The sequence below is a fragment of the Adelges cooleyi genome, unplaced genomic scaffold, assembly GCF_023614345.1.
Source record: "Adelges cooleyi isolate 19-005CV unplaced genomic scaffold, UGA_ACOO_1.1 ACOO_flye_CR_arks_rails_tigmint_CR_PRNA_9, whole genome shotgun sequence".
NCBI classification, from domain to species: Eukaryota; Metazoa; Arthropoda; class Insecta; order Hemiptera; family Adelgidae; genus Adelges; species Adelges cooleyi.
This window is the reverse complement of record NW_026096579.1, coordinates 6,748,826-6,871,393: the sequence shown is the minus strand read 5'-3', so window position 1 is coordinate 6,871,393 and position 122,568 is coordinate 6,748,826. Positions and strand designations below refer to the sequence as shown.

Sequence of the window (122,568 nt, the reverse complement as noted above, 5' to 3'; positions counted from 1 at the left end):
AAAAAAACTAATTAAAATTTTTACAATAGGTTAGGTAATATTTTTTAGTTAACCTTGGTATTTCTTTTTACCAATCCCATCGGCAAATTTAGGTAAAAAAAAAAAATATATATATATACACTTATATATGATTAAATTTATTTAATTCGAATTGCAATAAACACGTTTGACGAACTTAATGAAAAAAATATTTCAAACGTGCACAATATCATCGTTCTTCAACGCTTTAATAGATATTATAATTATTATTATAAATGGAAAAAATAACACAAGTTACAACGGGCAACGTTAAATTTAAACCGACACCAGTTTTTTGTATGAACTTAAAGATAATTAATTATACTTGTAAATCGCCGCCCGAAAATCCTTAAGTAGAATTTGACGCGCTTTTATGTTAATATTATGTACCTATGTTCACTAATAATATTAGCGTTTTTTTGGAATATTTTTCCAGAAATTAATTCTAATGTGTTGGAAACGGGTTTTTCCTTTGTTTCGCTTTAGATACAAACCGTCGATGGTGGAAAATGTCCAAAAGAAAAATATCTTATTATCAGACCAACACAACGGTCCGCCTTAATAATTTATGGTAATCCGATTTGGCTTTCTTCGCCATGTATTGGCAACTCGACAAAAAATAATTTTTATATCTGACTCTTAAATAAATTTAGTGTATAAATTTATTTATTCGTATGGTACAAATATAGTGTATAAATAATATACCATAATAGATTGTACCTAATTAATCAAAAAAAGCTTTGAGATTTTTTAAAAAATTTTTTTTTTTGCAATACATCATTATTGCCAACACCATTTTGTAATAAACTGCCTTTTACATAATACCGTGTCCGCATATAACCGCAACCCAACTAAATGGTTCGTTCTGTTTGGTTTTTAGCCCTTAAACAACACCTGAAAATCTTCCCCTTGTTATTTTTAGGGGATGTTAAAAGTTACTTTAGCTAGCTGACAGTCCTCGGTCTACATATCGGGGTGGAATTCAGTTGTTAGTCCTCGGGGGTTGCGAATGGGGCAGGTGTACATTTTATATATTTTATACCTTATCTGAAAACGAGTATAATTCATTAACCTTTAACTGTGTTTCTCATCTATTAAATAAAAAAATAAAATAATGAAAATTTCCAAGGTAAAAATGTTTAAAAACTAGAATTGTGCAGCTAAGAACTGTGCAAAAATGATAATTCAATAATTATTTTACAATTTCAGGTGGCCAATAATAAAGATACAAAAGTATGTTTTTATAATAAATTAGGTTTACAACTTGGATAATTTTGAGCGTTTCTTGTTTATGGACATTTAAGCTGGACATATTATTCATTGGCAGTTCATATTCAGGTAGAATTTAATTGAGTATTTGTCCAAAAAAATAACCGATACAATTTTACTATTTGCTTTGCATAATACAAGTTACTGTTCCAAAAATTGTTTCATATTCTGGACTTTTATTTAAAAATTAACCGCCGCAGTTTATGGTTTTGAGATCTGTAAATTAGACTAAAGATCAAGCGGATCAAGTGTGTACATAGTGTACAGGTATATAGTACCTAAACTATAGTGCCTACTCGGTAGTACTTTTGTTTTAAGTTTAAGACTTGTGTTGACATTTTTATTTTAACAGATTCTTGAATACTGTTTTTATTTTACCACAAACTTAAGATTTCAGTGTAAATATTTTTGTAAAGTTATATTGTGCCCGAAGCAGGTTCAACGTCGAAGGTCGACGCTGAAGATGAGCAGCTGATATTATTATGTAGCGTTCTTCGAATTATTGCGGTTGTATATATTATTAAGGTAAAAAAATAAATGAGAAAAATTAGCGGCCGTTTGCCAGTGAGGGAAAATGTTGTCATAAATACAACGCCGGAGACATCTCGGTTCATTGTAGGTATACTTACATAACATATGTTATTAATATCTGTTCATTTAGTATGCGTTCTGCGATTTTTTTTTTTTTTTGTATTATTAATATTATATACTTAACCGACCAAAGTGTAAGTGGTTATAATATGCGCACGACCGGTTTTGATAGTAATATTATATGGACAGCAGACGGATCGAGTATCTCTGTTGGGACAAAGCAAATAGATAGCCGTTGCCTCCCCCCCTTAGAGGGGGGACCACGGGGGTTATCGGCGGTGTATTTTGCTTTTCAATAGCCGTGTAATAATATAATATGTTATGTAGCAGCTGCTATTCCTTCTCTCTCTCTCCTCTTCGGGTTGCTCTTCTTCGTTGCAGACCGTCTATCTATTTAAGCCAAGACCGAGAACAGTCCTTGCACAATTTGACTCCGGTGGCTTGAAAGAGACGTCAGTACTTTCAACACTTGCACTTTACCACCACCACCACCACCTCATCTTCTACCACAATGAAGGTAAGTCTGCAATTAGATTATGTAGTTTAAAAAAAAAAAAAAAATGATAGTATTAATTTATATTTTAAACCTAACCTGCTGAAAGCCGGGATGCTGTAGGGATGGCTTTTTTAGGGACGACTTAAGACCCTAATTTCCCACCCCTCAACAAATCAGTAGTCTGTAAAAACTACACTTTTTTAAGGTTTAACTTTGACATATAAAATTTAAACGTATTTATATGTAATGCTGCCGTTGTATACCTAACGTTAGTATTTGTTTTGTGTGTGTAATTTTTGTATGTAAAATTAATCTTTGTATTCTTCACATTCTCAATCTTAGTTAGACATTTTAAGACCCAATTGACTTGTCGGTTAACCCTTTCCGACTCAAGTCAAACTAAAATAATGTAACGGTTTAATATGTGCTAAAATTGTAAGTGATTCTTATATCAATTCAAGTGTTGTAAGTGCCTACATAAAATATACACCCAAAACAGATTTAAAGTAAAAAAAAAATATTTTTTATACACAGCAGCAGTTATTGTTATAATTTTTGATATTATTATTATTGATATAATCATAAATATTATATTATGTTTGGCTAAACGATTTTTAAGATCAATACGATCGTTTTAAAGTCGTTTATTGAAGTTGAAAGTTATCAATTGAATTTTGAAAATTCAATTGGTAGTTTTATTTTGATATTATACAGGCAGGTGTATAGTAAAAGTAAAAATTGGTTTTTTTTTGTTGTTGTTTTTATTCTCTCCGGTTGGGTCAATGCTCGTCGTCACGTTCAAGGTTTAACAACACGAATCCACCGTATAGATTCGTTACAGTTAAAAATACCAATAATAGGTGAAAAAAATATATGAATAATATAAAAAATATTATATATTTGACAAAGAGACATGTATTATGTCCCACGATTAATTTTTGTGAAAAAAATAAATAATATACAATAGTTTTTTTTTTTACTAAAATGAATCATAAGACAAGTATTTTTATTCAATGAAAAAAAAAATATAGAAGTTCAATAAACTATTTTTCTTAATACCATTCCTAGTGAAAATCCAGTTTTTTGTGATCCATTTCAAGTTAGCATCATTGATGCGCATAATTTAACGTAATAGCAATTGTAAACAACAACAGAAAAACTACAATATTATTTTTACAACACTTTTTTATAACTTAAACATTTTGTAAATCCAAAAAAACAGTTTTATTGTTTTCTAAATGCTGTTAGTCTCTAAGCAATTTTATGTACCGCATACAAATGATTGTGTGATTGGTATTGATGCTTTTGATTCAGTTACAAAATACATTCATCGGGTAGCAAGGTATTTTTCATACTTTGATTTTTTGTTTAAAAAAGATGTGTTTTCTCTGGAATTTGTTCACATAATAAAGTAAACATTGATATTAATACACAGTATTAGTAAATGTGACTTATAAATTAATTATGATTAATGAAGTAGCTAATTTAATTTTTATATGTAACGTATCAACTTGTTAAATTGATACATGTATTTTTATTTATTGTTACTGGATACTTTTAAATGTATCAACATAATCATTTGTTGGTATAAGATACTCGATACATTTTGCCCATACATGTATGTGAGATAAATAAACGGTTATTTTTGGACTGTAAATGCACTTTCTTTTTACTGCAAATTTTTGTCTCAAGTAAAATAATGGCATTTCTTTTTGTTTAGGTTTTCTGTGCAACTCTATTGTTGGTGGCTTCGGCCGTCGCTGGACCACACCATGAGAAATCTCCCAGCGTGGGCCAAAACGTCGTGCCATCCGCATCTCCCTCGCCGGTGCCATATCCAGGCCAAGTACCGGCTTACCCATCGCCTTACCAGTTCGGCGCCGACTTCGGCAGTCCGTTCGCCAGATCCGGATTCGCCGCCAAGGCCGCTCCCGCTCAGGCTTCTTACGGTAAGATACGCTAGAGCCGTGCAGCACTTTGGCTGACCGTAATATCATTGTATCGTCGGCTTGACCAATGTATAATAATCGTGTTTCAGGAGCTTACCAACCGTACCAACAGCTTCCGTACTATCCGTCTTCGGCTTATTCCGGCTACCCGACACCGTATGCCGCACAGTCCGCCTACCCCGGCGCCTACTACAACGGATATTCCGGTGCGGGCGCGTACCCGTATTCCGGTTACCCGTACAACTCGTACTCGTCCAGCGCTTACCCGTCGGGCTACCCGGCGTTCAGAAGCCAATTCGCTGATCCCGCCGTCGGCCAATACAGCCAGTACTCGTCCGCCGCCGCCACCCCTTACTCGGCCCTCCCCTACTCCGCCTCACCATACTACTCGGCCGGGCCAGCGTCTCACCAACAGCCGTCGCTCTACAACCAAGCCCAGTTCCAGCCACAACAGTACCCTTACTCGCCAAACTCCGCCGCCGCCGCCGCCGCCTCACCGTTAGTCGCCAACGATTCCCCGTCCAAGGTCACCGCCGAAAACAAATAACTCTCACGACCATGATCTAAGTTGTATTTATACCTTAAGTATTTTATTTTGTAACAATTGAGCGTCAAGACTATTTTCTTATTTTAATAAAACCAATACGCATTTTACCAACACCAGTGTTTCACTTATTTGATCGGAAGCGACATTTATGTATTACTATGATACATACAACCGGCGTGTACAGCGGTAGGCAAATGACTCAAACTAGTCTGCTTAAGAGAGTATTGCTAATTATAAATAAGCATACTATACATAGTATTAATCTACAAATTAATTTTTAATTGAATTATACAAGAAACATTTTTTTTTGTAAAGAAAATTTTACATCACAAATAACAAAAATGTAATTCTTAAAAGAACAGTTGTAACAAAAAGGCTTAGACATTATTTCCTCAATAATATTAATGAAATTTATAATATTTTGTGCAATAATAGTACAATCCTTTTTAAGACCATCAAACAATTATTATGATATGTACTTGCAATATTTTCTATCATACATTAACAAGACATTAACGGTATTTTATGGTTTAAAATATTTTTCGGTAAACGGGTGTTTCCAAATAAAATATTAAATCAAATAGAGTAGCGTAGAAAAATTATGTGTTTTAAGGGGTCGAGTATAGGCAATTTTTGTCTAAATCTTTGAAAAAAAAACAATATTTACTAATTCACTAACGCTTAATAATTTGATTTACATCTGCACTTAAAAGTGCGCCACATTGTCTTTTTTTACATGTGACCCTATGTCTCAAGAAATGGTCATTTCTCAGTATCTGACAATGAGTGTTTTTTTAAAGTTAAATACATAATCTAAACTTTTACATGAGTACTTTTTTTTACAGAATAAAATTGTTAACAAAATTGATAAATAAAAACTATTCAAAAAATGTAAAATTAAATGTCATATTACACATCTTAAAAATTAGACAACATGTTTGTCATACATTTTGTATAGATGGAGTTGGACACAATATTATAGATTATAATACCTCAAAAGATACGTTTACTCAACTACCTAAGTTATACCACATCGTCCTAAATAGTTATAAATTATTATAATAAAAGGATAGCAAGCAAAAAAATAAGAAAAGAACATTATGTTTCCCATCAAAATCGAAAAGGACGTCCTATAACATTGCTTAGTTATTAATTCCAACATGGATAATATTGTCAAACCAATTTCTTCTCGGATTTACATAATTTGATAATTTGAAATGTCTCTTTTTTATGAACGTTTAATATAAATTATTTTTAATTAAAACATTTTTTTTTTTTAATTCTAAGCTTTAATGTTCAAGAAAAATGTATTATAAAATAAAATAAAATGTTCAAGATAGGCAGAAAGAAATAGATAAGCAAAAAAGGCTAGTAAAGACTAAACTATAGTAAACAAAACTACTAAAATAAGTAAAGCTATACTGATTTATTTGTTAAAGCTTTTTAAATGAATACTCCATTCCAATTTGGAAGTATTTCCACTATTTTATAAAGTGCATAATTTTAAGTTGGGAAGTGTATGTATTTTGGCTTCGATGAGGAGCTGAGAGTCTATTGGTTTTACAATGGTGTGGGTTTTTTTTGTATCTATGTACATAGTAACTGTTAATACAGGACCAATTCCTGTCGAGACATAATATATATATTATAAATGTATGACATGTGATTTTGGAGTATTCGCATTTTGTGCACAATAGTATCTAAAATACTATGTAAATAGTAAAACTGCGCGATGCCTATTAATTATACATATATATATATTACAAAAGACCACTAAATTTAATCGAACCGCTCTAAAGCCGTACAATAATAATATAATAACATTTATTGCGACGTTATTCAATTTAACACAATAATAATAGTATGTCAATTTTGAACGCATTCGAATTGCCAGAGGTGCCTTGTGTGTGACTGCTTGTACTTGCACGGTCCTATCCCGGTTTATTCCTGTCGGTGTTAGCATGATCTTGACCGGAGATCACGTGTCAGCGTTTGGCGCAAATCTAAGGGGCGGTGACGGGATGCCGGGAGAGGTATAAAGCTCGAACTTACACCGTACCGGCTTAGTTTCGCTATGCTATTCGATTATATAAACTAAAAGCATACCCACACTGAATCAGAGCGACTTTGATCAATCACCCAAGATGACGATCGACGAGAACGACGACCTACCGTCGTACTTGGAACCGTACTCGTGTCGGGCCGAAATTGAGTTCCATGGGCTAAGGGCGGAAACAAAAGCTAAGCTACCGGGACAACAGCAACGGCGACGACGACGACGACATAGGTGTAACCCGGCCAAAGAAAAAGATCTTAGAATCGGTAAGAGCAACAATTGGTTGGATAGTAAAAATCAGTAAAAATAATGCACACTTTTTCCCCCCAAAAAAATATAATTAGTCAAATAACATACACGTAGGAATATTTTTTTATATGTGTTTATACGGCATTTGGGAAAACAAGTAAAATGTGGGTGCTCCAATTAACGTTGGGTTTTCTATTTGGGACTTAACTTAGTGTACCTCGTCGGATTAGTATTATTTATTTTAAACACTTATCAGAATAGCCTTTTTTTTTGGTTTCAAGATGAGGCTGTCTCTACTATGTTAGTTTTTTAACCATATTATGTCGTTGAAATTGTATTCGATTATTGGATATCATATTTTAAATTATAATAAGTATGTTCGTAATTCACCAAAACAGTTTGTTTTTGGAATTGTATTTTAATTATTATACATGTTCAAAGGGGTTGACAATAACAATGTACATTTGGCCGATCATGACGTCGACATTACATTATGTGGACTGGTTAATTAAAACGAGAAAGTAATTTATTAACTTGTTTTTAGTACCTACTTACTTTTTGTAGTTGTTAACGTTCAACAGCGTAATCAAGATGCTAAGATAAATGGTCATACATCGACCTTGCTTTTTTTCTTGTCAAGACTTTTAACGTGAGCAACTTAATAACAAATATTTTTTTAAGAAAATTTAAAAAAAACAGTATTTTTGTATTCTGCCCTTCTTAAAAAAATATTCTTTTTATAAGCAATTTAAAATGTGTTTTTTTATTAGTATTTCAAGACAAAATATATCTTATATGCATATGAAATTTAGAACCTCGCCAAAACTATTACTTTGCCAAACAGAGAAATTATGGAACACAGGTATGATGAAAATCTCATGATAGTTAATATATTCCCAGAAGACAATTTATATGAGAGACACATATTTTACTTTACCCACACTTGCATACATTTGCATACTTAAATGTTATAACCGCAGTGTAATATTTTTAATTTAAATTGCCACATGACGTTTATGCCAAGATAAAAGATTAGTTTTCTTAAAATATGTATATGCAAATTGGAAATAATATATTCAATATAATTTTGTGATTTGTGAAACAGAAATTGCATCGTTTCATAAAATATTGACTTGCACGAATACCTCTGCGATTATCATTTTGTCTGTGTTTTTTCCATTAAACCTGTCGCCCTAATCCGTATGATGCATAGATGCATTTTTTGTACTTATTTGAGTTTTTATTTTTAATCTTTAAGTCCACAAAAATAAGAACCGCAACCAAGTGTTTTAGAAAGGGCAACAGAGACGCAAAGAGATTGTGACCATTTCTGGAGCTTTTTTATTCGGATACAAAAAATCACACAAAAAATGTGTTCTAATGGCATTTGTTCACTTATTTATTTAAAAAAATAAAGATTCATTGTTTGGAAATATAATTAATTAAAACTTTTAATTACTGTAAAACTCAAATCTCAATTAAGAAAGCGTTTGGAGTAAAACCTACCTTGGCTGAGTTAGACTTGAAAATATTTAGCCAAAACCTGATTTTCCAATTTCTACAATGAGTATTCCTGGTTTTAACAAAAAAAATATTGCACTAAAAATATAATTTATTTTTAATGTGTCCCGATTGTAAAAAACTCAAAACGTATATTTCACTAAAAATACCTACAAAAAAAAACCAAAATAACAATTACAAAATGTATAAAATATATAGTTAAGTTTGTTAAGTATATAAGTTTATAGCTAAATAAAGTCAATATTAATTTAATATTTGCGTTTGTGGTAATTTATTGTAATTCTCATATTTATTTTAAATTGTTACTAATTACTAAATATTTAAATATGTTTATACATTTAACAGGGTAATTTTTTTTAAAACTTCAGACATTAAATTCGAACAAAGTCTATAAAAAACTTTCACCCTTATTCTAGAAAAACTAAAAAAAAATGTGAGTTATAGTTTATACTGAAAGCGACCTTATCCAAAAACTTTCTAAACGGTTTTAGGAATTTTTTGCCGGTAAAACTCAAGTAAAAATTTTATATTTTTTGTTAGATATTGTAAAATCTTTCTTATAAGATTTTCTTTTGGTAATAAGCAAATTTAAACTACTAGATTATTACATCGAAGCTTATTATTATCAATATTTCATTCATATTTGAAATTTTTACTTGAAATATCCAGAAAATGGATTTATAAAACGAAATATCCATTACAAACATTTGATCTATTTAAAGTATAAAGTCTATTTCTAATACACTATTTTGATTATTTTTACACCCTTGCAAATGTATTCTCGAATTTGAAATTTTCTTACTAAATCGGACACAATAATAATAACTATCGAGCAATGAAAAAAAAATGTTCATTAATACAACTGCGACCATCTTGGCCATTAGCCACTTGGTTTAAAAACGAGTTTGAGGCATCTTCAAGATTAAAAAAAAAAAAAAAAACTGAAACCGAGGTTACCCTTTGTGGTCTGTACAGCTTTGTGCAAATACATTGGTGTTTTTTACACATTTTACACGAAATATACACATAATTATTTATTCTTTAAGTCTATATACATTTTATTATTATTATTTTTTTTCTTTCGATTTTACGATATTACCGACAATGAAGGTTCTCTGGCTATTTAAACAGAGTCTGGGCACCCCTTGGACGCATTACGTTCATAGCAAATGTGCAGACACTCTGAGAGCAAATTCAACACTACCAATAGCCGACTATAGTCAACATGAAGGTAAGATATTATAATTAACGGATGCCACAATCTACGACATCGATCAAATATTGGATACTTAAGCGTTTTAATAACAAACACGGTTCTAATATTTAGGTTTTGTGCGTTGTACTTATCTTGGCCGCCGTGGCTTTCGCCGAAGAACAAAAAGAGGCGCCATCGAAACGTCAAGCATTGTACTCAGGTAGAAGATTTTTTTCTCTTAGTCGTTATATATTTATAGTGATAATAATATATGGGGAAAGTACGATTTGATTTCTACCGTAGCATTATCTCAACCGTTAGTAGTATACAAATAATGCACTACCGTTGTATTAGAATACTTTTTAATAGTTCAACTGTTCGTCGATCGACTGCTACACGGTTGTTAGAGATAATTATTACCCCTGAATTATATCCTTCATTACAAAAAAAAAACCTTCATAGAAAAAGGATTTCTTTAATAAAAGAGTATTATTGTACACATATTTTTTGTAAAATGTGAGTTAGTGTGGCATAGATACTATACATATCTATATCTGTTTTTTAAGTTACGCTTTGTATTAAAAAGTAGACCTCATAATAAAAAAAAAACAAAATAGTTTGTTTAACGCTTTTACTGAGATTTGTTTGTGTGATTAAATAATAATAAACTATAAATGATTGTTTAAGTATAGTTGATTTTTGTAATTTTCTAATTACTTCGCCGAGGGAAATACATAATTATACACTTAAAATTTTAAACGTAATAACATTAATATTTAACGGTTTGAAACTAACTAATACTAAAGTTTTTAATATTTTAAAAATAATATCTGAAACATTTATTGTGTTTTAATGTTTTATTTTCTATTAAAAACATAATATTATGTAGAAATATTTTAGCAGTAAGCCTAAGTAGCACACAATTTTCTTTTGAATTACAAATGTATCATTTAATATTGCTGACTCAAGCGTGAAAATGGTATTCATAACTCAATTTTAGGGGTAATATTCATATTTATAAACCTATATTTTTTTTATTTAAAAAAATATGCTACAGCTTTAGACATAGTTATAGGAATCATGTTTTTAAGCAATATGATACAAACTGAAAACTATTACACGTCCGTTTAGCGTTTATTTGCTTCCTGATAAATTTTGGTATTTCACAATAAAAAATGATTTATAGTATGAAAAATTGATTATTACGCTGTATTCATAAATTCCATGTAGAATTACATATTATAAAGTCAAGCTACGCATCAAAAAAATTAATCCAAATTGTCAGTAACGCTTACAATATTTTTGTGTGACTATTTTTTTTTTTACAGTTAGTAATAAAAATTCGTGTTTTTGAGTTTTTCAAACCGAATTAAAATATTTTCAAATTTTACTACCTATATTGTGCTTACACGGAGACATCGCATTTTTTTTTTGTTACAATATTTTCCCACTTACTAACTTTTATTATATTATGAAAACACAAATAAAAACCATTCACACTCGATTTACTCGACACACTATTCATGGACAGTCTGTCAAAGTTCGGATTATCTGTTCATATCATAATATACATGTATGTATATATAGGTATGTACATATATTTATATACATATATGTTTGCTGTAATAATACATAATCTATTCAGTAACCCGACGTATGTTATTATTATTCGGTAGAGTCAAGAATGTAATCAATTTAACCGATTACTATAATGCAGAGCCGTAAAATTACTTTAGACATAACTGTAAATTGATCAATGGAAAATTAGATTACAACTACTGCGGGGAACAGTTTTCCTTCTTTCGTTCTTTATCCGGTTTCAGGCCTGTCAGGAAATCAAGAATATATATATATATATATATAAATATATATAACTATTTTTTATAATTTTATAATTGACGCTTATCCGACAATGAGAATCATTATACTATATACATGTATGACGTATGTATCAATATATTAATCTATTATTATATTATATACATACATGTATGTGTGTGTGTGTGTTTGCCAAGTATATAATAATAATAATAATAATAATAATAGCGTAAGTTCGCGTTTATTCCGAATGTCTTCGATAGTGTCTTTGTAGAAATCGCCGCAGTAGGTATTTTATGGAACACCTATGAAGATACACAATCGACATAGCCAGGAGGGTATCGGTATGTTATGGTTTAATTTTGAAATTCGATTATTTTTCGCACAAGTCCCCCCGACGACAATGACATTACTAGACTTTGTCGCTGATTATCATTTTCCTTTTCATTTGATTTCAACATAATAATATAATAATAGTAAAAATAATTGCACCGCTGGTGCCCAAGAGCATAATAATATCAAAAACGTCCGTACTTCGTATATTATATATGTATAATATGTAGTTAAGTTAATATTTCCCACGTGGCAATAGTATATTTAAAAAATAACAACATTTTATTGGAAAATGTATGTTATAGTAAATGTTACAATATTTTTTTTATGTAGTAAAAATATTTGTACATACTATTTTGGCAGAAAATCGAATAATAGTTATTATTTATTAATATTGTATTATTATAACACAATATTGTTTCAATAATATTTCCTCGTTGACGTAAACGTAATAATCAATAAATAGTTCATTATAGACGATTTATTTTCAAAATATGAAACAAATGTTTATACACAAATTGTTTTTCATCAAACCTCGACAAAACACACTTATATTCTGCTTGTTTACTGTACAGGCTCTTAAAAAGTGCTATAATTTTCCATTTTTTTTATAATTAGAAATAATTTAAAGTCTTTTATTTTTTTTAGTAATATTTTTATAGTTTTAGAGGAAAAGTGTTTCCATCATTAGAATTAGCCTTTGAGTAAATGGGCAAGCCAGTTAAAAGCAAGTTTAGGCTATTTTACAGGAGACATAACAAAAATCTTTGTTAAGCAGTAAGGCGGTCACTTTAATAAGCTAATGGTTTTTATATATGTTTCAGGAAATGGACACGCTTTCTTACCGTCTGGACAATACGGATCTTACCCTTCGGCTTACTCCTCGTACGGTGCCTACTCAGGAGCACACTCTTCGTACTCTGCCGCCTACCCTGCAGCATACTCGTCGCACTCCGGCGCATACCCAGTAGCATACTCGTCGCACTCCGGCGCTTACCCAGCGGCTCACTCGTCGCACTCCGGCGCTTACCCAGCAGCTTACTCTTCGCATTTCACCGCTTACCCAGCGGCTCACTCGTTACACTCCGGTGCCTATCCAGTGGCGTACTCGTCGCACTCCGGTGCCTACCCAGCGGCGTACTCTTCGTACTCCGGTGCCTACCCAGCAGCCCACTCGTTATACTCCGGGGCCTATCCAGTGGCGTACTCGTCGCACTCCGGTGCCTACCCAGCGGCGTACTCTTCGCACTCCGGTGCCTACCCAGCGGCGTACTCTTCGCATTCCGGTGCCTACCCAGCGTCTTACAGTGGAGTTTACTAATCACCAGAATTCCTTGGTTCACAGAATGTTGTCTACAAGAAATAATTTTTAAGAAACACTCGGGTTTAATAATAAATACACGTATAAATTTATATTTCATTATAGATTAATGTATGTATACTATAAGCTAAGATAAATCAAATTAACCGTTTCAATTTTGAATAAATACCTACCATTACTTTTCTATAATACTAGTTCGACTTATTGTAAGTTATTCAAACATCCCGTTATTAACAGTATGGAGTATCCTACTCTTAAAAATACTGAATTTTAATAATATTTCATTGACGACATATACCATTTTTGTTAAATTTGTGTATTTTTTTTTTAAGTCGAACAATACGTTGTTTATAAAAAGGATATTTGTGCTCAACGTTAAGTACAATCTTATAGTTCCAAGATTGTGAAAATTGCTCACTCACTTGCGCCCGTCCTTATAGGGCTTACAAATGAGCAGGGCTTTGAAGGTAGTATATAAATAAAATGAAAATAATCAGTAGGAACATATATAAAGCGTTATTGAATTATTTAATAAACACTACCTATAAACCTATAAGTTCGTGTACCCTACTAAGGCACACAAAGTAGTAGTCAAGATGTTTTATAAATTATAATTTACCCCACACAGAAATAATATATTAAAATAATATTTTATTGAAAAATTTTAATAATTTAGACCAAAATATATATATACATATATACATTTTAAAGTGTTTTAGTGGAAAATATTATGTATTTGGTATCAGCTTCGACCAAACAAAACTACACATTTGTTTGGTGTTTTCAAAATAATTGATGTGTGATTATTAATTTTGAATTTATTGTGGTATTAATATTTGATTTCCTGTCACAATATAACGTAAAAACATTGAGATTTTTAAAAATGTATAGGACATTTATACTTCTTAGATGCTATGTAAGTGTCTAAGCATTATGTTTATTTTGATATTGACTGTGTTTTATGGATGAAACCATTTTGTTATAAACACGCCTTTTCCAAAATATCTTAATCCAGCGGAGACACATTCTACTCTTTAAGGGGTTTAGTATAGGCAACTTTTTATAAAATAAAAAAAAAATGAAGAAATATGGAATGAATTTAAAGCTAAAACTTAAAATTGCATGTTTTTTTAAAAATCGTTTAACGCAAAACAAATTATTTAATTTATGTAGCTTCTCGAAAGATTCTTAATCCGACTTTATCGAGATACCCTTGAGAAACTTTTAAATGTATATTTTATTTTAATGACTGTAAATATGTATTAATGTCTGTAAGACGATATAGAATCCAGGGAAAGCGTATCAATTATAGTTATAACAATATATACACTTGTTTGTCATCCCAACCACCGTGTGAGGTCGTTCGTTTCTTATATTGACCACCAGCAATAGGATACCGATAGCTATACTTTCAAGTTTCAACTATGTACTAACTCAACTATATCTGGGACAAATGGTTAATTTTAATTTCCTATTTTTTTTCTGTCTTAGAGCGATTATTGTAGAACACAACTGTGAACCCTATGGTTTAGATTCAAGTTAAATACCGAGCCAACTCTTTTGGTAATGTGTCTTTCACATTAAAAAATCTACTACCTAAATTTACCTACATACATCATTGCCGTGTGGGATATTTAGCTTATTAACATCAATGTAAATGATGGGTGTCGTTATTAATGCGATAGACATGTAATAGAGCATTAGCAAAATATTATCGCCTAACGATAAAAAAAAAAAATTGCAAACGATACTTTACTGTTAGTTTTTGTGCACTTATATTATTATTTTTAACATGCAAGTGTCAATGGCTGCACGGAGTTACTTGATTAGTTATTCAAATATTATACTGGTTTATGTTTATCTATAAAAAAAACATACACATATTTTAACTATAATAAATTAGCCATAAAATTCCCGTTATAGCGTACCGTATACCCAGTGGGCAATATGTGAAATAATAATAATTTAATAATACATAATATTATAGCCGTGTTGTGTGCGCCGGTTTAAAAGTATGAGCAAAAAATCCAAACAACTATTATGCATAACATATTAGCCGTTTAAAACTATAGTTTGATAAAAACAATATGTTTTTAAAAAATATTTTACGCCCTACAACGGGATGGATATATTTAAACTTGAAATACTTACGTTATAACTTATATGCGCTTTAGTAATGGCAATATACCGCTATTTTGCTGTTACTAAAGCGCACAATATTAACGTTAACAAATGTAATAAAAGTGATTAATCATCATCATCGTCATATTAACTAACTCTATGCAAGTCCATGACTATGTCAGACTCAATATATCCATAAGCTGTGCAGTTCAAAGGTTAAAATGAACTATTAACCCTTAACTGTTAAAAAAACAAAAATGACTTGATCCCATTCAACAATTAATGACCTCGTCTTAAATAAGACAATATTTGACCGTGTAGCAAATAGTGAACACATTTTTTCAAAGTTCAATACAATGCACAACTTGATAGTTCTACTTCAAAATAAAAAACCGATCAAATTATAATGGATTAGCTACCGAGATTTTGTATAAAATATTCCTCCCTTGTTTACAGTGAAAACGAGCTTTGAACTAGGTTGTTGGGCCTCTTTATCGTTAGAAGAATTTGCTCCTTACAAAAGCATGATTAGATGATTAAACATTGTTTCATACCCAAAAGTGTATTTTCAACCATCTAACTTACCAATATAATATTTTTAATGGTTACTACCTTCTTTAATTTATTAGAAATAAAGTTAAGGGGGCTTGACAATTTAAAAAATTGTAATAATGTTGCCTATTTAGTACTCCTTATAACACTGCAAAGAGTACAACATTTGTACGGGGTATTATAGGCTAATGCTGTTTTTCGGTTCAACATTTAACTTTTCATGTTGACATCCAATTTTGAGGCATGAAATCCTTAAAAAATTGTTTTCTGGTTTTGTTCTTAAGGCCAATACATAATACATAATATATATATATGTGTAAATATAAAGGTGTACATTTGTTTTAGTCAAAGATCCCATGTTTGTCAAGAATGAAAGTCAGTTCTTAAGAAAACAAATAAAAATTAGTACACATTTTTAGTTTGTGTTATTCTACAAAATATATTAGACAATTGATATATTTACTTCATATTTAATAATTACCTTTTTTTTGTCCTTTTATGAATTATATCAACATTAATTACTATATTATAATATTTTTTTTTGAATTGGGAATAATTCGATATTGTTTTTGTCGCTAGCAACTTAAAAAACAATCAAATAAAACTGGTTACTGACCGATGAACAGTGTTCAGCAAATTATTATTTTTTTTTTTTAATTTTCAGAAATTCGACTTTTCATTGCGCATTTTGCGAACAACCACATTTGTTTTCGTACTCGAACGCTTTTGAAAAATGTATCCTCCCCCCCCCCCCCCAATTACCGAGTACGATTTCCAGGTGGAGAGGGTAAAACAAAACGCTATGCGATCCGTGCGTTTTTCCCGGTCCTACGGTATCCTACGCCTATTAGCTTGGTATGCGTTTGTCCACACAGGTGTAATATAATATTTAGTGTTTTCCTACTTCTATATTTTCTTCTCGCGCGTGCCTATACCGTTCTTCTTAGACGGTCGTCTAATTAAGCAAGCGTCTTGCCGGGCGGGGAGGGGAGACGTTGACGTTTACCGGTCTCGGCCGACGGCAGGTACCGTTTGCGCGGAGTCGTTCCCAGTCCCGTCCGCATGTTTTATTACACTGGGCGCTCACCGTACAGCGACGAATAATTATTATTGTCCACTCGACGTCCATTGTAATCGGAGACGCGCCAAAGCGTTTTTGTACATTGTCGTATTATAATATCGATTTTCATTGTATAAACCAACTATAGTGTTTGTGTGGTTTTTTTTATAAACATAATATATATATATATATATTTTTTTTTTTTTTACTCTTATTCATACCCTTCGGCGACGGTCCGTCGCAACCCCACGCCCGTTGCAGCAGCCCCGCCGCAAAAGAGGTATCCACGCGGCCGAAGAAAAATATCATCGACTACATCTTATCGCCGGACAAGTCTCTCTTTAAACGCCGCCAATGCACACAATGAACTCGCTCGGCGTGACCGTATGTATTTACACTACACCAAAGCAATAATAATAATAATAATAATTATACTATAAACACCTATTATGTTTGTCCGAGTATAGGGTTTTTCTTATACTTTATTTTTTCTTCCATACTTTATTGGCGCGCAAAGGTATCCCTATTGTTTTTTGTACACTAAATTATTAAATTGTAACACACTCTGGTCCCCGTTCTTTCTTATCCGTGTGTACAAGAGTAAGTGCACAGGACGAGGCCGTCCGGCCCTGACCTTGATCGGTCTGGACTTATAGTTTATATTGGAGCTTGTTGTCTCGTCGGGCCATCTCTTGAAGACAAAACCGGCCCCGGACTCGTTTTCCGACCGTTAAATATGCCATGTTTAATTTATATGGAAATCTAAAAAATTCCCAGCCACCTCTGGAATAACTCTCTTGGTTTAATAGAGGACTCTTAAATAATTCCTTATACCTACATACGGTTCGAGATTACGCTTGTCGGATAATATAAACGAGATACGTAGGTAGGTACGTACCCAACTGTAATCGATACATTGTATAGTTGTCACTTTCTGTGTACAAATAACCCTGGATTATAATGTAATTCGAATAATCTGAAGTACGTTAAAAAAGTAATTGATAGTCTTAAATTAAAGATATTTTATACATGACTTAATAATGTATTTAACTTGACCAGTGCGGTGTCTGTATTGGTACAAAAGCTCTTCGTATATAGGAAACAATGTACCGATTAAGCAGATTTCCTATAGATATAATGTAGCGCGAGATATTATAATGCACATTTAGATTAGCCGTATTGATAAAATTGTCACGAATGAAAGCGTTAATCATACATGAGAACTTGGTCACTTAGAGGTCAGGTAGCTTGACTCAGCAAATTTTAATAGACCTATACTTAGTTAAAATAGTAGGCCACTTCCGGCTAACTTAGAACAATATACAATAAGTCTTATAATTATTATAGGAAATTATTGCATTCTGAATGCATATTATTCTACACAGCGATTTGCAGCTTCCTTCACAGCAATATTAATACAAAATTTCATTAGTATTTTATTAAAAATGAATGATATTTTTATAATTGGCACATTATTTGTACCTCATGTTGTGCATTTAAGTTTTGACAGATATTTAAAACACAAATGTTTTCAAAGTTTTATACAGATAGAGAATTATTTTTAAACAAATATTGGACTTGATAAATATTTCACCGATCCCCAACAAAACATTTAAAAAATAAATTTTTAATATATATCTTCAAATAATTGCCGTGTGGAGTTGTTTTCATTTATGGCTGGTTTCGTATCCTTGTAAGGAAACACATAATAGTCGCATAATCAAATGTTTTTTTATGACGGCAACAAATACCATAGTAATCCACATTTAAAAACATGTATTTTTTATTATACATTCTATTTCCAAACCAGCTGTACTTGAGAAATTTAACAAAGGGACAACGTTTATGAAACATTTTTTTTTTGTGATTAACTGACAAAATGTAAGTGAAAAAAGAAACATTATATTAAAGCTCATAAGACCTAATCTATCTCAGATTCGCACCGAAGTTCTTAATACTGCACAAAAAGCAATATATATATTTTTAAAATACAAAAATAAAAATTGTACAAAAATATTTTGTATTTTAATTATTTTCATTAAATTAATAATACATATATAATTTTCTAGATAAATACAATTCCATTATAACTACCGTCCTTAATACTCGAGTTGTATCTAATCTTGTTGCCAGCTTTATAATTATATTATAATATGTAGTCTGTAGCTTGACTATTTTCCATATGAGTAGATTAATTTTGGCCTGGTTACTTGTTATTTTAAGAGTGTTGCGTCTTAGACGTGGAGTTCAAATTGAGTTTTTAAAACACTTCATCGGTAGGGTATAGCGTGACCGAAAAATAATTTATAAATATGAGTGGTAAATTCCGACCAATTTCGTGCGTGTTCGGTTTAGGATGAACAATGAACAGAAGCTATAGTGATATATATATATATTTTGGTAGTCAGCTCAATGGTAAGAAAGAAAACAGAAAATTTAATTGAGATACACTAAAAAAAAAAAAAAAATGGTAGGTATAATTTACTTTTAAAAATATATAAAAAAAAAACCCAATCGACAATTAATGTAGAGCACCACTTCAATTGAACTGATTTATATAGGTATTATTAACGTTTAAATGTAATAACACCATATTATAGAAAATATTTTTGAGAAATGTGTTAATTCAACGGACGTTCAACAAGTATTCGTTATAAGTCGCACGAGGGAAACGCAAAAGGGGAAAACTAATATTTCTTCTTTTCGTCCTAATGGTCTAAACTCTTAGCGCATTGTTTATAGCATTATCTTGCAAATCCATTGTTTCCGTTGCGATCAAGACGCATCTTGTCGTTACGTGGCACATCGTAAAAGTGCATACAGTACTTTAAAAATATTATCATTGGTTAATGTTAACCTATAATAGGCATTATACTATTATTTGTTGTGCGTCGGTTGAAATAAAAAATTGCCACCGCTAGTACGGCGGCATAGAATGTTATTCGAATACATAACGTAAGAACAGTGTTTAACACATTATAATTGTGTTGAATGTCCGATTCATTACAAAAATACACATCCAGAACAACCAAAGTACCAACCAAAGCAACTCGTTAAACTAATGACCGTTCTAGCCGGGTTAGCTTCAAAGTTAACTATGATTTAACAACACTATACAAATATAGGCTAACCGCTAAACTGTACTTAAATATACCTACTCTACAGAACGGCTGTATACCGCCATAAAGCAATGTCATGGATTTCTATAAACTTATTTAAAATGTTTAATTGTATAATTGTATTAAACTTCACTCAGTTAAAAACTAATACTGACTTGAAATGTTTGTGGTTTTAATTTGGTCGAATTAAAATTAAAATTATACATCTAACTATTTGATTTAAGAATTTTTTTACATTTTCTTAAATGTATACTCAAATATCGTAGTATAAATTTTAACACCAAGAACACGTGTAGATCTCAAAGCGAAAAGTAATTTAAAAAGTATTAGAATATTATGTGTTACTGAAAGTTTAACGTTTATGTGACGGATTTTTTCAATATTTTTTTTTTAAACCTTTTGCAAGGATTTTTGCTATGTTCTGTGTGGGTTTTAATATTGGATCTATATAAAAGTATCATAAGAGTATTTGTTTTAAGTTTCCAGGAAAGACATTTAAAAAGGAACTAAGAGAATGATCTCTATAACAGTCAATGTTTGTATCTTGTCGTCCATAATATATTTTGCAATACAAAAATGTGTAAAATCTCATCAGCTATAAATTTATTATTCAAAAATAAAAAAATCACACCTTTAGGCGGTCGATACTATATATTTGTTCCTTTTTTTTTTTTACTTATCGTTGCGAAGTAGGTCCATTATATTGGTTGAACGTCAGGTAAAAATAAAATTCTCTAGTCAAAAAACTACCATATGCGAACCGAATACTTAATTGCTTGTTGTGCTAACTCTGACATATAGGCAGAGTCGTCCATTGTTCGGTTGAACAAAATAATTGATTATTCTAATGGTATAAAATTATTCCAATAGAGATGTATTCGTCCTTTTGTTGACACTATCTAACAATTTATTCGAAAAATATTATTGGAAAATTACCGAATAAAAAAAGTATTCTATTAGAAATGTATAGTTTTCAATTCGATTAATACACGTTATTCGGTTCGATTAGTAATGTATGTTTAACTATACATTTTGCCCAACTCTCGAGTATATAAGTGCTGTCCGTCGCTCTAACCTTATCCCACGGGTTTAATTGTGAGAACAAAGGGAGAAAAAGCGAGACCCAGGTACAAGTCAATCGGATTAACGTCGGTTTTGTAACATAGCCGTTCGTTAAAGTCTCCGGCGGTCCAAAAAACATTAAACGGTCTATAAAATAAATAAAATATATATAAATTAAAAACCAACGGTTGTCATCCGACAAACGGGCAGATTTGTCCGGGTGGTTTGGAAGTCAATGGCACCCAACCGGGGTCAACGTACACCGTCGGTCGAGGTTATACAAAGTTCACGCGTGTAAGATATGTATATGTATATATAAGTAATAATAATATTTTACGCCATATAAAGTGTATCCTACTGGCGAAAAAGGAACAAAAAACGAAAAAATAAAAACTTGTTATTACTTATTATAATATTTTATCCATTATTGGTCGGCACGCGGACAAGTTCGCCCACTTTGTGCGTCTAAACGTCTCGGCCACAGGTTAACAGTCTAATGCGCTAATAGACTAGCTACCGCTCTTCCCCCCCCCCCCACATGTCGTTGTTTTAACACGGTGACCACTCGTTGATGGATCACTACTGCTAAAAGAAACGGCAACAGCAACATAAGTTATTTGCCCTCCACGTCCATTTCTCTCTCTCTCTCTCTCTCTCTGTCTCGTCACGAACACAACTCAAAACAACCGGATAGCGTTTGCTTAAGGGTTTTAAATGTATAAGCAGTAATATTATTTGCAAAAATTGCTCGTTCGGGTCGGGTCGGGTCAATAGTGTTTTGTAGTCTAAAAAAATAAACCTGTCTCCATAGTTCGCTGACCACTTACACACCTACGTATACTGTATAATTCAAGATATTATTTATGTATATATATATATATATATATACATTATGTACATTTTTTAAGTTAATCACACATTAACACACACACACATATATAAAAATATGTTTTTTATCGTGACGGCTGTAAAACCATCCACACCCAATCCTTGCCTTATTTCGCTCGGATAGAACCGCACCACAGCTCTAGGTGTTAAATGCGAAAATGTAATTTTTTTTTTAATAATATTTGCATATCGTACGAAGTTGGTTAAATCGAATCAAATAAACATGCGTATAACAGTCGTACGGTATTTTTATTTTCGCTATCCACATTTATACATATTATAATAGCGTATAGGTAAGTAGTTCTGGCACGATTATTTCTTAATAGTATATCTTACTTAGTATGCCAAAAAGCAAGGTAGAGTATTAGAGCGTTAATAAATTTAAGATGCTGTGTTAGATTATAGTACAACTTAACGAAATATTCAATTAAACTTGTTTAAATATAATATTTAATCGAACAATTAAGATTTAATAGTTACGTTAAAGCTAAATAATCAACTTAACATCTTTAAAGAAAAGTTTGAATTTAATGTTAAGTTTATGTTCAAGTAATTTTAACTGTAAATCAACTACTTATTAATTAATAGCTAAACCCGTACTTAGTTAAACGATCAAGACTGGGAAGTTGATTTCATCTTAGGTTTACTCTTATAATTTTTTCAGGGTGATTAATTACAATATGCGCCACGTTTAACTAAAGTACACGCAATAATATATCATTATAATCATACTCTGCGATTACACTAACCTATTCCAACGTGCTACTCGACTGACCCTACATCGTGCCGGGGGGTCGACGACGATCCTGAATGGCTAGTCAATCCTTAGACGATCCAACACAGTAATACTAATGTACTGACTTATAGTTATTGTAATTAAAAGTGTTATTTTTTTCCTTTTGAACGCAAAGCATTCTTAACTGTGTAGTGCACTCGACAAACGATTAATCATTTCAAATGGGTTTCCACAATCTTAGTACATATATTATAATATTCTATGAAAATAATTAATAACGCTCCAGAAGCCTATACCGTACAAATTCAATATAGGTATTTATATGTAAATTATTTTTTTAAATGTATAACGTAGGTACCTACACGTCTTAAACGCGACGGCATCATACCTCTTATTCAGACCTTCCTTTATAGATATATTTTGTTCTTGTCGATACACTTGATAATGTTAAATTGATTCTGTGTATAAGAGTAATATCATTTGATGTCTTCTGTGATTAATGTACGCGAGTGGTTTCGACCGTACTCCAGTGCAACAAACACTAACGTACCGCGTTTGCCTACAAAAAAGGTATTAATAAATTACACAATTATTATTGTACATAGGTAATGGACGTTGATGGGAAACCGTTTAAAGTTGATGTTATTATACTATTATAAACCGAGACGTGCAACTCCACCGAGATATCCTACTGTCTTAATAGAATAAAATATAATGTACAAGAATTTTTATTTTAACAACATTCATTAGAGTTTCAAATGTCCTAAACGTCGTTTTGTTCGAAACCGAATGTCAGTGTGATATTTCTCCAAAAACGTAGCGATCAGCACGCACACGTTTATATTATATTTTTTCATTGATCTTTATAGAAAAAAAAAAGTATTTTTTTTTACTTTTACTATAATAGAATAATCGTATAAATCATAGTACGAGAATGTCTAGACGATAGCGGACAATTCACGTCCGACAACAATACCAAACGAGCAATATGATCGATATTCTATACCAGTTTTCACCTCTTTTCAACGACCTCGTGAGATCCGCTGGCGATAAAAGCTGGTTAAAGAAGAACCGCAGTAATAGCTGGTTTAATTGTACTAAACCCAAGTTAAAAACAAGAGCGAAAAATTGTATAAAAATTAAAAGACATTTGGTCGCCAAAAACACAATAATTAATAGGTAAAGTAGAATACAAAAATGATTGATAATTAAGATCTACAGAGTGATCATTTTGATGTAAGACGCACTTTTTCTCGGAAAATATGAATATTTTGAAAATTATTTTTTTCCTATACTTGTAGATACATATTTACTAAATGTGTACCTTCCTCCCTTGTACGTAAAAGAAGTATGTACTTAGTTTTTTTTCAAATGGAAACATATGTTTTTAATTTTATAATATGTAAGCAAATAATTTAAAAGAGTTTGAATGTTTAATTTTCATCAATCTGTTTGTTTGCAACGACTTTGTTAAGATTTTATTTTAAGATCAATATTCGTTCGGTTTTTGATACAGTCGAGTCGTCACTGTGTTTGAATAGGTTAATAAGAACCGCTTGTTATCCCAAAACTAACATCCTAATCGGACGATGAAAACATAACTATGAATTTTATGGGCTACTGTATCTCTGCAAATTCATAGCAAACGAACAGTTTGATGTATTTAGATTTAGATAGAGTATAATTTTTTTTTCTAGTAATACGAAAGTCGTATTAACACTAAACTCAGTTTCGATAAAATATGAAGGTTTATAAAATAATATCTGCTGGAAAAGTAATTGGAAAATTCAAATGTGAACAAACAAATCGACCAAGTACGAAATCTTCGAATAATTTTATTTTATTGGCCGATTTTTTTCTTTCGATACATTTCTTGTTTTAAACACATTTTTCGTCAAATATTTCTATTTAGATGTCTGATAAATAATATTAGGTAAATTTTTCTAGATAAAAACGATATTATATATTTTTAAACTACATTTTCAAAGTCCCATCTCGCAGTCATATTATTGACGATTAACAAAACACATACAAAAACAATGTATAGGTATTATTAATATTACACTTGTATTATTATTAAATTATTGTAGTTTGTTACATTTAAATGATCACAAATATTTATAATATTAAAATAATTTAGGGATAGGGTGGTTTGTTATATCCAATTAATGACATAGATTATAGAAATCTATTATAATTTAACAATTATAAATTTCTTAACAAAAACACAGCAGATGTAGATAGATACAACTTAGCAAATTAATAAAAATTAGCTGCGTCTAACTTGGCAATGACAGCTGTTCCTTATTTTCGGAACAGGGTCGACAGTTAATACAACTTTACCCAACACGTGAACGACAAATTCGAAACTATTTTACCTGTTTATACCGAAATGTTTAGTTTGAAAATATGTTTTAAAAATGTCTTGGATGTTTTTCTCAAACTTTAAGGAGAATATCTAATGACATCGGTTCAGGGGCTTAGGAGATATCGCGGGTTCAGACACAAAAATAGAAACGGAATCATCATTGAAAAAACGATATCTTGTCAGTTCCGCATCAAAGCTAAAATGTCATATTTTCAGTTAGTCTCGGTTGTTTACAATAATTATTATTTCGCTTGACCCAATGCAACTGTTGTGTACTAGGCTAGTTTATAAATTAGCTATAAAAAAACACTAACTTCATCTCAGTCCGCATCGCCAGTCTATTTTATGTCAATCCATCAAAACATTAACAGCTAGATGTGGAACTAAATATGGATTTATTTTTACAACTGGGTTGTTACTAGAGTTGAACAAAATTTGATTGAATAACTAAAACGTTAAAAACAATTAATCAAATCTAATAACATAAGATGTCGATTGAAATAAAAAGCTACTATTTTATTTGTATAATATATGTTTTTTGTTCTAATAAATTCCAAATAAACGAATCGAATAAACTATAAGAATACAATTATTTGAATACATTTTCATTCGAATAATCAATTATAGTTTCCAATCTTCCAAACTTTGATCACACCGATTTTCGCCAATAGTACATCTTAAATACGTTTTAGTTTTTTTGAGACACGAAAACGATCGTTCTGCCGAAAAATTAGTAACCGCTATACAGGAGTATATTCTTAAAGCGATGCTCACATTCCGAAATAGTTCTTCTAAATTATGGTTTCTAAAAAATTTAAACAAACTTCGATTTGGTTGTTTTTTTTCTGTTGTATTTTGCATATCAGTTTTGAAATGTATGCATTCTTGTGTAAATGTGTTTTCATCAATGTCTGTTTCATAAAATTTTTGTAGTTTCTCGGCTCCTTGGACAATATCATCGGTATCAATTGACTTGTTGTCTATGTTGATAAAAAAATTGAATTTATCATACATTTTTGCATATCCAGAATGTCTCATTTCCAGTTGCTTTCCGAGATGATCCAATACGGCAAAATAAACCGTTTTTAGTTTGTCTTTACCACCAAAAACTACTTCATTTGCTCTAGAATTACATTCGTCTAGTTCGTCCCATAAAAGGGGTTTATTACCCATTTGGCAGGATCTGTATTTATAGTTACATCATTAACACACTGGAGATTCGGAGCTGTGAATTTAGCTGTATCTATGGAAATCAGCTCTCCAGCATCACTTGCGGGGCTTCCTTTCTCTAGTTCTAAAGTTGTTGAAACGGACAAAATGTTGAACTCGTTGAAGTACTTGTAGCTAAAGTAATAGTACTTGTAGTTAAAGTGATAGTAGTAGTTGAAGTAGACGAGTCTATAAAAATATAATAATGTTCAGTATCAAATATTAACCATTACCAAAGTAGAGTTTGTTTTACAAATTACCATACAAAATAGAAAAAACTTATTATTATTTTTAACTACTTAAAAGTGTTATTTACTTTATTATAATTTTCTATATGTCTACGTGTTATATTTGTTGCATATTTTCACGATTTTGATTGTATATTATACGACATATTTTGATACTTTTTAGTGCATACAAATCGGTGCTCTAGTTATAACATTTGGTTTTAATTTTTTCAATATTAAATTTTTGTTAGGTAGGTACACATTTTTTTTTTTTTTTTTACTATCATAACAAATGATTTGTTTTAACTTTTTACTAGGCAGATATTGTTATTCTTTGTTTTATTGTATTTTTATCATACAAGAGTTGTAATTATTTATTTTTTTTCTATTATAATTCATAATTTATAAATTATTTATAATACTATTTGTATTTAATTTCATTGCATTAAATTTTTTTATTTATTATTTCCCATTTGTTAAAATCTCGAATGCATAATGTTGCTTACTGATTTTAAGTGTCACCAAAAATTTAAAAAAAAATATTTATTTTATAGAGTAAATTGTTTTTACCTGTTTTTAATTTTGCCGCGGTGAACAAAGTATCAAGTTTTCTTGTTTTTTGAACAACCCTTTTCTCCTTTTCTTCGTGCTCTTCTCGCAGCTTTTTATATTTTGCGCCACTTTTTTTCGATCTACCATCCCTCTTTATGATGTAATTTGAAAAATTATAATAAAAATAAATAAAGACAACACGTCGTTAGCTGCACTGTCGCGGTCGTCGCGCACACCGTCTACTAATAAGCAGAATAGTTTTATGGTTAAAGGAATGTGTAAAACATTCTTTGTTGTAAGTAATAGAATCACGAAAATAAAAATATATAATTGACAATAACAACGTCTTATCACGGATAGCCACAATATTATATAGCTTTAGGTAATTGTACATAAATAAGCCGTTTCCGAGAAAAACATCGTTTCGCTAATAATAAAAATTCGAGTTGATCGCGTTCACCGGAACCATTTCAGTGTGTTAATAACCTAATTAGCCATTAGATTATAACCCATAAATTATAATATAATATTATATATACATTTTTTTTTTAAGTGCGGAAAATTTGCCGCTCTAATCGCCTGCTTACTCTGCCTGTAGGGTAACCCGACGCTGCAATGGAGCATATTTTTTGTACCTACGGATGCTTTTTTGTTTAACATAAGAAACATAGCTATTCGGGAAACATGTTGACCGGCCAGGTGTTGTTTTTCTTTATTGTGCTAAAAAGAACATCGGCGACAGGTCGGGTTAGAATTCTTGAGCCCGTGCAGACGCATCTATCTAGAACGTATATGGCTGCGCGATTAGGTTACCGTCGAGCCGTATGAAAATAGGTAATATACGATATAAGTAGATGGTCACAATACATAATGTTCTGATTACAACGGAATGATTTTTCTCATTTCTTTTGAAAAAAAAAAAATGAAAAAATAAATAAATAATAGACACGCTTTAAGTTATTTTGCATCCGGGACCGCAAGAGTTTAATAGAGTAAAAATAATGTGTATTTTAATTTTCTTTAAATATTTTCCAGTGTCGCAAAAACGAGTTAACCACCATTATATTGCTATTCCCCGACACTGTAATATATTATACTTGGCGTGTCTATCGTTTTGCGGGTTTCAAAAAGAAATTGAAAATCATCATCCTTTAGACTACGTGAAAAATAAATAATATAATGCGATTTCATGCAAGGTATTTAACGTGTGTCGCGCACCTTATTATAAACGGCGGCCAGCGGATAACAGCGTATTAACAGAGTCGCGTCGTCGAGTACCATCGGGATAGAGCCTTGTTATGTTCAGATAAATCTATATATCTCAAAAGATAACCCCCCCCCCCAAAAAAAAAAAACAATAAATTGCCTTTAAACAGCTTACAAAACAAAAATCACAATAATTTTCTAATGTTCTTTTGTGTTCAAAAAAAAAAAAAACACTACGAGTTATACGTCCAAGCTCATAGATCTTAATTTAACGAAGATATTTAAAATTAAAAAATCCGTTTGAAATACATTTTAGTAAATTATTCGAATCTACAGAATAATCTAAAAATACCACAAAAAGGTTTTTTTTATAACTTTGGAGATGATTTAAAAAAAAATATAGAAATGCCAAAGAAAATCAGTAACTAGATTAGGATTAATCGAAAAATATCCCAAAACTTAGATGTATTTTTGTTCTGGTTCCAAAAGCGTTATGTACAGCGTTATTGGTTATTTACATTATTCTTTAACTATATAATGTGTGTTTAAAAAAATTATTATACATATTTTAGTAATGTAATGAGCCTATTGCACATTGATCAGGGTTATACTATTAATTTATGTTAATGTCATTACAGTAACTATTACTTTAAAATTGAAAAGTTAAACTTTTCTGTTTTTATAATAATTGTAGGTATAGTTGGAACTTTTATTTAAATGTTTTTAAATAACAGCTGTTCAATGGGATTTAATATGCAAAGTTTCTTAGTTCTTTCGAACACCGATTGATTGAGTTTTTGCTTAGGTACAAATTTTGATTTTTAATAGCTAATAATTGTTTATTTTAAACAAACAAATATTTAAACAATGTTCATGCGTCGAAAAAACCGTTTGGATAGATTAAGGTCACCGCTTACACACATTTGTTGGTCGTTTCCACACGTTGGACATGACGAATAATAATTATTTTACATCCTCTCTTGTACTTGGTAAATAACAACTGGTTTACCCAACCTAATATCAGTCACATCACAGCAGCTTGTAAGATCTATGAAAACACACGCACATCGCATGATAATAATTATTATCGTTCGGGTCTAATGTTTTTTTTTTAAAACGTCTCACTTTTTATTTTAAAATATATTATGTTATTCAAATGCGTGGCGGCGGGTTAAAACTGGCCACAGTAAAAAACATGTTATAAAATGTGTACCGTTACGGCAGTGCTTAGGATATATTAATATAATGCTTGGTTTTCTTCTTTGTATACAACAAAACAAAACCACTTTTACGGAGATGACCGCCCCCCAAAGGTGTAATAATAATAAAATGTCTTCCGGCAAACCGGCGCTGTTTCCTTCCACCGCACTGTTATAATAATTATAATAATAATAAATAATAATATATTAGACATTGTTATTATTATTGTCTGATACGGACTGATGTAACACATCTTCCTATGCCTAATTAACAGATTCGCGTTTCCAATGCTTCACGCGGTTTTAGACCTCTGTTGTTCGGTCGACAATACCTAGAAAAAATCTTTTGCACAAAATAATAAGAAGAGATATCTCGCTTTCCAGTTGGATATTATACTATATGGCGATGACGCTGATATTATTAACTCAACTCAATCGTACTCGACCGATAAGCATCTGAACCGTTTAGAGTACCTACACAAACACACAACTACTGGCCGGAAGGTGAAAATGAAAAAGTTAATAAATATAATAATATTATATTATTATGCGTGTGTAGTAAAAACACAGCAACCGTATATCACCCACTGACCTGGTTGGTTTAATTGCAAAATCACGGCGTTTCGCGTTTGTACTTCCTATAAAAAGTACACGAAACGGAAACGGGTCAACAATAGTACTCGTTTACATGCAAAATATATGTATATACATATATTTCGGTATCATAGTCTAACCGTGTGAGTTTAGTTTGCGGGAAGCCCCGACGTGGGGGGTGGCGGCGCTTAATATTGCCATTTAGAAATTATTACACTATCTCGCGATGGAAATTTGTGTGTATAATATTCACTCGGACGGGTACTAATTACTTCCAGGCATTGTTCTCGCCAGTACTGGAATGATTGCTTATTAAAAATGATTGTATTATATTTACACACTCAGCGTGCAGAGCGGGTCTGTGTGTCGACGGCTAAGAAAACACAGCACTGCAGTTGCAGCAGCAGCGAGACTATGCGGTCTACGAGCGGTTCTTGTGGAAAATTATTAACGTTCCGACCGTGAAACGACCGTTCGATTGAAAAGCATCCACTTGTTTTTGTTCGGTTAGGATATCCGACGACAATGCTGCTGGTTAACACCGCGAAGAGTAGTCCTGTTGTCGCCCGAGGGGACATAACGCGAGTGCAGCTAACGCCTCATCATTAAGCACCGGATAGGTACGCGACGTGAAAAATAGGTATTTCACAAATCGGTCAAAAATAATGGTAATAATAAAGAAAATAATACGATAAAAATTTAGGCCGTTTACGCGACGAATCGGAAGTAAATACCTGAAAAAAAATAATAAAAAAACAAGTATGAAAAAATCCATTAAGTACCCGTCCATTGTATAACGCGCGACGGACAGACAATAAAAATATATATGTCTCTTAAAGAATAATAATAATAATAATAATATGTTTATCGGTAGTGGATATAGCATCATCATTCACACCGTATATAGTAATAACATAATGGTAATAAAATATTACACGGGGAGAGATGGTATAGAGTAGCTGCTGAAGACGGTGTTGTAGACAAAATAATATAGTGAAAGGTAGTCCGGGGAGCCGGCCATAGCACTTTGGAGTGTCGAGCTATTAACAAGTTCTCCGTTGATTAGTATGATATTTTTTAAGGTGAAAAAAAAAAATACTTTTTTACATCCCACGCGGCAATATTAGAAGAAAAAACAATAAGAATATTTCTTCGTTGAAAAAAAAATGTTTTGACAAAATCATTTTTTTTTTTTTGTTCACTAAAAATATTATTGTGTGGGATGATAATTTTTATTCTTTTTTTTTTTACTTTTTTTATGACTTTTTCCAATTGATCAATAATAATGATTTTTTCAGGTGTTGTTGTGCTGTTGTCTAATAGCTTACGGAGCTGGTAGGCCGTCGGACGCCGAGGAATCCGAAGATGTCGTGAGGGAATCGAAAAGAGAAAAACACTACCAACAGTAAGTACGACACACACACACATACACAAACACACTGTATAACCGCAGTAGCCGTTCTGTAGTACCTAATATTGGAGTGCTGGACTTTAAAAAAAAAAAAAACAAAATAATAATACTATTGTTAATGTACATATTAAAATAATAATACAAAATAATACCCACTGTAATAAACACTGTAAAACACACGGGTTTTTTGAAAAAAATTTAACACATTATTAACGCATTTGGTTAAATGATGGTAAACAGTAAATAAAGTCGAGGTATGTAAGCGAAAAGTAATACACTTGGAAAAAAAAAACTTAAGGTAGAATGTATTTTTTATAAAACTCGTTCACAGTGCACTATTTTTTTTTTTTTTTTTGGTGGCATTTTTTTTTATTGTTAAGGTTTTTAGTGCTTTTTTGTGACAATTTTAGCAATGGATCGGTCGATACGTGTAACATATAGTATAGAAGGTAAGCTAATTTTTCAAACAGTTTTTGTATATTCCGCTATATTACATTTCTACACAAAGCTTATAACCTTAAAAAAAAACAAAAATAACATTTTTTTCAGTGGCGTACGCATGATTTTTATTTTTTTCCCCCCAAAAAAACACAACTAAACTATTTGTCTAAATAATAACAATTTTGTGAAATACAAATAAAACGTTAAGGAAAATTTTATGTCATAATTAACAATTTGTGTTCACCTCATGTCGGAAAATTAAGTAGATCGAAAATAAAGTGGTGCAAGTTGAAATTCAAACGATTCTCGAACACTTACACATTACTTAAAATCAAATTTTCAAGAGAGATGGGATAAATTATAATATATACCACTTTACTTGCGATGAGCTTAATACATATTTGAATGTATCACAAGCGCTTCCCTTGCGTACGCCGTTGTTGGTATTTTTTGGCTAACTAACATTTCTAATAGTTTTGATTGTAACAATTAACAAGGTGATTTTTCAAACTAACGACTAGTCTTTCTTAGATGGAGCAAAATATATACACAGAATAAATTTAAAACGTACCATTTTTTTCTTTACAGAATTATACAATTTTTTTTTTATTCTAATGGAATGTTTTTTTTATCTATAATAGTAGTATGATGCCAATGTCTATCGGTTGAAACAAAAAATTCATATATTTTTTTTAATTTCCTTTCTTATATAACCGTGTCACGTTAAGCTGTAATATTCACACAAAAAAAAACCCATTGCTAACGAGTTAATATCAATATAACTGATCTAAAATTTTAATGGTTTATGTAAATTAAATAAAATTTAAAAAAAACCGACGAATTACTTTTGTTTTTAAGAATGTTTCTTATGCAAAACCATTATAACATGGTAATCGTTAATCGCCGAGCTTAAATAATGTCAGTTGTAGGATTTCCATAATATATGTAAATAATTAATCGGTTGTTGTTTTTAAATCGAACATAGTCTGTTTTTTAATTATTGTTTTGATCTTTTTGGAAAATTAGTCACTCCCAGTGAAAAATATCAGCTTGTTATTGACTGCTATGAATAGCAATTTGTGTTTATAAAATATATTTAACACAAAAACGCCGCCAAACTAATGTAATTAAAAAGTTAATTAAAAAAAAGCATGCGCTGCATGTTTACTTAGCGTTAGATTGTCTTTTTTAGGAGAAAACCCCGTACAGCAAACATTTTTTTTAAAAATTGTTATCCAAAATATTATTTAAAATGAAAGATTAAGCATAGTTACAAACAAATAAAGATTAAAACGTGAAGTCTCTTTCAGAGGTATCTTCCAAACCGATTAAAAGAAAAGTCATCGTTATAAAACTTATCCACTCATCTGTGGGGGATGAAAGGCCGATTTTTTAGTTTTAGTTTTTGGTGTTTGTTTTTAATTTTTTTTTTATAGTTTTTTTAAAAAATAAATTACACACCGGGTTTTAACCTCATAGAGAAAGCTTTTCATAAAAAAAGTATTGTAAGCCGTCAATACACCAGCAAATACCTAACTACTAAAGTTAATTTGCATCAAAATTTCACCATAATTCATAAAAAAAATGTCGACTTTCTTAATTTTTTATTTTTGGAGAATTATTTAAAAATTTTTTAAAAAATATGTTTATTTAAGATACACAACTTTAAAGCTCTGCAGTGAATGAACTATATCAAGTTCTGAAACTCTGAAACTAATTCTAATAAGGCTCTAAACAACAAAATCTGTTCACCGGTTTTGGTTAGGTAAATTTACTAAGTAAATAGCTAAAATTGACAATTTTTTTAATTGTAAAAATTTTTATATTTTCTAATAAGCTTAGTATTAACTTTCCATTTCTTATAGTTTAAGAAAACATAACAAATTTAGCGTTATAAGATCGTAACACATTGACTTTTTTCAAATTCAAATAATTATACTGCTTGGGTATGAAATCGGATCTACCTGTATATTATCTTTTAAGCTAAGACAAATATCTTCTCGTTTTTAGTGGGTTTTGTTTTTTTCCTATTGACAACAAGCTCTTATAGTTACAGAGTCACGGTTTTTGTTTTTTCATTTCAATTATCATACTTGATTTTCTAAAAATCAACAAAGTAAAAAATTATTTAAAAACAATGCAACACATACAAATTAACAGTCATCCCGTTTAATTAATTCGGGCCCTTAAGGAATATGTATTTTCACTAGCCTCATAACCTCATTACCAATAACCAATCATTGCTGTATGGGGAAAACCCGTTATTAAAGGAGATTAATATCCTCTGGACATTGCATGCGTCTACAAATATAATATTATGATCTAAGTTTTGTTGGGTTTTTTTTTTATTTCTGTTTTCTGTTTTAGTGACACCACGATGGAAGTCCCCGAGACGGATACTTCGACCAGCAGTCAAGTGCTGGGAAAACTGAAGTCAATTGCTCGTCTGCGGATGGCGGACCGGAAAGATCCGGCGACGCCGACTCTTACCCGTGAGGAAATGGAAGCTCTCAGAGATCTGCTGGACAAAAACTTGCAGAAGTATCAGAACTTCAACGCGTTGTCGGCAACCAAACGTCCGGGCAACGACCCGTATATAGGGCAAATATTGGACAACCTGAACGGACACAAGGGCGGCCAAAACGGCATCCGCGGAGAAGGAACACCAATGAGCGTTCCTGTTCGCAGAAAAATCATTAGACACACGGTGTTCGGACCGCCTCCGGGTTACGGTTACCAGATGAATCCGGCCATGCTGAATCGGATGTACGGCCAGAACGGCGATCAGGCGTCCAGGATCGACTGGGTGTCGCCTTGGGCCGATTACTTTCCTATACTTATCAGGGACCCATTCCAGACGATGTTGAACTCTTTCAGCGAGATCATCGAATACGGCCCTGAAGCGGACGTGTGTAGACACGTAAATGATCAAGCGTCCCGGAACGAACTGGAAGACACAACACCGTCGTCGGACACGGTACGACGGGACGGCAGTTTTTGGCTAGACCGGAAGATGGGTCCAGGCGGGGCAGGGCCGCCGTCACGCCAACCGTACCCGAAGTGGCGCTAAAGCGTTCCCGCAGGCACACGGACGAGGAAAAAGGAGTTTTGAACCACGTGAAACCTTTTCGTCCGCACACCACGACGACGGAGAAAATCACTAAACACTGGACTCCGGTCAACCCGAACGAGCACAACGGCGACATGGGCCCTCAGATCAAGCGGTTGGTGGTCAGGAGGGGCGGCGTGGCGATCGCAGGGCCCGGCGGTATCGCCACCGCCGGGTCAGGCGGCACGGCCATAGTGGGCGCCGGCGGCTCGGCGTACACGTCCAAGGACACGGCGTCCGGTTCCACGTCGGACAACGTGCCGGCCGGGCCTCAGGGCCTTTCGATGGCCGGTTATGGGCCGCACGTGGTCGCACCGCCTTACTACGGGTATTCGCATCAGAACGGTTTCGGCCGGAGCCTGACGGACAACGACGACAGCAGCCCGTCGAAAAGCAGTGGAGCCACGGCCATACTGTCGTCGGACGGAGTGGCGTACTCGTTCCCGGTGGCGTCCCGGGGACTGACGGCCGTCACCGGCGAGCAACGTCCCTATTCGGCGTCCACGGCCAGGGAGATCAGGCTGCCCGACGGCGCCAAGCTCATAGCCACGGGACCCATAGTGTACTACAATCCAGAAAAACCGTCGAAAAAGAAGTCGAGGAAAGCGAAAATATCGAAAAAGTTTAACAGTCAAAGACGAATGCAAAACGCACAACAATCGGTTTAACGACATATGTAACATATTTTGTTTGTTCCTCGATACAAGACTGTATTCACTATAATAATATTTCCATTGCTGCTCATTTGATTATGGTTAATTAACACTACTAATTACTAATTGATATATATATATATATATATATATATATATATGTCCGTTAGTTCGATCAACCCCATGTAGACTTTCACACATTTTCATTTTTTCATCATAATCATATTTTCTTATTTATTCATCCTTATTGAAACACATAAATATACATATTTTTTTTTTACGTTAGTAGCTTAACATAGATTAGTCGTTAACTCTTTAATAATTGTATATAGTTTTAAGGTGAAGGCCATTATTTATTATATATATATTAACATATTATTATTACAACCAAAACAAGCACGTGCCTAACGTTTTAATAAAAATCGACTTAAATGTAGGTACATCTTCGCTCGTAATAAATAGTAAAGATTGTATTATATTACGAATACGATACATTCAATTCTGTTTTTTTGTCCAAAAGTTTTGTAAATAATACCTAAAATTATGTTTAAAGTTTATAAAATCAATAACCACTTAATAAACTAATTTATTTACATGTGAATTGCATATGGTCTTCTTGGACCATATACAATATTAGTATTATAAAACTAACCAAAAATACAGCAATAAAATTGAAATGTATTAAAAATATTGTCAAACAAGATTTTAAGATATTTTGATGTGAAATTTAATGTTTTAAACATTTTATTTGCAAAACATTGTATCAACGTTTCGAAAATAAATATGTCCAATATTTAAATCATACTTAATTTCAAGTTAAAACCACATTTTGAAAATATCACAATTTGTCTTGCTGTATAGGTATAAGATATTGTATTAGCGTCACCATTATTATGTATACTAACAAAATAACAGTTACTATTTTAGTGTAGTTTTACCATGCCAAAATAGTTTTAGCCGCTATCGTTATAATATAAGATAGAACATTTATTATTCAATTATGTTTAGTTGAGTTTATTGATTTTAGTATTTCTACGTACCTATTAACTATTTTTTGTATTATTGATGAAAATATAACTTATAAAACAACCCATTCGTCTATGAGGCAAACTCTTACACAGATTAATTTATACATAAATCGTTGGATTTTATATTATAATTATTTATTTTTTATTTATCAATGCATAGCTATATTATTAATCTTATAGATTTTGCTTTTTTAGCTTTTTATAAGTAGAACTAACGTTACATCATAAAATATTGAGTGTTTTGTAATTTATATAGAACTTACATCGGTGCATACATAACAATAGTGATATATATGTTTATTTAGTTAAAAAAAAAAAATTCATTATTTCAAATTAAAATTAATGTAAAGAATTACTATTTGTTTTGTACTTGTAAACTGCATTGCCATTGGTTTACCTAGTAACTTTAAACGGCCAACACGTTTATAACAAAATAAATTACTATAATATTGGAATACAATAAATTATTTTATAAACTGGAATAGATTTGTTTTATCTTAAAAAATTCAGTGTTTTCCACGCTATTATTCATTAAAGATAACCGAAAAATAAGAATAACCCATGTACTCGGATTTCTTGCCAATTTTTCAAACCAAAATTACCAAATTGTCTATTTTAAATTATAGTGCGTTAGTATCACAATCAATCATGGTAGTGTGACAGATCATTTTGTATGGAAATTCTGTGAGAAATCACATGAAAACCAAATTTTTTAAATCCTATTGGGTGTAATTACAACCTTGGCATAGTGTTCATACACTAAGTATTCATAAAATAAACACATTGTACACTTTTTCTTAATCTTACTAAACTATAGTCGGCCACACAGAATTAACCTGAACATTCTCATTTTATTTACTTAAATTTTCCTTTTTTTTTTTCTACGACCAACATACATCTTTCCTGTTCCTTAACCGAACCGTGTCGCCACTTTACACACCCTTGTATATTAACCATTACCACTATCACCTCGTACTTAGCTCAGCGTTGAACAACAGCTGATCTCGTGTTTAGTTTTTGGTGTTCGCCAAAATTATTATTGATGGGAATATGGTTTTTTTTTATCAGTATTATTATTATTTTTTTGTTACCGTTTGGTTCCTTCGGTGAAAGTGTAAAATATAAAAAAGCGTCGGTCGCTGGACATACTTAAACCTTACCCAACGCTTTCAAAGGGCCAAACGCTTAACCCGTGCTTTTGTATGCGCAGGTATCCGCTGCCTTACTGGGCATTCGTGCCGGCCTTAGGCGTTTGGCCCGACGGGTCCACGACGACGACGACGACTTCTGCCGCCGCTCCGTTGCCGCCGCCGTCCCCGGGCATCCGCGTGGACGTGGACCGGGGTCAAGTCAGCGTGATTCCGCTGCAGAAGTTCCAAAAGTACAACAAGCACCCGAACACGCCCAGCGTCGACGGACCGAGCAAGCTGAAGAAAACGCAGTCGACGGAACGGCCCGTCACCAAGATATACCTAAAGCCGGCGGCCAGGGCCAAGGCCGGTCCGGGCGGCGTGGCACTGGCCAACCCCATCAGCACCGCAGTGGTCAGGAGGGGCGACACGGTCAGCATCGAGTACTTACCGGACGCTACGGCCGAAGCCGGTGCGGGCGGCGTGGCCATTTCTCGTCCAGAGTTTATCATTCAGCTCGTGGACTGAAATAGAAACGGCCGTCGGTCACAGATTCCCGGATGGTCGAAGTTCCCAGTAGTTATCACTATGGTTTTCCCAAATAGTTTAATGTATCAGTAGACATTTAATACTTGGTACATTCGTTTTTCGTATCAACCCAAGTAACAAAGAGATTAATTAAAAAATTGCATGTAAAAAAATTCTTATAATATTGAAAATATATTTTTATTTAAATATTTTTCATAAACTTTGTTTAGCAAAACATTTTCCTTAAAATATTCTTTGATACATGCCCACCTCTAGACTTTAAACCGATATTTTTGGCTAAATACCAAACAAATGGTGAAAAAAGTCCTCTGAATTTTGGGATTTGGGCCCAGTTATAAACTATACCAAAATAAAACTATGGGATGATTATGGGAACTTGTGACTGTGGAATCTATGATGGCTTATCGAAGAAGATCAAAAGCTATTATAAAAATAAAAAATATTTTATTACCATTTTATAACTTACTTGCAAACTATTTTTTTTTAATCAAATACAAACAAAATCTACCTATTGTAAATCAAAACTTATTGTAAAATTTGAGTTAATAATTTTTCCTATTTTTTTTTTTTTTTTGATAAATAATTAATATTATATAAGTACTATAGCGGTTAATTAAATTTGTTATAAGACTGACTGTTTAATATTATTTCCAACTACGATAAGCCCGTTTTTTTAATATTATATTGGTTGATAAAAATGTAAAAAAACATGTACATTTTGCGATACACGGTACTTATTGGATCTTTGTAATATGAACTTATAATATATTTTATATGATTGTGAAGATTAAATAAGTAGATAATTATAACTGATAGAGCTTTTTCTTAAATGAAACAATTTCTGGAACAAAAATAATATACATTTTAACCTCGTCATAATTTTTTTATATCGAAATAAATGTTTTAAATAATATTTGTCGTTTTAATACAATTTGATTATCCTTAATCTAACCGCTTTTTATGTATCCATCAACATTTGACACAATAGTTGCTATTTCACTTTATCCACTATACATTAGGTTAAGTTGTGTTATAAAATAGTTTAGAAAATATTTAATTAAACAATTATTCTGTTAGATTTCGTATTTAAATAATAATATTAAAAAAATCAAAACGTTGACCTGACTCAGGTGAAATAATGGTTTTGTGTAATGTAACGTATTATATTATTTTATATGTTTTATTCATTTTGATTTTTGACGTTTGATATGACGAGACACTTTATTGTGTATCCGTACAAGGTTATCCGAACGTTTTCAGACTTATTGTTAAACCCGAATTCTTGTTATAACAAAGTACATAAAAAACGGGAAATTATTGATCATTGATCTGAGTATGCTTAATAATAATAATAACATGCATAAGATGGTTGTAGAAAAAAAAAACAGGACGCATTTTCAATGGCTTCTGGAATCCCATATGGACTCTGTGCTTCGTATCCATTGTGTTCCAGCCTATATAATGTACACCCATACTAAGTACTTACATTATTTTCTGCGGTCTCCTATTTCATAATAAATAATGATTGTATGCTAATTTATTTATACCGAACGAAAACGATGACTGTACGTATGCGGTTGCGTTTTGTTTGCTTTTTTTTTTGTTTGTGCTGTATAATAAAATTGATTAAAAACTAATCAAAATATGTAAATTATGTTTAATTTACGCTGTGGATATAAATTAGTTCAATTAGTTAGATTAGTACCGTGTTATTATGGCGATAAATACATATTATATCGTTTTAAGTACCATAATAGTTAATAACCGAATGTCGTTCTAAGCCTTAACGTGAACAATGTCTGCAACACAACAAACATAACACGATTTATAATATATATATTTTTTATTATTTATTTATTATCAGTCAAGATTCTTGGCATTTTTTTTTTTATTGAGCGTTTAACTTTACAAATATCATAGTTTTTACTTTGAAAAAAACACAAGCAGTAAGTGTTAGTTAAAAAATAGATAACCTATTATTGTAGTTAATTGTTAACAATTCGAGTGAGATTTGTGCCTGCTAAAAAATAAAAACACTGTAATTGTATAATGTATTTGTATGTGTTATGTATCCGTTCTAGATTTACCCTAGGTCCTAAAAGTTTGTTGGGAAAAAGAGAAATAAAGAAAAAACAGACACCAAAAACACATCATTGTAAAAAAAACAATGACTTCGCAGTTTCGCGTCAAAGCTAAAAAATAACCAACTTGGTCACACACAAAACCGAAAATTCCCTTGGTAACATACATACTTTTGTAATTTCAGGTTACCCACTAGTCAGTACGGTGAATGTCAATAATGTGATAATTAAAATGTACCTATTGACAATATGCCAAAACCGGTGGCCCGTTTTAACAGCCGTGCCCAGTTCATGAACAGTTATATTTTGCTCTCTGCAGCACGCACGTGCGTAGAATTCATATTGTCTGCTAAAAGCATGAATGAAAATATGTTTAAAACACTCTGCTCGACGCATTACACCACAATAAAAAAATAAAAATAAATATATAAGCTAGGTATTATATACATGTATAATGTATATATTACATTCGCATGACGGGTGCGCCGAAAAAGTCATTATAATTGATTATTATTATTATTTTCCTAATAAAATTATTACAGTCAAATGTAAAACACCTTCAGCGATTCTAACGACAACTCTAATATGTTGTGTTCGTTCTATGATTGAGTTAAAAATTGTCATGCGAATTAAAATCCAAATACCCTTGTAGGATAATCTTCCAAACTTATTTTTTTTTTGACATTTATACACTTTTTAAGTAACAATTGGAGTAATGTACTATTACTGAATATGACATACATTTATTATCGCGGGGGATTAAACAAAATTTAATACAAAAGTATACAATAATTAATCTAGATATTTGATTACAGATAATCTTTTCTAAAGTATAGAAATAAAATATATGCCCTACTTGTGTAGAAAACAATATTAAACAAAGAATGTAGTCGATTTGGTTGATACATCAAATAGCTTAACTTTTATGAATCGTTTAAAATTGACTTTTTTCTGTTAATATTACTTTAGTAAAAACTTATTTAATTACATGATGGAAAAAAACCGACGACCACTTTGTTGTTGCAGATCTCGAGCCGAGCACCGTGAAGCTGTGGACGACGGCGACATCCAGACTTTGCCCTACTACGGCGGCGGCAAGGGCAAATACTTGATCATTCATCCTTCGGGAAAGACCACAGTGGAGGATCACCGGTCGGAAGGCATGCGACCCGACGACGACGTGGACAACGTGGGACAAGAAGGCGACGGCAGCGAAAACGACACGTCTGAAGAGACGCCCAACGAATCGGTGAGCGTCAGTGTGCCGGGCGACAACGTGTCGCTGGCCGAAGCCAAGCCCATCGGCCTGGCCATCGCCGGTGTCGGCGGCGAGGCGTCCTCCAAGCCCGTGGCCACCGCCGTGGCCGGGCCGGGCGGCCTGGCCGTCGCCAGACCCGTGGGCACCGCCATAGCCGGCATTGCAGGCGCCGAAGGCCTGGTCGGCGTGATCGGCAGCGGTAAGCAAAAGCAGAAGATCACACCGGCGACGTCCGCCAAGAAGCCGGTCAACGGCAAGACCCGGAGGTCTCTCCCGTATTATGGAGGTCGCGGCACGATGAACTGGCCCACGTATCCGCTGTACAAAATACCCGAATCCCACAATTGGGGCTTCATCTTAAGACCAGTGTACTCGAACGTTGAATATTTTTCGTACTAAACGAATGTAACGAAGGAACTAGCAATCAAAATCAATACTTATTTATTTATTTAAACATTTTTCTAAGAAATATTTATTAGCTGTACAACGTTAAATTGTAATTGATTTATGTATTTTTATATTACCACATAATATATTTTAAGATATAAGGTGATTTTATTTTTGTTTTGACGTTACTTAAGGCACTCTGGTTTAAAATAATCGCCACTGCCTCTTCGAAATGGAGAGAAAGAAGATAGAGAAATGTATATAGATAGATACTACCTCATCTCAGTAGTTTTTATTATTACTCATAGTGCATTATAAAACCGATCAATGAAATAATATGTGGCTTACACACAAAACAACTTTACTGTATAATAAAGAAATAGAGTGCATCATATTTAGTGAAAAACAATTAACAATTAGCCGGTTATACTACTTTTTGTGTGATGAAAAGTTAAATGAAAAATAAATCTCAACGGAGTTAATTATATTACAATATTCTACAATATGTCATCGTTATTGATGTATTTATAAACAGTTACTTTAGTGGATTTTCATAATTAAATGACGAGTTTAAGGGAGAGGCTGTTCATATATTATACTAGTTGTAATGTTGACAGTATTTTTAAGCGTAAAACATAATTTGATCAAATTATTTATATTAAAACGAGAGTAAGCATTTGTTTTTTTATTAAGTTTGGTCGATGGTAATTTAAAGTTGATAAGTGTGTGTTCATAAAACACGGTAGAACAATGACCTAACTCCAAAATTTGGTAAAATGGGCTAAATGCTCAATGTGTTTAAATATATCGAACGCATAAGGTAGAAAAACGATGTAACTGTAGTTCTAATAATTTCCCAAGCATTCCCATTCCATTAAAATTACATCACATAACATTTTAGTGAAAATTATTTGGTCTTTTCGTTCTTCTATAAAATTTCCATTTTTGCAGTTGAGTCATTGTTCTACCGGGGCGATATATAATTTAACAGCATTGAATATACTTAGAGTTTGTATAGCAGACACATTTGTTTGACCATAAAACAGTAAACCTGTACAACTATTATAATTTTAAAAAAATTCAATTAAAAATTGCACGTTTTTATAAGATGTAATAATCTAAAAACCTACACGCAGAAATTTACAGCGCACTACATCAGTAATAATATTTCACTGTTTATTAATCGTTTAAAATTTACTTTTTTTTGTTAATTACTTTAATAAATCGTATTCAATCACCTGTCATGATCGAAAAAAAATCATCATGTACGTCTTATAGTATTGTTTTTTTAAGTGTCATCAGACTTGTATGACTTATAAAAAAACGTTATTTTAACAAATGCAATTACATTGCTGTTGCAGAACTCGAGCCGAGCACCGTGAAGCTGTGGACGACAATATCCGGGTTTTGCCCTACTACGGCGGTGGCAAGGGCAAATACCTGATCACTAATCCTTCGGGAAAGACCACAGTGGAGGATCACCAGCCGGATGACATGCGCCCCGATGACGACGACGACGACGACGTAGATGACGTGGGACAGGAAAGCGACGGCAGCAAAAAAGATGCGTCCGAAGATCCGTCCAACGAATCGGTGAGCATCAGTCAGCCGGCCGACAATGTGTCGCTGGCCGAAGCCAAGCCCGTCGGTCTGGCCATTGCCGGTGTCGGCGGTCAGGCCATCTCCCAGCCCGTGGCCACTGCCGTGGTCGGACCGGGCGGCCTAGCCATAGCCAAACCTGTGGCCACCGCCATAGCCGGCGTTCAGGGTGCCGAAAGCCTGGTCGGCGTGATGGGCAGCGGTAAACAAAAGCAGAAGATCACACCGCCGACGCCCGCCAAGAAGCCAGCTACCGGCAAGACCCAGAGGTCCCTCCCGTATTATGGAGGCCGCGGCACGATGGAATGGCCCACGTACCGGCCCAGTGCACTTGAAGGTTGAATTTTTTATCGTATTAAACGAGTGTACTTGCCATCAAAATTAACATTTATTTAACAATTTTTTTTTTTAAACATTTATTACCTGTATGAAGTGATATTGTAATTGATTTATGTATTTTATAATTTTTATTTCCCAAATTAAAAACGATACGATTTAAATATAGCATACACTATTTATTTGCAGCTACCTCACCATATAAATTGTTGCTCAAATATCACTTTTTCCAATACATACACAAATCACCATTTAAATGCTACAAACGAACGCAGTGCAAATATTCTTGTAATCTAAACAAATATTTATATACTTAACATTTATAATTTATTTTGAATAATTACCTATTTTTTGTAAGGTTAATACATTTTTACAATTCTATAATTTCTTTTTGTTGGACAAATCATTATAAACGAAAAAAGCTATGATTAGAGTTATTGAATTACATCAGAATCAAAACTATTTTTTTCTTAGCAAAAAGAAAAAAACAGAAGATGACCGTCGAGGATAAATTATTGTTATTATATTTTCAGCTGCAACCTAAGTGATTTATAATTTAAGACAATTTTATGTGACAAGGTTGTAATACAATATAAATATTTTATTAACCTCAAAATATCAGTTTCACTTCTTGTGAAAATAACTTGAAAATCATACAATCAAAGCCACTAATTGAACACCTTATATTTTTCTTTTACCACGTAATATATTTTGATATAAAACCGTTTAATTAAATAATATGGGACTTAAACCCAAAACAATTATACTGTACACGAAGAAATAGATTAAATCATATTTTGTGTTAAACAATAAACCAGTTAAACGACTTTTTATGTGATGATAAATTAAATGAAAAATGAATCTCAAAAGAGTTTGTTTGGTAGGTATTTAAAAAATAAGTACACAACTGTAAATTAAAAAAAAAATGCTCTGACAGATATTATTCATGTACATAATTCTCGACAGTAGAATTACACAGTAAATCAAAAATTAATTAAATGTGTATCACACTATAATGTACATTTTTTAAACCATTTATACTTCCAGCAATAATAATATATCCTATAATACATCTAACTGAAACAACATAAAATGTAATAATCTAAAAACTTACTCACACCAATAAATTACAGGAGATTTAACGTTTAAAAATAATAAAATCAAAAGGTAAAACCTAGAAAATATTATCATAATATTTCAAATGCAAGTAGAATAATATTGGAAACATTTTCATATTACTTAAACGGTATTTTGTGAATAAAACTGTAACGTTTATTGCCAAAACTTGACATTTAAAATGTATTAACAAACATTTTAACATAATTTTGAAAATAAATATTATTTATAAACATTACAACAGATGTTGCAAATTATAGAGTACAGAAAAATGTTATACTCTGTTAAAACAATATTTTCACGGCTAAGTTTTTGTTACAAAATGTACAAAAGTAGTTTTCATACTAACCGAACTGAGTGCATAATATTTAGTAGCAATTTGTTTTTCTCATTCCTAATATGTACTGCTCAACTCAGCTCTGCTGTTAACACATTTAAAGATGATAAATTTCGTCTACTTTCACATTAACCGTGTGATCATTGCAATCGCTTAGATTATATTATTATTATTAATTATACCTATCTATATGAACTAAGACGCGATACCTGCGTTATATAATTTGCACGAACGCGCCCCAAGTGTTCCGACTTCAATAATTTATTTACAGCTGTATTATTATCACCATTTTGTAAGCTTCTGTGGCCAGCATTTTTTTTTTTTTTTTTTGGACACATTACAAATGAGACGGCGGCGGTTATCCATTATACTATACGGCAAGTACACTGATTGCGAAATCGCAAAACACATACTGTCTTATGATAGGCACAAGTGCTTTTCGTTTGTCTTGAGCCCGGTAGATTCTAATCGGTTATTGTACTGTGAGACTGAGAAGTATATTTTTAGGCTTATATTCGCCTCTCCGGACCTCTTTCGGTGGTTTGGCCCGGCGGTATACCGAATCACGGTCAGGTCGAGTACATTTTTATTTCAGTAGGATTTTAATCGGGTGGGAACGACCGCGTTTAAAAAGAAGCCATTTGGCAACAGCAAAGTTTGGCTCACGCCACTCGGCTGCGTAAGCCGACAGAATAAAATTAAAGGCTAAACGGTGAAATAAACTAAATTGAAATATTCATCTAGTACACTATCGCAGTAGATAATGCACAATGTGTGCACGGTGTACCGACCTACGGGTCAAAAACCTTTCAAATGTGTATCATGTCAACTGCATTATATGTTAACAGTATTTATATTATGGTAGACAATGATTAATATTTAATATGTCAACAATTTTGATAAAGAGAGAAAATAAAGTATGCGTCCAAAAAATGTATTAATGTGCAAGAGAAATAGGTTTAATAAGAAAATTAAAAAAGCTGATCAAATAGTTGCTACTTTAAATTTGCGCTATCGTTTGTAATTTTTTTTTTTACATTTTAACTCTTTCCAAAGTAAAATGAAAAAGTTCATACTCTGATTGGTTGTAAAGTACAAAATTTGTTACAGTACAAAATTGGAAAAGGGTAAAACACGTGTGGAACGTTTAAGATTTGTTTTGATGCATTCGGTTATCAAACGAATGTGCGTGATAAACAAATCATGTCTTAAGAAAAGTAATTTATAGCCAAACTCCTATATCTATGTATAATCTTAAATTGTATCAAAAGAAAAGATTTAAACAAAAAAACAGTATTTCTAGTGTTCAAATGATATTCAAAAATCAACAATATTGTTATTGATGTAAATTTGAAAGAACTATTTACGGTATTTATCAATTTTTATTTTTATTTAAGTATATTTAAAAATATCTAGACCGACAATAAAAACCACAAACTAATCTAGTTAGTGTACTCGATAAATTGTATTTTGACAGCTTATATTTACTGTTCACAACGTACAATGATGTAGCATGTGAACTTTTATGGACATATCTATATTCGACTGTGTCATCTTTTTATTACATGATCACCTTTGCAAAAACACTTGTACAGTTTTACAAAACATGAAACATTTAAGGGAAAACTGGAAAAGCAAACTGGAAAATCGCTTTCTAATAAAACCCAAAACGGATTGTTCCTTTATAGACGATCAGGAAGTCAGTCATATTATCATAGTAATGCTCTTTAGACCTAATCGCTTCAAGGGGAGACCTTGGCCGAGAGTGAAAATAGATAAACCCGTATTAAAGCAATTCTCTTTGGGATTGAAGTCGTACTTATCCGACGGAGGTGTGTAAGTATAGAACATGATCATAATCGAGTTATGAAATAGGAGTATATTATAGGTTGTATTTTTAAATGTGGGAGCGGTTGAAAAAGTATCATTGTAAAGTTATTTTTTGTGTGACACGAGTACCACATTATTATTATAATAGTGTATAGTATTCACATATTTTGTTATATTATAAACGCGAGGGGACACGTGTAAAAAGAAGAAAAAAAATTGTATAATATGATAGCTGTAGCCGGTTATCTTTTTTAAGTTCTCGGTCACGGTCAATGGCACCGAACTTAAGCCCCGGACAGTTTTTACATAATTTATGTCCGTATTTACTGTTTATTGTTATTATTTGTTGTATAACCACAACGCCGGAGTTTATGTGTTTTCTATCTTGCATACCGGTTCTTATTAATATATTACACCTATATAAGAGAGCCTATCTCGGCCGCAAATCCTACGGAAATAAAATGCATGCGACCTCCCCTGAGTTGTACCTGTAAGCCTAATCGATATGATGTTACCGCTTGTGTTGACATCCCCTGAGGTGCATAAATTTCCGCCCGTGGGTTAGGTAAAGGTTAATGTTAATATATATATGTATATAGAATTAAAAATTTACACACACCTTGTGTCTCTTGACAGTATACAGACGGCTGGCCATTAAATTAATAGCATACGTATAGAAATGGAAAACGAGTAAATAAAATGTAATATCCAGTAATGATGATGATGATGATGATGAATAATATGATGTCACGCATGGGGGAAAAAAATTACTTATTATACGGACATCTTCCTCTCAAGTTTCAAAAGCTGTAATTATTGCAGCACTCGATTGCGGCAAGAGTGTAAAAACTAATATTATGTAAAATTGCAACTTAAGTGCATAGTGGGGACGGGGAGGTAACGGGTCTACGGGAATTATTAAAACTGAAAGTGATAAAATCACTTTTAAACGAACGCATCAATGCGAATCTGTGGATGTAAGGTTCAAACCGATACAATATAAAACAGCGCAGTAAGAAAGTTTTATACTTAAGTGGGTAGTAGTAGTAAGTAGTAGTCATAGTAAGTAATAGTAGTAATAATAGTAAGTAGAAGTAAACTTTTAAATGTTTTTCTCGATTTTGAATTCGGGTTTTGTTACTTACAAAAAACTTAAATCGAGCAATAAATTCCTATCAATAAAAACACATTCAGTAACAATTATCCGATTTTTCAGATTAAATACATGAAAGTTATAAAAATATGAAATTCTTTTATTATTATTATTATTTTCTATCCTTCTTCTTGTTTTTTTTTTAAAGTGGATTGTCGGAGAAGGTTAAAAAAATAATAGTCTTAAAGACTAATGATATTTTTTGACTGAGGTTACAATAATTCTATACTATTGCACATTCTTATATTAGATTGGTCAGTGTCCAGTAGTATTGTTTTGAAATCACAATACACTAAATCGTATAACAGACTTGATATTAAATTTATAATAGGTTAATTGTCATTAAGATTCGAGCAACAATGAATAATAATTATGATTAAAATAATTTCCATGACGATAATCATGGACAGATCTAATTTTACAAATGATGCAACGCCAAGCCAATACATTTTGCAATAATATTGTATACTTTGATTTTGACATGTACAAATAATGTTATAATTATTGTTTATGTACATTTTGTTTTAGTCAATAAAATAGTAGTAGTTAATAAAATAATAATCTAGTTCTTTGTTGAAAATAACTTTGTGCCAAAATATTTGAACTGAAACAAAACTAGTCGACAAAACTCGTTAAGAATGTCTCATCCGATAATCTAATTTATTGTTATACCATTATTTTTGTAATAAATAATTTACTTCGGGTAACATATTATAAGTATTTTAATTACATTTATTTTTTTAGTTTCCTGTAGAGTTCATGTACCTAGTGAATATATATATATATATGAATATATATTTTTTGATTTTATTACAGACGGTTTTAGCTGGAATACACCGAAACGAATCATTGGGCAGTTACCTCTGGTCGACATGGAAGGGAGCCGAGTTCCTTTATATAAGCCTTGTATGCCATGCCTTGAATCATACACCATACCGGGCTGATCTTCTCAAGTCTGCAACCATGATTAAGGTATGTACTACTATTAAATACGTTTAATATGATTTGATAAAAAAAAAAACCCCAAAATATTTAAGTATTCAATTTCAAACACACTATTAATAATATATCTAGTTTGTCGTGCCATTTATTGTGATCTATGAAGTTCAAATTCGATTAAGTAATATAAAATAGACTATTCGTAAAAAATAAAAAATATACAAGCACAATTGTTAAATCAGTAAGTCTTTCAGTGCAATAGCACAATTTAATTCTTGTACAATATCGATATCGTCATTTATATTTAATGGAAAATGTATTTTGTTGATCAAAACATTTAAAAAATTAAGTAGAATTCTAGTTTAATAAGTAAATTATGCTTGACGCCATAAAGGAAATGTTTAATTTATCTATTTTATTAATCAAGGAAATCACTATAATAGTTATAATAGGTTAAGTTAAAAAAAGTTGGTTAGGTTGGGTTTAGGGGATTTGGTTAGGTTAGGTTTGGTTGGATTAGGTTAGAACGATTTTAATTATTACTTAATTCCGTATTTAAGTATCAGATAATAATGTATCGTTAAAAAAAATCAAACGAAATTATGCAAGCTTATTCGTATGTTCTTTTAATTTTAATAAACGACATTCAAATCAATTGTTAACATCTTAAATAAAGAACACAATACAATTTAATAACAAAAATCTCGTATAAAAACGTTTTAAATATCAATTTTTAAAGTATTTTCCAAGCAATAGTATATAAAATTCAAAAAATATCCACAACGTATTTCCGTCAAAATTGTCTACAACATTAACACGCGTTACAACGGCTGTTTGAATTGCCTTTAAGGTAGTTTTTTTTTACCATAATATTGTTGTTAATACTCGAAGGACATTTTGTTTTTTTTTTATACTATAATTTATAATATTACAGCTCATCTCAATCTTCTTAAGTAGGTATAATATATATATATATATATATATAATTATACATATATACATAGATACAAGTACACGCGGTTGCTTGTTATTAAGGACTAATGATGATTATAAAGAATTCCGGTTATGGTAGCGTGCAATGGCAATAACCTCTGTTGAGATCAGCTCTAAAACGAATACCTACTCTGTTTTGATAGCGGTTACTCCAAGACATTATATAGGTAGGTATACTGTTATTGAGATAATACGGTTCATACAATTGCACGGTCGTATCCGAACACGCCATCAAATTCGCATCAAGTTTAAATAAAGGAAAAAACCAGTTTCGTTCGGATCTGATTAGTTATTATCATGATATTATGAATAATATTTGTTTTTTATACCAACGCCTCGAGTTCATTTATTTTTTTTTTTTAAATATTTAATACGAGTTTATGAATAGTTTTATTATCATATATACAACGGCATTATACCTATGCACGTGAATCTACAAAATTAAAAAAACCTCTGGTCGACGCTTTGAATACAATTTAAAATTTTGTATAATAGCAACAAGTAGTTTTAATTATAAAAAAATATAATATAAACAGTGAACATTTTCAAAAGATTCGAGATGCCTCCATGACTTAACAATTCAGTTATCTTAAGGCAAAAATAAAAATATTGACAAAAAAATAGCAACGTAATCATCTTTTATAAAAACAAAAAAACATTTTTTTTTTACATCTGAAAACCGTTATTTTGGTTGAACGTACAAAAAAATATAACTCAAGACATCTTTTAATAATTCAATTATAAATGGTTGTAATGTATTCTTCTATGTATGGTAAGGTTTTTTTATTAGAAAAATAATTGAAAATATTACGCAGGTAAAACATTTTGGTTGATAAAATAAAAAAGGGTTTTCAGGGTACAAATTTAAAAAAAAAGTTCCTAAAAATTTCAAAATTATATCACCGTTTAAATGCACACTTTGAAGAATTTTTATTAACAAAATCAGTGATTTACTAAGACCTTTCTTTAAAAAAAAATTGTTTTTTTTATCGAACAAACCTCAATTAAATCCCAATACCACAAAACAAGTTTTTTTCAACTTTTAAACTTTTAGACAGGACTACTTAGGAAACTATGGCTATTTTCATAACGGCTCGTTTAAAAAATAACACTTACACAAATAATTAGTAAAAAAAAAAGGAAGTCTAGGATAGGGTAATATTATTATTATGAAAACTAACTAAACAATTGCATAACTACCGGAGTACATAACATAGATTATAATAACCGATATAAGATTAATTGTAATATTCAATATAATATATTTATTGTACCTATGTACATACAATGAGTTGCCCAATGAGTTTGGTAGAGTATTGTTGTTAAGTCTTATAGCAAGTAGATGCATAATAATATTAAGTCTGCCTATAGAAACCTAGCGGTTTGGCGATAATGTGTTTTGATTGTGTTCTAAAGGTACAATAACAATCCATAGTGCGGTTGCGTTTTGAGTTCAATTAAAAAGAAACGATATTAATTTATAATTTTATTAAATTGTTTGGTTGCTCAATAAATATCTAAACTTTATCATACACTACCATGTACTGGGTTTCACGATTGTAATATCATATTATGTTTGTTCTGTTTCAGTTATTAGTTCTCTCTTGCCTGTTAGCAGTAGCGACCAGTGCGGTTAGCAACATAAGGCCAAATTTGCCGGTTCCTGCTGTTCCGTTCTACCCTCAACCGTATTATCCCCAAGCCAACGCCGTCCAACCAAAATACATTAATGCACCACCGGGTGTAGCTTCAGCCGCCGCTTATGTAGCATCTCCTTACTACCCAGGCACTTACTACAGACAAGCTGTTTATGCACCGTGAATAAATTTTAACTATACAAATTTACACCCCCCCCCCCCTCTCAACACACACACAAAACCTCTTGGCAATGATAAGACCTTGACCAAAACTTTACCTCCAGTTTTTAAACAAACACTCTTGTTGGTCCGTTTAAAACACTCTTACGTTTTTTTGAAAACCAATAAACAATAAAAATCAGTGTTAAACAATTATGTGGGATATTTTAGACAGGGTAGATCGTAAAGGTGGGCAGCAATAAGTAGTTTCAAAGTTATGAAAATCAGTAACTTGCGTCTCGACGAACTTTACTTGAACAGAATAACTTGCTCCGCTTTGGCAGATTGTAGCTGTAGTTACATTGCAAATAGTTTGTTAAGGTTTTGTGAAAAACATTATCAGTATTTTTCCAAACATAATATACTTAATATAATATTATATACGTTTTGACAATTTTTTAAGTATTGGGTCCAATTTCATTTAATCCTTTTAGACCTAATTCCCATGTATAACGACGGACAGGTTATTTTGGTGGTTAAATTTTTGGTAACACGATTTAATTAATTTAGATAAAACATCAAAATTTGCCAACATTTTTTTCAATGCATTAGAATGGCATTAGTTTTATTCTTATAATAATAATTTCACACCTTTTTAAACAAAAACTTATTTTATAAATGTTATAAAAGCATATTTTGCCCCTGTTACTTACGTCAACTACCCTTATATTATGTCTTATGATATGCTATCTCTAAACGACCCTCTCCCTTACATCTATCACTCTTTCTGACTACATTTAATATCATTACTTACATGCCGTGTTTTATGCTACAGAGCTAATCCTGCCTACAATCCTTACTACCATGGAGGCTATGGAGTATTCCCGGCTTACCCACAACAATACCCGTACTTGCCAAATGACGGAGCTTCGCAGGGGTATGGAAACTCGTTTACCGAGTTGATGAACTACTATTTGAGTAACTACGGAAGTTATTTCCAAGGTTTTGGAGGTTCTTCTGAATCACCAGAAACACAAGCAGGACCACAAGAAGCCTCAAGTGGTAAGATATATTATTTTGTTTATCTTATCAAAATAAAACCGTTGAACATTATGTATGTTTACTTTACAGTTGGTGCCGCCGGGGGCGCCGGAGTAGGTGAAGGACAAGAGTCGGGGGCTGAGGCTGGGATCGGGGCTGGAGCTGGGGCTGGAGCTGGGCCTGAAGCTGGGATTGTGAAAGTAGATAAGCCAAGTGATGAACAAAAGAAAGAAGACCAGCCCGCAGGTGTTGAGCGACCTGTGCCAGTGCCTCTTAGACCGTTTGGAACAACGTCTCAGCTATTTTACTTTGGCCAACCCCAGTTTTACGGTCAGGCGCCGTTCCAACAAGCCGCTTTCTACGACCCGACGAGGATAAACTCCGTCAACAACGGTGCGATTTCTAACTTCTTGTTCAACAGAAACCAACCTCAACAAGCGTACCAACAACCTCAACAGGTAATCTAAAAACCTTTCGACTATAACACAAACGTTGGTGTTCTCTTTATTTGTTAATACTGAAGGCCATTTTGGGTTTTACCTGGTGTTCTTTACTTGAGATTTTACACTAGGTTATTTTATAATATTTTTGGTTCAAGAACGGACCAAACTATATTTTTTCCGTTAAGTAATAGATCTTATTTTTGTATATATTCTTAACAAGATTTTTTTTTTGCAGTTTGTTGGTCAACAATTTTATCCAACATCACAACCTCAACCCGCCCCGGGATCTGCAGCATTAGCTTACCAGAGATACTTGCAGTACCAAAAGTACCAGCAAGCTCAACCGCAATCGTTTCAACAACAACAGCAGCCATTTCTACAACAACAACAACAACCGTTCCAACAACAACAGCAGCAGATGCAGCAGCAACAACCGTTTCTACAACAGCAACAACAACAACAGTCCGAACAACAGTCTCAAGACGACTCTTCGGTCGTAGTGGATTCGGCCAGTCACTCGGAAAACGGAGATCAACAACAGGCACAACCTAAATTAGCCACAGGTTCGAATTAATTTGGCGATTTATCGCGACTGATTTTGTTAAATAAAAAACTGTCCAAACATTTTTTTTTTCTTTATAAAAATAAATAATTATATACGATAAAAATGTTATTTAAAAAAAAAACCACTGAAAATGTAGTTTTATATGTAAAATTACATTCATGTATTTATATACTTATATATATATATAATGTATAAATATATATTATATAATATTATAATATATCAACTGATGAAATCAAACATAATGATATGATTGGGGACATATTTTGTCAATAATTATTAATAACGACCCCAAGACTCTATATACTCGTATGTATTTGTATTTTATACTTTTTTTTTTTTTTACTGTTGAAATATAAAAAGAATCAAATTATTTTTTCATCGGCTTGTCTTTGTAATTGTTTCGAACCACCGTTCGGGTAAAACGTCACCATATAATTAGATATTTATGTTAGTTTAGACAGATATCGACTGTCGGTTGAACCGTTAAAAAAATGCTAAAATAAAAACAATAATAACGATAAGCCATTATAACAAACCAAAAATTAAAATTGTGTGTGTGTGTGTGTAAAATAGATCCAACAAAGGCTGTGGCCGAACCGATTGGCGTTGCCTTTGCCGGGACTGGTGGCCGTGCCGGGGCAGGGCCTGTGGGAACGGCGATTGTGGGCAATAACGCCACCGCCATTGCCGAACCTAAAGCCACCGCTGTTTCTTTGGACCAGACGCCCACGTTTAGCCTGATGCCAGTGCACAAAATGACTTCTGCTTACGTGGCCAAGTATTCGCCCGAATTGGGAACTTACAAGGTGTCCGAAATCAAAAGGAATCTCGATTGACTTCCTGGACTGCTCGTTTTAAACTGCTCAAACCGCCAACAATAATTTTACTTACAGAACCGCCAAAATCTTGCCGTGATTTTTTTTCAATTCTCAACGATATTACGAACTACCATTTTGTGTTTTTTTTTTAAATGATTATTAGTTATTATTAGTTCTGGTTATCCATTGGTTAAACCCAATCACCGCCCGTCTCTACATTATTATGTGATTATCACGGCGTACGTTTTAGCTAAATTATTATTGTCATTAATTATATTAATTATTAGTCATTGATGTGAATAATTGTGATATTACTTTTAACGACAACAATCGTACAAACGTATTTTATTGAATTTTACCAAATTATTATTATTATTAGGTTTTGTATGGTAAATTGCTGAACAAAGAGAAGCATTGAAAGAGAAAATCTATTTTAATTAATATTAGTTTATTTATTTTATGTTTGCAAAAGAAAAATAGATGGCTCATACTCAATAAATGTTAGTGTCACAGTTTTCAATGTTTTAATAATATTTCCTAAATATTGTAAGTTTAATCAAAACTTGTACATGTACTATTTTCAATAAATCACATATTTATAATATTTTCCACAAAATATGGACACAACATTTTAAAACTGTTTATATATTAAAAATATCGTGTGCATAGTTGACAGTTGTTATTTTATGAAGTTTTTTTTTCCGAATACTTGAATACCACATAACGATTTTGTAATATATACAAAAAAAAAATCAATTTTGTATTTTACATATTTTCTAAAACTCAAAATACAGTTACCGGGTTTGCAGACAAGAATTTTTTGGTAACCTTTCTGTTAGCTGGTCGAGTCCGCTTTCATCTTCCAGTGATCGATTTTGAATTTTTAACATTAAGAAATTGACACTTTCAATTCACTCCCTACAACTCAGTTACTGCACACATCAACAATCTAATTTCAAAAAACTTTTATTTTCAATATTGTTATATAAAGTTAAGATAATCTTTTCTATCAAAATGTAATTTAAAAATATTTGTACTGTGTCCGATAATAATTTTTTGAAGAACACTCGCCTTAAGAGTAGAGAGTAATTTTTTAGGTACTATGTATATTTAGTTGTCACATTAATTTGCCTTCATTAACCATATTTGTTGTACAACGTTAATTTAGATAATTTTATACGAAAATTTTGATTTATATGATAACCAACATGTTCAATCAATAGAAATGATACACTTTCGAATAAAATAAATTATGTCTAATAAAGATATTATTTATGGTGATGTTATATCGAGAGACGACAATTTTAATATGTTCTTCTCGATTTTCCTATAATTTTTTTTCTTTTAATTGATATATCAATAAATTTTGATTTTCATTTTTAATGATTATACGCGATAATGCACACAAATCACAAGGACAACATGTATATATGCCGATAATTTAATCGAAAAACATTACAAATTTCGATAGTTATTAACGTTTGAACGCGAGAAAAAATTTCTCTGGTGTTTAAATTCGTTAATAGGTTAGCTTGGCTTTTATACGTTTTGGAATTAGCGATAACGGAATATTTATTACTTTTGTACATTATTTTTTATTTTATTATACCGCACTCACTAAAATGACATGAGAATATTTAAAAAAATTGTATTCTATGGTTTTGTATTGAGTTGTCCGTTAATTTATTATATTTACATTTACTTACAGTCGACCACTCATTGTAGTCAAACCGCAAACGTTTTATCGCTTTCACACTTTATATTATAAAACCTACTTCATTTTTAACGGATCGCCTGACTTATGCTATTTCACCCATACCTAAAGTAGGTTTTAAATTTTTTATGTACATCTTTAGGGTTGGCTGATCTTGAGTCGGTTTAAATTAATTCTGTTCTGGTCTTAAATGCAAATAATTACGTTACATGTCAAATTAAAATCAACCGATTCTGTGACAAACAGTACTGTAATACGCCTAGTACTAACCTAGTATTATAGTTTAACGACGCGATAAACAAGTTATATGTATTAAATTATTTTTTTATTATATATCTAAAAAGTGAAATTTAAAATTCTAACGACTCCGATAAATTGCAACTTTTTTCTATTTGTTTAATTTTTAATACTTAAAATGTTGTATTAGGGGCCACTGAACCTAACCGAATAGCGTTGCTTCGGCATTAAATTATTTTTTTAACCATTTTTTTATCGTGGCTGGCGTGGATATTTATTGTTTTCACACATGTTTGGAGGTGGTCAGACATGGTCAGTCTTTGCGCTGATATTTTGTGGACTATTTGTACAGTCCGCTTTCAGAAACTATTAATTGTACTATTATGAATATGCGCTGTTTAGTTTTAGCAGACAAACCATGACTATACACAACTTCTGAAGAAAGATTTTGTTTCCAATTTATGAAATTCAGTCCAACCCTGGACACCTGTATACTTATGTAAATTCGTAAAACATTAACATCTACAAGTACATAAATACATATATTATACATATACATGGAATTATCTTATACAAAATGTAACGTATGTACTATAAAATTTAAGTAACTTGATTAGGTAACTAGAAACGTGTATAGGTGGGCGTTATTGTGGTTACCGCGCTTCTAAAATGTTCTCAAAGGAATTCACAGTTTTTTAAACCGGTAATAATTATTATCATCGTTTCGATAACTTTACAATATAATATTATCCTAGCTACTAAACATCTTTCTTCAAACTATAAACATTTGTAACGAGTAGGTCGTGTAGCATGTTAAAATGGCGATAAACTGAGCATGGGCAGGCGCAGACCTACTTCAAGCTGTCTTTTTTATAGAAATTATATCAAGCGTTGCACTTGAGACGTAGGTATCGGTATGTCTTTAACATTTTAAGCAAGCTGGTAACACCGTAAAACCGATTTTGAAAGTTTGAACTACCCATTTTTAGAAAAATTAAGATGCATGTTTTGCCCCGCATGGATGCATTTAGCACACGTGAGTAGGTTAGAATCAAAACACACAAGATTCAAAAATCACATTTTCAGCAAAAAACCGGGAGTGGGTTTTTCTAAACAACAAAAAAATCTATACTACATTATTTTGAAGTATTTTGGACCGAAAACTTAACCGATAAGCATTTTTTCTTTTATAACGAAGTTTGAAACATGTGAGTTTTGATACTAGCCTACTCAAGTAGGTCTTTCTCCTAAGGAGCCTTTTTTCTGAATAATCCTTTTGATAGCGCTCTCAACTATATTTTTTGCAGGACAGTTAGTTTTTTTTCTCTCCTGTCCGCCCCCGACAAGTACAGTTGGTGTGAAACAAGGGCCTGAGAAATTGTATACACGTGGCAATATTTACCAGCTATACTCTTTGTGTGTACTCTCTTTTTTCGATAGGCACGTTAGGATGATGCTAATGAACATACAAAGCGGGCTCCGGGTCGTATTCGATTTAATGCAAAATAGGTATTATAATAATAGTATAACGTTGGTCGGTGTTGTACTTTTGACCCGTAGGAAGGTAACGGAATACCGTATCAGAACTGCAGTGTAGTAATATATTATTTCAAAGAAGACGGCTTACAGTAATAATAATAAAGATAATAATCTGTCGGAACCATCATAACACGTTCGACCAGATTATGGTATAGGCTTAAGCTGCACACACACACACACGATGGGTGATTTAGTTTTAAGGATCGATGAACTTTGCCGGTCGGAGGATGGAAGGGCAACCAATAGACCGGCAAGATAGAGCCGGACCAGTCTTCGCTATATTATCGCACAAGACACTGCTGTGTTTTGACAACGAGGAACCATGGATTTCGTTAAGATATGGGTGAGTGTACCTGACTGGTTTAGAGATATTTTTTTTTTTTGAAATGTATTATTCAATATCAAAAACGATTTTTTATTTTATTTAATAAAAATATATATATATAAATGTATTATAAGCTAGGTATTTTACGCTGAATGTTTAGTCAACATTTTGACATCGACAACAATAGAAGTAGGTATTCGTATTTAGTTGATTTTGTTTGAAAATACACCATACGTTTTTTTCACCGCAAGTGTTTTACTTGGCACATACTGCACAAAATAATAATTATAATAGCTATATTTTTGCTTCACTCAAAGTGGTAGTGATTACATTTTCTGGTGAGTGAACATGTTCCTGACCGAACAACGGTCGTGCTCCACTTGGCTAGCTGGACTACACAAAAATACAGTAGAGACACACTTTGCACAAACTATAGTGGTTGGTAAATTTAATTGCTCATCAACACGGTACTGCAGATTTTTTTGAGTTTCTCCAAACTGGTTAAGTTCAACTGGTTTCCCAAAAAAATGTGCCGAAAATTTCGAATAATCGTAAACACCCGTCCGACTTGTGGCTGTTGAATTTGCATAAAGATTGTCATTTCGCATTCTGAAACCGCATGTAAAATATCTCTACCTCAATATGGAATATTAGGATCTCAACATTTCAGTCTTCGGATTTTAATAACGGACGGTTAAGACTTGAGCAGTAAACACACACTTGTAGTGTAAAAACAAAATAATATTCTTCAAACAATTAAACATTAGTGTGTAGCTTTTATTTGAACAAATTAACACTTTTATGACTCAAATTATGGCAAATTTTATTTAAACAAAATTCTTAATAAAAAAATCATAATTTTTTAAAAAAAAAAATTCACAAAAATTGCACTTAACACTATTGTGCGCGATTTGTGCGCGATGTGTTATATTGTATTTACCTAGTTCAGGCTTCATTGTTTTTCAAGTCAAAGTGACAAGTTAGGTGGAGCTTTAAAAAAAAAAATTATTATCTACAATAAGCGAAAGAGGTGTTTGATCTAATGTATGAATGATTTTTCCCCAAAATAAACTGATGGGTCAAATTACCATAAAAAAACAAAAATGTAATATGTTAAATAAAAAATGCATTTTAACGTTAAACTAAATTTTTTGCGCACCGACGATATATTTGAGTCTAGTAGAGCCGAGTTTTCATATTTAAAACAGAAGTAACTTATACACGGTGGTCTTGTTTTTTCAAAAAATGTCTAAATGTCACATTAGCAGTTTTGTTTGTTTAACAATTGATATTATATTAAATGAACTTGCTGTTTATAATACTTATAATTTATTATTTATGTTTCAAAGCATCAACCGACCGGCTATGCCGACGGGCTGCACATTTAAATTTTAATTATGATAATATCATGACCATATAATAATAATAATAATAATTTTTATTTATACATCAATTTTATTAGGTTATTGTGGTTTTTTTAACCTGCTGCGGACGTTCCGGCAATGCGGACAACGTCAATGTACCCGAAGATAATCATACCGTCAGATCAAGGTGAACATCATTAACATTGCTCGTGTATATACATAAAAAATATAGTCATAAGTATACTTATATCTTGTAGTAATAATTTACTATTACTAAATAGCGCGAGAGGAAGAACCCGTATACCATTAGTTCCGGTTATTTAAAGAAAACAGTAGTGGTATATATTTTGCCACTCGATTATGAAAATAATCCCGTGTAGGTTGTAGAGAAAGTGAATTCGTTTTTTACCTCGTTACAGACGCCCAGACGATTATAATAATAGTAATAATTTTAAGTTTTGAATTTTAACACACGGATTCGCCGGTGGACGAACAGGTCATTAAATGGCAGGGGCGGGGGCGTAGCTTAAGGTGGCGAATTATTAAAAAAACTCTACTCAATAACTTGCTTCTGGTATATTTTTATACCGGATAACATACAAAAAGGGTACAACGGTGGAATGTCGTTTGTCGACTAGCCGATTGTAGGAATGACGTCATCGATTACTTTTATTATTTTGATTATGTCTGATGGCTGCGGTTTTTCAGTCACTGCTAACATCAATTTTGTTTCCAAGTCGAAGCATTTTGCATTGAAGTTCTTAGATTTAACTTTAACCTACTGTGAGCAATTTTTTTTTCTTTAAAACCGTTTTTTCAGATCCAAAAAGTCAACAGAGATTTACTTGGCGCTTCCGCCGGACACGGAAAAGTCGGGCAAACAAAACGCACCGCCCACGCTGATCCGCTTGGACCCCAGCATGCCCAACAAGTTCAAAGGCAAGTTCCCCACGCCCATCGAGCGCTTCATACAGCGAATCCAAAATTACTTTTCCGTTTACAACCCGCCGGAATATTTGAACGAACTGTCCAGGCCCGGCATCAACAACCCGGACAACGACGGCGACGACGCGTTTGTCGACGACTCCAACAACACCCACGTCGTCTTGCCTTGCAACGGTACCAGCACGATAGTCATTATACCGGTGCCGCTGGAGAGCGAAAACTTCGCCTTCGAACAAAAGCCCGTGTCGGCCAACGTTAACCGACTCGACAACGATAACGACAACAAACCGGCATCGTACGAACAACCGCCTTCCACACCGTTACAGGGTTATCCCGAATCGTCCACTCCGAAATCGCCTTGTCCCGACGCAATCACTACCACGGCGAAACCGAAATGCCAAGAAGCCACAACCACAACCACGGCGAAACCCAAATGCCCAGAAGTTACAACTACAACCACGGCGAAACCCAAATGCCAAGAAGCTACAACTACAACCACCACCACTGCAAAACCGCCTTGCTCCAACAGTCTGGTCGCCGAACCTTTAGGATCCACGGTGGTTTACTTCTATAAGAAAGTCTCGCCGTCCACGCCGGCCCCGACTTACTTACCGCCAAACCCACCGACTCCGGCGTACTACGTGGCCAACACCGGATCGCCTTACGACGGATACCAGCACAAGCCCAAACAGCTGCCACCCATCCTCCGGCTCAAGCAGATCCTCTTCCCTAGGTTGTACGCTGCGTTTCACTCGGACGAATGAACCAAAGCCATCCGCACATATACCTAGGTATTTATGGTTATATAATTAACCATATATTACGCATACCTGGGCATATAAATTTAAGTTTAAACGGAAATTATTTTCAATCACCGTGTAACAATGCATAATATTTGTCCCTGGGTTCTTCTAAGTGTACGTTTCCCACCGATGTATTCACAGGGTGTACCAGAAAAAAAATATTGCACTCTACGGGATGGTAGGTACTATATATGTCAACAACTTAGGGTTTTCCGGGTTAATATCTTGTATAATATCTATCAAAAATAAAAATAAACCATATCATGGAATTTCCCGAAAAATGTTCATGGTAAGTTTTATTCTTTAGTTTTGATAGATATTGGCATGGATATGTCTTATAAATGGAGGTCATTCTGAAAATTTGTCCGACATGTTAAGTGTCACAGTGCTGATGTCATAATGGATTATGGAGGAGTATTAAGGAATTATAGAGGAGTATGGAGGTGAATTAATAGAGATAGAAGATTAGAGATAAGATATTAGAGATACTAGATTGCAAGACACATCCATGTATTGATGAGTCCGCATGAAGTGTGAATACTTTAACTTTTATACAAATAAACCCTTAGGAAAATCCTAAGTTGTCGGCATAAAATAAAAATTCCAAAAAATCTATTCTTATGATCCCCTATGTAGTACCACTCTTAGAGTGCTAAATTTATTTTGAGTACACCCTGTAAATAATATATTAAGTTATATATAAATAATGGGGGTTATTATTATTTTTTTTTTTAAATTAAAGTCGAAGCCCCCCAAAAAGGCTTTAAATTGTGAACAAATATTCCTCTAAATGATTTGAAATTTTATCTTTCTCTCCTTGTCCTCCTATTACAACGAGAAGACTTTACCTAACTAGTCTTGGCCTTCAGTAAGACTACGATTAGTAAAACACGATAAACCAAGAACCTACAGTTTAGCGAAAAATGGGAACACGGCACATCTAGTTGTGATGACCACATCTTAACTTAAAGCACACATAAATTCACAGACTTGCTTTAGTCTTTTTATAAATGTTTAATCGTTATGGAAAAAATAAAAATAAACTCTAGAATAAATTAAATAAGTTGATTTTAAAATTAAATTTTAACATTTAGCTATAGATTTCAAACGAATAATATTTTGAATGATAGTTGAGATAAGGTTGTCAATCCGCTCCAAAGATATGTTATACCAACGGTGGCCAAGTCTATGTAAAAGCTTCTTATTAAAATAGGGGGGAAAAGTGAATAAGATAAAATTCCAAACACATTTAGAGGAATATTTTTTCATAATTTTAAGCCTTTTTATGCCCATGCAGCAAAAATATATTATACAATTATAACACTTTTTAATAATTGTTGCAATATTGCAAAACATTTTTAAAATGATAATTCTGCAAGAGATAAAAAACATATTTTTAAAATATTTCCCTTCTACTGCAAGACAATTTTATTACTTCAGAATTATTATTGAAACATTAATGTGCTTTTAATTAGTTGATTTCCTGCCAAAATATGATTAAGAAATACATTTACAACACTAAATATATTTGTTCTAATAGTGTTAGGTAAACAATTTTAAAATATATTTTTGCTGTGTGGAATATTTACCTACTTGAACTTTGCTTTTGAATTTGGGGTGGTGATGATAGCTTTAATATTTACTTAAAATACTAGGACACCTCATCAACTTTGAATCTCATAATAAACAATTGAAATATAAAAATTATACCAAATGTTGACATAATTATCAATATATTATTACTTATCCTAAGTTTAAAGTAGTATTTAAAAAAAAAAGTTCGAACCGATCCTCAAATAGAGTCTGCTAATATTATATTTTCAAGTTCTTAAAACGATTGGAAGAGCGGGTATTTAAAAATATTAAAATACTGGCATTGTTTTATTAAAAAAAAAGTTTTATTTTTAACTTTTTGTTAATTTAATTTTTACTAGCTTTAAAATTAAACCTTTTCATTTTACAATTGGTAATAACCAAAAAGCGTGACAAAATATACTATTTGTTACTTCAAGCATTTAATTTTGTATTTTTGACTAATACCATAAGAGACAAGAACCACAGAAATATAACGACTCTTCTATCACTTTGGAGAAATTCCCAAACAGTTCATAATTTTATAATTATTATCACCCTGAAATAAAAGAGTTTAAAGCCGGGAAATTGTAGTTTGAAAAAAAATTGTTATATGACAAATTGTCAACAATAAGTCACATATTAATAATATAATTGAGGTTCACTGTCATAGATCAGACTTTTGACAGAACATAATTTATTTTAGAACAGTTAAAATCGATTTCTGCTAAAATTATACCATCTTTTTACATTTTTTTTTTTTTATTGAAAATTTAGCACCGAAAAAACCCAAGACCATTAACCGTGTTACACGTGTGTATTAATTATTTATTGACTAATTTATTTATTTATTTATTTATTTAACGATTCGTGTAGTTTTCTTATTGTATTTAATTGATAGTATTGTAATATTGTGTACTCAAACAGCTGTACGCGGTAAGTTTCACTAATAAATCTCAAAAAACGTGACGATTTCACTTGTGCCGTTTTGTAAAAAAAAAAAAAACATACTTACTTTTATTTTTGAAAAATCCGACGAGTTTAACCTGTGGGTACATAGTATGATGTACCCACAGGTTAAATTCGACGCCTCCGGTAAGACCAAAAGTTATTTTACAAGTTCCTGATAAAAAAAAAATAATATACTTACAAAAACAACAACATATACCACTCGCCGAGATCTTCTGCCATTTGCAAGGTTGTACCTATTGAAATAAATAATAATAATAATAATAATAATAGTATTATGGTTATTTATACTTATTACGGGTTTTTTTATCTTGTTTATAATATACATAGAATGTTCAATATTAAACTACCGAGCATACTGCTTACCCCGAGAACCTGATCTGATGATAATATTATAGCCTCTTGGTGGAACGGCTAAAAAGAAAGTATTTTCAGTCTTAACGTGACTCTCGCGCGAACGTGACACACGCAGTGCAATACCAGAAACGGGAAAAACAAATTACTTACAAGTTTAAGTACAAAAACACACGGTTTTATACTTGGATTTTTTTCGTTTAGTCATAAACTGTGCTTGAAATTATTGCATTTTCGTTTCAAGTTCCAACACAAGCAACGCTCAACCATGAATGGATATTGGAAGTATAACAAACTGTATTGTGTCGTAAGTGTAATATTATCGTTATTAAAACAATAGTAGAGTTAAGTTTTATTTAAGAATAAATCCGGTCGTGAATATACCTAAGGGGAAAAAAACGTGTAATATATTTTCAAACTTATCATTTTTCCATTATGTTTACAAGTTTACACTTGCTTGTCTTGCGGTGTCATCCTAATAAATCAGAAATATTTCAAAATATTCAAATTAGCATTTACATAACGAGTCATTAGCAGATTATTTAACTGGTAAATGGTAATCGCATTGAATGGTGTATTTTAAATTATTTTTATTTTCTATGTGAAGTCCATAACAGCTTGGTATTACTGTGATTTTATATATTTATCGCCGTTACAAGATGTAAATGTGAGGAAAAACTTGGTATCGATTTGTATAATGTAATCTATTATCTAAAACTGTTAACTACCGCAACGGGTCGTTATTGGATTTTTTACTTTAAATTGGTAATAATAAAATAGGTCAAAAATTATACTTAAAAAAAACGTTAAAAGTATTCACACTGCATGACAATATTTCAATAATATAAAGACAAGGGTTTTCTTAAAATAATACACTTCAATTTTTTTTAACCTTTGAAGTTGGTTAACAAGTTTTGTTGGCAAATAACAAGAATTGTGATACTTCTTATGTATTGTTCATAAAAAATATTATTTAAATATCATCAAGTTGTTATACATATTTTTCCAAGTTTTAAAATACATTTTTACAAATTTCAAAAAACCTACTTATTTTACTAGGTAAGATTAATATTAAATAATTTTGTTTTTTTTTTTAAATAAAAATTCAATCTGTATAAAATATACAATAAACATTTGTAGAAGAAGATATTATATACAAAAAAAACCTGAATAACTTGTGGAGAGGCCACCCAGTAGCGGAACTCCTACTGACTTAAGTAATTTAACTAAACAGTTAAAAATAAATTACATTTTTGAGCAAAATTACTTCTCCATTATACCAGGGTCTAAAATTACACAATTTGAACAGTTTTTTTAAAACTATTTTTGACATTTTAATTGGGCAATTGGGCACGTTAAAACTTAAAAATAAATAAATATTTTGTATCCTAATCTAACCTAAGTGAATTTTATTTAGATAACCGCCCCGTACTGAGTTTTTACAACACTTGGGGTAGCCACTGAAATTTATGTTGCAAATTCCAGTTATGCTGCGCCCAGCCTAACCTGACATCTAGTATAAAGTCCAACAAGTATATTTTAATGCTATCTGATGTGACATTGGTAGGACAGACATTGGCAATGAACTTGAATAGCATTTTCTAGGATACATTTATTTATTAATAAATTATTCAAGGCCATGAACTTTTCTCGATGTCAAACTAATCTCTTCAATTACACACTTGAAAGCAACTGCCTACTACAAATGTACGATATTATCCACTAAAATGGTTTGTCTCGGTAAATAATTGTACAGGCAAATACTTCCACTTTTTTTCCTTCAAGTTTACACTAAGGTCGTTTAGTATTAGAGAAGAGGTGGTGTTTATATGTGGGTGTCACGAATGGATGTCAACATCTAAAACCAATAAAATGAATAATTTTGTCTTGATGATACCAACAACAAGAATTATTTAAACTTTCTCTTGGAATAAGTGATGAGTATAATTATTAAGTCGCTTCTGTATGACTAACACACAGTTTTATTAATCTTTCTCGCTTTTAAGACAACCCAACAGTCATGGCCTGTATACAGTAAAGAGCTCAAGGTCGAAGAGAAGCTTTGGTGTTTATACACATGAATATACGTATAAGTATAAATATATGTATACATAAACACCCATTTAATATATGCTCGAGTTATATTATGTTAATATCTTATAATCTTATTATTACTATAGTTAATACTGGTGAAACCTAGGCGTTCTTGTCGCTCATCGGGCGTATGGTGTATCCTTGTTTGAAAATTAGGTGTGACTTCTAAAACTTAAAAAAATAACTTAGATAATTTTTTATTTGAGGTCTGAATGTTCGCAGTTGTATTAACAGCCGTATAAAAAACCAGTAGGCCAATCAATAGTATTCAATGAAGAAATAATGGTTTTCTGTGTCGAAAAACAAAGTTGTATTTATAATTGTTATAGTGTCTGATAAAAGATTGATTTAATTATTCAAACGATATTATTAGTATTTTAAATATTTAATATAACATATAAAATTATATAAACATTAATTTCGCAAACGAATAATACTTCACACAGTAAATTACATTAAAAAAAAATTATATTAATCTTCCTCATATAATGTAATGTCTTGCCAAACTTCAAACTAAATGTTTTATTCAACGGTTCAATACAAATATTATTACCAGAATTATAAAAATAAGCTGATACTTTTATAGTTTACAAATATATTTTGTGATACTAATAATATATTCCAGTTTTCGCCAAAAAGGTAAAACGTGATTTAAAAATATTTTTCATCGTTATTTAACATTTAATGATTATTTAACAATTATTATTGTAAATATTCAAGGAAACATTTATAAATAAAAATTTTACCTGTGTATTTTCATCACTGTCATTTGAAGTGTTGAAAACCAAAGGGTATGAGACATTTTTTTTTTAAACTTGTTTTTGATCAAACATTATATTTTATTAATATGAGATCTTTTATTTGTTTATTAGTTTTGTTAGATGTTGGAAAAAAAACATAATTATTACTCATTGAAATTATAAATTGTATGAACTATGTTGTAAACCACTTATACTCCGTAGGTTAATAAAAACACAAAACCTAAAAGTTGTAAAATCTTACAACCCAAATATAATCAGTTGATTATAGTTTCAAGCTTAGTTTACCTAATTTAAAAATACTTATTTTTCTGATTTGAGATTGATTAAGCAGGTGTGTCGAAAATATTCATTAGTATTAGTTACATTCATATGTTTGTTAGTATATTTCCATACTTGCAGTTTTGGCCACCTATTCATGTATTATATTATATTATTTCTCGCTTATTTAAAGAGTAAAAGTTTAACACGAAACGATAACCTACTTTCAAATGTCAATCATTATTATTAGACACATTACAAAAAAAAATATAAAAACAACGGGATATTATAATAAAATACTTAATATTCAAAAACACAGACTGGAGCTCTGTCAAACTATTTACATATCACAATGTGTTCTGATACATATAAAAATGAAAGCCTGTTTATTGATTGACTGTAGAAATCTTAACGGCCACGCTTAACGGACCCAACGACTCGCTTTTAAAAGTTTCTTCTTTTCGGTTGCGATGAAGCTGCAATAACATTAAATATATACATATATATTGTAAAAACAGGAAAATATGAGCCCTATCTCGTATGAACGACAATTTAGAGATACTCAACATCCTCAAAACAAGAGCTAGCTTCAATTGTTCAATAATAATATAGCATCACTGTCAGTAATATTAACGTGGTGGATGGACTTGGCAAACAAATTTGGGAGGAGGGCCTCCCAAGTATTTTGTATGAGTTATTTGAAATGTCAACGGGTTAGGAATTTATAATGTTTTATAATTGCATTTTAATTATGGGAAGTGAAAAAATAAAATAAAATAATTCGTTCTTCGAAAATTGTTTAGTACTTTCTACCACTATGTCACCTAACAAAGATAGTGTTTCACAAATATTCGAATCTAAGACTCGTTACTTAATGCCTGTTTGGATTTGTTTGAAAGCGTTAATGTACCTCGCGAGAACGTGCGTGGACTTTAATGGCTTACAAATAACACACTGTGACATGATCTGGGTTTGTTTTAAGAGTTATAGCTTTCAGAAATTAGCAAATGTGTACTAATTTTTTTACTTGAAAAATTGCACGACGGCGTTGAGCACGTTGCCAATCGAAGGTATTAGGTTTCTCTATGACTTGACCAAAAGGAATGACAGCTGCCCCGATTTAACTAGAATTAACTTTAAGGCGCCTCTCTAATTAATTTCAGGATAAATCCTACTCTCTGTGTGCTCATTTATATACTCAATAGAAATTAATGAATTATTTTATACTGCCTTTAAAGGAAATTTACTGAATTAAACGTTAAAACGATTTTTGTTAAGATTAATTTGAAATTAAATTGCTCGGTTATTACTTACAAGAGTTGTTTTTGAAAATGAATAAATATTTTTTATTAATAATTTGTTGTGCTTTCTGTAGCTATGTATTCCAGCTTCCGGTTTTATGTCAGAAATTCCCTTCTCAGATAGACTCAAGTGAGGATTTGATTTATGAAGTACCGTCCAACTCATTCCACGCCAGACAAATAAATTATTTATTAATTAATGCATTTTTCTTAAATGTCAGTAGTCAATATAATATGGAAATAACATTTATTCTAATTCATTCGTATTTAATCTAAGATTTTCGGACACAGTGTAATGTAACACTGTAAGAGAAAACTATTTATTCAAATTTGTTGACATTTTAATTTATACATTCCCGGATTTCATATGGGAGAACACAACTAACCGGATTTTTGTTCATATAAAATAATAATAAAGTATTTAGTTTAAAAAAAAAATTAAATAATAATTTCTTAGCCACCGGAGTGTATTTTTTAGTTTTTATTATTTGAAAAAATAAGTTGAATTTATTATTCGAATTATAATTTCTTCAATGTTAGTTATAACTTTTATAATATTTTGATGTGAGACTTTGGAGCAAAAGTACATGTTTAGTATGGTAATAACTACGAGTACTACCAGTGCAAATCAGACAAATGTCTAACATAAATCTTGGATTTATATGTGTATTTTATTTGTTTGTTTTGCATATTAACTTGAGATACCTGGTTTGTTAAGTTGATATTATGTGCTAAAACTAAACCCAGTCGAGTGAAAATAAAATTAAACTTGTTGTTTTGCCCAGTTAATAATAATATTTGCTTTACCTTAACGATTTCAATACAAAAGAAATCTAGTAAACTTTCCGAGCCTTGCAAATTTCTTAGTATGTCTCGATTGATTTCCACTATTAATGCAAAAAAAGTCCAAGAGAAATATATATGCCATTTAACCTTGACTCTAAGCAGTATCGCAATGGGAGCTGAGAGATATACAAAGTATTGTGAAACCTGTTCGTTTAGTGATTGTCCGAGGAATGAAAGTTTTACATACAATTTTGTTTAGTTTTGTTATTACCTTTTTTAGCTTTGTTGCTAAGCTGAGACGGCAATGCTAAGGGAATACAGTATGTATATTATAGCGGTGAGCAAACGGATGATTTTTAAACAGCGCCTAAATAAATCCCATTAATTCACTTACCTGTAATTTGGAATTCATTATGTCACGCAGTGTTTAATAACACTTGTAAATTGAAAGTATTAAAATAATTCAATAACGTTTTACATAAATCAATGTTATATTTCATTGCCCATACAAGTCGTGTATCGAGCCAATTATTAAGTTACGCGATTAATTACCATAATAATTTTTTCTATTTATTCAAATCATTACCGCGTTATACCTACTTTTAGTGACCCAAGTATTGAAGAATAAATATGTAAATAGAAGTGTTGTAAATAAAACAAATTGTTCAAATCCGATAAATTAGGATATCCGTTTTTTTTTTTATTTGAGTGATTTTTCCTAAAGTATTGTAATACTAAGTATTATAAGAAAAATCTTATACTATTTTCAATGAATACATTTATTTTGCATACATCACTACAAGGTTAGGTCAGGTACTTTTAAAAGTCCAGAAGTTTCTTGGGGGAATCTGGATTTTTGTGGAAGGGAAAGGGTTTAGACAAAGCCAGGACCTACCAACACACAACCGAGTATCTTACTAAAAATTAAAATATAATCTTAATCAATTTATATTACATCCAATACAACATTAAAAAATTTGAATGTACTAAAAACCTATGAACTTATAGATAAAGGGAAATTCATTTTAATAACGATGGTTTTATTGTATTAATAATAATATTTTTAGTAAAACGATTTCTTTTTTTAAATAAAATAATTTTGCAAATACACAGATGAAAACTGTTGATTTAAATATAACAGTTATCAAATTTAATTTGTTAAAATTAAAATTTTATTTTATGCTCTAAATTGTACAACACTTATTTTTGTTATTTTAATCATACAAGTATTTTAACCCATCGGCTTATCATTATTTTTGTAGTAGATATATTTCTTATACTCTACCTCACCCGATTAATTTAAGAAACGTTATTTGGTTCGGTGTAACACAAGGATGAGTGTAAACAGGCTTCATCACAATAATAATATATTAGGTAATAGTCAAAAGTCACAGCTTGCAACAAAACGACAATGATAATTAAACACCTATTATTAGTCTATAAATTTATGCAAATACATAAATTATTAGTCTTATCTTCTTCTTTTTTTTTATTGCTTTCATACTTTGATATTGGCCGTCTTTTATTCCGTTTGTGTGTCTCGACCGGTTTCAGGCCTAAATAATAATCAAACACTTAAAGAAGATCCGGTATTCAAAACGCACGTCCGGGAAGGACCCGGTCTTTGTGGATGCATCCCAACACGGTACAAAACGATTTTTTATTAATTTTATATTTACAAGACGATTAAATATATATTTTTTTTTAATTAAAAAATGTAATTTATCTAATTACAATACAAATTTCAAAAAATAAAATGATTGATGAACTAGAGGAGAAGTCCTACCCAAGGACGCGACGGGTTAAGGTTAAATTACCATAGAATTCTAAGGAAAAAGTAAAACGAGTTTTACACACAAACAGCCGTGACTAGTACCTACTTAAAGTCTTGATCAATTACACTTTAAGAGGTATAGAGTTATATTTTCTATAATTATATAATGACCACACTGCTTGCTTTAACACTTTATACTTTCTTCCGCCGAACAAAAAGTATATACTTTAATAACAGTGCATCGGCTTTACCCGAAGACGACGAGAAGGAAATTAAATTACTATTATTATTTGATGGAAAGACAAGGGAAGCTACACACCCGAGACTGTAATCAAATGGATTCCATGTAATCAAATACATTTCCAACACTACAACGACACCTAATAAATAATCATATGTAATTATTAACCTTTAATTTAAACTGTAAATTAAAATTTTACCTCATTGAACGATTCTTATTTCAATCTTAAATAAAAGCAATTTATGTACAGACATATGATGTTCTTATCATTTGATTATATAGTAAAAGTTTCTGTTCTCAAACTTTTATTTTTTTTTAGAACAGTTTTGTTTTAACTTATTCAAGTTTTTTTTTTTTTAATGTTGTGCATATAAATTAAGCTGAAGTGAAATTTACACCAGTTTGGTTCCAATAGAGGTATTTTTGGTAGAAAAGATTAATGTTTTTAATAGAATTTTAACCTTTATTCAAAAATTTTAGTTTTATCGTTTTTATGAAATTTGTCGATAGAGATAATTAATACAAATATATTTTGAATAATTTATTTTTAAAAACTTGTACTTAAAGTTTTATGAATAGTTATTTGGAACACTGATTTGAAACTTAACATTTTTGGTCAAAAAATTATTTTATTATTTCCAGCCATAAACTATTTAAAAAATTGTTTATGGCTGGAGATTCAACCCAGCATAGCAATTTAAAGCCTAATATTATATGAGTATGTGTTGGATGTTTAAAAAAACATTTAGCTAACAATAATAAAATAATGTGTTTTAAAAAATATCTTATAATTGTTTAATGAAATATTAAAAAAAAAAAATTAAGTATATAAATCATTATTGTTTTGAGATATACTACTTTACATGTTTTAAGATCGTATTGGATGTTCACAGAACTTTTTCTGTCTTCTGAGTAAAAAATTAAAGCTTTCATTAAAGAAATGCATTTGACCTTTGGACAACTTTTAAATAAAAAAAAATCATTATTAATAAAGAATATGATTTTATAATAGTAATTATTTTTCAACTCCTGTTTGTTAAACATTCAAATCAGTAACTCCGATCAGTGACGATACTCTATTACGGTCTTTTTAATCATTAATGAAATTATCTACCTAGATTCTATTAGATACGGAATAACAAGTTCTTAGAGCAGTTCCACTTTCCAAGAATATTACACAAAAAAATAACAAACGATAAGATGAAGAAACCAGTTTTTTTCCTATTGGTCGCATCCAGGGAAACGGAATGGTTCACCTAAATAAATAAGAAGGTTTATAATATGTGTATAGGATACAGAATTAAATATGCGGGAGCCTGTAAATTTGTTTCACATTTTAGTAGTTGTACAAATATATATAAAAATATACATTATACTTGTGAATAAGCTGCGGAGAAAACTGTCGGTTATCATTTCACTTTAGAAGATAAGACAGCATACGTTTTCAATAATGTAAATTTAGATGAGTTTACCTATACTGTATAATAAATAAATATTTTTAACATTATGACAAAATACAAAAATACATTCAATATTAAAATTGTTCTTGTTTGTGGAATGCGGTAGAAATACTCTTATCGTTTTTTTTCTGTTGTTAGTACTTAGTTTAGTATGAAAAAAAAAACGGCAACTTTAATCAACGGTATAAAAAAATATTAATTTACAAAACATGTAATAATTTTTATTTTTTTAGAAAATAAATCGTACATGGGTTAAATGTAATTTCATAATTTACACAGGATAACTAAATATTCCAGTTCAATTTTTATTACAGTAATTTTGATTTCCCTTTTTAACGCTTAGTAATAAAATAAGATTTTTAATTAAAATATCTACTCGATTTGTGACTAACTGTATTTTTATACAATTTATAATTATAATTATTATAACATAACCCATAAATCATTTTTTTTACGGCGTTTCAAACAAGTTTTTTCGTTAATTAACCTGTTTTTTATTTAAAATTTAAAAAGTGAAATTTAAAATTATCATATGTCCAACGGTTTTTAATTGTTTTTATTTATATAATTTTTACAACTAAAATTTCACAATAGCGCATCTACTGATTTAAATTTACACATTTTTTGTTATTTTCATTAATTTAAATAATTTATGTACTACGATGGTATTGGGAAGGTATCTTACACCCATAAATATTTAGCTGTATTTTTCTCATTAGGATTTCTAATATTTGAATTTATCAGGCCCTTATTCTGTTCTATGCTAGTTAGCTCTTTTGAATTTCTGGTACCAAAGATAATTTAATAGCCGTTAGTTCTACAGTTCACCTGTAAACCCTACTCAAACAAATCATGAGGTAGTATGGTTCCGACTTTTTGAGAGTTTAAGCGAAGCAAGCCTGAAAACAGCTATTATTGGTCCAATGTCGGTGCTACTTTCACGTTTTTGGTTAGGCAAACGTTCAATTAGCTCAAACTTTCATATTAAGCACCTGGTACATTTATATTTTGCTATAACTTGTATATATGTAGCTGGTTGTCCATCTAGTATGTTAAAAATGAAGATAAACTGCAGGGTTCAAAGTACTAGACAACATCATTATAAGCCAGTGGGTTCATCAACATTAATTTTTCTAATCTTATAATTTTTTTTTTTTTTTTAGGTAACAACTTTAGTAATTTTATGTCTACAAGTGTTCAACGTACAAGCGGGTATTTCGTCGATATTGCTTAATATTGAATCGGGTTTAATGCCAACAAAACAACCTTCGACGGAAATAAGTAATACTGTGTAAGTATTAGTTGTTTGTTTTATATATTTCTAATGACCCAACCTTTGTTTGTACATAAATAATATACGCATTTTTATTTGACACAAAATTGTTTACAATGGTCGATGTAATTATTGTTATAATATAATACAAATTTACAAAAAATTCAAGTAAAAATGTTTTATTTTGGTAACTATACGTTAGTCGTTTGCTTAAAACTAATATTGTTTAAAAATGTAACTTAAAAAATGATTGGACTTGCCGCTGCCAAATGTGTTTTAACCATTAACAGAGTGTCTAAGAAAAATGTCCTACGTTTTACAACACACCAACTTTCAAATACAGAGTTCTATAACAATTCGGGAAAGAAATTAAGCTACTAAAATATTTGCTTGAGATGTTATTTACAATTAACCCTACTGATCTGCAATCAAAACCTCAGAGAATGTTATCAACTATCCTTTAAAAGAAATCAAAACTTTTTAGTCATCATTTATAGTGACTTGTGACCGCCCATTTAAAATAGGCTGTTTTTTCAAAAAGTATGGCAGTTATAAAATTTAATTTTTGTTTACAGTTCAACACAAAGTTTATATTTATAAAAACCATTTTCTTTTTAACATAAAAATAAATAGTAAAATATGTTTAACGATCAACCAGATTAGACCAGGTTTATTTCAACACTATCTTATTGTATTTAAAAAAAAATTAAACTAGGTACACACCATCAATTTTATGGGTAGGTACATCCCAAATGGTCAAAACTTAGAAATGAATGAGAGCGTCCTATCTTACTAGTATAGTTATAATATACTGGAATAATCGAATTATGAACATATGGGTACGCAATGCCTAAGACACGGTTTATTCATTTAAACAATATAAAATACATAATTAATGTAATTATCATGGGCATCTTTATGTGGTATGTATGCAACAGACAAACAATATTATAGCTACTTTTGTTTAGCATTATTATACTATTTATATGTAAGTAAACGCGGTTCTTTATCCAGGAAGTTTGTAGTGTATAGAATAATAATTACTAATTTATAATTACAGTGGTTTAGATTACATTTGGTGTAGTTAAACCTATCTAGTTTAGCCAAATTATCTTATCAAGTGGTTTTTTTGCCATATGTATAAACTGAGATTTTATGTTTTAAACTGGGATTTTTACCAACTATTATTAAAGATACTCAAGAGAATAAAGGTTAACATTTTGACAACTAACTCAAAAGCTATAAGGTTAAAAGTTCTAGTCATAAGTCTACCAACCAAATTAAAAACATTAATTGACGATAATTATAAAACAAGGAAATACGATTTTCGAGACAAAGGTACGAGGCATAACATTAGGAAAATATAAGAGAAGAAAAATCTTATTAGGATTTCTGTTTCTTGGATTTAAAGGCATTCGAATTCCGAAAGTGAATTTTTCGGTATGATTTCTCTGGTTAAAAATAATCATCAAATAATTTTTACTTTGATACATATCTATACAGTAGGAATACAGTGTATTTTTCTTAAGAAACTACAAGACTTTTAAATAGCTAATAAACTTTTTTTGTGATAAATCGGACTTTTGTGTTCCTATTAAGTAAGTTTCAAGTACAGAATTTTATAATTTTTCAAAATAGATTTAAAAAGTAAATACCATATTTCCCTCAAAGGAAAAGACGTTGGATCCTACATAGTATTATACAGTATTTCAAATTTATTTTTAAAGTATTTTTAACCAGACTGCAGCTTACCTACATAATACGCAGTACATATTAATAATATATGTTGTTATGTCGTTTTTCAATTTTGGATTAATTTTGTTTTTCTTTTACAGTACGGATGTCCCCGCGATGGCTCGAATATTTTATTCAGCGATTGGCGACTTGGTAGAAGCCGTACCGATATTCCCAATCACTTTCAACGTTCCTGACATGGTGACCGCCTTTGGAGGGCTTCTTTCTGGAATGGTTGGCTACATAACAGGCAGTCAAGGTAGCGGTGACTCAGAGCCCAAAGACGTTTTGGGACTCATGGCCAATCTCTACCGAACTATTGCCATACAAGAGGACCTGCACGACATTGAGTTTTTGACGTAGACTCGACTTAAAAACTGTAAAAAAAAATTATAAATGTTTGTAAAAAAAATGACCAAGTTTTTTGATCACTAAGATCATAATAATTTATTAAATGTGTAAATAATATTTATAAATATCATTGTCCACCGACATGAACAAAATATGTCTGAAAATCTATATTTTATAAATCGTCTTTCGAGAAAAAGACAAGAAAAATACAAGTTTATAGACTGTATACTTACTATTTTTTCTTAACTATTTATCACTCACAGCGAGAGTACTGCCTGAGACCCTATTATATGCTATTGATTATTAGTTATGAAAATAAACTAATATGATTAACTACACAATGTGTACAAATTCGTATAATATTAATCATGACGATCATATTTACATTATTGACTGTATACATTTGTGATTTATTTATATTTCAATATTTACTTATGTTGTAATACATGCATAATATATATATACTTCTATAATAATGTTTTAATTTAAAAATTAAATATTTATATTAACTTATTATTTTTAAACGTTTAAATTAAACAAAAGCTTTTTGTTTGTTTCTGTATAATTGTTTGAATTATATTATATTTTTTAAGATACTCAACAAAATACTAAATGTGTATATATAGTTTAAATTATTTATTTTTCTATTATATATTAATAATTTATTATATTATTTAGTATGGATACTAACGTATACATGACTGTTTTTTTATTCTTTTTATTTTCCTATTATTCGGTTGAAGGATTATAATAATTACCCACGAAAAAAAATTCTTACACGAATATTTGTATTATAGTATATATATATTCAACACAATTATTATAACTTATTTTCCAACTACTATATGAGCTCTATCTACCTCTTTCCCCAAAAATGCAAGCTTTAACTTGAATATTATAATTTAGAAACAACATTTGTTGGGCCTAGATAATTATTTGAAGTTCCAAGACATATTTTATTACATCCTTTTACTATTATACTGAATTATAATGCTGTGAAATGTTGAATCTTTTTTTTCAGATGTCAATTACTTATCTTTATCCTCCGTTGTAGTTCATTAAAGTAGGTATATATAATACAAATGGCATTCTTATTTTAATTACTTCTTTATCTGTGGGACAATAAAATATTATCTCAAACGTCATACACGAATACAACGAAATAGCCATCAAGGTATTTTAGCTTATTGTTCCAATATTAATGAAGTATCTAACGCTGAATAATGACTGGAATATTTGCCTTAAGGGTTCATTATTTTTTTTTAAATCATAAAAAAAAAATCGCAACACAATACGATTAATTACTAATTAGCTTTATCAAGATAGGCATTACTATTGCTAACATATAAATTATAATATTATACCTAATCATATATGTAAACTAAAAAACTAAAAACTTAAACTAATTTAGTTTTAGCAAACTATAAAGCTTTATTTTAAAAATAGTTTAATTTTTTGACAATCGGTTTCCAAAAAAAAATTAATAGTAATGATTAAAAGGTAATCCTACATCACTGTTGTAAACAAAACAAATCGTTTTATGGAAAAAATTATTTATTTCTCTTATAAAACTTGCTGTTATGGTCTCCCAAACTAAACAGCCACCAATATAGAACCCTCATCACTGTTTTAATAGTAGGTAATAATCATTAATACTGCATGAAAAGTATTCTCAATAGTTTTTATGGTTAACCGTTTCAATACAAATTTTACAAACAAATTGCCTATATTTTACTCCTTAATTTTGATAACAATATTATATCGTTCTCTTAACAATATTATACTTGTACTTTGTATCGTAAACTATTTGTTTCAATTAAACAAAGAATCTCACAAAGGCCATATTGATATATGGGAAAGAAAAAATATTTATTTTTAATTTGTCAGTTGAAAATTTGAATTGTCACTTACCAGGTCTTCAAACAGTAGCCAAGTTAATGGATATGTATACCTAAGTATATATGCTTACAAAAATGGTTCAATATGTTAACATTGCTAACCGCACATACTATGGCAGACGATATCAGGTGATAATGCTAATAATTAACGTTATCTCAATTAAATAATTATATAATATATATTTACTCATCACGACTATTGAAGAATCCGTCAATTTTAGCTGCCATATTTTTACCAACGGTATGCTACTGAAATGTACTTACTAGTTACTAGAAGATATATTTTCAAATAATAGCAATTTTGAAAGAAATGATGTGTTACAAGCAAGCAAGTATGTACATTAGTGCACATTTTTTGAGTAAATACACTAATATTATTTAAGTATATTAAGATCAAGCGAGGTAATTGTGAACAAAAATTGTTGTGCTTTATCTATTTTTGTAGCACATTATATAGCATAATTTAATAATTTCAAACGTTTAATTAAAGTGGAAAAACTATCAATTATTTTATTTAAAATTCACACCCATCCCGTTTGATTACAGTTACCAAACTTGGCTCTATGTATAATTACCAAAGTGTCATCTGAGTTACTTACAAGATACAAAATGGGTATTTCACTCTTCTTTTTAAACAATCATATTTTTCTTTCAAATAAAATAGACAAACTTATTAAAAAATTAAAAATAAATATATAATATTGATTTTCTTATCCACGAATATAAAATATTATAAATACAATTTTAGGAAAATATCATGTACATTTTTAATGAGAACGCTATACGGATTTGTTTTCCAATAATTTATACATATTGTAACCTCCAAAGTATTTTATTACATACTTACTTCAAAGGTATATTAGCACTAAAACGTCTAATACCGGAAGAAGCAAACCAATTACAATTCGGAAAAAACGCCCTGGTCTTTTTTCAAAAAAATATACTTGAATATATATTTAATGAAATCAAATGAAAAGCTGTTTAAAAGTAGCAAATGGAAATTAATCGCAGACCTATACAACCAAAGTTTACTATACTTTTTGGTAAGCAAAAAATAACAATAGAACTAACGACGCGCTATTTTAGTTAATACCAATCCGTTCAAGAAATGAGTTTCTATTTATTTTCTACGGAAACCTTCTTATCAGTACAAATACAGGTAACGTGTACAGTGTAGCGTCCTCTCAAAAATTGTAATTTTGAATATTCCACTTGCTCGAAAAAAGGCTCACGCGAGCAAGCGCAATAATCCTTAACAATATTATTATGATGATTAAATACATTGTGTAGGTTTGATACTTAAACGTGATTACACAAAAAAAAACACACACACACACACACACACAATCTAGCTAGACTTAATACTATGTTCGCCGAGAGAACACTATGGCTGCGCAGAAACAAAAACGCTTTACTCCTGTCCTCGCAGGCGCATTCGTTAGTAACGCTGTTTTGCTTCTGCGCAACCCTATTCTCTCGGCAAACGGAGTACGAGTACAAAATAAACTATACAGTCCTAATACGCATCAATAATAATAATAATAATATCAATTTTAGCGAGCGTGCGACACGGTTACACTCTTTTGACGTACGACTTGAGCGGGACCAATCTGTCGCCGAACATCTTCACCGATTTCTTATCCCTGGAATCGGCCCTCTTGGCGTACCTATAACTTCCGTCGGTGCTCCAGGCTATCCGCATCAGATTAGGGTTATCCACGATGACGGTGTCGTCGTCGTATTCTTGATTCGTCCAATCCGCGTCCTGACTGGGTACGGCCGACCTTTCGGTGGAGGTCGTGGTCGTGGTTGTAGCCGTAACGGTAGCAGTGGAAACAGCAGCAGTAGCATTACCATTAGCAGTGGAGGAGTTCGTGGCGGTTATCTGCTGGGCGGTCTCATCATCCGCAACAATAGCTGCACTGGAAGCCGCCGCCGACGACGGTTCGGCAGTGGAAACGATGACTTGCTCGTTTTCTTCCTTCGGGGGCGATCCGTCATCGCGTTGATCGTCTTCGAATTGATCCGCCTCGTTTATCTGTTCGTTAAACCTGTGCTCGGAGAGAAGAATAATAAAAAAAAAAAACAAACAGGTTTACCGTTAAAGACCCTGTAATAAAAAAAAAAATAATAATAATAAAAGAGCAAACGCTCACTTGTTGTTGTTGAATATCGACGCTAATGTCTGCTGGTAGAGCTGCAAGTGTTCGTTCCTCGCCTGTTCCACTTCGGGAGTGTCTTGAATGTGTCCCGAATCCGAAGACATTACATTGTTGCCGGTGATATGAAAACCAGCTCCCGTGTCCCAGTATTGTGCCTGCACACAAAACATATTACCATTTTACCGTCATCGACAACGACTCCTTAATCGTCGACCTAAGTAAGGTTCTACACACACACACACACACACACACCTGTACTTGTTTACCCATGGGGTCAGTGTAACTGTATGACCCTCGGACCGTTCCGTCGGCACTTCTGGCTTCCACTCGGGACTGGTCGGCCGTGTTGAATCCGAACACGAATCTGCCGTCGGAATCCTGCGATTGGAACTGTGACATCTCCGACTGGTCGGCCAGACGGTGGTTCTTGGCCGGTGCTAATGAGTTGGACACAATGGGCACGGGATTGGCGTTGATGACAGGTGGCATTCGGAACACGGTGTACGGAGACAGCCTCGGCACAATCGGCAAAACCGGTAGGAAAGGCCCGGGAATCGGCTCCGACGCCGGTCCGGGATTTCCCATGTAAATTGGATGCGACCGCATGCCATACTGGCCGTTGGCTGGGTCGAACACACACGCCGACATCAGCTGTAAACCGACAAAGAACACCGGTCAACGCACAAACGGTGATTCTGGATTAAGAGCGAGTGCTGGGTTTTCATCGATCAGTAGTGTAGGCAGCAAAGGAAATGGGAATCCTAAGTCTGAATCTTTGTTTTCGCACAACGGCGAGAACGTGAATGCAGCTGTAATGAACGGATAGGATAAAAGTGTATCGTATCAAATTCTACAGGACAGCAAAATACAAACTGTATTTCCAATGTGTTTTTATGGTGAATGACTATTGATGATTTAACCAATCAATGGTGATGCCTGATGTCCGTACACTATTTTTTCAAATGTATTTCAAAAATCGAAGAAAACTTTTATGACAAACACAGATAAAAAACATATCGTTGACAAATAATTTATGATCAAAAACTCGTTTTACAAAAAAATGGTCACTTGATCCACTTTAGTTTTCATATCTTATGAAATAATGAAGTTATTCATCATTAAAATATCTAACGAGAAAAAGTCTTACGCCTCGTAGAGTCTGATTTCGATCACCTTATTATTTTTTTTAAAAAACCAAAACTTCCGACAGAGCACTATAGACTTTGATTTTAAACATGTAATTTCTGACCGCAATAATACGAGTGTGAGAATGATTAACTTTTACACAAGGCTAGTATTTATATTAACTTCGATAAGTTAAAATATATACTTATATTGATTAAGTTGCGAGTTAAGAATAACTTAAATTTGTAGTTAAGATAAAACTAATTTAATGAGGTAACGAGCTAATCTAAAGCAAAAACTTATTTTACCCCATCTTTCCCTTTTCAAATTCGTTTTTGATTGACTAATGGTATATACTTTTCTTTAAAAAAATGTATAAACGAAAATCTAAATCAACTGCGCTTTATAGCAACTAAAGAAATCTTACCCTAAAAAAAAGGTATCTTTAAAATTTTAATTACAAAAAGTCAACTAAAAAAAAAATTAAAATCAGACCATTCAACGAGTTGTTGAATTCCATTGTCTGCTATTAAAATGCTTATAAATGTAACCATAAAAAATCGTACAGATTAACCTGGAAATAAGTAAACATAAAAAAATGTATAACCCAAGTTTTTGACAATTATTATTATCCCTTCTTCCATTAACATCCCCGCTGTTCCGCTATGGGTTTCTACCGCTAAACCAGTTCACCTGAAAATTTTTACATAGGATGGGGGAGAGGGATGATGACAAATATTTGAAGTTATAAAAATATATTTCAAACGTTGTGTAACCATAAAATCAAAGTTAAGCGATTGGCAATCTTTCGATTTTTCTTGACATGCACAAACGGTGATAATAATAACGAACACTTATTTTTCTCCAGCTTTAATACAAAACCATTTAGGTTTTCCTGCCGCAACCGCACTGTACAATAACCAACGCTAACAGAATATTATATATTATAATAAAATATTATGACAACTTTATTGTGTTGTGTAATGCAAATATTAATACATCAGCTGTTGACCACTTGGCCGTTTAATGGATATATAGCCAGTATAGTCAAATATTATTATTATTATTATAGGTATATATATATATATATATGCGAAGAATGTTTGTTCGGCGTTCAACATGCGTCTCGATTGAAGCTGATGTCTATTGACATAGGAATTACTACGTAGGTATTGTTGAAGGTTAGTGGAAAACAACAATGGGTAATATTATCCTTTCATTAACGACGCGTTATTTTGGGTAATAAACATTGTGTATGCATACAAAAGGCGGCCAATCGTCGAAGCAATAAATGTAATTAGATTCGGATTAAGTTCAATGAACTACCCCCTGGATAAATTCCCACCTGGTTGAGAAAGGCTTTCGGCCGTTCACAACAGTGCAGCAGGTATAGATGTACCTCTGCATTGCTTAGAAGTTTAAAGTCACGTCGCCACAGGGACTTACAAATTGATGTACGGTTAATATATATATATATATATACGTTCCGCGCAAAACTCATAATCAAATCAAATTAAAACAAAAATAAATAAATGCCATTTCAGCGAGAACAGAACATGATATAGTCATGACGATTGCACTGGATTGCACGAATAACTCCTGGCTAAAAACAATACAATCACTTTCAAGTGAAAAATCTATAGTTTATGGAATATCAATATGATGGCAATATTATTTGACAAATATGTCGACCCTGTTTACTAACACTTTAAATCTATCTTGTTAAAATGTTCACAATATTAAGCTGAAAAGAAAAAAATTTAGGAAAAGTTTCCAACCCTTTTGAAGAAAAGAGTGGCAATGATGGTTACTTGGAGTTTGTAAGAGTTTCATATTAAAAAAAATACCACACAATTGTATAACTATTTTTGACTGTTTATTTCTATTATATTAGGGAAAGGTTAACATTTTAACCCTCTTAAGTATCTTGAGCGAATGATCTCTGAACTAGTAAAGTAAAATGAACTACTAAGTAAAATGAATTTCGCTCAGTTATTAAAAACGATGTACCTTAGATTGTTATAGCCTGTTGAATTAAAAAATTATTAAATATGTGGTTTTTAAGATTTCTTGTTGATTTTACTACGAAAAAGTTGATCTTTGTCTACTTTTTGACTTTCTTAAGTATATATAGCGAACTACAGCTAAATAATTGTGGACAATAAAAATAAAGAATTCTAACTAAATAATGACAAAGAAGTCGAAATTGAAATGAAAACAGATAACTTTTAGTTCTGGAGTTCGATATCTTAATTTCAATAACAAGTTTACTCGTATGATGTTTTTAGTGACATTGAATCGTACAAACTAGATCAAATCTCAAGGATAACATGATATAATTGCATACAATAATTAGTTTTATTTATTTGATATTGTTTTAAAACTTGAAAAACTCTCTTACGTTCCAAACAAATGGTCAAGTATATTAATTAAAAAGCTTCTAAAAACGATTTATTAAATTAAAAAAATAATTTTGTGTAAATAATTTTTTATTCAGCCTTGTTGGATTTCTATGAAAATGTATTTATAAAATATTGACTTTACCGATTTTTCATATTTACCTAAATTCTCCCTAAGAACTCTTTAAGAGTACCTAATAAATCTGCGCTATTTTTTTTTTTTTTAGCTGTACAGTTCAATTAATTGCACAAAATTTATATTAATAGGTAATATTAAAAATAAATATACCAGTAATTTAGAATATTTTTGAAAAATCTATTGACTGAACTTTAGAAAATCTAATCTCTAAAGACATACCTAAGATATCTGAAGTAATAACCCTGATGAAAATAAAAAAATGTAGTAGCTATGTTTTATTAATATAATAAAATGTATATTGTTTTCAACAAATTCTAATGAGCCAATATTATATTGTCTGTATAAACTTAGAATGGTCATTGTGTCTACTTACTACAACAGCTACGGATGGAAAAATCATTGTGGTAGGATCGAGTTGAAGATGTTGATGCTTGTACAGGCCGTAACTGTCTGAAACGCCGCCTGTCATCAGTTGCTCCTTATATAGGTTCACATGGTATTACAACGGCTAAGGCTAAGGTAATACATAATGAGAAGAGATCAAATTCTGTTTCTTTCGTTTTGTCTATTCACCATCGCGGTACTTATACTTTAAGACAATTAACCGTTACGACGTGTGGCCGGGGTGGCTTATAAAATAATAATAACAACAATAATACGAGATACATTGCCCTTGGTGTACAGCGAGTATAATGTAACAATAAAAACAAAATATGACTTGGACATGATGAATTACCAATAAAATAATTGGTTATAAAAGAACATATTATTATTATCCGTAGGGTTGCAAATGTCAGTAGGTATTAACAGTAGGTTGGTTAAATGGTAGTACTAGAATAGTATTATACAGTTGTAGGCGTTCAATAAAAATTACAAATTTAAAGTAAAAAAATATTTATTTTACCCGAAAGTTTGTTGGCACTTAAAATTAAGTATATGCTTAACATCTAGGTACTGATTTTGTTGTATGTTTTCGCCGTAATACTTATAGATAAAAAATGATTGTTGAAAAATACATTCAAGTTTTAGATACTTAATGTAAGTCAAATATGTTAATTATTAAATATAATGTTTTTTGATTTTCTAACTTCTAAGACGGATTTTGATATTTATAAACCAATTCCTGATATAATTTTTGTTTTTTTTATACATTAACCTAGTAGTAAGTAATAACCTATATATTATTATTGATTTTGGAATAAGCAAACCCGTAAACAAAAAAAGTGCACAAAAACGACCACGTTTTAACGCTGTCGACATACCTCATTAAAATGTATAGCTTTGCCAAGCTGGTGCTATCAGTCGTGTCAAATACTTATTAGTTACTTATTAGTATATCTTCTGTATAATTATTATACAGTATTTGGCCCGTATTCACACGCCTAATAGTAAGCATAATGTTTCAAAAAAATCTTAGTTTAAATATTGTCTTTAAAAAATTATAATGTAAAGACTACTATTTAAAAAAAAAATGTTAACAACTTTATTTTTAAAAATGTATTTACGGCTATTACATTCAATATAAAATTACTATTTTATAACTCGCTTTGTCAAACCAAAAAAAAAAAACTTTTCTGTTGGAAATACTTAGAATATTAGTCCCTAAAGGTATAATATATAACATTAGTCTATAATTAGTTAGCCATAATGTAAATTTAAAGGTTTCGTCGGGTATACTCATTTTATTTTATTTTACAAATCTAAATGAAAAAAATGTCCCATAAAATGTTAAAGCACTATGCGGTTTTTGTAGACATAATATTTAATTCAATTTAATTTATTTTAAGACTAAACCAATTATTTGAAAACAATATTTTATTTATTTATTTCATAATTTTTAGTTAAAAAAAAGTGTTTTTATTACTATATTTAATATTTAATAGACTGTATAGTGTACATCAAGTCGAAGTACATTATGTGCTCTGCATTATGTTTAGTGTGTTTACACGAGTTGACCTAGAAAATGTATAGGACCAATAATATGGGTTCTCACAGGAGTTCACCGGAGCTCTTATATACTTTTCATCACCAAAATTAATCCAAAATCCAATATTAATCCCCGCGGGGCATCGCTCGATATATTATTTAATATTTTCCGGGTATACAATAGTATCCGCTTCTGAGTTGACCCCTAAGTGCTCGGGCATTAAAATCTAAAAAAGGTAATTTGTACTTCACGGGTCGGATCAGTTTTCTTCGATACACTTTTATACTATATAATGTATATATATATATATATTATTGCATACCTACCTTTTATTAATCAACTAGTTATACCTGTTCAACGACTTAAAACAATAGACCGCGTGCACGGGTACTGTTGATGAATAGAAGTAAACTAACAACACTGGCATTAATAATACTAAAAAGCTAGGTAATTTAAAAAAAAATGGAATATATTTAAAATTAAAGTTTATCAAGTTGATGATAAATCAAATATAGATAATTAGTACGTTAGTTATTTTAAAGTACTTGTAAAAAATGTATAGGTACATACATTTTTTTATTATGTAATATACTAATATGATGCAGTGTGTGTTTGCTATTACTTTAAAAACAGTAGGTATTTGATGTGTTTGCACATTATTTGTTTGTTTAAGTTGTATTATTATTTTAAAAGGCGTTAGCACAGTTAAGAGGAAAAGGTGGTATATGTACTGACTAATAGTTACTAATCACGGTCAATACACGTGCATTAGCTATATAAACATGTACTAACCATGGCTACTGGTTTTGTATGTAATAATCTATTAACCATACAATCACTTTCATACACTCTCCGAAGCAAACCTATGTGGACAGTGTAGAAAAAACGAATTTGCTCTTATAATTTTTCAAACATTTCAATTCCAAAATCCTAAGAGTAATAATAAATTGATATTGCCTTAAGCGTATAGTGTACCTAAATTTAAAATGAGTTGAGGAGGCTACGAATTCTTTTCTTAATACAATTAAGAAGCTGGAAGATTTTAAATCGACATCTCTCAGCTTCTCGTCCAATTTAAAAAAAAAAATGGCTAATTACATTGCATGTACAAATCAAAATGGTATCAGCACTTGTAAAGCAATACCACCCAATAAAACCCACTCGCCATTCGACAACAAAAGGCACTTATTACTGAATTCCTAAATCCTTCACCTCCAAGTTCTTTGTATAATTGTACCAACTATTATACACACTACTTTTTACTGTTTGGTTTAATTGTGTGCCCTGAACGTAAAATAATTATAAATAGAAAATATTATGCTACACTTATCTGATATACCTATCTATAATGTATTTTAAATTAAAGATCAATAATATCTTGTCACACAGTTGACGTAACCACAATAATTAAGTCTTAACAATATACAGATAGACACCAGCTATGCTATGACTCAAGGTTAAACCATATGAACAAATATTATTATTATTATTATCAAAAATAATTAAAAAGACAGAATAACAAAGTATAAAATCATCTAACGTGTGACATTATTATGCCTGTTGACATATTATTTTATACATAAAGTGCAGCATTGGATTAATAATTATGTTTAGCTCGTTGATATATAATATATGTTAAAATACATGCTTTGATTTACCCGTTAAAAATATACTCAACTACCTACCGATATAAAGTGGAAGACGGTTTATTTTCAATTTAAATATCATTAGCCATACAAAGAGTTCAATGTTCATGCCTATTTTTATTTGTTAGGCTCTTTGGTGTTTTCGATTATTGTATAGTTATACTTATTATGAGGTACTTGTCTTATTTGAATTTCGTCAGTGACTTTAGCCAAGTAGAATCTAAATTTGAACTTGTTGACTTGTACTACCTATTAGATTGATATAATTAATTAGTACCTACTACCTATCTGTAAATGCATTTAATGTTTTCACAAAAAAAAACTTTACATACTATAAAGCTTCTCTGAAAGCTTCATTATAAGTAGTTAATTTTATTAATATATCGTTAATTATTAAAATGGTTTTATGAAATAGAAAACATAATTTCCAATTTTCATCAAGCATATTCCGACTATTTTTACCTTTATAATCATTACAGTGTATTAAGTACCTACTTCACTAATATTTAAAATCATGTCACGTTTTTTTTAAATGTGTTGTATAATTTTTCTATAAGTATTTTGTATTTCGGCGAAAACACAATACAAATTTAAATAATATACAAAATTGTTGCTTAAATTAAATTTTAAACACACACAATTTTTCGGTTTAACAAAACTCCAATTGTTAAATTTAAATTTGATTAATATATTTTTTACTTCTAAAAGTGTTCACATTATTTTCTTCACAGTTGTCGCTCTTATTTCTCGCCGACTTAACAGTTTTCATTTAAGTATAAAATTACTTTAGTCTGAAAAACACCTATCAAAAAAAACCCAGTCCGTTAATGGTAGGTACTTACTTAATTTTATATATGAAAGTATAAGTCCGCGTTTCGTAATGCGACCTTGGGGGAAATTAAATGAAATACGTCCGGTAGCAAGCATCGGGTGAACAAGAATTAAATAATAAAAAAAAAGCCTAAGTACTTTAAACTATATTATAAAAACTAATTCAATTGAAACGAATCCAATTACCCGACACCTATATAATATTAGCAGTGCAGCGTACCCGTAGACGGTAACTATATATTATCAGCTTGAACGGTGATCAACGAATCATGGACATAAGTAATACTATTCTGTGTGCGGGTTCAAAGACAAAAGACAATAAGTCCGAGTACCTGTATAATTTATAGTAATTCATTCGATGATGATCCAGAAAAAAAATGCAATGTACTCTGACCGTATAATTTGATCAAGGTCCCGAGGTCAACGCATGTAAACGTTTTGAGAGACCATTGTATTCGAGGGCAATAGACCTTTTAAGATTTCAAAGATATTTTTCTAATAAATAATGGAAAAAAAAATAAAAGTAATAAATTAACGATTTAAGTGGTTAGGTATTAATAATGTGCTGCGATTATTTTTTTTTCATTATTGCACTCGAGCTGCGATTAATGGCATCGTCGACTACCACTTCACATTTGATATTACCTAAGTTGTATAATTTTAAAGTACCTTCCTAGCTCATACGGCATACCTACTGTTTACTGCCACAGTAAGTTTTCTAACTAGTTCCGGCCGAGTTTCAAGTATTTCTACCCGACTAACTAATTTTACACATTATATAATTTATATTTTTTTTTTATGCTATACTTTAATTATGATAATTTTTATGTTCTTAAAAAAAAAAAGTTTTTGGTTAACAGGTTTTTTATTTCTAAATAAAATGTTATTTTCAATTCAAAATTTGCCGAACTTCTCTGTTTTTTAGTAAGTTTTAAAAAAGTAGTTTATAACTTATAACTAAGCAAAAAAAAAAATATATCCGACTAAACCTGGCTTCACTATGGTTCAGCATCAAACATTACATATTATAATATTAGAGAACAGAAATTTTTTAAGCATAAATTTAGTAATTTTGTTACTTATAAAAGAAGTTTTTAGATGGAAGTATTAAAATAATACCGCTATCCGAATGAGTTTCTTAATTAATAAATGTATTGGTTCAGTCAGAACTCAGCAGACATTAAATTCCAAAATCATTAAATCAAAAGAATTCAATAATTGTTGAAAACTTCAAAACGGATTAAATAATAATTTTAATTTTATGTTAGAAAAAATGGTAACATTACTTATTTAGATTAAAACATAATTTAATAATTATATACTTTAATATTTTATTTAAAACAATGTAGTAAAAACTAAAATATAAATTACAATAAAAAATTTGGACACACAAGATACGAAATATCGTGACGTAACTTAGGCAACAAGATTGTTTTATTTATTTGTTTTTGGAAATTTCAACTCAAAATTATTTATTTACCGTTATGGAAGACAACACTAGTAAAGCTCCAAAGCCGACGATGACACGTGACGTTAAAATTTCGGAAGACGCCATGGAGAAAGTGTTGGCGTTTTCAGACTTGAGCTTGAACAGAGATTATGTGAAACAAGTAGACGACAGAAAAAGGATAAGAGAGCATTTTTATCAAACAAAAATGAACGCCGAACTGGATAAGTTTTCCCGCGATAAAGGCATTAACAGAAATAAGTTTGACAATCACGTCAAGTCGATTGAGAGTTCGTTGGACAAACTTATAGGTACTAAAACAGAGCACAAGATAAATGAAGTACGTTTTTAAATTAAACACATTAAAGCTGCCGTCCTGTGTATAATTTGATCGTATTTAGATTACATCAGACTTACAAAAAGCGTCGAGTCGTCATCAGGTACAATCGAGTGTAGTTTGCCAATTTCAAGAACAGTGTTTTGCCGACTTTGATAAGTTTATTAATAAATTAAAACAATAACTAAGTTCATAACTGTTTACTTGTTGTTAACATAATATAATATTTTTAATAAAGATTTATATAATTTTAATACTTATGATATTGATATAATAAGTATTTTACGATTCAACAGCGAGCCGAAGTTTGATTTGATCCAAATTGTTTTTAACCTTTTCATAGTCTCCTTTCACCATTTCCAATACATCTTTTTCTTTCTGTAAAATAAAAACATAGTCACAGAATGTTTGTAATTATTTTTTAATAAAACACAAACCTCAATTTGCGACACCGCCGAAACCAACATCAGTTTTGCCGACGACAGGTACCTTCGTCTCTGTTCTATGTTTTCAGCTTTATCGCAACAGTTTAAGTACGCTGCAAATAGATTGATATAATTAATTTCAAAACATGTTTAAAAAATTATTTTAATTAAATTTCACCTTCAGTCAATTCCAACGACAAATGTATAACGTTCATACACGTGTCTTTATTTTGTTCCCATTTGTTGCCCTGAGTTGTAAATCGATGAGCGCATTGTAAATGATGTAGAATTTTATCAACCGTTTCTTTACTCAAAGATGGAACGGCAGCCTCCAAATGAGCATATAACTTCCAAATTTCTCCATCGTTTTGAACTTGGGAGGTAAGTCTACCGAAAAGTTGTAACAAGCACTTTCTGTGTTCAGACGCCGGTCTGTCGTTTTCGTCTTTAACGTTAGTTTGCACGGCTTGAACCAAAATCTTCAAAACTTCCGTGTCGACATGTTTATTTTTTAAATCCAATAAACGGTGATAGCATTTTATCGCCTAAATACATTAAAAAAAAAAGTTGATTTAATAATTAAAATAAACAATATATTTCTATTTTTAATGTTTCTCAAACCTCTTCAAAACAGCCGCAATCAACGCTGACAACCATCAAATTGTCCCAAACCATCCAATTTTCGTAGTTACACTTCACGGCCTCTTTGAGAGCATAATAAGCTCTTGATTTTTGACCACTCTTTATGTAACACCTTGCTAAATTGTTCCACGCTTCGAAACACTAAAATTGTGAAAAAATGATTCGCAAAATAATTACAAAATTAATATTGAAAAACATTTTACAGTTAAAAGCACAATAGCGTATTCATAGTACAAAACCGTACATTTTTTAACACATTAGGTGAAAATCTTAAAAGAAAACAATTATTTTTCTCATTTCCTGTTAAATTAATAAAATATTGCTTGAGTTTTTTAGACTTGAGGCAGTCGATATCATATTTATAAATCGTGATCGACTATTTGATACAACCCTTTATAATGTACTACGACAACCAAAAACTTGAACAACACAAACTTAAGTTATTAGTTTCCCCAAATGCCGTAAATATATAATGTAACCACTTTTAAGCACAAAACGATTTAACTTGAAAACTGTTTTGCTGCAACACATGGTATGTATTATTTTATAACACACTTAAGTACAAAATCAAAAATTATAAAATCTATAACCATCAAACGACGCCAGTTAATATTTTCTAAATTATAATATTTTCTATTCTTAAACAATGAACAACACAAGACATATATTTGCCTTACATGTACCCCTTTCTTCAAGTAAGGAATATAGATAATGAAAGATACTTATGTCAATTACACGATGTACTTACATCAGTTTCTAAATCACAATATCTTCTGTACGCTTCCGCAGCTTCTGTCCATCTTTCTACGGCCATGAACGCAAAAGCTAATCTAAACCACAGTTGCTCTTGTATGGAATTTATTTTCAACGATTTTTGGAAATGGTCAATACTTTCTTCATACTATAAAAAAAATGAAAAAAAAAATGTTTTCATTAATTAACTAGGCTAATTATTATAATGTATAATGATGAAAAATTTGTGTGATAAAGCAAATATATTTTTTAGTAATACAATTTACATTGTAATGCACATATGTTTTTTATTCAAGTGAATTATATCAATCGATATGATCGACAAACATTGGAAAATAAAACTTCATTTAAAATTTAAATTTCACTTTGAACAAAATTCACGTTAATGTAAATTGGCATTAAAACTATGTATTAGCTGTGGTAAAAAATATTTAAATATAATTATAATAACTTTAAATTTAAACTTAAACGGGGCTTAAGATTAAAGTTACATTACTTCTTTTCTGTTGTAATAATAAAATGCCCAATGCTTTTGGGCTCTACTACTACGGCATTCGGAAATATTCCAAGCTTCTTCGTACAGCGATATATTATCGGTTGCGTCACCGAGTAGACACAGAATTAAAATATGCTTGGCCAGTGTGAGGTTTGGTTGCTTTAGCTCGTTTTCAAGTATCTCTGATGCCTAAAAAATGTAATAACCAGTTGTAAAAATTACATTAGTTAGATAATGTAAATCTTTAAATTTAAAACTGTACATACTTTATGTCGTAGACCTTGTCTGTTGTAACAAGCAACGCACTCTTCCCACATGTCCGATGCCAAAAAGCAGTCCAAAGCGCTTTGAATGGCACCAATTGAGAACATTATGTTACCGAGGTAGGCTTGCAGTTGCCAGGATGGCGAAACAAATGAACAATGGAACATATACAAACGATCTACGTTTAATGGACTAGCACTATTTAAACTGGTTACTAGGGCCTGGAAAACAAAAATAGACAAATATACATATAAACAGTATTCAAATTAATAAACCGCAAAGGAAAATTAATGTTGAAAATATAATAAAATTTACCTCGATTTGTTGCATAGATCGCTCGACTGATCTTCGATTATCTTTCTCGAGAATAGATCGCTGAAGCAATGCCGACACGTGTATGCTCCATATAGATTTTTGTTGCAACAAACACTAAATTAAAAGATAAATGTAAAACAATATTAGTGTAGTCGAAAAATTAGGAACGATTTCAAGGGATTCGTGTATTTAACTATTTGCAGATACATAATTTTCGTTACGATTACAAGTATACATAAAATAAAAAAATGGAAAGTGGGTACAAAGGTGGACCTTATTTTGTATTTAAAAGATAATTAGAGTATAGCCAGATAATTTTACATGATTCTGGAGACAAAAATAAGAATGTAACTTATGTCCCATTATAAAGGTCAAAATCCAAATTTTACTCTTTTTTAGACTGCTCAATACAAATAAATAATTTTTCTTTTGTTGTTACCTTTTAAATACTAAAAAAATATGTCACTCAAAATTTAAAAACATTTAATTTTCAAAAATAAATTGATTTTTTTTATGTTGAGTGACCCATTAATTTGTAAGAGGATTTTGTAGAAAATATCGTAGAATAGTTTATTATTTTATTACATTCTTATATTATATTATTGTTAAAAAGAAAACGAAAAATAATTTTTTTTTGGATAAGTAATGAATTAATTGGAACCTGAGCCTTAAGCAACTCAATGTCATTACGACTTTATCGCAATTGATAACAATACTTCTCCCAGCTATTTAGTAACGTTAATAGGTAATATGAAATAAGACGTTATTTACTCTTATATATGGTTGTAGTTCTTCCAATTGCAAGTCGTCTTTCGGCTTGCTTTTTTGCTCCAACATGCTGTAAATATTTACATGTGATTAGTGAAGTTTGTGTTTTCTCTCATCTCACTTTTTATCAGTAACTTAAGTACTCGACCACCACCTCTCCTCTTAAACCTCTTAATTATCCTCAGTCATATTTATCACTGCGTTTACCACCTCCATAGTTTCTTATAATTTCGTCTTCGCATGATAATTTCCTTTTGGCCTCATTGCCTAATCCGATACAAATGAAATCGATCATTTAACGACGAAATATCTTAATTTAGTAATAAACAGAGTAGAAATAAATGCAATTTCAGAAATTTTCAATGCTTGCCTCCTCCTTAAAGGCCATACAAATCGTCAGACACTTCTTTCCATTTCAATTACTTTTCAATCAACATTATACTTAATACTCAAACGTAACAACTTCGTCCACTGCCTTATTTTTCTGCCTCCAAAATTATAATTACCCATAGAACTAAATTATTATAAATAAAATAATTTTACAGCGAGTTCAATATGGCTGCTTGTTGAAGACTATTAAGTTTGGGAAACTGACCAGAGTTTTCACTCGAAAACTTAATATCGTGCATTCGGTTTTCATCGTCCAACAAACAATCCTATAACAACAAAACAATTTTAATTATTCTAATACATTTTCGATAAGTTAGATTGAAATTACTGTAGGCAAAGCAGTGCCTTCGTGGTTTATAGTAAATTGGGCTGCGCTATCTTCCGATGTCTTTAAGTTAACATTAAGCGTGAGCTGTGCTAATTCTTTGACTTGGTACTTAGTTCGCTTTCCCAGCGCACCTAGAAACGATAGATTAAAAAAATGTAAAAGACTTTTTAAAAATATAATTCATATAACTCACCGATAAGAGAATGTTCTAATCCTAATAGTTCTAATGCTATGTTTAACGATGATGAGGCTTTTGAAATATTTCCATAATGAAAAAGGTAAATTTTACATTGTTCCAACCTATATAGAGCTTCTTCTTCATGATTTGTCCAATTATGTTTTTCAATATTTTCAAACAAATTCCCCAACGTTGATTTAATATCACTGGACAGATCGGTTAACAACGACTGAAGAGTTGATAGCATTCGTACTTTCCACCAAAGTCGTGTCTAAAAATCGATATTCCGATTAGACAACATTAATTACACATTTTTTTTAGTTTTTTTTATACTTACATGTATATTGATTTTTTCACAGTTTAAAATTGCATACGCTACAACCAACAGTTCAGGATATAGAACTTTTCTCGAGACGCAATCCAAATCGTTGACTAAATTTTCAACTACTTCTGTACTTGGTCCCCAACTATCCAATTCTCTATAAAAACCCTAAGTATGACGAATATTTCATTGCTAATATTAGTTTCTCAAATACATACAAGCTTGGTATTAAGGGTCCTGTCCAATTTAGTTGTAAAAACAGTTGATAACTGCCAACACCAATGGCTAACATTGCATCAGGTCTAAAACATAAATTATATTTTAAAACATCATTACCAGACTACCAAATCTATTACAACTTCACTTACTCAATAAGGTCATTAAAAATTAATTTGTTTACATGTTCTACAATAGACAAATTGAAATTTAACTTTTCAAACTGTCCGAACTCTTTATACAAAGATAAAAACAATTCGTCTTGTAAAATTGTAATGTAATCGCCTTTTATAACATTCTTCACAAGACCCGATACATTGTTGTCTAAAAACAATTGTAAAACATTAAACATAAACTAGGTAATTATTATTTGTACGTAAATATTTTTAACGTAAAACAATTTAAAACTGATTATAACAATTACTAATTTGACTTGAGTTTTTTAAATTTCATTTATGTTTTTTACTTGTAATCTAAATATTAATGAAATAAATAATACTAGGTTTTTTTAAAGGAAAATTTCGGTCTTAATATTTTAATTGGTCTTTCTTAATTAATTTTTCAATAGCTCTTCGCTTTTAAAGTAGAATTATTATTATCAAAAGATAATTAAATATTATACCTTCAGAGATTTTTTCATTGAATTCTTGGGAATGCAAATTTCCAAATATTAAATAGTTGTCTAATATTTCAGAACATTTCTCTGTAGTGTGCTTCATAATGGCAAGGTTGCACCAAACAAAATCAACAACAAATAAAATTTAAATAATTCTAACTATAATATAATTATATCCAGTAATTATTCGGTCTTGCTTGAAATTTCAAAACAACAACATGCAGCATGGCTTCTCTTGTTTATATTTTATCACATATTATAAAATACAAATCTTACATAACCTCACAATATTAATATTTTTCATCGTTATCAAACACGTGCTCTGTTATCTTTTATCACGTCATAACGTATAACAACACAATAACCAGAAAGGAAACTTTAAAAAATTTACACGGATTCCTATGAGCCGCTAAAATAGGCCGACAGCCATATTGTTTTTGCGGCTGGGAACCAAACTATATTAGATTGCCTACAGATAATTCCAGAAAAAAAGACTTGATATTTGTGCGTAATCTGCAAAAACAAAATGTCGGACGCTTATCAGTCCCGGACTAGGTTTCCCTTCTGGTTATTCTGTGTATAACCCACGTGACAAATTGTTCGAGTAGTGTCAAGTGTGCACTGCATTTATTGAGCCGTCTTTTTCTATTGGCACGGTCTCTGTTAAAATTAACTTGTTTGTACTTCATAGTTCACACTCAATTTTTAAGTTTGGCATTTACATGATGATTGGTGAGTACATATATTGTAATTAAAATAGGCGCTTTAAAGACGGTCGGTTTGGTGTTAAGTTTTGGTCGACCATCCCAACGTTCAGTTCACGTTCTTCTATTAATTGTTTTTCCGCAAACGTCTTTTCATCCCATGTCTTCATTAAAAGCATCCACTAATCAAGTATTCTTGTCTATGTCAAGACTTATCTATGAACGACAGAGTTGGTAAAAAAAATCTAACCGAACCCAGCCAATGGGGTTTTTTTTTGTTCAAGTACAGCAAATTTTAGCATTTACCCAATATGTTTTATTGAGTGTAGGCATACCGAAAAAACTAAAGTGTTGGGATTTTTAAATTCCGGTTTATTGCCATTTATGAATATTTTAACACTAAATAAAAACTGACTCGTCAGATAGTTTTTACAATTGTGAGCCTTGTTTCTCAAGCAACAGAGTATGCGAAGCATATCCCTTGCATATAAAAAAAAGCCAACCTTCTGCATTAGTTCTTTCTCATAACTTTCCCCAAAATACAACCAAGGTCTATCGAGCCTGAAGATGTCAAAGGGTGTGAGTAACATTTATCAAAAATGTTTGTAACAACATTTTTCTGCAATAACAATTACATTTACCTATCAAACCAGCCTATCCACTACCAAAGTGTCCTTGTCTGGTTTACTAATTAATTTTGTTTAAACACATGTATTTCAAAACAATAAAATAATTTTTATTTGATATCTTTTGTTTTTCTGGTTTCGGCGCAACTCTCAAACTTCTTTATATAATAAATTGGACTAGAAATATTATCAACATGTTATATTTATCTTGTTCATCTAATGTATGAAAATAAGGCTAACAGTTAAATTAGTAACATTTTTTATTTTGGCTAAGTAGAAATTTAGTTTTTAACATAACTTATATTTACATAACTTGTTCAGAATGACATTCATAGCTCCAACAATCAAGTTTTTTTAGACAAAAGCAAGCAGCTTCTTTATCAACTTCTTTGCATTTTGCAATTGTAGCATTTTCATTAATCTGACAATAATTTGTCTGATTCTTGACTTATTTTTGGTTTGTTAGAATGATCGTGGTTAATAGAATGGATAGAAACACTTGAAATTGACTCCAAACTTAAATTGATTTTTGGTAAAACATTATTTTAATATATTATTTTTATTTGATGTGTTAAAGGATTCCCATATGAAATTGTTTCCGCAGCGCATATTTTATTGCTAATGGAAATTTTTAGAATTTCTCAAAACCTATCAAGTGATAAAAATTTCAACAGTTATTTTATACAGTATACCGAAAAAGGATAATTCAATGGAAACATCTTTTAAGTAAGCGTAAAATAAAAATAAATAATTACTCGCCTTCATCACAGTATAAACCAATCTATTGTTTATGTGTAGAATACTCCATCTCAGCTATTTTTTAGCTATTACTAGAACCAACATCAAAGTCAAATGTTTGCTTTACGATTGTTGATCCGATATCTGTATAATGTAGTCATTTAAAATTTAATGATCTGTGTACTTGTTTTCCAATTGGTAATAATTCTCTGACCTTTGTCACTAACTATAGGTATAGCTATTGTTAGTTAACAAGACGTACCTGTGTTTATGATTTTAGAGGTGTTATAAAATACAAACGGCCTAAAAGGAATGTAGGTGCCTCTTTTCCCAGTAGGACACAGATAACAAACCAGTTTTTAAATAATAGCTCCTAACGGTACAATGCAATGTTTCATGTAAGTGATTTAATGAAAATTGATTTTAATACTTTTGGGGAAATGTTTAAAAATAAAATAATCTTTCTAGTTGGATAGATAAAAAACAAATATCTCTTGAAATGTAATAATTTTTTTTTTTTTTTGTCTGAGCATTAGGGTTGTTCAAAGGTGTCATTTTACTCATTTGCTCGGTCGGTTCAAAGTTTTTTCATCTTTTATATGATAGAAGTTCCTTATAATTTTATAATTTATAGCTTCACAATATGATTATGAGAACACAGTATAATGTGTATAGTAGTATACAACAATATACATTTTTTGTTCTATTTTAAACAAAATTTGATACTTTAAGTTTTTCATTGTGTTATGTGACATTTTTTTATGGTTTGTAAGAATTAAAATATAAACAAAAAAGGTATTTTAGTTTCAAGTTTTTTTTTTTTTAACTGTTTTATTTATTTACTTAGTTGTGATCACTTATGATTAAAAGCTATTCGTTTATGAAATACAAGTGATTTTATTCTCCTTTTTCGTCACTACCTATGAAGTGATTTACATACATAATAGCTAACGATACTATTTAAGTAATTAATCATGTGTTATATTTTTTTGTAAGTCTTAAGAAAAATGTTTTAAAAAAATATATTTGAATTTATAATTATTATTATGTGTTCACTCATGATTAAAAGTTATTTTCTTATGAATTTAAAGTGATTTTATTCACCTTTTTCGTCACTACCTATGAAGTGATTTTACATACATAATAGCTAATGGTACAAATTTTTTAAAAGACGGTATTTTAGTTATAAGTTTTTTTAATTTTAATTTATAACTATTAATATGTGATCACTTATGATTAATAGTTATTTGTTAATGAATTTAAAGTGATTTTATTCACCTTTTTCGTCACTACCTATGAAGTAATCATCAGTATGATTCAAGTAATGAAACATATTTCAAAATCATCAACTTTTTAAATTAAATTTAGATCTATCAATACTATTAGTGTTCAGTTAAATAAACTTATTGATGATGCTTAAAACTATTAATTGCAATGTTCATGAAAAACTAAATAAAAATATACATTACTCGGTCATTATAATTTCCAATGATTAAACACAATTACGATTGATGTACTTCAGTGATAATTATTATACAGTTTCGTCACTACCAATGAGGAAATTTTATTTTAGTTTTTTTTATATTTTATGTGTTGTGTGCCATACATCTACTTTTGGTTAAACACACTAATTATTACATAAAATTAAAAGGTGCTGACGTTGTGAATTTGTCATCACATATTATATTAATACACACATTCAGCAAAAACCATATATTTTAAATGTCTTATTGAGAAAACATATTTAAACAAGTGTGTTATTATATTGAAATTTGTTAGTGTTTTTTAATTTTTTATATTATTAGAAACATTATCAAAAGTTATGCAAGTATTTATTTGATTTATTGTATATAAGATTAGGTATTTCCTATTAACATACTAGTTTTTTCCTATAATTTTTAAAGGAAACTGTTGTTCACTTTGTGTAAGTCAAGACTCTACTTAATTAAACCCATTAGCGACCTTTTCTAAAATATTTTTAGAATTTTTTGTAAATAAAATATGAATTCTTGTGACAATAATAACAAAAAAATTTGGTGTTAATGGGTTAATTTAATTATGAAACAATTTTATCAACCCTTTGTAGCCCAAGGTGGTATAAATTAAAAATAATTTTGAAAAGGAATTGGTTTAAGTTAAAAAAATAAAAATAATATAGTTATATAATATAGTATAAAAATATACTTGATGCGCTGTCTGGCGGGAATTTCCAGGTTTGTTATAGAATTGCCACATGTGAAGCTATAAAGAATTAAAGTGTATTTGTAATAGAGTAAGTTGTAAAGTTTTTTTTTCTAATAAAACAGTAATATTTTTTTAAAACTGCAATTTTGTATAATACAATTTACAATAAAAAGAAAATTTTTATGTTTTTTTTTAATTAACATAGTTAATTATGAAAAATGTAGGTAAAATTGTTTGTCTGTAACATTTTGTCTTAAAGTATTGTTGAATTATAAAAGAATAATTAATAATTAAGCAAAGTGCATATCTACCAAATATTTTAATCACCTTGTTTCATATATTTAAATAACATAATATTATTTGTTTCTTGTAGTCTAAACTCTTAAAAAAAAAACTTTATTTTGATATAAGTTAAAATAAAAATATAATTTTATTTATAATTTGAATGTATTTTTGGTTTTTATAATTATTCGAATGAAAAATTATTTTAATAAAGTCTAGATTTGAAATATAACAAACAAAACATCTATTACAATTAATTGTTAATATCGAGTACAATATTAAGTTGATATAAAATTAAACCGATACACAAACTTTGACACTATTATATTATTTTGTTAACTTAATTTCTTATGATGATAAATCTATTTTATTAAATATGGATACTTATTTATTTATTACAACAGAAGACAAAATTTAAAAATAGACCTAAGTTTATAATAAGTCGCATAATATTAAAATCGTTGAGGTCCTGCACGACAACAAATTTACATAATGTGGTGTAGAATACTATCTAGATGAACTTAACATATTATTTATGATCTCATCCTTTTAAAATAGTTTTCAATCAGATTAAAATAAGAGGTGAACCTGTGTATGGGTATATTTTTTTTCTGTAACATAGTGATTAAGTATTCATTTGCCTGACAAAAAGGGTTTGTTATGGTAATCAGTTATCTTAGCAGGTCTACTACAAAGTATATAGGTATAAATAATAATTCCAACAAACAATTCTTAATATACAACTCTATGAGTGTCGCAAAGAAATATTGAGACCTAAGAAAAACATTGAATTTAACGTTTCTCAGTTTGTTGTGATGGATCGTCCAGAGCTGTACGCCGAAGAAAATGGCATGCAACGTAGAGATGCTAGTGATGCCTTAAATAACTATTTATCACGCATGGTTTGGAAACCGAGAGAGGTAGTTTTAGATGTAGGTTGTGGTCCTGGCGATGTGACTTCAGATATTCTGTTCCCTGTATTACAAGACAAAATTGAAAAATTGGTTTGTTCTTATGATTTTTTTTTTTATCTTTTAAAAACAGTAATAGTAACAAATGTATTAAATTTGTTTTTTAGATCGCCGTCGACAAATCAAACGTCATGATCGATTATGCTAAATCGACTTACGGTAAAGCCAAAATGGAATTTCAAATTCTGGATATTGAAAATTCCATTAGTTGTGCCTATCACACGCAACACTTTGACAAAATATTTTCATTCTTTTGTTTTCATTGGATACAAAACAAAGAGAGAACTTTGCTGAATTTGTATTCAATGTTGAAAAGTGGCGGGGAAGTATTAATTTTGTTTATGCTGGTAAATCCTATGGTTCATTTGTATAAATGTTTGGACGTCGAATGGCAAAAATATGTCAAAGTAAGTTTTGTTTTCCAAATCTATTTATAATATCTAATCGCTCTATTTCTAAAGCTATTAATGTACTATATTTATTGTATTCAATAACCAAAATTTGATCACCTTATAACAAACAAGCGGTTTAAAAAAAATACACAACCCTTTTATGTGTAAACAATAGTAGAACATGTTTTTCTTAATCAAGAATACATAATTAATTAATACATGTACTTACAATAAATAGTTGGGTCAGGTAGCTATAAGTCTTTAGGCATTATCATATATCATATAGAAGTAATAAAAATAACTTTTTAAAAAATATTTACAGTGACTATAGACTTAGTAAACGAAGAAATAGGTCTTTAGTTTAATTAGGGAAATTTAGTTTAATTAAATAAATATAATATAAAATATTTAATACAATTTTTGTTTGAAAATATATTTGTTAGTTTTGTTACAATATTTTGAATTTTCCCAAGACTTGCGACCTTATCTTACTTACTTTGTTCCTCTGTGTAATTCCAAAAACTAATTTTTTTAGGACATCAAACATTTGTCCTCAACGTATTCAAAAGAAGAAGTGGAAGCTCTTTTCGTCAATGCTGGATTCAGAATTATTGAAATTGAATCAAACATTAAAACGTATACGTTCCAAGATTTGTCTTCCGTTTTGAGTAAATGTTTTAATTTCTAATGTTCTAATTATTTCTGATTATCACAATTCAAGGTACTCGACATATAATAATAGCGCTATTCAATTTAATTGGATCATATTATGTATAAAATACATTACAAGTGAAGATGAAGTGAAGTGTGTCACAGAAAAATTGATTTGAGTGGCCCATTTTTAATCTTGTTTAAAATTTGTATATTGTGTTTTTAAAAAAAACTACATTGTCGATCAAATCCTTATACTTGAAATCAAATTTTTACATCTAAACAAGTAGGTTATATAACTTGGGACATTTTTTTTTTAGATGCTGTGAAAGCTGTGGACGTTATGTATAATGTGTTGCCGTCACATTTGCACGACAAGTACACGTTGCACGTCAAGAGTAAAATCTGCGAAGAACAATTGGTAACTATATGTCCCATTAGCAAAATGACTACAAAAACGTATTTGCCTATCATAGTACACGCCGTAAAAGATTAAAAACAATAAAACAAACGATAATATCTACCAAATTTTTGTTTTATTATATCACGCAGAAAATAAATGTAATAGATTTATTATTGTTGTTAAATTCTCGTGCGTACCTCTAAATTGATTATGTTCATAGAGTACTTTTTGAATATGAATAACTTTTCTAACTTGTATTAATATTATTGTTATTACTTAAGATGAACCTTAATGGACAAAAGGACTTAGTTTCAAATAATTATGGTTCCTTCAAAATTTGGAAGAATTATTTTATGGTTTTTGTAAAAAAAAAAAAAAAACATTTATTTATAATATATATTAAAAAAAATTATTAATACAAATTCTTTGTTGTTGTTTCATGTTTACTTTGAAAACTTATTTCAATTTGATACAAATTGTGCTTTAAACAGTATGATGAGGGTCGACACCTAAATCGGTAGTTTGCTTTTTTCAGAGTTTATCACAGTGAAAAAAAATGAACACAGTAGCTGTAATTATTATTAGACTTGATTTGATGTCGAAAATAGGTATGAACATTGTATTGATATTTTGCATTGTTATGGTAAACAGCTGTGTAATAAAAACTAAATGAATATAAATTCATTTAAATAATATTTTAGCGCACTGGCTATATTTGCTAGCATGGTAGAAAAAAAATCTTTATACCAAATTTTTGTTATTAAAATTAGTCAAATTTAATCAATATCAAATCACTTAATAAATTTCAAATTTTGTAAATTCAAAATTTTTACACTTTAGTTTGTCTAATTTACTATTTAAAAATCGTCAATTTTTAATATTTTATCATTTTTTAGCCACAAACAGAATTTTTTTAAATATTTTTTAAGCAATAATTTTAAGACATTAGTATTTCATAACTAAATGGTAAAGTTTTGGTGCTAAATTTTTTGTTATAAAAATTTGCTTATTAATTGTTTGTACACTGATTTTGTATCTTTTTGTATAATTTAGTCACTGTATTTATTACTTTCACATTTTTTCACTTGTACTAACTACATCCATGAATCTGGTGGGAAAATAATAAATAGGTGTATTAAATGTAAATGCAATTATCTTTCATAGACAATCGTAACAATGTTTGGTTTTTTATTTAAGTGTTCACGGTAGTAAACATATTTTAACTCAAGTTGGTTAAGTATAAATAATTGTCTGAACAAGTCTTGAATTTAAGTAAAACTACATGTTTGTGTACTTTTATAACTAAGTAGGTATTAAACATTATTTATTATCATTTAACTTACTTTCCAAAATATATATTATATTACTCAGATTATGTTTTGAATCGGTGTTTCACTCAGCCCCTGATATAGCAAAAACCTAAGGTACTTGCAGAAATTTAAAAATAGTATTTTGAAGGGAATGTCATATACTCATATCTAATTTTCAACACATTAAGTACCTTATATTCGGCTTAATATATTAAAAAAGAATGTGTGTGACGTCCCAAAATTATTAATTTATTAAAATTGGAACATTTAGGTACAAATTATGTTTTTTTTTGCTTCCAATAACTCTTACTCGGCCATTTACTGGCATTATTGCCATTATTCTTTAGTGCGATTTTATTTTGTCCCATCTATCAAAACGCTTAAAGTTAAATAATAATGGTCTGTTATTTTTTTTATTTTGAGATTCAACATTAGAATACAAGCAAAGCTGGGCAATATTTAATTAAATAATGAATAACATCTAAAACAAAAAGAATAACGTACCTATTATACAATTTTTATATATTTATATGTAATTATATTTCATTCGCTAATTATATAAATAAATTCTATCAAATTTTGATCTACCAATTATAGATACTAGTTTTTCTTGCGTGGTAACGGCAGTTAATATACCTATTAAAATAAATAAATGCAATGTCAAATCTTCATAATAACTACTTAGACTTATTACATACAATATAATTTTTGAAACGATGGAAAACTTTTTTTTTTTGTCTAAGATTCTAACGAAATTCCGGTAAATATTCTAAAGGGTACTATTTATTTATTTTCGGCTCATTACTATTTTTGTGTTCAACAAAAAATCGTACACCATTTGAATTATTGGTGATTGGTTGATGTTTATTTGGCTGGATTTTTTTTTACTTTTCATAAATCGTATTACCTATCAAAAATATTATACAAAAATGTATGTCTCAAGATGTTTACGAGATATAAATGTTCGATAACATGACTAAAAATTATTTCAAATAAGTTGAGCCATTTTTTTTTGTTATCAACCGCAGAGTAGCTATAAAAAAGTATTTATTTAAAAAAAAAATCATATTTTCAAATTCATATCTCGTGAACGGTTTAAGATAAAACATTCAAAAAACTCAAAAATAGGTTTTTGTTAAAAAGGTAAAAACTCTATTCGATTATATTCAAATGTACAACCCACGCTAGAAATTCAATAAAAGGGTGTTCTTTATAAATTTAGAAGCTATTTTTTTTTTTTTTAATAGATGTTATTTGGTTTTAGTTATTGTTTCAAAATAATAAGGAAATGTTATTTCAAAATTGTTGTTTTTGATATTTTATTGTTTGCTGGCTTTAAAAATAAAGTTAATATTTTACATTTATATTTTCATTTATTTCAAATACCAAAATATAATTAAGGTATTGTGTAGTATTTTAAACAATAACAAAGAAGTAAATATTTTTGAAAAATATTATGTGAGTATTGATTACACGAGTTAAGAAAAGCAATGAGCCCCCCCCCCCCCCCCGTTGGCCCTATCTCCGAAAAATCATTGATTCTAAAGAACAAGAGTGAGTACTATTTAATTATATTGTTTTATATAGGCGAGGGATGCAATTTGTAAACCTGAAACCACCTGTTCTCATTTCTCTGTACATATGCTGAAATTGGGGGTATCGCCACAACCAAACCTGTTTTATTATGTTTATTTATTTTTACTAAAAATATATGTGCAGTGTTGTAAAAAATTAAATATTATACTGAATATTTTTTTGGGATGTGTGTTTGAGTAGAGGCGAAACCATTAATCACAATAACTTTATGGAATATGGTTTTTTTAATTGTGTACTGTGTGCATAAAAATAGTTCAGAAATCTCCCCTTAGACGGGTGGTAGTTTTGGGCCTAAGTGAGTCCGTCAAGATAACAAACATTATGATTTTTAAATACCTTTATATTTGTAATGTGTTTGAAACTATTTTTATTTAAATACTTTTATATTTGTAATGTGCTAGAAACTATTTTTGTAACCCTTTGATCTTTAGGTATAAATATAGACAAATATAAAAATAGAGATAGGATTTTTATGAAAATACAACGTTAGTAAATTTAATAATTTAATAGGTAAGCTACCTTTATTTACAATTAATGATTTGCTGAATCGTATAATATCAAGTCTATTTTACATACAATCGTTGTTAAAACAAACGGTAACTTATTTTATATTAGTTATTTTCAGAGTTATTTTGTTTATTTTTTCAGATAAAAGTGCATACCTATTTGTCTATATTTTATATTAGGTCTGTTCTGGTGCATAAACATTCGAGCGTTTTAACTCTTAACTTGGCATTGTATCTTTTAAGATACATACATTTTATTTTTATATCTAAATTTTCACGACCAACCTAAAAAGAACTATTATTTTAGTTATTTTTTATAATTAAAAAGTTAATGGTTACATGACATGAAACGACGCTAAAAAATAATGTAATTTCGTCGATTTTTTTAGAACATTTTTATCATTGCAATTGCTATTAGATCAAACGACCATAAAAGTACCCCTCTTTAGTGTACCTACAGAGAAAAATTTAAGTTGGTAAGTTGATCTGAAGGAATGTTAGTATACCTAGGTTTACATGCAGCATAAAAGAAATATTTCCAAAAAAAATGTTTTTTTTCTGTAGGGTAGTACTTAGTTTTTGTATGAAGAAAACACCTGTCGTGGCCCTGCCATCTGCCAAACCAAGGAGTGTAGCCCAAACTGCTCAAGAATTCAAGAAGAAAAAATACACTGTGTACCTTCCCAACAGGACCCGAGTCAATTTTCTGTTAATTAAATAATAATATACAACCGATCATAGAGGAGCAAAAGTCTCTCTTTTTGTTCAATACCTGAAAACGGTCTGACCGATTCATATAGTTTATTTTAGACATTCTAAAGGCTAGTCCATTGTTTAAATTCATTCCTGACTACAAACCCAATTAGAGAGGGTAGTTTTTCTAATAAAACTTGATAACTGACTATTTTTTAGCATAAAAAAACAGGCTTCGAAAAGAAATAGTTCATGTTCGCCTTACAAATAAGGAATTTGTTTAATTTTAGTTCTAGGTTTGAATAATTTAATTAGTTCTCTACCTCCTTACTATTAATAAGCCACTACTTGCCATATGTTAAAAAACTATAAGGAACAAATTCCGTTTATTTAGGATTTAAATAAAAATACACTACCTAAACCAAAATCACTTTTATGAGCCCTAGCCCTTTATGTAGGGGGTCAAAATCTATTTTATAAAATTTGCTTGTATCAAGATTTTTAAATTGTAAAATAGCATCCCTTGTTCAAAATTTATATTTTAATTGACCATTGTATTGGTATCAATCGTATTTGGAAAGTTTATGTTAACTATATTTTATGATATCAGTTTCAAACTAATATCTTGGTACCTATATTTTTATTTTTGTATACCCATATAAAAATTATAGTTCCAAGCCGCAATGAACGCATTTTTCGAGCACTAATTGAAAAACTTCTGTAGGTAGGTACTAATGTCAAAAATACTGTTGAGGTGTTTTTAAAGTTAACTTCAAAAGTGTGGACTTGAAATGGTCGGCATTTATCAAAAGGGAGCTGGATTACAGAGTTATGTCTTATGAGTTTAGACCAGTTCTAAATAGGACAATAGCCATTATACATTTTAGCATGGAAAATAAGCAAAATAAAATTAAGTTTCTGTAAAAAGGAACGAAAATTATTTGATGGCATTTAGATTTACAGTGACGATTCGACTTGGACAAAAATGTACTCGGATCAAGTTGCATGTGGACTGGTTGTCTTCTGATACATGCCGCCTAAATTTGTTTTTAAATTACTAAGCTTTCAATATAAAAATATTTGGTCTAGTGCTGATTTAAGTCCATCTGGATTAGCGCCTGTCATATTGTTTTGATAACTACCCAGTACGTATTTGTCAGCTTTGAAACGAATTTGTATTTTTATATAAAAATTAACCGATCGGTGATGAAATTTTAACATAACTCTAGTCATATTGAGTTAGATAAAAAACGACTGATGTCTAAACCATAACAAAGCTGGTAGTACGACTGTAATTTCTGCAGGAACTTTAACGACTCGGTTTCGCATACATTAATTATCTTATACCTATTTTCATTTATTCAATCATGTTCCATCATTGAAAATCACTACCTAAGCAATATTCTGAATGGAAAATCGGTAACTAATGTTATTACTAGCGATTTTATTTACATCTCCATATCGCACGTGTAAGGGTAGGTCTTAGTCCTTCGGCTTTGCCTTGTTTTATTATTGAAAATGAAAAAAAATATAAGACTACCGGTGCATTTTTTCAGAATATGTAAAATGTAAATATCAGTCAGCTGTTCAATGTTTTTATTTAACGCACGGACCGCAATACCGGTAACCATGGTAACAACAATCGAGGAAACCGGTTTTGTACTATAATTCGACAATGTATAATAATATAATTTAATAAAGTATCGAAAAGGTGTGTTTTTTTTTTTAGAAAAATATACACTATTTTCTTTTTTGGACTGCAACCGTTGTCGCGTACCGGACTTACGTTTAATTTCTAGGCTTTTCGGCGGCTGGTCGGGACTGTTTTTTTTCCCTTCTCATTTTTCCTGTGACCGCCGACCGGGTGGTAAACGAAACTGGCCCGCGGCTAAACTGGTTGTGCGTTTGCGAACCCCTGGAAATGGAATAGGTAACCTTTAAAATAATAAACAAAACGGTTTTTTTGCGGCATTTCCTTTGTTCAGCACCCAAACGCCAGGTGTTTTCACGGCCAACGGGCTTCGCAGTCTTCCCCTACGACCGTCCCGTCGACCCTCAGTGTGCACAGGAATCCGCCGGAAGTGAGTCGTGCGACGGCCATACACTCGCATATTGTCCAGCAACGCCAGGACCCCGGTGAGTACCGACCGTTTTTATTATTTTTTTCTACTGATAGAATGTTCTAATGAATAACATGCATGCCACCCTGTTGTGTGGGATAATAACGTACTAGGATATCGTTTGAAAAACGTGCGGACGACCGGCCGGTGGTTGTCGGTCGTGCCGATCGACAGGTGGTCGCGTCGAAAGGATAACGCGCCTCGTCCGTGTCCTATACGTGTCAAGGACGCGTTTGTTGTACTTAATCTTATGTCGTGTTGTCTCGTAGGGCCCACAGAACTACCGTCGCTCGTCTCTACCGTATCGTACTCTGCTGCTGTCTACGATGGTGTCTCCGCTGTCCCGAATGCAGACCAAGGGTTTCCCGGGCATGATGTCCTTGCTGCAAGAAAAAGAGAACTACGAAGAGCTCAACCAGATCGGCAACGGTAATACTATCGGCTGGATCGATCGATCGACACATTGATCATTTTACGTTGTTTTACCCCGAACAGGAGCCTACGGAACTGTGTACAAGGGCAGAGATCTTGTAAACAAAGGCAAGTTTGTCGCCATGAAGAAGATCAAAATTCCGTTGGCTCAAGACGGGGTGCCCATGTCGACGCTTCGAGAAATCGCTTTGCTCAAGCAGCTCGACCAACAAGACCACCCAAACATCGTCAAGTAACTATCAAACACTCCTCATGTCATACCTATTCAAAACAATACATATTATATTATCTCTCTATAGGTTATTGGATGTCGTCCACGGTCCACGATTATGTAATGAGAAATACATGACTCTGTATCTTGTGTTTGAACATATCGAACAGGATTTAGCTACTTACATGGCGAGATGTCCTAAGCCAGGAATGTCTTCGGAAATTGTTAAGGTACCTTGATAAACCGATAGAGTATTTTGAATGTTTTGTCAATGTTTATGTTGCATTACTGTTAACACATTCAAACGTTTTAAAACTTGTACATTTCATCCCATTGCGTGTAATACTATGTGCAAAATAATACTTCTGTTCCAGAGCATTATGCGACAAATACTGTCTGGTGTAGATTTCCTCCATTGTAACCGAGTTGTTCATCGAGATTTAAAACCACAGAATGTGCTTATATCGAGCGATCTCAGACTCAAAATAGCAGATTTCGGTTTAGCCAAGATCTACGATTTTGATATGAAGCTTACTTCAGTGGTAAGAAATATCTAAAACAATTTTACAATTTTATTTAAATATTTTCATACCGTTTTACTTAATGAGGTCATTGAAATTGTTTTAGGTGGTTACATTGTGGTATCGTGCACCCGAAGTGTTACTAGGGTTGCCGTACGCTACAGCGGTAGACGTATGGGCTTGCGGATGTATCATGGGAGAGATGTACAAACTGTCTCCCCTATTCAACGGCGAATCTGAGGCGGAACAACTGGATCGAATATTCAGGTAAATTCTAATGTTAAAAGAATTTGAAAAAAAAAATGTTGTTTCATATTGTTTATTTTTTAAAGGTTGATCGGATTGCCTTCCGCTTTGAATTGGCCTAAAAATGTATCTTTAATGAGGAGTTCCTTCGAATCATATCCACAAACTTGTTTAAAGACTGCCATCCCTGAAATATGTTCTCGGGGAGCTGATTTACTAATGGTAAGATTTGAATTCACTCTAAATACTAGAACTAATTTTTTTGTAATTTAGCTATTAGCTTATTAAATGCAAAACATTTTTTCCAGGAAATGTTAAAGTTTGATAGTTCTAAACGAATTTCGGCTAGGGACGCTCTGAAACATCCGTATTTCAACGAATAACCTCAAAATTGACTGTGTTTGATGACTATTATTGTAAGTAATACATATTATGTTATTATAAATAGAGTATAAATTGGGTTAGATTTACTATGACATAATAATTGTAAAATTTGGTTCAGAGGAAAAACTGAATACCCTTTTAAGCGTACTTAACAAATAAATTAAAATCACTTTATTTTGAAAGAAAAAAAATTGTTTGAGATTACTTTAAATTCTTAGGCTTCACAAACAGTAATATTAGAGAACAGTTTTTGTATCTTTCAATATTAATTTTGTAATAGAATACAAAAATCGGTAGCATAGTCTATGGTCTATTTGCAGTCACACGTTGTTAATACTCATAAGAAATTTAATAGTCGACCAACAAAACAATATATGCTTAACCTTTATTTAATAAACATTTTAATTTTTTTTTTTTTTCAGAAGTGAGTTTTGTTACATACAAATGCTTTTCGCATGAATCAAGTCCAAGACAACGAATAAGTTATAATAAACAGTATTTGCAAGTCACTAAATAAAAAAGAAGCAAAAAAAAAAAACATTCCTAATTAAACATTACCGATATAAGTGCTGGTACGGTTAACCATTTAATATGTAGTGTATAATGTTAAAACAGTTACCAAAAAAAGAATAACAATAATATAGGTAAATATTTGTTTATCGCGCAATCAATATTAGATCTCCTCTCGTCATATTTTGAACCCCCACCTCGGATCTCAATATATAACAACCGAATACCATTTTCTATTGAGATGAAATTTCGATATTGCTCAACGATTCTTATATACATAAATTATATATATATATATATAATATACATATACCAATAATTATAAATCTGTAAATCAAAAAGACTTGCCATCCTCATGTCTGTTGATGAAATTTATTTCCGCGTCCAATTTCTTATATCTATTCTGTACTTGTATTATTATTTTTTTTTTTTAGTATTCTTACAATTTGTAATAATATGTACTTACAAGGTAATAGTGCCAAAATGCATTTGAAATATTTGTATTTGTACAAATTATTCATCTTAAATAATTTTTATAACTTGGGTTTTGATTTTAAATTAGGGGCGAACCTCGTTTTTTTTTTAATTTTAAAATATCTTTTTTTTTATGTATCTTCTATTTTACTTTAAAATTTTTTTTTTAGAAATGTAAGTCTTAAGAATACCTTTATCTTTAGATTTGAAATAAATGGACTGTTTATTTTTTAATATTTACCATTTTGTTAATTATTTATTTTTCAATTTAATGTACTACAAACTTATGGACTGGCTGTTGTGCTTAAGAAGATTGGAAGTGTATAATTATGAATCAGAATATAATTCTAGCGTGACTATTTTTCTTTATTTGGCTTTGCTTGCACTGTTGTCATAGAAGTGTGTAAAATGTAATTTTCATTCCGACATCCTTTTTGTTTTTGTAATATGATAAAGATTCTGATAACTGATTTTGATTTAATGTTACGTTAACTAGTGTCATCGTCTGTTACCAATTATTTTTTATATTAAACTAATTTTAAAAATTTATTTGCGTTCAAATTTTGAAATTATAAAAAAAAAAAAATTAGATCAGTAAAATTAAACAAATGACATTTATTTTTCTTAACGATATGTAACCTAAAAAAAACACTTATGACCTAAGAGTATAATATCTGTTAGGTACCTAAAACCAAAGTCATCTATAAAATTTAATGGTACTTAACTAACAGGTTAGGGTTAGAGAGATATTGATTTTCAAACTTAACAAATAATAGTGTGATAAAAATGTTTAATGTCACATTAAACACGGAGTATTATAAAAAATTGCCCAAGTCAACTGATTTACATTTCTACATCAAGAATCTATACCGGTTTGTCTTATAAGTTATGTTAAATAAAATCATATTTTAGAGGTAAGGCAATGCTTATCAGCCTTGTCAGATTGCATTTTCAGATATTTCTAGCTTAATCCATTAATTATTTTTTATCTTACTGTGGACTGTGCAACTAAGTCTTAATATTTTTTGCCTCTGTAGCCTTTTTGATCATTACAGGTCACCAATGTTGTTTTTTTTACAATTTAGCACTGTAATTTGATATTAATAATTTTGTACTTTGGTAATTAAAAAAAACTTTGAACCTAACCTAACCTACATGGTCGTTAATATGACTAATGACAGTTTTTACCAGTTTATCCAATAATTTCAAAATTATTCATTATTTTTAAGCTAAACTGCCGAAAACGTCAATAAAAGTAATAAAATCGTTATCAAAGAACCCTTTTGAGTGTAACTGTAAAATATTAATTAGTAAATATCGTATAAATAAAATATTGAGGCAACTAACGACTATAAACATTTTTTCAAATTTAATACGCTTAAAATCTACCTTCTGTCCAAATTTTCAGGTTTTGTTCATGTCCAAACTAGATACCAATATTCAAATAGAAAGTTTCTGAATCTCTTATTTTGTGAAAAGTTACAGTACGCTTTTTACGTTGACGACCAAGCAATATTTTTTTGTAGTGTGTTTTTCTCGATTTCCAGCTGGTAAAAATTAGTTTGGTAATAAATATTGGCGAAAAATAAATTCCAAAACAATGCAATACTCGTGATTTAAATGAATGGGCATATTTCAATAGTAATTGGTTACCCTTTGTCTTCAAATAAAATACATCAATACATTATTTATCAATAAAAAATTAAAAAGTGCAAAGGAAGTAAATTTTTTAATGCATAATATCTTAAAATATGTACAAAAGTTCTCCGGATACAGGTCATAGTAAACAATTAGTAACCACTTGTGTATGTTTGGTAACTGGTAAGTTGTTACAACTGTATTCTCGCATTAAGAAGACAGTTTTGTACAAACATTTTACTGGTCGGTGACAGTTCTTTTTATTGTTAAACTTATCAAACTATTAACTATACAAAAGTATAATATATTTCTTGGTAATTTTGTGCATTCTTATTTTGTATTTAACCAGATTATCGTCGCAAGACAACCCCTGTAAACATTGCAGCGATTTATAACAATAAATCATACAAACAACTCTTTTTGCTTGAACCAATATTATCAAGGTATGAACTATGTGCAACCGCGTGTAAATGTAACGGATTAACCTGTTTCAATTTGTACATAAATCATTTTGTGATTGTGTGTGTATTATCTTGTAGGGAAGGTTCATCATACAAGTCACCAAAATCATTGAACTGAACACAAGCGAACAAAGGACAAATGTGTCTTTATAATAATATTTTACTATGAGTATCTTTTTTTTATTTTACTATACATAATAGTTTCCTCAAAGAAAATACTTCTGTATTTTTTTTTTGTTAATTTAATTTTTAAAAATTGGCTCTTTGGATAACATAAAAAAAGATGGCGTCCCTTTTGGCTATCGCACTGTAGCCAGTAAAATTTAAGTATATATATTTTTAAAAAAGTATGTTTTACAACGAAAACTTCTTAAAAAACTTTATAGTTTATTATTATCATTTATGTTGTATATTTTGATGAAACGACATTTTCAAAACAGCACCGTCCGAAAGATCCCCTGAGCAATGCACGTTCTAGGGAAATTTAATATTTCTACATTATTTTCGTACAAAACAAAAAGGTCTTTCACACTTTATCTACTTATTCACATGGATATGGATTTTTTTGATATTATTTTCCAAACTTTATCTAAGCCATTTAAAATATTTGGTGAATGTAAAAGCATATTATTTGGTTACCAAATCAGAAGAAGAAAAAATATTCTCCCTACTTCAAAAGTAGGTACCTACTTAAATTTTTTATTATGTAAATGTTTAATAATTCTTTAAAATATTGTAAATATTATATTTTCTTATTTTCTTAGTGACAGCCGGTAGGCGTTACTTTTATTTATACCTAACCTTCATAATATAATAACTCTATATTATATTATATATTAGCTTAAAAAAAATATTGTGTTGTCAAGAATACTTTAGAAATTTTAGTAAGAATTCTAAATGCATGCCTAATAGTAAGTATTTATGATTGCATAGTTTAAATTGTGAAACACTTAAAAATGTCTCACAATGTGTGTATACAAAATATAATTACAATATATTTTCGAAGCGGTTAATAATACTTTAATATTAATTATTATGTAAAAAATCAAATTATCATTAAAAGCTAATCGTAAACGATGGTATCGTTGAATTTTGCAGTGCTGGAATTAGTGTTGTCTTGGACAGTTGTGTCCGTTTTGATTGGCTGCGACGCTATTTTTTTGTTTGTTGTTGTTTTTTCATGATCGTCTTTCGATTCTGTTGCTCGAGTGGCGTTATTTTTGGTCATTCCCTGAAATTTCAAGTTGATCATTGATTATGTCGATTTTACTGATCAGTAATGGTTAAATATAGAGTCAGCTGACTAGGTAAAAAGCATACGTTTTAAGCGCTCAAGTCAAAAGAGGAGATAGCATAGTTATATTTTAACTCTGCCAGAAGTCAAAAAAGAAATTGGCAACCGTTCCTTTTTTTTAAAAATATTAAATTGATTAGAGTCAAACACTGACCACTTGGAGCAGAGCAGAAGTGGACCCGTTATTGGCTGTCGCTAGTAAATTGGTCATGTTCAACATGTCATGGTGAAGTTTCATGATTTGATTGGTCGAATACGCCACCGTCCTAACTAATTGGTCGGACTGGGTTTTGCTGAGTTCAGACAGTTCTTCGAATCGTTTTTCTTCCCATTTGTTTTGACTTCTTAACGTTTTGAATATCTCCTCGAGAGTCGTGTTGTCGAAAGAACTTCTGAAAAGTGTGCAAAAATGTATTTAAAAATAATAATAAATAAATGATGATTTCGTATAGGCTTTTTTTTTTATTACAGTCTTTATTAATAACGTTTTTCTAACGCTTTCTACGAGTACAGTTTTATCCAAAATTCGGATAGAAAATAGTTTCTCAGGTTTTTGAAAATACGTGAATTTTAACTGTCTTTTCAGAGAGATTTTTCAATGGTATAAACATTTAAGTTAATAAAAACAATTTTTAATCAACAATGCAACTCAAAATAAAATAAAATTTAGTCAGATATAATATACTTAAATATTAACTAGCTATTTTTATTGAATAGTTAATTTTTATGGAACAAACTATTTTAAATTAAAAAAAAATAGATTAAATGTATATAAATAAATTGAATTCGAAAAACTTTATTTACCTAAGAAATAATGTATTAAGTAAATGAGTATATATGCGAGAAGGGAAGAAGGAGGATGTGTAAGAAGTTAGTGGGTGTTATAAATAAAGACATGAATCTGTGTAAGGTTGATAAATGAATGTTCAGAGACTGAATGGATTAGGTAGATAACTATTATGATTAGGCCGATTTTATCAAAAATTTACTTGTTATCGATGTGGGCAAAAATCTGTTCAAGAATGCGAATCATGTCTTCTTCGATTTGATGTTCGTTCAGTTGTATTCTACGGCAGCTGTTTATGAATAAGTTTTGTCCCTCCACCAAAAGTTTCAACTGTTCTTTGAGTTTTCCTTCTAACTCGTTGTCGGCCTTTTTTTGTATCGCCACCATTTCGCTAATGACAGTTTCCAGAAAACCTAGAAAGGCACTTTGTTGAGTTTGTGTTACACAATTTTTAGAGATCTTAAGTGGTTTTAAGTTATATGGAACTTTTAAAGTTTTACATTATAATATTGCTTTCTTTGACAACAGCAAAATAATCTAAATTTAATTAATATAAATCGAAAAATCAATTTTTTTTTTTTACTGTCTAAGAGTTCATTAATCACGTCCTGACGATCAGAATCCAATTTTCTTCTGTACTTGTCGGTGCTTTCAGTCAACTCTTTAAGTAACATGTGTATATCGTCCGATCGGTCTTTGAGCCCGTTATACATATTGTTCATCTATTTAAAAAAAAATATTAGTTTTTTAAAAATGTTTTAATATAACTGTGCAATGTGCTTTGTGCAACTTTTCAAGAACACTTATTATTACTCTAGGCTGTAAAATTATGCGTAAATTATTATGATTACACAGAGTTGTAAAAAAAAAATACTTCTAAGTGTCTAACAGAATCCATAAAGCGTTTGTAGTAATATTACCGTCGATATGAGTTTACTGCTGGACGTAGTTTCGGTGCCTTGAATGGGATCGTCATTTTGATTGCACTGGCATGTGCTCAAAGATTTATCTGTGTTTTTCGGCTGCTGTGTAAGATTGGCCACGGTATCCTTTAGTTAAATAATACATTTTAGTATCATTATTCCCATCGTTGTTATTAACAAATCAGTATTGCATTGCAAAAAGTTGTTTACATACTATGTACATACATACACACAATATAATAGGTATTATTTTCGTTGGGACTTTTGCCATTAACTCTACGAATCGTGTCGTCAAGGTAGGAATGGCCAAAGATAACAAAGATACTAAAAAATAACTCTTTTTAAACTTTATGCAACTCTTCAATGGATAAATCATCGTTCATCATACATGCTCTCTGAGTGCCATCAATTCAATTCATCATAGGTAAGATAATCACAAACCAGTCAATATGTTTATATATGCCTACTTAAACGATTTAATGTTTTACGAATTTACAATATTTATATGAGGGTGTTCAGCATTGGACCGTATTTTATAAACTAAGAGCAAACTCTGTCTTCAGAATTCACGGGTTGTCTGCTAAACTTAACAGCGCAGTTTCACAACAGTACCTACAATTAATCTCTGAATTAGTCTGAAAGCTGACTGTATAATTTGACCGCAAAATGTCAGTGCAAGACTATTATAACGGAACACCTGTAAACATTGTGAAAATATAGTAAATAGTCCTTAAGTCCATGAATCCCATATTACAATCATGAGCACAACAACAAATGTTACTAACCACAATTTTAGTTTTATTAATTTTGGGTATTTACTGTAAAAATATTGTATCTAACGATTTGATGTCTAACGGTTGTTAGTCTTACTTTGAATAATTTTTATCTACACTTAAAACGTATCTAATAGCTACTATTTCTCTGATCTCATCTCCTAAGTTAAAATAATAATCCTATATTATAAAAATTACAAATTAGTATCCTTTAAAAGGTATTTTTATAGTATTAATCTTATTGGAATTATTAATATTGAACACATTACACAATGATAATATAACAAAACGCATATCTTTGCATGATTTAATTAATTCAGTTTCAGAACACTGAAAATGGGAGAAAAACCAACACAGCCTAATTAGATAAAATTAGATTGTATGCTGTAAAAATAGAAGAAATCGAGTGGAATCAATACCAAACGCTTTAATGCTTTTTGCAAAGGCAGTCGAAAGGCATGCGATGGACTTTTTCACCATATTGTTCCATCTAGATATTATGTTCCAGGTTAACTGTTTTTTGTATGTAATATTATATACCTGCAACTGTTTGTTGAAAGCGTTTTGACTAGAGTTGAGTCTGTCGAACCCGGAGCCCATCTCTTTTCTCATGGATTGGATTTCTGCGCCGAGTTCGGTCTGTCTGTCGGCCATTTTTCTAATTTCCTTTTCTAGGTCTTTCTATAACAGAAAACCGAGACGACGTTTCGTTAAATCGTTTCATCTTTGGCCATTTGCCTGCTAACGGAATACCGTCGACAAATTAAATTATGTTACACACAATCGCAATCGTTTCTAGCGAAAGAGTTTTTCTAAAAATCCTTATTATAATTATTCTTTTTTTGTTTTGCTACGCCAAAATACTAATAATTGTCCACCATATGACCAGTCGTTTACCCTTCAGTGAACACACTGGTGGTGCCAATACTTCTGGCTATAAAAATAAGTGTCCACATGTAAACGCTTATCTGTTAAACAAAACTCAGACTTAACATAAAAATCCTTGGGATCTCGGTTATAGAATTCATTAAATTATTAAAGAACTAATGTATGGTAGGATTTTAAAAGCTAAAAACTGTAGTTTAAGCAGGAGTCTTAATTGATTGAAAACTATAGATATTATTTTATCGAAATACTTTGAGAACACCAAAGAGTACCACCGTGACTGAAACGGTTTATATAACAAGTAGGGTAAATTATTTTTATTGCTACCAAGGTTATTATTAAGACTTGTGTGATATTCAAAACGTTAATAGCCAAATTAAATATTATGCGACGCACGACAGCCAATACAATTACTTCAAATTGAGAGATTAGCATTAGGTATTTTTAAAATAAATAAGATCAAAACTCTCAACATCTTTCACAGTCTTTTTTAATAATATATCCTCTGAAATTTTCATCTAAGACTATCTTGGATAATACAAAGACAAAGATAAGACTTAATTAACAATTATACAAGATATTCTATTTAACTGTCAAGTCTAGAAAATTTTTTTCATCTTATTCAATTATTCAGTCTCATATTCATCATAATGACTGATGTTAAAAAAAATTAATTTTGACCAATACTTCAAATAGGAAAATCTTATCAACAGTTGTCTCAATTTATTACCATTCAAGCTTAAAATTGTATAGATATTAATGACATCGATATGATGATAATAATATCAGGTCAATGTTGATTTCGTGCTTGACCTGAGACGATTATTTTGTTTTTGTGTTTCATATATTATTCAAACGAGTCCAATGTATTATAATAAATAACGAATGAGTGATATTTTACAACATTAGAAGTAAATTGTTACAATTTTTAATTAATTTTTTTAACTATCAGATATCTAGGGGTTCATTTCGACCAAAAAAATACTTGGGCTCATCACATCCGCTTTACCAAACTAAAACTGAACGCCTGCTTGCAAATACTTAAACGTTTCCTACACTATGTAAGAGTGATTTACTTATACGGACCTCTTGCAATGAACTATGCACAAAATATTGAACTATTCGTTGATAACATGTTTGCCATTGATATGATAACAATATGTTATGAAAATAGTAAACATTTTTTTTTTTGAAAGTTAATTACTTGACAATCATATCATATTATACATTTTTCCAACTTTGCAGTTTTTGTTTATACGATGAATTGTTTTGTTCCTTCCGTACGATTAAAATTAATGGGTTTTCCATTCATTATAATTCCCAAGAAAATACTCTAAAATAAGCACTTTGTAGATGACTAATCGTGTTGTTTTTATATTTACATAATACTTTGTACCTATATTGGCCGAAGGTTATTATTAATCGCACTTAATTAACTACTGTTGCGCGGATTGATGAGCAATATTGTAATATTGTTGGCGATAAAAAAAACATGAATGATTATAGCTATTATTCAAATTAATTAATATGGTTTACCTGATGATTCTGTACTGTTTGGAGTGTGGTCTCCATGTGTTCCAAGGTAATCTCCAGTTGTTGCTGAGTCTTGTCTATACGTCTGGTCACGAGGTTCGAGCCGCATTCCTCTGAGACCGACTAAAACCAAGTCATTTAAGTACACATACATAATACATATTTTTATATTTACTATAAAACGAGCGCATTTAAACATTTTAGACGGTTTATACTATCAACATTCTCAATATGGTAGATCTCAATCTTTTTTTTAAAAAAAGTTACTTTTATTGTTAGAGAAATGAGGATTTCCCAAAAATATTAAAAAGATATAAGATGATAAAAAATGTATTTTTTTTTTTAATGACCAAATTGTTATTAAAAAACCTACCATAAAATAAAATGTATATATATATATATATATATATACTTTTAAAAAGCCTCCTTAAAATGTTATTAAGTAATAATAAAAAAAATTGTAATGAAAATATTGCTTATGTTTGTGTTGTTAAGTTAGGTTAGGTCAAATTAAAATATATTAAATAATTATATTTTGTATACGTTTAAACATTGTTTCTTTGTAAATCGAGTGATAATAATTTTCATTAATAAATTGTATTAAAACCCAATATCGTTAATCGTTGTAATACTTTGTCAAACATTTACAATAATACATTAAACTTTATTTAGTATAAAATTAATATTCCAATTCTCTTGACTAAATAGCTGTTGTAATATTAGCACAATTCGCATCTTCGTCGAAAATTTCAAATTTCTATATATGGTTTTATAATATTAATGCATATTTTATTATGATTTATAATAAAGAAAAGATGAATATTATTGTCTTAAACCATAATCAATATCAGTTAAATGTAGGTCTTGTTTATCCATACAGTTGTTTAGTATTATTGAAATATTACTTAACACATTCTAAATAATTAAAGATAATAGTGTTAATCAAATTAAATATAAAATAGATAATTCTTGTACTTGTTTACCTGTTGAAATTTATCAAACCATAAACCATTAGACACTTCTAAGTGTCCGAGTTTGTTGTAAATCATGTCAATTCTGGAGTTTATTCTTTCAGTTTGTTGATCACGTCTTGCCGCATTCGATAGATCCCTAATCCTAAATTCGATATTGCTCAGCAGAGTGTGAATCTGAAACAAACATTATATACAGTTGTCATTGTAGCACATTGATTGAACTAACAACAAAGTTAATATTGGAATCAATTGTGTATTGGATTTAAATGTTAGAAGCACTGCCTGTCATTTAAGGTTTGGATTTCATATCGTGCTACTTTTTCTTGTTGTAAACAAAAAATAGCTAGATAGTAAAATAACCAAACTCAACCTGTGATAAATCGAGCAAGTCAAAAGCATTTTGGGCGATTATTGAAATCCATACACTCATCCGTCGGGTTAGTAAACACATGGCTGCTGCTCAAACATTGTTTTATGTAGGGACAAGAGAAATGTTTGATATTGTCCCTTATGGTTGAACACTAGTCAAAGTATATACTTATGGATCACGTTTCCAATTGGTCTTGACAAAGTGTGTGCATATAATGTCTATACA

General features: G+C 30.7%; 13 protein-coding genes across 18 annotated transcripts in view; 10 read left to right on the top strand and 3 right to left on the bottom strand.

The window, feature by feature from the left end:
- The first annotated feature begins 2,251 nt into the window (after window positions 1–2,251).
- On the top strand, window positions 2,252–4,983 carry LOC126846942 (protein lifeguard 1-like). The gene is made up of 3 exons (XM_050586853.1): window positions 2,252–2,395; window positions 4,095–4,323; window positions 4,413–4,983. The coding sequence occupies exons 1-3, from the start codon at window positions 2,390–2,392 to the stop codon at window positions 4,868–4,870; spliced, it is 693 nt and encodes a 230-aa protein (XP_050442810.1). The 5' UTR covers window positions 2,252–2,389; the 3' UTR covers window positions 4,871–4,983.
- A 4,804-nt stretch (window positions 4,984–9,787) lies between these two features.
- On the top strand, window positions 9,788–13,552 carry LOC126846413 (calcium-binding protein P-like). Of its 2 annotated transcripts, XM_050585783.1 has the most exons (4): window positions 9,788–9,927; window positions 10,024–10,111; window positions 12,867–13,299; window positions 13,333–13,552. In XM_050585783.1, the coding sequence occupies exons 1-4, from the start codon at window positions 9,922–9,924 to the stop codon at window positions 13,361–13,363; spliced, it is 558 nt and encodes a 185-aa protein (XP_050441740.1). In that variant the 5' UTR covers window positions 9,788–9,921; the 3' UTR covers window positions 13,364–13,552. The 2 variants fall into 2 exon arrangements, with proteins under 2 accessions (XP_050441740.1, XP_050441739.1); XM_050585782.1 differs by having other exon boundaries at window positions 12,867–13,552.
- A 3,383-nt stretch (window positions 13,553–16,935) lies between these two features.
- LOC126846327 (uncharacterized) lies at window positions 16,936–37,306 on the top strand. The gene is made up of 4 exons (XM_050585641.1): window positions 16,936–17,480; window positions 31,555–31,661; window positions 34,476–35,072; window positions 35,114–37,306. Exons 1-4 carry the CDS (start codon window positions 17,451–17,453, stop codon window positions 35,883–35,885), a joined length of 1,506 nt encoding a protein of 501 aa, XP_050441598.1. The 5' UTR covers window positions 16,936–17,450; the 3' UTR covers window positions 35,886–37,306.
- A 794-nt stretch (window positions 37,307–38,100) lies between these two features.
- On the top strand, window positions 38,101–39,416 carry LOC126846326 (uncharacterized). Its single transcript, XM_050585640.1, has one exon. The coding sequence runs from the start codon at window positions 38,101–38,103 to the stop codon at window positions 38,554–38,556; it is 456 nt and encodes a 151-aa protein (XP_050441597.1). The 3' UTR covers window positions 38,557–39,416.
- Window positions 39,417–41,649: 2,233 nt separating this feature from the next.
- On the top strand, window positions 41,650–44,244 carry LOC126846199 (uncharacterized). Its single transcript, XM_050585443.1, has 2 exons — window positions 41,650–42,182; window positions 43,665–44,244. Exons 1-2 carry the CDS (start codon window positions 41,650–41,652, stop codon window positions 44,242–44,244), a joined length of 1,113 nt encoding a protein of 370 aa, XP_050441400.1.
- Window positions 44,245–49,515: 5,271 nt separating this feature from the next.
- On the top strand, window positions 49,516–56,309 carry LOC126846840 (uncharacterized). The gene is made up of 6 exons (XM_050586655.1): window positions 49,516–49,646; window positions 52,197–52,423; window positions 53,238–53,464; window positions 53,534–53,901; window positions 54,122–54,449; window positions 55,028–56,309. Exons 1-6 carry the CDS (start codon window positions 49,638–49,640, stop codon window positions 55,288–55,290), a joined length of 1,422 nt encoding a protein of 473 aa, XP_050442612.1. The 5' UTR covers window positions 49,516–49,637; the 3' UTR covers window positions 55,291–56,309.
- A 2,676-nt stretch (window positions 56,310–58,985) lies between these two features.
- On the top strand, window positions 58,986–64,967 carry LOC126846538 (mucin-7-like). The gene is made up of 3 exons (XM_050586041.1): window positions 58,986–59,105; window positions 60,550–60,638; window positions 61,272–64,967. Exons 1-3 carry the CDS (start codon window positions 59,085–59,087, stop codon window positions 62,158–62,160), a joined length of 999 nt encoding a protein of 332 aa, XP_050441998.1. The 5' UTR covers window positions 58,986–59,084; the 3' UTR covers window positions 62,161–64,967.
- Window positions 64,968–65,166: 199 nt separating this feature from the next.
- LOC126846539 (uncharacterized) lies at window positions 65,167–77,153 on the top strand. Its single transcript, XM_050586042.1, has 3 exons — window positions 65,167–65,401; window positions 74,933–75,060; window positions 76,878–77,153. Exons 1-3 carry the CDS (start codon window positions 65,363–65,365, stop codon window positions 77,137–77,139), a joined length of 429 nt encoding a protein of 142 aa, XP_050441999.1. The 5' UTR covers window positions 65,167–65,362; the 3' UTR covers window positions 77,140–77,153.
- A 2,120-nt stretch (window positions 77,154–79,273) lies between these two features.
- On the bottom strand, window positions 79,274–85,346 carry LOC126846944 (uncharacterized). Its single transcript, XM_050586854.1, has 4 exons — window positions 85,224–85,346; window positions 81,440–81,838; window positions 81,182–81,342; window positions 79,274–81,076 (listed from the first exon to the last, which is right to left on the bottom strand). Exons 1-4 carry the CDS (start codon window positions 85,317–85,319, stop codon window positions 80,599–80,601), a joined length of 1,134 nt encoding a protein of 377 aa, XP_050442811.1. The 5' UTR covers window positions 85,320–85,346; the 3' UTR covers window positions 79,274–80,598.
- Window positions 85,347–91,223: 5,877 nt separating this feature from the next.
- LOC126846231 (tetratricopeptide repeat protein 27) lies at window positions 91,224–96,997 on the bottom strand. The gene is made up of 16 exons (XM_050585499.1): window positions 96,758–96,997; window positions 96,288–96,459; window positions 96,138–96,221; window positions 95,935–96,076; window positions 95,613–95,868; window positions 95,420–95,550; window positions 95,245–95,357; window positions 94,705–94,771; window positions 93,934–94,047; window positions 93,621–93,839; window positions 93,355–93,543; window positions 92,854–93,006; window positions 92,085–92,246; window positions 91,642–92,008; window positions 91,476–91,576; window positions 91,224–91,416 (listed from the first exon to the last, which is right to left on the bottom strand). Exons 1-16 carry the CDS (start codon window positions 96,852–96,854, stop codon window positions 91,321–91,323), a joined length of 2,463 nt encoding a protein of 820 aa, XP_050441456.1. The 5' UTR covers window positions 96,855–96,997; the 3' UTR covers window positions 91,224–91,320.
- A 333-nt stretch (window positions 96,998–97,330) lies between these two features.
- LOC126846207 (juvenile hormone acid O-methyltransferase) lies at window positions 97,331–104,001 on the top strand. Of its 5 annotated transcripts, none has more exons than XM_050585456.1 (6): window positions 97,331–97,483; window positions 98,659–98,807; window positions 102,092–102,289; window positions 102,364–102,663; window positions 103,184–103,316; window positions 103,620–104,001. In XM_050585456.1, exons 3-6 carry the CDS (start codon window positions 102,101–102,103, stop codon window positions 103,793–103,795), a joined length of 798 nt encoding a protein of 265 aa, XP_050441413.1. In that variant the 5' UTR covers window positions 97,331–97,483; window positions 98,659–98,807; window positions 102,092–102,100; the 3' UTR covers window positions 103,796–104,001. The 5 variants fall into 5 exon arrangements, with proteins under 5 accessions (XP_050441413.1, XP_050441412.1, XP_050441415.1 ...); XM_050585455.1 differs by lacking the exons at window positions 97,331–97,483; window positions 98,659–98,807 and adding exons at window positions 98,822–99,017; window positions 99,100–99,217; XM_050585458.1 differs by lacking the exons at window positions 97,331–97,483; window positions 98,659–98,807 and adding an exon at window positions 99,247–99,614.
- Window positions 104,002–109,698: 5,697 nt separating this feature from the next.
- On the top strand, window positions 109,699–112,287 carry LOC126846401 (cyclin-dependent kinase 4). Its single transcript, XM_050585762.1, has 9 exons — window positions 109,699–109,943; window positions 110,197–110,356; window positions 110,423–110,591; window positions 110,659–110,800; window positions 110,945–111,112; window positions 111,198–111,358; window positions 111,424–111,559; window positions 111,646–111,753; window positions 112,144–112,287. The coding sequence occupies exons 2-8, from the start codon at window positions 110,254–110,256 to the stop codon at window positions 111,718–111,720; spliced, it is 954 nt and encodes a 317-aa protein (XP_050441719.1). The 5' UTR covers window positions 109,699–109,943; window positions 110,197–110,253; the 3' UTR covers window positions 111,721–111,753; window positions 112,144–112,287.
- A 3,514-nt stretch (window positions 112,288–115,801) lies between these two features.
- The window catches only part of LOC126846926 (uncharacterized), an 8,652-nt gene continuing 1,885 nt past the window's right edge, over window positions 115,802–122,568 (bottom strand). Inside the window, exons 2-9 of the mRNA XM_050586823.1 lie at window positions 121,983–122,147; window positions 121,003–121,122; window positions 119,122–119,262; window positions 117,806–117,934; window positions 117,469–117,607; window positions 117,088–117,298; window positions 116,253–116,490; window positions 115,802–116,035 (exon numbers count right to left, since the gene is read on the bottom strand). Of these exons, the coding sequence (XP_050442780.1) occupies window positions 115,868–116,035; window positions 116,253–116,490; window positions 117,088–117,298; window positions 117,469–117,607; window positions 117,806–117,934; window positions 119,122–119,262; window positions 121,003–121,122; window positions 121,983–122,147 (1,311 nt within the window). The 3' untranslated portion in view covers window positions 115,802–115,867. The remainder of the gene's footprint in view (window positions 116,036–116,252; window positions 116,491–117,087; window positions 117,299–117,468; window positions 117,608–117,805; window positions 117,935–119,121; window positions 119,263–121,002; window positions 121,123–121,982; window positions 122,148–122,568) is intronic.

What these genes read in the sequence shown, in the direction of transcription:
- LOC126846942 (XM_050586853.1), top strand. An exon ending in TCCCGCTCAGGCTTCTTACG is followed by an intron (nt 4,324 to 4,412) that starts GTAAGATACGCT and finishes ATCGTGTTTCAG; the next exon opens with GAGCTTACCAACCGTACCAA.
- LOC126846413 (XM_050585782.1), top strand. An exon ending in ACGTCAAGCATTGTACTCAG is followed by an intron (nt 10,112 to 12,866) that starts GTAGAAGATTTT and finishes TATATGTTTCAG; the next exon opens with GAAATGGACACGCTTTCTTA.
- LOC126846327 (XM_050585641.1), top strand. Translation starts at nt 17,451, where the DNA reads ATGCACACAATGAACTCGCTCGGCGTGACC. An exon ending in TGAACTCGCTCGGCGTGACC is followed by an intron (nt 17,481 to 31,554) that starts GTATGTATTTAC and finishes TGATTTTTTCAG; the next exon opens with GTGTTGTTGTGCTGTTGTCT. An exon ending in AGAGAAAAACACTACCAACA is followed by an intron (nt 31,662 to 34,475) that starts GTAAGTACGACA and finishes TTTCTGTTTTAG; the next exon opens with TGACACCACGATGGAAGTCC.
- LOC126846326 (XM_050585640.1), top strand. Translation starts at nt 38,101, where the DNA reads ATGCGCAGGTATCCGCTGCCTTACTGGGCATTCGTGCCGGCCTTAGGC.
- LOC126846199 (XM_050585443.1), top strand. Translation starts at nt 41,650, where the DNA reads ATGGAAAAAAACCGACGACCACTTTGTTGTTGCAGATCTCGAGCCGAG. An exon ending in GTCAACGGCAAGACCCGGAG is followed by an intron (nt 42,183 to 43,664) that starts GTCTCTCCCGTA and finishes TTGCTGTTGCAG; the next exon opens with AACTCGAGCCGAGCACCGTG.
- LOC126846840 (XM_050586655.1), top strand. An exon ending in AGACAAGCTGTTTATGCACC is followed by an intron (nt 52,424 to 53,237) that starts GTGAATAAATTT and finishes TTTATGCTACAG; the next exon opens with AGCTAATCCTGCCTACAATC. An exon ending in ACCACAAGAAGCCTCAAGTG is followed by an intron (nt 53,465 to 53,533) that starts GTAAGATATATT and finishes TTTACTTTACAG; the next exon opens with TTGGTGCCGCCGGGGGCGCC.
- LOC126846538 (XM_050586041.1), top strand. Translation starts at nt 59,085, where the DNA reads ATGGATTTCGTTAAGATATGG. An exon ending in TGGATTTCGTTAAGATATGG is followed by an intron (nt 59,106 to 60,549) that starts GTGAGTGTACCT and finishes CAATTTTATTAG; the next exon opens with GTTATTGTGGTTTTTTTAAC. An exon ending in AATCATACCGTCAGATCAAG is followed by an intron (nt 60,639 to 61,271) that starts GTGAACATCATT and finishes CCGTTTTTTCAG; the next exon opens with ATCCAAAAAGTCAACAGAGA.
- LOC126846539 (XM_050586042.1), top strand. Translation starts at nt 65,363, where the DNA reads ATGAATGGATATTGGAAGTATAACAAACTGTATTGTGTC. An exon ending in ATAACAAACTGTATTGTGTC is followed by an intron (nt 65,402 to 74,932) that starts GTAAGTGTAATA and finishes TTTTTTTTTTAG; the next exon opens with GTAACAACTTTAGTAATTTT. An exon ending in ACGGAAATAAGTAATACTGT is followed by an intron (nt 75,061 to 76,877) that starts GTAAGTATTAGT and finishes TTTCTTTTACAG; the next exon opens with TACGGATGTCCCCGCGATGG.
- LOC126846944 (XM_050586854.1), bottom strand. Translation starts at nt 85,319, where the DNA reads ATGACAGGCGGCGTTTCAGACAGTTACGGCCTGTACAAGCATCAACAT. An exon ending in TTCCATCCGTAGCTGTTGTA is followed by an intron (nt 81,839 to 85,223) that starts GTAAGTAGACAC and finishes GTCGGTTTACAG; the next exon opens with CTGATGTCGGCGTGTGTGTT. An exon ending in CCATGGGTAAACAAGTACAG is followed by an intron (nt 81,343 to 81,439) that starts GTGTGTGTGTGT and finishes TTTTGTGTGCAG; the next exon opens with GCACAATACTGGGACACGGG.
- LOC126846231 (XM_050585499.1), bottom strand. Translation starts at nt 96,854, where the DNA reads ATGAAGCACACTACAGAGAAATGTTCTGAAATATTAGACAACTATTTA. An exon ending in GGACCCTTAATACCAAGCTT is followed by an intron (nt 96,077 to 96,137) that starts GTATGTATTTGA and finishes GGGTTTTTATAG; the next exon opens with AGAATTGGATAGTTGGGGAC. An exon ending in ATTGTGATTTAGAAACTGAT is followed by an intron (nt 92,247 to 92,853) that starts GTAAGTACATCG and finishes TCACAATTTTAG; the next exon opens with TGTTTCGAAGCGTGGAACAA.
- LOC126846207 (XM_050585455.1), top strand. An exon ending in AATGGCAAAAATATGTCAAA is followed by an intron (nt 102,664 to 103,183) that starts GTAAGTTTTGTT and finishes TAATTTTTTTAG; the next exon opens with GACATCAAACATTTGTCCTC. An exon ending in AGATTTGTCTTCCGTTTTGA is followed by an intron (nt 103,317 to 103,619) that starts GTAAATGTTTTA and finishes TTTTTTTTTTAG; the next exon opens with ATGCTGTGAAAGCTGTGGAC.
- LOC126846401 (XM_050585762.1), top strand. Translation starts at nt 110,254, where the DNA reads ATGGTGTCTCCGCTGTCCCGAATGCAGACCAAGGGTTTCCCGGGCATG. An exon ending in GACCACCCAAACATCGTCAA is followed by an intron (nt 110,592 to 110,658) that starts GTAACTATCAAA and finishes ATCTCTCTATAG; the next exon opens with GTTATTGGATGTCGTCCACG. An exon ending in TGTCTTCGGAAATTGTTAAG is followed by an intron (nt 110,801 to 110,944) that starts GTACCTTGATAA and finishes CTTCTGTTCCAG; the next exon opens with AGCATTATGCGACAAATACT.